At 41.8% G+C, this 133807-nt stretch overlaps 1 protein-coding gene across 2 annotated transcripts; it reads left to right on the plus strand.

Moving 5' to 3' along the window:
- Positions 1 to 5080: 5080 nt before the first annotated feature.
- mpdz (multiple PDZ domain crumbs cell polarity complex component) lies at positions 5081 to 99563 on the plus strand. 2 transcript variants are annotated; one of them, XM_080452131.1, is made up of 49 exons: positions 5081 to 5179; positions 8986 to 9069; positions 10926 to 11092; positions 15392 to 15553; positions 16211 to 16350; positions 18320 to 18533; positions 21139 to 21261; positions 21951 to 22151; positions 25532 to 25637; positions 26033 to 26121; positions 27025 to 27253; positions 29218 to 29295; positions 30382 to 30461; positions 31127 to 31273; positions 32227 to 32397; positions 34594 to 34791; positions 35907 to 36116; positions 37938 to 38096; positions 39834 to 40004; positions 44392 to 44638; positions 44840 to 44943; positions 45317 to 45428; positions 46169 to 46367; positions 47097 to 47138; positions 50629 to 50724; positions 51088 to 51168; positions 52990 to 53167; positions 54742 to 54852; positions 60057 to 60119; positions 61792 to 61863; positions 63423 to 63657; positions 68808 to 69007; positions 69393 to 69484; positions 70427 to 70508; positions 75412 to 75492; positions 76852 to 76947; positions 77245 to 77319; positions 77644 to 77821; positions 78971 to 79116; positions 81327 to 81410; positions 84868 to 85061; positions 89829 to 89976; positions 90597 to 90683; positions 90876 to 90975; positions 91513 to 91676; positions 94393 to 94497; positions 97035 to 97129; positions 97224 to 97347; positions 99276 to 99563. In XM_080452131.1, exons 2-49 carry the CDS (start codon positions 9054 to 9056, stop codon positions 99420 to 99422), a joined length of 6399 nt encoding a protein of 2132 aa, XP_080308257.1. In that variant the 5' UTR covers positions 5081 to 5179; positions 8986 to 9053; the 3' UTR covers positions 99423 to 99563. The 2 variants fall into 2 exon arrangements, with proteins under 2 accessions (XP_080308257.1, XP_080308258.1); XM_080452132.1 differs by lacking the exon at positions 37938 to 38096.
- Positions 99564 to 133807: the final 34244 nt, after the last annotated feature.

The raw sequence follows: 133807 nt of genomic DNA on the forward strand, positions 1-133807 counted from the left end.
GCTCTGTCACCATACGTCTTCTTATTTCCTCGTGGCTACTGTTGTACAACGCCGGAAATAGCAGATCTACAAGATCTACAATGCGTTGCGGAAGCGGCACATTGTGACCTCGAAATAAGGACCTTTTACCTGTTGTCGTGCCATTGAGCCTGTCACAAGTAGGCTACTCATAGAGGTAATTTTCAGTTGGAAATGATAATTATTGTTCAATAATTTAAGCTTGAAAAATAACCTTGGCCATTGCTCTGTACACAACTGAAACAAAGTACCATTACCATCTGCATGTGCTTCAATGCACTGGAGAAGCAGGGGGTCAACAGCAGAATATGCACAGCACAGACCTGAATAGCTGAAATTCTCGTTTTAAGTGTATTTATCTGAAATTCTGCTCCTTTTATGGTATATGGTTGAGCCAATCTTCTCACCTAGTTGTCAAACTAGGACAAAAGGTGTGCATGGGTTGAGGGAGAAGTGAGGATATAAAATACATGAGGGACTAAGGGAGGATGGAGAGGCAGGAGGAAAGAGGGAAAGGGTTATGGACTTGAACCTAGGTTAGCATGTCCCTTTGTGTCCACAAAGTAGCTTGAACCTGTGTTATCTCTGTCTTCAAAGAACTCCTAACAGATGGGCTGTGCTGGTTCTCTTTGACTTTGTTGCAGGTGTTTTTAGAGATGAACATAGGGGCAGGTGTAGCCTGTTGGGATTCAAGCAGCTAAAGATGTTCTGCTCATAATCCAAGAAAGAAAGAATAGCTAGCATAGCCATACGGTTGTTAGCTCCAGTCAAAGTCACCTCTATCCCAATGACAAATACTTTTAAGCCCTTCTGGTCTTCCTCATGTTGATTTCTTTGCGGTTTTGACCATTTGTTTGTGTTTGGGAGCTTGTTCCAGCTGTTGGTTGTGATTGACTAAGCTAAATCAAGTTAAGCCAATTTCATTTGTATAGACTAGCACATTTCATACCAGGGTAAACTCAATGAGCTTCACATGAATTAAACATTACGCAAAGTTCTATCCAAAGCCACCGCACCCATTTTATAAACATTTATAAACCACATCCATTCACAATTGACATGTTACAACATAGGACCCCCAACCTACTCTCACAATAACACGAACACGCACGCACGCACACAAGCACACACACACACACACACACACACACACACACACACACACACACACACACACACACACACACACACACACACACACACACACACACACACAGCTTAACTAACCAAAGCTCTGGGAAAAATAGGAATGTCATAAGCGTATAGTCTTAAGACTTGACAGGTTTGCTTGTGATGAAAGCACAGATGATCGCCCCATCAGCTTTGGAGCTTAAAGAAATCCCTATACCTCACACCAGTGGTTCCCAAACAGTGTGCCGTGAGACAAGTCCATTGTGCCATGGGATTTTATGACAACCACACATTATTGTTGTGTCATTCTCTCTGCCTGCATCACTGCCTGGTATGGGAACTGTACTGACCAACAGCAAAGCCATAATACGTCTTGTGCCAGGGACCCCCAGGAGAGAATCAATTAATCATTCCGCATTTTTCAAAATTTTGACAAGATTTATAGCAGATCAACAAGCTTACAGCTTGAGCATGTAGAGCGGCTATTTTTGAATAGACAAAATATAAAATAGGGTTAAAGTGGTTAAACTGATTGTGATGCTATATTAAAGCGGCACTATATAACTTTTTTTTAATGAATAAAATGTAATTTTGTCCAATCTGTAGAGTATGTTAATGCAATACAACGTATACAATTGGGGTGGTTGTATATTGTCTCCCTGCTCTTCTATAGCTATAGACATTTAGATCATGTCAAAGGTTATGTCTCACCTAGACACAGGATCTGACACAAATATTGACCTGATGGTCAAGATTAAATGTATCCCCTGAGCAAGCAGGCAGGTTCTATTTGCTCAATGGTAAAAAATGTCAGCACTTGGCGCAAGAAACCAGGTTCAAATCCAGAGTAGAAGAGGAAAGTTACATAGTGCAACTTTAACAAATTTTGCTGGGGACCCCCTGGAAGCCCTTCAAGGACCCCTGGGAGTCCCCGGAGCCCACTTTGAGAACCACTGCATCAGTGGGATGTGATCTCCCCTCCATCTAGGACATCCATGACAGATGTTGTGTCAGCAAAGCTTGCAGGCTTATCGAAGATCCTATCTCAAGTGACAAACGATGTGACACATTTTCAAATATAGTGAAAATAGCATACTTCACAACACTTCACATCATGACGTAATAGTATCAAATAGGGCTTAACCGTTTTTGTTTTTGTTTATTAACACATAGTTGAAAACAGATAGGAAAGGAAGAGAAAATAAAACAAATCCTTAAAATGGTAGGATACAATAACAAAGAAAAGAAAGAATAAGACAAAGGATGATGTGCCAGAGAGGCCAAAACAAACCCAAGAGGCGTGTAAGATGGCCTTAGGAATCCTAAAAGAAATTATAACAAAATAGTGAAAATACATAAGTATGCATGCATGGTGACAAAAATAATGCTAACAAGGTAACAGTCTTGGAATAGAGATATAACGAGGTAAGGAATCTGCGTACCTGTTGTAAATATAATATATAAAGATCAGATACATATGTATCAGAAATATAATAATAATAACCATAATAAATAAAAACTAAATGTTTACAGAGTGATAAGATAGATAACACATGTTATAAAGGGGCTATTTTGCATGGATATGAATAACCTGTATTCATATCCATGCACCTTGAGATGTTGACTTGTCCTTAAACCACGGCCTCACCTCAATTTACAATTTAGAAAAGTCACAGCACTGCCGTCTATACACATGTGAGATTTGCCGCAGAATCACAATTTCTAAAGGAGTTTGTCCCTGAGGATTTTTGATACATTTAATTTTGAGTAACGGCTCATATCAAATTTGATAAGCATGGCACATTGGGACCTGAAATAGAGAACATAATCCTATAAACAGGATACACCAGATGAACCTACATTGTATCAGCACACCGTGCCCTTTTCCAAGGTGCTTCCTGGGTTGAAGAAAACATTCCTTTGCCTCCTTTGCACCATGCAATGTTTAGTGAACTTGAATAATATTCAAGGACTGTAATGAGCATATTATGCTCATTACAGTTCACAGTTCACTTGTGTTTATTCATGTAAGAAACTAACTTTTTGGCTTAAATTTGGTATATTTTTTCCACATTGATAATTATGCACAATACCAGATGGTTGGAGAATATCGCAGGTTTAGAATACAATATCATTATTGTTAATTGGTTTGGCCTTTTTTCAGTTATTGACCTACTGTATTTCAGCAGTTGTATATTAATTTGGTTATGGGTCAATAGTCTACAGTAGTGATTCTCATACTTGTTAATTTCAAGGACCCCCAGTTTGGTATACGACGTATCCACACACACATTGTTACATGGAAATAACAATACGATATGCACGAAAACGAATTCCACCCACTTTTTTACTTCTGTAAACCTGTGATGTGACAATAAAGACCCGTAAGGGTCCATTTGTACACAATGTGTACACAATTTGGTTCCCAATTATCGATCATTTAGCAGGGGACCCCTTGGATCCCCCTCAAGGACCCCACGGGGTCCTCAGACCCTACTTTGAGAACCACTGGTCTACACAGTACAATCCTGGATCAATTTGTACACTTTCAGTGTTCAATTAACACTCTGGACTTTCCAATATAGGCAGATGATCCTGTTAGAGCTGTTGTTAAAAATGAATCATAAATAATTCAGCAGTATTACAACAGGTATTAAGGCTATGTGAATGAATAACAACAGGATCATTTGCATCATTGCCAGTGACTGCAGATGGAATTTAGTGGCAAATGTTATGTTTAATATTGTAACTTGGTCCCTTACAAAAAAGAAAATAAAGTTTTAAACATTATCATTATTGTTGTTGTTGTTATTATTACCACCATCATCGCCAATATGTATATTTGAACTGTTAATATTAAACCAGCCTGGAAACCAAACAAATCTGCCAGTGCAATTTTTTTTAATAAAATAGTCTGGCCATGCCAGGCTAATATTAAAGGTGGGGTGCCATGATATTTTTCAACCCTAAAACCTGATCATAAGGTATTATTATTATGTAAGGATTTTTTTCAACAACAAAAAAGTGTACAGAAATTGTTAAAATTATGTTTTTATGTGGACACGCCTCCAGTTCATTAAGTATACCTGGTTCTCACCTTAGCACCTCCTCCACCACCTTAGCACCACCCACCTGTCCTTGTCCCTCCTCCTCCTCGTGCCCACACCTGTTGTGTTATGATAATGAGGGGGAGGGTATGGCTTTGTGATGTCACTAAAGCGCTGTTTCTCTATTGGCACGTTTGACCCTCAAGGTTTCAGCCTCCAGGAAGAAACTCCAAATAGTCAGAGAAGACATAAAACACCATAAAAACACCACCGGGGGGCTTTATGAAGTTCTATCAACCTCATAGACACATGAAAAACAGAAAAAGTGCAAAACCATGGCACCACCTCTTTAAACTTCATACTTTGTCGCTGAATTTGTGTGAACTTGTAAGAGCTTCCATTGTTGCAAACCTTTATTATGTTTTTGGTGGGATGGAGCAGTGTGCGTGAGCCATAGTGGATGATACAGATAGACCCTAGATTATAGAACCAAATGGACAAATGGACCCTTAAAATACTGGCCTGTCAGAGTGTGTGTATGTATGTGTGTGTGTGTGTGTGTGTGTGTGTGTGTGTGTGTGTGTGTGTGTGTGTGTGTGTGTGTGTGTGTGTGTGTGTGTGTGTGTGTGTGCATGTATGTATATATTGATTGATTGATTGATTGATTGATGTATTTATTTATTTATGTATTTAATTAATTAATCGAATGGGGGTTTGTGGCCTAATACATTATTAAAGAAATAAATTAAATTAACAAAAAATGTTGAGAACCACTAGCTACAGTAGTTGACATGTCCAGTAAGGGGCGCTTCATCAGTGTGTCAGCACTTCGGCTCTCTGTCTGTCGCTGTAAAATGTGTCCATAGGATCAGATTACACTACGCCCCATGTTGAAGCCCCAGTCGGTCTGTGGCTCTGCGCCGTTACTTACTGTTACAACTGGATACTGTTCGCACATCAAGTAGCCTACAAGGAACGCCTATGTAAGTGTATTCTTTTTGTAATTTATTTTATTTAGTCGACAAAAGGAGTGCGTGCATACAGGTTTGAGAAACAAATAGTGCTTGTGTGATCAGCTAATGATACAACAATGTTATGTTGCTAAAGGTGGCGCGATGGTTCACTCATGCGACAAAGTGGCTTTATTCGTCCTGATCGCGTCTAAAATGCTTCAATGTAGGCTACTAGATAAAGGGGGCTGTGTGTGTGGATCGCCTCGATCTGTTCCGAACTCAACAGGTCGCCTAACTTTTTCTGTTCTTTGTCGTGTTTTTGCGTCGGATCAGCCTGTTGCTCCTCTCTCCATGGATGAGATGGGAGAGGAGGAGGAGTTGAGAAAAGCGGATTGTCCCTCACAGACTGGATAGGCTACATAATAATACGGTTATAAACAGCCACACAGGCATGACTTTATTAAATATCCACGGGTCACTGTTTACATTGACTATTATAACGTGGACCAAATCACCAAAATGATCAGTTTCAGTTTGGGGTATCTTCTTTATTTGTTGATTATTATTATTATTGTCTCCGCCAGGCCGAAAGGCATGGCCGGACCGAGACTGTTTTGCACCCTGTCTGTCCGTCTGTGGACAGCTAATCTCCGGCACCGTTGGCTTGATCGCAGCGAAACTGTGCACACACACTCCCTGGATGCCAGAGCAGAACCTCTGCCCCAAATTGTTCCCATCTGCCTTTTATAGCGCCACCACGAGGCCGACTTATGGAAAACTCATTTTTTTATATTACTCCTTGTGAGATTTTATCCAAATTTCATTTAAATTGGTACACTTTATCTCTATAGTCAACTGATCAAGACGGATCCGTCAGATGTTTCATATTCCATCCTGATTGGCGAATTCCGAACATTGCTGGCCCACAATAACCTACCTGACCTGGCGGAGACCTGTGCTCCAAGGAGCACTTTTTCCTGTTATTATTATTTTGACCGACGTATTGTTTACTATTGTGGAACTGAACATGACTGAATGACATTTGGCGGTGTTATATGTTTGAGCAGACGACTTTAGCAGATCTGCAAGCTCTCACACAGGCAGCTTAGATTGGCTATGTTACGGCGAGCGACACCGTCATACGATCATGCAGATCAATATCGCGATGGGACGGGGGGCTGCTGATAGGAAGAGAGGCTCATTGTTTACAGGCGTTCCCATGGGAACGGGGCTAATCAGTGAGAGCCACAGCAGCCACTTGTTGTCCCCATGCAGCTATTTGGGACTGAATAATAATGCACAATGTGTACTAACGACACCACGGAATGTAGGCCATTGTTTCTTAGGCTACTATGACCCCCTGAAGTGTGATTTACATATTTTACCAGCGATTCCTTCAAAACTATGTAAACGCAGTGAGTTGACACAATGTTAGCAGTCAGGTGGATCATTACAGGCTAACTGCTGGGCCACTGTTGTAACATTTCTCATCATGTCTTCAGTGTTTCCACTCCTGTCAGCAAGTACTGTAAGCATAGTAGAAGCAGTGGTAGCAATAGCACATGTAGAAATAGGCCTACTCTGTTACAAGTAAAAGGCCTGTGTTCAAAATGTTACTCGAGTAAAAGTACCAAAGTATTGGCATCAAAATATACTTAAAGTACCAAAAGTAAAAGTACTAAAATGTTTGAAAATAGCAGATCTACAAGCTCACAACGCGTCGCGACGTGTTGTGAGCTGGTAGATCGGCTATTTTCAAATAGCCTATGTATAAAATAGGGCTAAAGTGGTTAATGTATGTTTTATAATATAATAATTTATATTTGCAAAGCAACTAGTGACTAAAGTTTTCAAATAATTGTAGTGGAGGAAAAGTACAATATTTGTCTCTGAGTTGCAGTGGAGTAGAAGTAATGTACAGATGACAAGACATTTAAAAGTCATGCCTAACTAACTGTCAACCCTGAACTAAAGAGCGTAGTCCGTTTAGAGGTGAATGTAATATGTTTAACCCAGTGAAATAAACATTAAACCGGTCCGTGCTCTCGGCTCCACAGGTGGCACTACCTGTCGCTCTACTTTGGTCATGTAATGTCTGCCAAAGTCTTTGGCATGTAATGTAGGCTACTCTAGTCCGCCACAAAGCCACTGTAAGGTCAATTACTGGAGTCCAGGAATGGCAATTGACAAATGTCAATCCATCAATAAGAGCATTAGCCAAAGTAGTCTACAGTATGTATGTCACTACCTTGATATGTGAATGAACCGTTTGTTCCAAGTAGGAATGCACAATATTGAACTTTTGGCAGAATTCCAATAACCGATTAATTGCATGGTCAAATACATCAATACCGATACAGCTTTCCAGTATGGTTTACCTTACACCTGTTAGACAGTAACTGCAGATGCAGACTTCTAAACAAAAATGTGCATTTGTATTACCTGATCCATCCTACTGATGCACATATCAGTTCAAACAACTTAATTGTATCAAAGATGTAACATTTGTTTTTCTTTGCGCCTTTTCCAACTTTTGCTCTTATTTGTTCTATGTAGACCCTTAATTTGAAAGCCTCCCCAGAAAGACACTGATTGAGTCTGCGGCCTCTAACCACCACAAAAGGCTTTTCCAGCTTCACATTCTAACATAAATATTATAGAATAAAATATCAGTGCAGACACCGATTTGACCAATATGTAATTTTTGAGTAAATATCGGCCACAATATGATGAACAAATGATTGTGCATCCCTAGTTCCAAAGTTCAATTCACAATAGCATTAGCGTACTTTCTATGGAATGTCGTTTGCTGCAGTGCTAAATATTTTGTCTGTTAGTGTTTACTTAGTGATTTATTGGACGGACTGAGAAAGTGAAACGAGTCACTGTTTCGACATGAAGCTTTTGATAGAAATATTGTGTGTTTGTTTGTGAACACTGGGTGAAACTAGACATCTTTATTTCAGTTAAGATAGGTAAGTCAATCAAGAATCAAGAGGGGTTTATTTTATCACTCACTCATACAGGTAAAAGCGAGCAGCGGCATTTGTTCTGTAAGTTCCAAACAGAGCATTCTATGACAGGTCTGCATTTGAGGATCACCACCAGACAGAAGTACATTGCTCAGGTTAACGACTTCACTAAGGCCTGCCACAGGCATGTCACCCAAGTCACGAAACCCCTGCCAAAGTCGATTAATGAAGTCTCTCGGGAATTGTAATTTGCGGCCGTTAATCCATCAATAAGAGCATTAGTTGGATATATAAGAGACCTACTGTAACGGCCTTGATGTGCGTGTTCCCTATAGTTGCCTGCCGGTAAAGGTTTGCAATTGCACTGGGACTCCGCAAATAGCCCCACGGTTCGGTTCAGTTCAGCGAAGACACGATGGCATTTTGATGAAGCATCCGGTGAGATAAGCGCCCAGCACCCATCAGAGAAGGGCGACATCCAATTCACGTTGACATTTAGAAGTAGAGGACATTGGAGAAGTCAGTTACTGAGCGGGAACGCTAGGTTAGCTTTTGGTTGTGACATACTGCAAAGAAAGCATGAAAAACAACAACAGAATGAGTCAGTGAATCATGCATTTGCTGGTTTACCGATTGCTGGTTTGCTGACTCACATTTTGCAGCCACTGATAAGCCTGCCTTATTTATACTTCGTCACGCAACGGTGTCACGCGCTGAAAACAGCGATCTGTAAGCTGCCGTGAGCTTACTGTAGATCTGCTATTTTCTGCATTTGCAAAACCGTTGTATGATGGAGCATGAATTGGGCAAAAGATGCTATGATGCTGCTTCTCCCCGTATGTGATGCTATATTGTATTTTGCAGGCCTTGGAAGAAAAGAAAGAAGTGATTTTTGTTAATGGGCAACTATCACACTCACCTGGCATCCAGAAATGATTGAAACAATGGGTAAGTCATTTATTATTCTGACAACATTAAAGCTGCACTATGTAACCTTCCTCTTCTACCCCGGATTTGAACCGGTTTTCCTGCGCAAGTGCTGACATTTTTACCATTGAGCTAATAGAGCATGCCTGCTTGCTCAGGGGATAAATTGAATCTTTTAGAAAATTAGTGTCAGATCCTGTGTCGAGGTGAGACATTGACACAATCTAAATGTCTCGAGCAGGGAGACAAAATACAACAACCCCAACCCTAACGTAATTAAATAATGACATACTATGTTGTATGATAGATGGATAGAGGACAGATTTTGTATGAATATGAGATGATTTTACTCATCCCATTCCCAACAGAGCTGTAAAAGACCCAGTAAGGGCCAGGCCCAAAGATATCCGTACCACACTCCTGCTCCTCTCCGAAAACAACCCTATCTCTCAAAGCGCGTGCATGTGCATGTGCACATACATACACACACACACATACTGTAGGCTTACAGTCTGGTGGGAGTCTTATATAAGCAGTGTGCACGCTTGCGAGGCAAGAGCAACCAAAACAACGGCGGCAGAGTTACCCACACTGTACCAGCTAACAGACACGTCCTCCTGTCTGCTGAGACCTCCGCGCTATTGGCTTGTTTACAGCCGCTGTTCAAACAGCCGAGCTCCCCCCCCCCTCCTCGTGTACCTTGTGCACCCCCCTATTAGGTGTTAGTCACAGTTGGGGAGCCTCTGCAATTGCTTCGTCTCTCGTCCAAATGACGTCGGACCAGCCGATCTTCACTAACAAGCCGCTGTGTGTCTTGTTAGCGAAAGATGAGGCTTGAGTTGCTCGATTGTTGGAGCTTATGCAGGGTCCAGCAAGCAAGCTGTAGAGGGATGTCACCCCCCTCCCCCCCTCGCTCTCCTGCAGTTACCCATTCTAGGCCTCCGTGCATCCCGCCATTGACCCAGAGAAAAATAGAAACATTGTTATTCTGAAAGAGAATAGCACATGAACTGGAGTTTTTTCCTTCTTTCTTTCTTCTTGCTATCTATTTAGCTTGTTATTTATTTTGCTTTCTTGCACACACAACCTGGAGCCACATTATTCCATTATTGTAACTTCTATTGAATTGCAGTCAACCTTAACTAACCCTTTGGTAGGAAACCTGTGGTTTGCCCTCTCTCCATTAGTCTCTCTCTCCTCTGTTTCACCTTCTGTTTCTCATTTACTCTGTTGCAATATTAACTACATTCCATTTCCGCATCATCTAGAGGCACACGTTTTTATGATGACTGAGAGAAACCATTCCAAACCAAATAATATCGGTCCATTTAACCTAAAGTCTGTATTGCACTGCACTAGTGTATAACAGGGCATTTCAAAACAGCCCGTTTCTCATCCTTGTTTGCCCCCCACACACTGCTGTCCTCCTTACCGATGCCAGATCTTTGGGTCCGATGCGATCCCGGTTTTGATAGATTACCTATGTTTTGACCAATATTTTGTCAAAAATTGCTGATCAACTGATCAATCAATTAAAAAATTATATAACTTTGATTTGATTAAAGTTTCTATTTGAGAAGTATAATCAAACAAATAAATACAAATAACCACTTAAGCCGTATTCAAACATGAAATAAATAGGCGATCGTTGCAACACGTTGTGATCGCTGTGATCTTTCACGCATAATGTTCACATTGGCTGCACAATTGCAGATCAAAAAAGTCAAATAAAGGCCCATATATCGGGCCAGACCGATACATTGGTCAAGCTCTAGTCCTCCTGCTCTCATTCATCTTTCTCCATGTCCTGTCCCTCATCACCCTTCATCCACTCTGCCCGGCACTGTGCTGTCACTGAACTATGTGATGGCTTGCAGATACGCAGCGTGCCTTGCAGGCGGTGGAGCGTCTCCAGGCCAGGCTGAAGGAGAGAGGGGAGGTGCCCACCGAGGAGAAGCTCAGCCTGCTCAAGTCAGTGCTTCAGAGCCCCCTGTTCCACCAGATCTTGGCCCTGCAGAAGTCCGTGCAGCACCTCAAAGACCAGGTAAGCTCACCAGGGGCTGACCATGGGATCATATAAAAGAAAACAATGCTTGCACACTCACTGGAGTGGTAGGTGCCGGCCAGACCAACGAAAATCACAGGCAATTCCAAATTTGAGTCTGCACACTGTGTGTCTTAAAGGGCTCCCAGTCAAGCTTTATTTGTTAACGTTTTGACTAAAAAGCCCTCTTCCGGAATTTCTCAAGAAAACATTTTAGTCGAAACATTAACAAATAAAGCTTTGACTGGGAGCCCTTATAGCCACAGAGTCCAGACTTCCCAACAATATGGGAAAAGGCAGTTCGCGTCTGAGGTCACAACCTAAAAGATCGGCAGTACATGTTGTTTTTGTTCTTGTGTAACAGAGAACGTTTTATTGTGAAAGAGTTAACCGGATGTGGTATTCAGTCTCACTCCGTCTGAGACACAACCTAAACTGCATTCGCTGGGGCGGGGGTCCCGACCATAGATATAGATGGTCCCGACACTCTGGTCCGTAGCTTTTAGTGGTTATTAGCTTACTATTAGCATCGTCTATGGGAAAGACCATGTTAACGGTTAGCGATTATTAGTGATAACATGCTAACGGTTGCTACATTACACTTGCGCCACGTGATGATGAGCCTACACTTCCGCCACGTGATCAGGCCTAGCCAATCAAAGTCGCCATGTGATCAGGCCTAGCCAATCACAGTATGCGTGTGGATAAACAGGGTGTGGAATTAATCCAATTGTATATATAGAAGGTATACTTTGGAAAATTGCAGATCCATATCACATTAATTTTGTTGTTGTTCCAACGATCAAGTGGGAGACTTTGAACAGGTTTTCAGAATATCAATGAATGAGTGGAATATGATTGCCAGCATTCAGAGACAGCATCAACAGCATATCTCCATGGTGATAATAATGGGTTAGAATGGCGAGCTAATTAAATTTTGACCCTCATTTGCGAGGTTATCCCAAGTCGGCTGGGTGCATGCAGGGGGATACCACGCAAATTAGGCATTTGCATCAGCATTCACACAGCATGAACAAATCTCAATTCTCACCTGAGAACCGAGACTAAACTGTGAATTACTGATAAATAGCATTGAGCTGCCCCCTTGACAATCAAATAGGAGAATATATGAACCTAAACGCTGCAAAATCCTGAGTGCCAGTCTAATGAAAGTGTAGATATGGGCCCTTGCAGTACCTGTATCCCTGCTATCTAATTAAAACTAATGTATGTTGTACGTCAGTCTGACACCAGAGATTAGACTGGCTGGCAGGATAAACTCTACTCTTATGTCTCTGCCTAATAACACAGGCAGCACTGACACAGTGCAGACTGCTATAGGCCGAACTAAGAATACATGTTCTTATCTCAGGATAAGAACATTATTTTAAGCTAAAAAGTATTTAGTACTTCAAACTCATACTTTGAACAGCCCTGAGGCACAGCTGGAAGTTCATTGTTAGATCTTAATAATGGTGTATTATTACAAATTACTTATACTCCATATTCTATGGATCCACTAAAGGCATATTGGGGAGAATAGATTCCCGTAAGGACATGGAAAGGGGATTTGGAAGCCAGTTGAATGCAAAAATAGTGATATTCAATTGCTTAAACGAATGCTTTGCAGATTTTAACCTAAATCCCTTTGTTCTGAGGTGAGGAGATCATATGGTGTGGCAAACAAGAGAGCTTGCCTCCACAAAATGCTGAAATGTCCACATGATGAAGTCAAACGATGTGTTTGGTGTCATCATGCAGACCTTTCCACATTCTAGGGAGAAATACACAGAACAGTGGGATTTAGGTTCAAAATCGGCAAAGTGTCCCCTTAACAAAATAAAGCACTTTATTTGTTTAGTGATACTTTTAAATAAAATAAAACTGCTTTCGCATTCGAGTGACTTCCCAGCCTCATTTATTTATTAGTCCATATTCTGGAACCATTCCTTCCCCATCACCCATAAACCCCCCACTCCCTCAATTCATGTCCTATATTGTGTTCTCACTCCTATACTGTCCAGATATATTAAAGGGTTATATAAGTGGAGAGAGTTGGCCAAAGCGAGGAACTTTTCTCTGGCTGATTCGGCCCCTTGATAATTTGAACGTTTCAGCATGAGAGAAGGGTTGTTGGGTCATGGCAGATATGTGCGGAGGGGCCGGGGTAAGTGCTTGAGACACAGAGGGGAAAGTATGTAAGCTATGCAGTGGGAGGTAGGATGCTGAAGCTTTTTGTATCCCTTGTGGAATTCCGATTATTAAAGCCCTGCTGGCATTTTTGTGTGCTGGTGCTTTAGCTTGCCTCACATGTGTTACATTCCAACATACTTTGTAACTATCGTGAGGGCCTTGTGTCTCTGTGTGTGTGTGTGTGTGTGTGTGTGTGTGTGTGTGTGTGTGTGTGTGTGTGTGTGTGTGTGTGTGTGTGTGTGTGTGTGTGTGTGTGTGTGTGTGTGTGTGTGTGTGTGTGTGTGTGTGTGTGTGTGTGTGTGTGTGTGTGTGTGCGCGCGCGCCCGTGCAGCCGTGAGTGCGTGCATAAACAAATGCATATTTTCATCAATCTACATCCTCATCAAATCTCTATTCCAATTTCCCGGAACAGCTCTTGAAATAAAACAAATTTCATAATGTTAAAACAGATATCTGTGTTTCAGCAATGCTCTTCAATTCCAACAACAGAATCAATTTAGATGGAAATACAGTGTGCTTTTGTTGTGAAAAGAGCCAGATACGCACAGTAAACTAGCACGCGCGCGCACACGCACACGCACACGCACACACACACACACACACACACACACACACACACACACACACACACACACACACACACACACACACACACACACACACACACACAGTCTCCTGGCTCCTGGCTCCACTTGTTAGGACCGGTCACCATGTTGCCATGGTGACCAGACCTGCTCTCCAATGAGAAAGAGGCCACTGCCACCATGTGAAGTGGGGCAGAAACAATTTCTTAAATGTGAAAGAACCAAACTGGAACTTTAATCCTCTTAGCCAGACGCTGGCTAACAAAGCTCATTGTTGTACAGGAAATATGCTTTATGTTAACACACAAGTCAAATCCTGTAGTACTTAATGCTGTGTAAATTCTTTCTTTTTGCATTGTATCTTTTTAGTTTGTGGACCTGTACTTCTGTTGTTGTTGTTTTTCTTGTTTTTATCTTTTGGCCCTATTCTGGCTAGGTCTCACTTATAAAATATGTTTTTATAGTCTCAATGTGACTTTCTGGTTAAGTAAAGGTTATATAAATACAAGATTCAAAAGGGCAGCTTGAGGTTGCCATATTTCAGAGGGAGTGTTTATCAAATGACGGCTGTCCTTTTTAATCAAATTCAGGGGGACCATAAACGTTACGCCCTTTAGTTAATGGAATCAAAAACACTCTTTTACACAGTTGTCTCATTCATGTAATTCATTAGTCACACAAGCAAAGTCATTTCGGCAATTAAAACTGGAGCATTTCAAGGCCTCCAGATGGCTGTGATGCCTCTTCCTCCCAGCAGGACAGAGATATTGCATTTAATTTGAGCAGTCATTGTTGGAACATCAGCTAAGAGCCTTGATCTCCTGAAAGGTTACATATTCATTGGTATGGTAGATAACAAACTATCTCCCATTGCGTTTTAGACACCCACACTTCTGAGTTTTCATACTCACCCGCACACTGTCTTCACTTGAGATATCAACAGAGATATCAAAAGTCTCTTGCACACCTGAATAGAAATCTTTGTGACAAGTGCGTTGGTGGAGTAGACGTGTATACTTTGAGGAATCCAGGACACCCGTCTTCACTGCTCGATAGAGATATCAAATTATTCCTCAAAGTATACATGTCTACTCCACCAGCGCACCTGTCACAAAGATTTCTTCAGGGGTGCAAGAGACAGTTGATGACCTGAATTTTCATACGGAAAAATAAATCTAAGTGAAATGTATGTAATTGCTTTCGCAGTAGAGATATGTGCTTTTGGTTTAAATACCTTTCAATGTGTTTGTTTTGGTTGTCTCCAACAACTCCAGTTGTCTCTGTCCATGAGCTTTTTGCCAACAAATCACTGATTTATTCGGCTTTGAACAGTGGGAGAACAATATGCAATGACACATTTTGACATAATGGTAATTATTAACTTGATAAGAAATGTCTGGCTCAAAACACTGCGACACATCTCTACAAACGATGGCTAAACATTCAAAGATGTTGTCAATGTGATGACAAAATGTGATGGCAAAACCACAAAATGTATTCATCTCGTTAATTCTGTTTCTAGGGAGGTAGCCCATCACAACTCGGAGGTGACCTTGGCGACTCCGTCGCTGCAGTGAAGCCTAATGGCGGCCATCTCTCCTACCCAGAAATCTCCACTGTCCCACATATCAATGGCAAGCCTTCGGCTGAAGAATATGAGCATGTTATTCAGTCCATGGCACAGGTATGACTCATGTAAAACACAGGAAGACACTGAGCTGGTTGTACGCTGCTTTGAGTTCAGTTGAAACAGTGACGAACATGACACTTTTTTGCCCTTCAAGTTGATAAGTCTGAGCCGAGGCAGTCCCACCAGATTTATCGTCTGTGTTTTTAAGCATTTGTGATCTGTTTCATATTTAAAAATCCAACATCTCATTTGTAAACCCCTCTTGGTGACCTTGATCAGGTTTTGTTAACTAATATGCAAAGACATTCAAAGTTGAGACTTCTATATTGCTTGATCTGCTCATCTCTCCTGAGGCACTTCAAATATATTTCTATGTGTTGCCTATTGCTTTGATGCTCCAGTAAGACTATGAACGGCTAAGTAACTCTCTCTCTGTGTGTGTGTGTGTGTGGTGTGGTGTGGTGTGGTGTGGTGTGGTGTGGTGTGGTGTGGTGTGGTGTGGTGTGGTGTGGTGTGGTGTGGTGTGGTGTGTGTGTGTGTGTGTGTGTGTGTGTGTGTGTGTGTGTGTGTGTGTGTGTGTGTGTGCGTGCGTGCGTGCGTGCGTGCGTGCGTGCGTGCGTGCGTGCGTGCGTGCGTGCGTGCGCGCACGCTCGCGTGCCTGAATGTGTGCATGTGTGTGTGCATGTGTGTGTGTGTAAACCGGTGATGCAGGGACGCTATGTGACACATGTGGACCTCGTAAAACCGGTGTCAGGTGGTCTGGGCTTCAGTGTGGTAGGACTGAAGAGCGAGCACCGCGGCGAGCTGGGAATCTTCATCCAGGAAATCCAGCCAGGAAGTGTGGCGTACTGGTAAGGAAACATCAAGAATAGAGCTGCATCATATATTGTTTCAGCATCGACATTGTGCCATTAGATATTAGTATTGTACTAAAAAACAAAGACTAGTAAAATGCATCATTGACGGGGGTCCCCAGGGTTCTATCCTTGTACAAGCTCACTTGTTCACAACGCTTTAACTTGTAGATCTGCTATTTTTGCCGAATGTTCGCCAATTATGACATGCCCTGAATAGGGACGCTAGAAGTGGTTAATCAGGTAAGAAAGAAAAACAGTACTGTCCATATGATAAATACAATTATTTACTGACTTCTTGGTAACTGGTCTTGAAAGTACGTGGTCACAGAGGTGTAGAGTCAACCAAAGTATTGAAGAAATGTCTTCACCCTAATCATTGCTAGGGTTGTACATTATTTACAAACTGAAAGTTGGTTTATCTGCACATATCAGCATTCAGCACTTGCATGTGCATGGTGCAGGGGTAGTATTCCTGTCCAGCACTGCGGACAGTGCGGAGGCCATGGGTTCGAATCCTCCACGGTGCCTCCAGCTTGGCCGAGCGCCCAGACGAGCACAATTGGCCGTGTTCAGGGGAGAGATGCTGGGTGGGGATGTTTGCACTAGCAACTCCTACGGGCTGGGTGCGGCGTCTGTCATCGGGGGTGCTGAGCGTTTAGGAGTAGGGTGCTTTCCCACATGCGCTATGTCGTCCCAGTTGGGGCTCCTCAGTGTCAGCAGAGAGTGTCAGCAGAGACAAGACTGCACAGAAATGTGTGGGGAATTATTTGGGGTTTGGCGTAAGAACAACATTGGAGAAACTATTGGAAACTCTGAATATTTGTTTTTAATAAAACAAAGTTCTGCACATTTATGTAACTCCATCTTTTTGCAATATGTGACGGCAAAAAACTAAACTATGTGCAAGGACATTTTTTCCAATATCATTCAGGCCAAGGGGTATTTGATATCCTAAAACACACCAAGCATCACAATTATCACTACACACTAGTTTGACTTCCGTCCCAGATGTTTTGTGAGGGAGTGCCAAACGCAAAACGGGATCAATATTATGTGTGCTTTCAGTCTAAAAGCTACATGGTTAATATATTCTTTAAAAATGCATGACTATTCTGCAAAATGTTAGAAAGCTCGTTTCACCAAGATTGTGATATGTTATCGATTCCCTCTGATTTAATATTCATTTTGATAATAAATATTTCATATTTTCGCTTTCACTTGCAAATAAAATCTGGGGGAAATATTAATTCCACACTGGGCACTGCGGAGAATTTTATTCTTTGTATTTCCTGGAGTGGTGTTTTGACTGCAACCAGAACTGAACCATGCCTCAGATGATTACTAATGCTGCACAGCTTTTTTCTCCTTATTTTCACTTTCTTCGGACTGCGCCCTAGGCCAGTGTAATAACTGGATGGGGGGGCGCACTACAAATCCTGAACCTATGAACCCATGCACAGCTCCATACTTGGCCCGTGGGTAGATTCAAGCAGATCTTCAAGTGATACTGTGGTCAGAATTAAGCATGGCATGGCATTTGTGTTACCCCAAAGGTAGATTTACTCCAAAACCTCAAAAGACTCTAACCTGATATAAAATAGAGCCCGACCCATGCAAGATTTCTGGGTCTGGTGCCAACCCCGAGTCCTAGACCACTGGTTACCGATGTTTTGACTCACATTTTGAAAAACTTAGATTTTATTTAAGTTTCTATTTCAGAACATTTAACTAGAATGTATTGCCGATATGTTTGAATATTTTTGAAAACTGGGACATTTGTGCCTGCCTATAATGACATGCTCAGAAGGGACGGCAGGTTGAAAGTGTTAAACAATTGGGACACTTTGGATGTTTAATTGCCGATGCAAAAAGTGAAATAATGGCTGATATATCGGGCAAACCGATATGTAGGTCTGGCTCTGATACAAACATCCATTCACTAAACGCTGTCTTCTCTATACAGTGATGGGAAGCTGAAGGAAGCGGACCAGATCTTGGCTATAAACGGCCAGCCCCTGGACCAGACGGTGACCCATCAGCAGGCCATCAGCATCCTGCAGAAGGCTTCGGAGAGGGTGGACCTCACTGTAGCCAGGGGACCCATACCCCAACTGGCCACCCCTGTGGTATCACGCACGCCCTCTGCTGCCAGCACCCTGTCAGCAAACTCCAGTGCGGTAAGAAGAATGCATACCTTCTCTCGCAATTGGCAATTTAATGGGACTAAACACACGAACAAACACACACGCACGCACGCACGCACGCACACACACACACACACACACACACCCCCCCACACACACACACACACACACAGGCATGGAAGCATGCACGCACAGCAATTCTTCTGCACCTTCTGAGACCATGCTAATGGTCACACATGCTCGATATAACATATGGCACATTAAACACACAGAGGCATATGTGTTTGTGCACATACACACAGGTGCAATTCCCCGGGGTGGCATCTCTATGGTGTTACGCTCCAGTGAGGAAAAATGCACACGCTTGCATGCATGCATGTAGGATCCCATGCCTCAGATGATTTACCAGTGCAGCAGAGATCCATCCCTGACCTGCAGTTAGATTCAAACACATCCTCCACTGATAGCGGATGAATGACTGCTGCTATCGGGGCAGAATGTTATATTTTCTTCTAAAAACCTGCTGACTGCACGGAAGATGCAGCCAAAGCCTTCCCATCGCTCCTCGCTATAAGATAGGCTTATTAAAACCTGAGCAGTGAGACGAAAAAGGACTTCCCACATTTATACCTTATACTACAAATATATTAACCCATTTTGGACAGGAACCCCTATTTGTAACTATACTTTTCAGGACAGGAACCCCTTTTGGGGTTCCTGTACAGTATATAGCAACGTAAATTTTTTGGAATTTTTTTTATAAATATTTGAAGTTTTTCAGAAAACTTAGGTCGGGATTTAGACGGCGTTTTTAAAATCGGCCTCAGGTCTAAATGGGTTAAACGTACTTGTATAGCGCTTTTTGAAACAAGGTTACAAATTGCTTTACAAATACTGGATAAAAACAACGGCAACATTATCATCAAAGAGATTAAAATAGTAAAAGTAAAAAGATAAACAAAAATACAAGTGGAAGGCATAAAGAAAAGGCATGAAAGGTGATAAGCATGGACACAAGAGAGGGATTAAGAAGATAAAACAAACAGACAAACACTATGAAAAGGCCTTGACATTGAACTGTTTTCAGAAGTGATTTAAAAGAATGACTTTGCTAGCCTTTAGGTCTGCAGGCAGGCCGTTCCCGGCCGCAAAAGGCTCAGTTAAAGTAATGAGGCGAGTTTTAAAAACAAACAAGAGAGCCCAATCTGAGGATCTCAGACTGCACTCAGGTTCATACGGGACCAGCATATTTAACCCATTTAGACCTGAGGCCGATTCTAAAAACGCCTTCTAAATCCTGACCTAAGTTTTCTGAAAAAACTTCAAATATTTATTCAAAAATTACAAAAAATGTATGTTGCTATATACTGTACATAGCAACAGGGGTTCCCGTCCTGAAAGGTATAGTTACAAATACGGGTTCCCGCCCAAAATGGGTTAAGGAGCCAGGAGCCTGGCCTTGCAAGGCTTTCACATTCATCAGTAAAATCTTGAATTAAATTCCAAAACTCAGTGGCTGTATTTTACACCAGTTGGAAACAGAGTACAGAGTAGGCTAATAGGCTCTAGGCACAGCAGCCAATACTGTAAATAAATTGGGCCTCTTCTACTTCCTCCACAGGTGTTACCAATGATACTAATGAAGGCTCTGTTCCATTCTGGTCAAACAGAGTCAGGGTGCTGATATTGTGCATGTTGGCTCACTGGAAAGACTCTGCTACACCAGTGGGTCTCAAAGTGTAGCCCAGGTACCCTTGTGGTTCTTTGCTGGTTTGGGGTTCCCATTGCAGCCGAATCGGGAGCAGTACTGGCACCTGCCGTCTGTAGTTCTTCCGGGTTGAATGGGAAAACATGGCACAGGCTGACTAAATAAGCGATTTAGAAGTTTTTTTCAACCCCGTCCTAAACATTTTACTTCCCAGGAAAATCTTAAACATCAGTAGGTGTCTGGGACTACCTTTACTTTTTGGATACGATGTTGCGAAAAAGGTGATCTTCACTACGTTTAGACGGACTCTACCTCTGCCGGGAGCCGGTACATGCAGCGGGACCTCATCTCGGAGCTATCGTGGAGAGTGAGGTTCCAAATGGGGCTAGTATACTCTCAGAGTTATGGGGGTCCTTGAGATTCAAAAGTTTGAGAACCGCTGAGCTACACTAAATGGAACAGAGCCTTCAATAGGACCATTGGTAACACTTGTGAAGGAAGTAAGGAAGAGGCCCAATTTCTTTACAATATGGTCACTGTGCATAGAGCCTATTGTGAAGAAATAAAAGCACGAAAGGCCTTTCCAAGGTCTGCAAATTATAAGAAAGCCTTAATTTTGTCTGCCTCTCAGCTGGAGGAAGCATAATTGTAGAACGCTTGTCACTTTTTGTCATCATGTCACATTGTATTATAATTGCCCATTATGAACAGTTATTGGTACCAAGAAAGAGTCCCCCTCCTAGCCATCGATAAGAGACTCAAACTACTTTATATCCCAGCTCAAAATGATCCTTTCCACACAAATGATACCATTCTTTTACAATGTTGAGTGTGAGCCGTTGAACTTGTGTTAGTGTTACACCTGAAGCAACATAAAAAATATTTAGATGTGTTACTTTGTCTGTGCGTCTGTCTTTCATGTGAACCCAGTGGCAGCATGTGGAGACCATTGAACTGGTCAACGACGGCACCGGGCTGGGCTTCGGCATCGTGGGTGGAAAGACCACTGGGGTTATCGTCAAGACCATCCTCCCTGGAGGCATCGCTGATCAGGTACCTAGATGGCTGCATATATCTCCTGTCTCACGAGGAGTGTTTTGGTCGGAGTTCAGCCTTGCCTATACAGGGAATAGAAAAATTACTGAATAGGGAAAAAAATACATAGGAAAAGTATGTTGAACTCAATTGACAACCAAAACATTTGATTGCTCATTCAGGCCTTATGGTGCTGCATTTGGTGACAAGCTGGCTAAGTGCTTTTCACTCAAGGGTAACTTTGCTTTAAATGCGATGAATATTTAAAACAGCATTGCTAAAATAGCTTAGGGCGCAATGAAGAATACATTGTGATTTGAATACGCCAGAGGCCCCTCCCTAGGCAAGAAATATTCACCCGCGCATAATGTAGTATGTATGAGCAGCGTTTGTATTACCCTGTGAGACTTATGCCCGATTTATACTTGGTTGCGTGCTGTGTCGCGCACTGAAAATAGTAGATATACAAGCTCACAATGTGCTGTGCTGCGACGTGCTGTTAGTTTGTAGTTTTGTGTGCTACACCGGCACGCACAATGAGTGAGGCAACCTAATCGTTTATTCGTGTCTTCAGTGAGCACACCTTACCCTGACAAAGTTACAATATTACAAGGGGTTTGATTCGCTTTAGGGCAGTGGTTCCCAAACGTTATAGCTCAAGACCCCAAAAAGAAATTTGATGTCTAACATGGTTTGTTCTGCTCCAGGATGGCCATCTGCACAGCGGCGACCACATCCTGAGGATCGGCGACACGGACCTGTACGGCATGGGCAGTGACCAGGTGGCACAGGTCCTCAGACAGTGTGGTAACAGGGTGAAGCTGGTCGTCACCAGGGGTCCCGTGGACGAGGGCATCACGGCCACTGTCGTCTCATCCTCGGTGCTGCCCACTGTCAACGAGCAACAGGTGGGCACTGGGCATATATATTGTTTCGTTGTGAGCACATAGATGTGCCTTCGATAACAAGAACGAGTGACCTCACAACATGGCTAACCTCCCCTCCCCTCCCCTCCCCTCCCCTTCCCTCCCATATATATTGAGTTCAATGGACAGGTGGCACCATATTGTGAGGTTTGCAGCTATTACTTTCAATGGTGTGACGTCACATTCTCTTTCTGCATTCACCTTATTCTTGGTACTTCTCCAGGGCGGCCTTCCTGCCTAATAGGCTGCAGGTGTAATGCAGGTAATCAGTGTGTTGCCAGATTTTGCAAGAGAAACAAGCGTCCAGGTCTAAGAAAACAAGCCCAAAAGAAGCAACTTTAGGCTAAGTGTTACCACTTTACATCAGCTATTTGAAAATAGCAGATCTACAAGCTCACAACGTGTCACATCCCGACACTTTGTGAGCTTGTAGATCTGCTATTTTCAAATAAATATTGGGGGGGGGGGAGTAAACATTTTAACAACACAAATCTTGTATGGGGGTCCCTGGCACAGAATATTTTCAGATGGGGGTCCGCAGACAAAATACATATTAATCTGGTGGTCCTTGACAACAATGAAAACATGTGAGAACCACTGAAAAAACATTAGGAAGCAAGCCCCAACTAAGCAACTACACTTTAAAAACAAGTAAGACGCGCGAACGCGGTAAGCGAACGCAAAAAAAGAAAAAAAAGAATGAACATTTTTTTTTAAAAAAAGTAACCAATAAATTTTTTTATTTTTTTTTTAAAAATCTGCGTTAAAAGGAGCATCTTAGAAAAATACAAATTCACAAAAAAAAAACTTGGAATGTTTTTGAACAATTCAACAAAGTGTTTGAAGTGCCTGTTTCACCCACTTCCGGGGGGCGGAGCCAAAATCCGAGCCCGATGTATTTGTTCGTAGACCCCCACTTAGGGGGGGTAGAAAAAGTTTGGGAGCGATTCGGGCACTTTTCATTTAACATGGGGTTTCAATGGGGAGGTTTTAGGAGCCTTCTCCGGGGCGTGGCTTCCGGGGGAAGGGGCGGGCTTAAACGCAACCTTGACAGGTGTGTTCAGTTTTCAAAGACCTTTCATTTGATGTATGGTACGTCTAAATTGGACATTTACTTATCTCAGAGGAGCTGCACACAGGCAGTGCACACAGGCAGTGCACACGGAGACACAGAGACACAGAGACACAACCCAAGCAGGGTTACATAGTAAGCTCCACTTGGTCGGAGGCGCGGCGCCGCGCCTCCTCCCGCGTTCGCAACAAGCCCAAAGTCGCTTATTATAAGCTTAACTTAACTTTACAAATGTTTCACAAAATCAGGGTCCCATTAATCCAATTAAAACACAATGCTAAAATAATAAAACAATTTATGGCTGTTGACTTTTGGAAGGTGCACGTATTTCATCTGACAGCTAAAATACTTGGAATATGACAGCAAACCCCCCAAAAAATAACATTGTGTTAAATAATGAAATAACAGAAGGGGGAAATTCATGCAAAACATGTCCAGTCACATTTACAAAGTCATAGTCATGGATATGAAAGGAGAAGTGAAATGCCATGGGTTTGAGTCTGGTCCTGCTGCATGTCAGACACTACCATAATGTTCTTACAAAGATCACAGGACCTCGTGGATGACACAAGCAGAGGTTAACTACTTAAGCCAGACTAAGCCAGACTTAGTCATATGACAAATAGCAAACATAGCCCACCTACAAGCTCACAATGTGGGGCATCACTACATGAGGTGAGCTTGTAGAGCTAATATTGTAGGACGAGGTGGCCGAGTGGTTAAAACGATGGATTGCTAATCCATCTAACTGAATAGGTAGAGGACCCACCTGGGAAGCAATGGCAACACTAGTAAACAGGAAACCCCTTGATATGGGGCTTTAAATTATATGAAATATAACCCTAATTGATATGTTTAAAATGGTTCCGGATTGGACCTTCAGACATTATGTTGCCGCACATGCACTTTACAATGTTGACTGAGCTATAATACAGTTGGCCTATGAGATATCTATTGATCAGACAAGGTGCCTCATTCAGACACTTTGAGTGTGAATTTCTTTTGAGATAAGCAGATTCTCTGCATACAGTGTCTGGCAAGACAATGATGATTTGATTTCCATATAATAGAGTCCAAAGCGAAGCACACTCATCCCAATAAAAATGTGCAGGTGCTGAACAACAACAATACGTACGCTGGAGAAGGAAGGGAAGTCTGCACACTGTGTCTCAGCTCTCAATAGAAAACATTTTTTTAAATAACAAAGTTTCAACCCAAACGGCTCTTCGTCAGTTCTGATGAAATGCTGTTTGGGTTGAAACGTTGTCATTTAAAATGGCACTTCCCTTCCCTTCCTATTCCAGTGATTTCCATATAGCACACAGACGGACGTCACATAATAAGGTATATACTTATGTCTGAATTGTATTGGACATGAAGTTTTGTCTTCCATTTCCTTTCCTGTCTTGTTTTCTCAGGTGTAGAATAAAGGAAGGAGGGTGGTTTGGGAGAATTAGAATAGTGGGTTACGTCAGCTGTTAGGCAGCCTTTTGGAGAGCGCTGACAGCACTAAATGCTTGCAAACAACAATTTCATGGCCGTTGTCAAATCTGTGCTCCATTTACATACGAATGCATCTCAGTGACTCGTGCGTTATATTATACCCTGTCATCCTCGCGCACGTCAGCTGCATTCTGTCCGTGTCTGACATGGTCAGCGTGCACATTAATCATAGTGTTTGAAGATAATAGAAAGTCGGGGGTTGAGCGCTGGTGGCCATTTGTAGGATTTAGGGAACGCACGCTTTGTGCCACCATTCTCTTAGTCACACATTCCTGCTGCTTGGCAATGGCTTGATGTTCGCTCAACTTTCCTGTTTAGGGGGATGGGACGATATGAAAATGTCATGTCACGATTATCGTGGCCAAAATAATAACAATATTATTGCTTGTAGAAAAAAACAAAAAAATGCCACTTTTGTTAACCACTTGAATCCAGCATCCATATTCTGGGGGTACCATTAGCCAAAAATAGCCACTGTGTTGCAGATCTACAAGCTCACGCTGTTGTACTGTAGATCTGCTTTTTTTGGCGAAGAGATTTAGTGTATGTAAGAAGTACATAGCCAACTCAGGTCCAGTGTACGATGAAGGACAATTTCACAATAAATTAAAATGTCTACGATATGATTATTGTGTTTTTTTTATTGCGATAAACAAGAACAAGTGATTATCATCCCATCCCTACTTGCAGGCTTATCTTTTTGCCGCCGTTCTTTTAGTCACATGTCCCTGCGGCTTGGCAGTGGCCTGCATGTTGGCTCACCTTTCCTGTATCACTGTTTCTACAGAGCTACGAGGAGGAAGAAGACACAGAGGCCTTTGAAGTGAAGCTCACCAAGAACGCCCAGGGTCTGGGGATCACCATTGCAGGCTACGTGGGAGACAAAAACTCAGGTGAGAGTCGGTAGATTTCGGCGAGTTTTAATTACAATCTAGCAAAATGGTGTAAGCGTCGGCCTTGTGTTTATGCACCGGTGTCGTTATCTTATATAACTGAGTTATTCAGTATAACCTCTGTTTCTGTGTACAAAAATCATTCCAATAGCTGTCATATGACTCATGAGCCTTTGTGTAAGAAATTGTGGGCCTAGCATTATTTCTTTCTGCAGCGGCATATCAAATATGATTCATGTATTTGAAGAGGAAAATTTCAAATGGCAAACACAAGGATGCCCAGTGTCATTATTTAACGAAAGCCAACCACTGTAGTGACATTTCCTTCTCTCTTCCATGGATGTTAGCGATATCTCTGTTAATGGATACCTCTATTTTTTTTCTCCACTTCTCAGAGCCCTCTGGCATTTTTGTTAAGAGCATAACTAAAGACAGCGCTGTTGAACAGGATGGCCGTATCCATGTGGGAGACCAGATCATCGCTGTAAGTACTTCACTTCACTCCGTTTAATTAAAACTTCCCTTCATTTACTGGCATGAGGTAAATTGCTCAATGTGTGCTTTATCCCATTTATATTAGAGATTAAATGTATTAATTTAGACAACGGGAGGGGATTATATAAGAGTCAGATCGTTATACACTTAGGCACTTAGGGATAAAGTCTTGAACTTCACTACTGCAACACATCAGCAAGGAAGTTAAACTCTCTTGTGTTGTTGCCCGAGTTAACTTGTCTTCTGTCTTGAGTTTGACTTAAAGCGCAAACCAAATATTATTATATTTGTGCTGTGTTTTCAAAAATTCTCACAAAGTCTTGATTTGACCGAGGGGATTACCATGTCTGTGTTCTACAAATCCTCACGCAGTGAAATTACATCGGTAATGCGCTGCAGGAACGAACTTAAAAAACACTTAATGGACTGTTAACGAAGTCTGAATTATTCAAATGCGTGAGGCTTAATGCTCCCCAGAATTATTTAAATAAACAAAGTGGCTGCCAAAGGAGATTGGGGGATACACACGCCCGGTGCACCCTTCCTCCGTTGCTGTTGTTAGCATTCCTCTCAATGTTAATTACCATTGAGATCAAACCAATTTCACTTATGCTAATCATGTGTATTTGTTGACTGCCAATTCAGTAGTTGACTGCGGCTGCTCTAGCCCCCTCCTCCCGGTCTAATCCTTATGCCATTGGTTCTCAACCTTTTCATGTCAAGGACCCCCAAATTTATGTATTTGGCCGCGGACCCTCATCTGAAAAGATTTTTGTACCAGGGACCCCCATACAAGATTTGTGTTGTTAAAATGTAAAAAACCTCAAGGACCCCTGGGTTGTTGGTAAACAAATAATTGGTCTATATGCACACAATTTGCTGCCCCCTGCAGGTGGATGGTGTGAACATCCAGGGCTACACCAACCAGCAGGCGGTAGAGGTACTGAGACACACAGGGCAGACGGTCCACCTCAAGCTGGTTCGGCGGGGCTTCCAGCCGGAGGAGGTCCCACCGCCGGTGGCCCCCGGCGCCGCCACCCTCCCCGCCTACACCACCGCCACCACCACCCCCAACACCACCGCCGTCGTCCTCAGGGAATTAGAGAGGACGGACAGCCAAGGTCATTATAGTTTTGCGCTTCTCATTCGTTTTTATTAAGCAGTGATAGCCGCTTCTACATCTGACTTTGTGTGTGTGTATGTATGTATGTATGTATGTATGTATGTATGTATGTATGTATGTATGTATGTATGTATGTATGTATGTATGTATGTATGTATGTATGTATGTATGTATGTATGTATGTATGTGGCATAAACAGCTGCAACTAATTACACTAATTTAAGAGAGAGAGACAGCAGCCGCCTGCCTGGTCTTTTGTTAACAGTATTTGGGTGTGAGGCACTGCTTACTTTCTCTTAGTTGTAGCTGGTAGTTTACACTGCGGACAGAGAGGAGACTGCTCAAGGTAGTGAGGACGAGGCCCAGAATGTAGGCCACTGTCCTTGTTTAATCACAGATCTGTCAAGAGTACTATTACCTGATGCAGGAATTTTGGTTTGACCTCTAAATTCAATCTACACTTTACACAGTTTAAGCATTTAGGAGAGGCTCTTATCCAGAGCCACTTGCAAAGGCCCTGAGATCCATTGCAGAGATAACTTGGATAACTCCCATCAATGTATAGGGAAGACTGCCTTACTGCATGAAGACTTTATTAACCACTTAAACCCTATATATTTCATTGACCGGAGTTGCCCCGGGCTTTATATTAGGCCCGCTTCTTCTTTCCCCTCTACACCAAAACGGTGAGCTTGTTGATCTGCTGTTTTTGCAGGATGTTCGCCCCCCAGAATAGGGACACTAGGGTTCATTTCCTCAACTCACATCCAGAATTGCTTGCAAATCACATTTCTGAATTGACATGAAACACAACATAATATCGTCGCTGTCGGGCAGAAACCTTGTAGATATGAGGTTTCCACACGACATGGGACAATATTGAACTCGCCGCTGTCATGGGGCTTCCATATCCGCTTCACCATTAGTTAACACCACGACTTCAATCCTTCACATGTGGGCAGGAACCTTTTACTTACGCTTCCACCCCCCAAAAAAACCACAACCGCAGCTCTATAGATAGAAACCAGAGCCCTCCTCCGCCCTGACGGGGAGACCTTGAACTAGATGAGGTCTGTAATTGAGTCCGTAGTAAACATCAACACATAATGCAGCAAGCAGCGCTGCAGGGAAACTCTCATAACACACTCTGGAGCATTGGTAGTCAGGACAGGAGCAAGCTCACAGTTCAGAGCTCAGCCAAAACGATTACATGTATGTACTGGTTAGCTATGATGGATATACTGCTCAATACATGCGTGTGCATGCCCATGGGTACGCTGTAATGGCGGGTCTTTGGGTTCGTTAATGTTAAACGCTGAGGATTTTACTGCGTGGTGCACATTGGTGAACAGTATGTACATTTACTTGAGTACTGTATGATACTTTTTTTTTGCAGTATTTGTTTTCGTTTTTTGCAAGCTGATCTCCGCTAGATTTTAAATAGGATTTGAAATATGGTACCTTTGACTCCACTGCATTTGTAGGAAGGGACTCTCGGGAGGAAACGTACAAAAATATATCATGGATTAACCTTAAAGGACAACTTTGTTTTTTTACAACCAAGGTTTATGTTTTAGCTTGTAATTATCGTGAAAATTGCTAAAACTATAGAAAGCAGTATGAAAAATAAATTAACCCTCATCTTGTATTTACTTTAATTACAAGCTAAAACATAAACCTTGGTTGTAAAAAAAAAACAAAGTTGTCCTTTAACCCCTAATACAAGCTCACTTCTATTTTAGAACATTTCTGAACATTTCTGAACATTTTCGGAAAATGTACTTCGTGATTTGTAATTTTTTAATACTTAATTACTTTAATATTTACTTCGAGTATTATGCTTTGTCCACCACTGCAGATAGTTGTTTCCATATTGTACATTCCGTGGTCAGCACGCATTTGTATCTTGTTTTTATTCTGCCATGCCATCCTTAACGGCGGTTTCATCCACTGCTCACACAGATGAGAAGCCACTCCAGTCCCAGAGCGACATATCCGATGTCCCTCCAGCCGAGGATCAGCTAACGGAGGACAGAAACGGTAGGAGGCTGACATCCCTTACTGAGCACACTGACATGATGACATAATGGAGACCGGTCCGCCAGGATGCAGGCTATTACGGCAGCACACTGAGCCCCCTCTAATTATATGAAGTACTGAGACCGGCGCTGGCCATGGTTTCCTAGATAGCACCGTGATTGCAGAATAGGCACAGTGTCGGGTGGAAACCTTGTATGTTCAAAACATACCTTTCTTACTTACTTTTTACTAGTAGTTATTATTTAGTCACAAGCTCTTGTTGATACTTTTCATTAGTTCAAGATTTATAAAACCCACAGACACACTTAATACTTAACCCATTAAGACCTGAGACCCGATTCTAAAAATGTCTTCTAAATCCTAACAGTTTTCTGAAAAACATATGTTGCTATATCAGTGGTGCTCAAAACCTTTTCATGTCAAGGACCCCCAAAAGTATATGTATTTTTGGCTGCGGACCCCCATCTCAAAATATTTTATTCCAGGTACCACCAGCAGCAAATATTTGAGTTAAAAATGTTTGCTTTAAAAATATGTATTCAATTATTTGCCCAAATGTTCACGATTTTCCCAAAGATAGCATATCTACAAGTTCATAGAGCAGCTCAAAGTGACGCACTATGAGCTTGTATATCTGCTATTTTTGAATAGCCAAATAAATCTAAAATGACACAGATGTTTCCAGGTTTTAATGGGTTTTAAAAAATACATTTTAAAATAGCAACGCTAACGATCTACAAGCTCACAGTGAGCTGGTGAGCTTGTAGATCGGCAATTTTTGCTACTTTTGTGTGACCCTGTAGTATGAATATAAGTATAGGGCATTCATTTACAAAAAAAACAAACATACAAAGTTGAAACATGGAGATACGAGGTTTCTGCTCGACAGCGTCGAGATGGCAGATGACATTTTCTTTGATGCGAGGCTCGCCTCCTCACTCTATCTTAAGCACTTTGCCTAGAGTTAGAGGGTAGTTAAGTTGCACTGCCTGGCGTGAATTGCTTTGCATAGATCTGCATATACTGGTCCCCGCTGTTGTTGTTTTCGTTGCTTTTAAGCCGGTGCCATATATCATGTTTTTCAAGGGATCAAGCTAACGGCGTTTGAAGAGCAGGAGCTAATGAACAAGTGGATGGGGATTCTGGGGCCCAGCAATGAAGTCGTAGTAAGTGTTTTGTTTTTGTTGATCAAAAGCCCAGCTTCTCTTTCACACGCACAGTCGGAAATTGTACTTTTAGACTCCCTCACCACCAGTACTTAGTGCACCCTTATGGGTCCTTTTTAACACTCTCCCGAGTGTTTGTTTAACACTCGGGAGAGTGTGGCGTGACGGCCAAGTACACGCCACACCAATGGAACCATGGCACAAAAGCTACTCTCCAATGACAAAAATAATCCCTAGTAAAGGCTCTGGAATGCATTACAAGCTTTGTGGTTATAATAATAATAATGACAGTGATGCTTCATAGGCTAACCACATGAGCCTGAGCCTGGTTGTACGATAGGAATAGCAGATCTACAAGCACACAATGCGTTGCATCACGACACGCTGCGGTTTGAATTAGATTATTCATACAAAACCTACATTAACCACTTAAGCCCTATTTTATACTTTGGCTATTCAAAAATAGCCGATCTACAAAACTCACGCCGCATCGCATCGCGTCGTGAGCTTCTAGATCGGCTATTTGGAAAAACATTTCACAAATGTTATTTTGATGCCTATACTTTTGTACTTTTAATCAAGTAAACTGTTGAATACCAGACTTTTACTCGTTAAAAGAGTATTTCTACATTCATCGTGGTGCTTTCTTCCATCACCATGTTTAGGTGGCTCAGGTGGAGAAATTCAGCGAGAACAGCGGCCTGGGCATCAGTCTGGAGGCCAGCAGCGGCCACCATTACATCCGCTCCGTCCTGCCAGAGGGACCGGTGGGTCGCTGCGGAAAACTGTTCAGTGGAGACGAACTGCTGGAGGTAGAGGTCCTAAAAATAATTTAAAACCATGACCTGAATATTTCAGACAGGTCATTAATATTTACAGGCTGTGTGGGGGGGGTTATGTGTGTCAAGCGGGGGGAGGGTTATGTTGCTGCACGGCCAGGGACCCAAGTGGCAAAACATACGTCATTCTGTTCCATTATCGTTATTATAACATTGGTAGATCAACAAGCTAATTTATCGATAGATAGATGGATGGGTGGATGGATGGATGGATGGATGGATAGAGAACAGCTACAACCATAATAAATAGGGCTTAAAGGGGTAGTTCACCCCCAAAATCACTTTTTTTCTATTGATTACTGACCATCTGGAGCCTTGAATTCATAGATATTTTTTGGTTTTTGTCACATTCCTAAGCCAATAATTTGATTATAATAAATGTGTCCCCATTGATTCCGGTAGGAGACACAAATGCATTTGTGTCTCCTACCGGAATCAATGGGGCTAAATTTATTATAATCAAATAATAAAGGAAGGAATGCGACAAAAAAAATAAATATCCATGAATTCAAGGCTCCATGGGGTGAGTAATCAATAGAAAAAAAGTTATTTGGGGGGTGAACTACCCCTTTAAGTAAGTGGTTAAGTTGAACTTCATAACTATAATATTGTTAAATAATACTGCTTGCTCGACACGGCTTGCATTTTACTCACCTCAACGTGCCGTTTACAAGTCATTAGACCACCTTGGGCAATAGAAAACTCGCTGTTGCACACGGGCAAATGTATCATAATTATTTTACCGTAACGAGACACAGGTAATTCAAATCTGCTGTAAAGTGGGTGTTATATTTATTTTATTTCTTCCTGTCTCTCATCAAAGTTAAGAAGATTAGACCTACCTTATATACCAGACTTTTTTTTCCTTTTTAAGTCAGCACGCAGATCATTTTCCTTTCCGCAACCCATATATCTCCCATCCCCAGGTGAATGGCATCTCCCTGATTGGCGAGTCCCATAAGGAAGTGGTCAGCATCTTGAAGGAGCTTCCTCTGTGGGTGCACATGGCATGTTGTAGGCCCGCCCCTCTTCAGCAGACTGACATGGATGCTGACCAACCAGGAGCCGTGGATTTTCCCTTAACGTCTGAAGTAAAGGTACGGTAGTGCATGAGTTCTCAAAGTGGGGTACTTGGGGGGGTCCTTGGGGGGTCCCCAGCTAAAATAGTTAATATAACATCACAATCATTTTAACCACTTTATCCATTTATATGTTGGCTATTAAAAAAATAGCATATCTACAAGCTCACAGCCCACAACATGGCACTATGCGACACATTGTGAGCTTGTAGATCTGCTATTTTCACTATATCTGAAGTAGGACTTGTGGTTATAATGTATTTTTTTGTTTTGTTTGGTTGCCGGGGAGACAATCAATTTCTCTTTTGGGTCTCAAGCTGAAAGGTTTGGGAACCCCTGGTGTAATAGTGTATGCGCTGACAGACACGAATAACAGAACATACAGTATATCAATAAATTACATTATAATAACTAATGAAGTTATGGAAACACGTTTGTCTAGACGTTTTAGAAATCTTATAACGTCTCATTTTCGGTGCATGAGTGAGCATTCAAAAATAATAGCCTCATATGGGAACCAAAATAGTGGATTGCAGTGCTGATATCATCACTTTCATTCTATGGTCCATTAGCATGCAGAGCTATGCATTCAGTATGTATGCCAGGAGTGCCATTGCTCAGCAACATTGCAGCAGATAGGGAAGTCCCTCTCCTCCACATGCAATATAATACTGCATCATGAAATACATAGGATGAAAATACAAACGTTTCCCCACCTCTTTATATCAACTAGAGCAGGGGTTCTCCAACTTTTTCATGTCAAGGACCCCCGAAACTGATATGTATTTGGCCGCAGACCCCCATCTTAACCCATTAAGAGGCCGATTCTACGAATGTCTTCTAAATCCCAACAGTATTCTGAAAAAACGTATGTTGCTATATCAGTGGTGCTCAAACTTTTTCATGTCAAGGACCCCCACAGTGATATGTATTTGGCCGCCGACCCCCATCTCAAAATATTTTGTTCCAGGGACCCCCAGAAGCAAATATTTTAGTTAAAAATGTTCACTTTAAAACAATATATATTCAAAGATTTGCACACATTTTCATGATTTTTCAAAAATAGCAGATCTACAAGCTCGTAGCGCGGCACTCTGTGCCGCGCTATGAGCTTGTATATCTGCTATTTTTAAATAGCCAAAGTGTAAAATAATGCTTTTTTAGCTCAAATCAAAAAATGACACAGGTCTTAATGGGTTAAAAGATTTTGTACCAGGGCCCCACCATAAAAGATGTGTGTTGTTACAATGTTTCAAAAACATACATATGTATCTTTTAAGATGGGGGTCTGCGGCCAAATACATAGCAATTTCGGGGTCCTTGACATGAAAAAGTTGGAGAACCACTGCTCTAGTTCATATAAAGGGGGTGGGAAAACGTTTTTATTTTTCATCATGTATTTTATGATGCATTATTAGTGCATTTGGAGGAGAGGGACTTCCCTATCTGCTGCAATACTGCTGAGCAATGGCACTCCTGGCATACATACTGAATGCATAGCTCTGCATGCTAATGGACCATAGAATAAAAGCGATGATATGAAGCATATTATACTTTTTTTCATTATTTCTTTGACAATAGAGGATCTAAAAGATCACAATGTGTGTAGCGACGCATCGTGATCTTGTAGATCTGCTATTTTCAAATAGCCGATATACAGGGTTAAAGTGGTTACGCTAAAGTGACTGTGATGCTATATTAGATGATTTTGGAACCCCTTCAAGGACCCCTGGGGGTCCCCGGAGCCCACTTAGAGAACCACTGAACTAGAGATTGGTGAAAAAAAGATTTTTCAGGGCTCATCCTCACAAACCCATGAACTCTCATTAACCAAGCCGCCATAGCTGTCCACTGCTCCACTGGTTCTCTAGATTGCCAATGACAATGGATTAAGATTGTGGGATAAGCATGGGGCGGCCCACGGCGCAGTATCAACATAATACCTCGACAGCAATGGCCGACAACGTGGAGACATCAAAAGGAAGCTTCCCTTTGGGGGGGGGGGGGGGGGGTTTCATCTGTACAGCTTTGGCTGTGATAACATTACCCAGGCCCCTACCAATCCCAAAGATCCCTTTCATCTCCTGACAGAAACTTATGAAATGGAACCAGAAGGGGTAGCAGCAGCAGCAGGCCTATGGGTTGGGAGTAAAAATGAGAGCCATTCTGTACGCGCAGCACACTGAGATCTTGGGGGGGATTTGATTCTTGCAGGACCAAATAGACCTCGGCGCCGGCGGGTTCTCGGCTCCCGGAGACACAGAGGTGCAAGTGGCGGAGCTGTCGGAACGGGATAATGTGAGCGCCGAGGAGGTGCTGGGAGCTCCACTGGCCATGTGGGAGCGTGAGGTGCAGAACATCGAGCTGGAGAAGGGAGAGGGAGGACTGGGATTCAGCATTCTGGATTATCAGGTGGGGGATTCTGACTGGGACTGCCTTGTTACTGTCCAAAACTGTTACTTTTCAGGGAAAGGAAAACTTTTGTTCCATTTCTTCCAATGTAGTTATTATGTATTCACAAGCTCTTTATTTTATACTTTTCATTGGTTCAATATTTATAAATCTGCACAGACATACCTTATACACTTTCACTTTGAAACTAATTCAAATGGTGATACAGGTACGAGGTATTGCACTGCACTTGTGTGTTAGTTAGTATTTATGTACCATTATTGATCCTTTCTTTGACGCAGTTCGACACAGATACTTTATTAAGCTTTATATATTATTTGTATACAAGGAAGCCTTCCCCCTGTGTATTTAATTGTTACTCTGACTGGCACACACTGGGCCCCTGGCTCTGTTCTGCTTTTGCATTCTTAACCCATTCAATTCGGGAACGCATCTGTGTCACTTTAGATTTCTTTGGCTTGTAGATCTGCTATTTTTGAAAAAAATGGGAAATTTGTGCAAATCTTTGAATATACATGTACATTTTTAACTCTAAACATATTCAAAGATTTGCAAAAAAAAATCTTGATTAAAAAATAAAATGCTGATCTACAAGCTCGTCTGCTATTTTTGAATAGCCCAAAGTATAAAATAATGGTTATAGTTAAAAATCGAAAATGACACAGTATGCGTTCCCGGCTTTAATGGGTTAACATGAACTTTAATGCATAATGCAGAAAAAAAATGTTGCACACCCTGAGACTGTACACATGGGATCCATTTGGTTCCATTTCTACACTCTTAAGTGTTACAGACCTGTAAGGGTCCATTTGGAACCCCCTCAAGGGACCCTGAGAGTCCCTGGACCCCACTTTGAGAACCACTGTCCGATTGTATATTCACACCACGGTTGTCAAGTTGGAGGTTTTCATAGCAACTGCTGTCTTCTAGCATTAACTTAGCTCTGACCTTCAAAAAATGTTTATTTTTACTAACATACCCGGCAAAAACAAACTCCTTTTCACTTCCGCTGAAGCTAAAAGGTTGCATCAAGTGGTCTCTTTGTTTTCCTCTTCGTTTTTCCTCCAAATTCTTCCTCGCTTAACCGTGGCTCTGCCTTTTTGGCTCCGCCTCAGGACCCGACGGACCCTGCTAAGACGGTGATTGTGATCCGCTCTCTGGTTCCCAACGGCGTGGCCGAGCAGGACGGCAGGCTGCTGCCGGGAGACCGTCTCATGTTCGTCAACAGCACCGACCTGGAGGACGCCAGCCTGGAGGACGCCGTCCAGGCCCTGAAAGGGGCCAAGCTCGGCGCGGTCCAAATAGGAGTGGCCAAGCCGTTGCCTGTAAGCGAAATCCAAACCTGCTATTTTATTTATTTATTTGCTCTCTTTGCTTTTTTCTCTGTTTCTTTTGCTGTGTGCTAGCACTGTGGAAAGTGTTTGTTTACTGTCGCCGTCGGGTGGAAACCATGTAAAAAAAACATGTTCCTTTTTCATTATTTTAAAAACCTTTTAAGAAAAAGGAAATAGCCGACCTGCCGACCTGCAAGCTCACAACGTATCGCACGTTGTGAGCTTGTAGAGCTGCTATTTTCACTACTTTTGTGCGAGGCTCTTGTATGATGAGCTAGGGAATTCATTTACGAAAGAAAATACTTAAATATGGATATACAAGGTTTCTGCCCGACGGCAATGTTAGGTGTGTACACGTATATATCTCAGTGGCTGTTTGTGTGTGTAAGTGTTGTGAGGATAGGACTAAGCACAGGAGGCCGGAGAAGTCTGCATTAATTTCTGGCGCGCTAAGCTGAGAAAAGAGTATTCTCATATAGTATTCATTACTGGTGGGAAATGCAGTGGTTTAGCTGTTGAGTAGGTTGTTTATTTATCAGAGACTTACTCGCAGGTGCACTTTGAGTCTTCTCTTTTTACTATGCGGCCCGCTATCCAATAATGAGGGCTCACCTTACAGGTGGCTTGAATTTTTCATGCAGGAAAGACGATATAGTCTGCATGATAAACCACTTCAAGCACGGCACTTTGTAAAGGGGCACAAGCGGCCTAAAATACCTCGTGCCCTTTGTTTGATATTGCTCCATTATTGAATTTGGCCGAGAGCACGAACTCCTCACACATTTAAAATGCACTGAAGCACCTGTCAAAATATTGGGTCTCTCTAACAACATGTTTATTGCCCCAGGCATCTGTGCTCTTTGCTTGTGGGATGTGTCTTTTTTTCTGAGCCAGTGAGTGCACATAGTATCTGCAGAATAGTATTGTATTATATATATTTTTTTACTTATCTTGGTTTGGTTTCTTGACTCTTACTGCTCCATGTGCTTGAGTCTCTCTGCCGTTGCCGCTGTGACACCTGAATTTTCCCCTCCATGGATCAATAAAGGTTGATCTTATCTTATCTTATCTTTATTGGATCTGCCATTGGATTACACAGTGAGGCCTCTGAGCTGCCAAGGTTAGGTGGATTACAAAGTTGTAGGAAGCCACTGTGGAGTTATCAGCCTCTTCAGCAGGGGGTGGAATGTACTTTCAGGAGGTATTTTGATGTATCGCCTCTCAAAATGGAGCCTGACCGATGTAATCCTCCAATACCAACCTTTTTTTGCTCTCTCTCTCTCTCTCTCTCTCTCTCTCTCTCTCTCTCTCTCTCTCTCTCTCTCTCTCTCTCTCTCTCTCTCTCTCTCTCTCGTCAGGTTAAAAAGGAGAAATTGTGAAAATGCCCAAGAGCCGCAATTAACTTAAAACAACAGACAAATCGTTATTGATAATTTTTATAATATAGCCGTAAACAAAAAATGAAACATTCTCAGTGAAATATCACCCAATCAAAAATAGCAGATCTACAAGCTCATAGCGCGGCACCGAGGGCCAAATACATATCATTTTCGAGGTCCTTGACATGAAAAAGTTTGAGCACCATTGATATAGCAACGTACGTTTTTTCATAAAACTGTTAGGATTTCGACAACATTTGTAAAATTGCACAAACTTTCACGATTTAAAAAATAAATAGCAGATCTACAAGCTTGTATATCTACTATTTTTTCATAGCCGAAATAAATCTTAAAATGACACTTTCCCGGTCTTAATGGATTAAATAAATCCTATACAAATGCACTCTAAAGGAATTTCTCCACTTTCCTATAGGGGGTCTATGGAGATTCCCTCTCTTCTCCGCACCCATACGATGATGAGCAGGGAAGGCCATCAGCGTCATGGACCGCCACTCATTCATTTATGTTGGTTAAACAAAGAGAGGAGGAAGGACTGACTGAGGCGGTCCTTTACCGAGCAGAGCCTGCATTGGTTAGTTCGGTGGTTCTCAACCTGCGGGCCGGGGACCACCGGTGTATCGCAAGTGGGCCCCCAAATTAATGGCCAAAAAAAACTAAGATTTTAATGACTGATAAAGTGTTGGAAAAGTTACTAAACATAGTAATATATTACTCATTACATATTACTTGTTTAAAAAGTAATATAGTTACTTTACTTATTACTCCCTGCCAAAAGTAATTAGTTACTGGAAAAAAGTAATATATTACTTTAAGTTACATATTACTTTATAGTTACTTTCCAACACTGTGTTGGAAAAGTTACTAAAACATTACTTTCCAACACTGTGTTGGAAAAGTTACTAAAACATAGTAATATATTACTTATTACATATTACTTGTTTAAAAGGTAATATAGTTACTTTACTTATTACTCCCTGCCAAAAGTAATTCGTTACTTTACTAGTTACTGGAAAAAAGTAATAATATTACTTTAAGTTACATATTACTTTAGTTACTTTCCAACACTAATATAACAATAATGTATAAATTAATGACAAGAAAAAGGCATGGATCCATTGATTCCATTGGTCGGATCATAATCGATTGATTGGTCATTAAAATAAACCAGCTCTGAAAACGCACGCGGCCCACCCGTGAGATCACTTTGGTTGCCGTGTTAAGTGGTCTGATGGGTTGGCCGCGAACGCTTTTTGGAGATTTTCAAGTGGGCCCTGATCCAGAAAAAGGTTGAGAACCACTGGGTTATAGTTAGCGTTGGTGAAGGGACCAATCAAACTGGGTGGGAAAAAACTAATTAAGAAACACATTTTTGGGGGAAAACACGTCAATCATTTAATTTGTCACGTCTGATTTTCACCAGGAGGAATGGTTGTTTTTTTCACTGCTACACTTGGCAAGGTCCGTTTAAAACTAGCCATATTAGTATGAATAGCAATCTCAAACATTTAAATATTCTAATCAACAATGCATTTTATTCATGACTAGTATTAAGAAATTGATGTTGAAGGGATTTCATGTCCTTGCTGAATGTGCTAGTACTGTTACCACAGTTTGTGACATATTAATTGCTTTCTCCTTCATCTCTAATGCAAGTCTTAAAACACTTAACCACAAAAACATCTAAATTATTTAAGAAATAGTCGATGCACGACAATTTTTTAAGCCCACAATGACATGCCCCAAATTGGGATGCCTTAAGAGAATCACAGAAAATTCTAACTTCAAGGTCTAGTCAGCGGAGGAAAAGTGGCCTCTGTGTACACAATTTACTCTTGGTGAAAATTTTGGTGCCAGGAACATTTATGTTGAATGTAGGCCAAGAGAGGATTGGTTGCCCCCTATCGACTTTTATTTCTATAAATATAGTAATGAGGGATTTTTAAAGGCTTTAGCTAGTAGTTTATCAGTTCAGAAACGAGGAACGCATTTCCAGGTTGGCTGTCTCCTACTGCTGTTCGCCATTAGTTGTTCCAACTCCATGGAAAGCTGACCAAGTCAATTTCAATTCTCTCTTGGCCCTGTCCACTCCTTCCCAAAAGCAACCAATGAAACCTGGTCTCATGTGACCAATCCTCTCTTAATTCAAAAATCATTAGAGATATTAATGGTCCCCCCCCCTAAGAAAAGCATAACAGGGCTGGTGGTTTGCAGTTATCCGTGATTGGATAGCCTGCATTTGCATTCAACACAGCAAGGGTCAATTGCCACCTAACCTTCCAGTCATTCATGCTTCCATGCCGTTTCGCAGATTGACACCAACGAATCAGACCTGTCAGATGACAAGCTGCTGGAGCACCGCTACTCGGGGATGGAGGACGACCACGATGGCACCTTCCAGACATCCATGATCGCGCTGCACGGCAGTGCCTGTAGCGCCGATCTGGACTACCAGATGAGCCTGCTCTCTTCCACACCCAAGGTTAGTGTTTGAAATGTTTCGGGCCATTTGTGCTTTAAGATGGAAGGGACACAAGAAACAGGGTGGGCAGGGAATCAAACTCAGCATGTTGTGGTTATGTAATAATAGAACCCCCCGCCCGATGCGGTTTTGCGTAGGCTACTGTCTGTGTATTGGCATGTGTGTTTAGAGTCGTAAAGAAGAAGTCACTCGGGGCACACATTGGGGGGAAAAGGGAACGTAGCAATATCCCAGCATGTTGCGGAGGCTCCCCTTATACAGGGACCTCCCCTAATATCAATATATGGATGGTAAATGAAACGGCTATGCTCTAGGGTCGTCCTTATATGGCGAGTACAACCTACCACCATATAAGGCTGAGTCGATGCCGAATAAAGGAGTTCAGAGATACTGTATTTCAGTTCAGTAACTAATAATTGTAACTAACAAAGAAGGAGTTGATCCACTCTACCTACAGGTAACTGGCCTTGCAAACCATTTACCCAACCATCTGACTCATTACCAGCATCGATTACTCGAGCTCCCACGCGGATACCGTTCTGATCGACGGCTATCCACCCATACGAACAGTCCTTACAAAACTAGTTCATCCCAAGTTCATCCCAAATATTTATCATAATGAAAAATATGTGTTTACTTCTTGCAGAAGGGGGTCAAAACATCATATTACTGAATTGTGTTTAAAGCAGCAACCATTACTCAACTCTGAATAACCAGAAGCACCCTCTTCAGATGCAGCAACGCCTATCCTAAAACAGAACTCATTTGACATCTTCATTCCTGAACACGAACATGACATCACCCACATTCACAGCATCACGTTTTCGCAGCTTCTTCCCTAAAGCTAACCACCCTCCACCCCATCCACCCACGCCACTTGTAAATTCACACTTTTTTCCAGCTCCTACAACATCTCCAGTGGCTTTTTAGCCAATCTGTTACATTCACATCTGCATTGCTTTGCTATTTGTTATCTGACTCTTACCGTGGCTACTGTTACTTTAACGTTTTATTCTTAACTGCCCTAGTAAGCCTGAGGATGTATGTTCTGCAACGAAGCATAGGGTTGCTATAAAATATAAATGTCTGTTCCGTACATTTATCTCTGTGGTTTACATGATTTAATCTTGCGTAGCCACCGCACCGCATTTCATTGCCAAGGTAAATTCTTTGTATTAGCATCTTGCTATGCACAAGACGAGGTCCAAGACACAATGAATAATACATATATAGATCAATCTTGGAGCTGCTCCAATGACATGGGGAAACACATTTTTGGACGCTGGGCGCTTAGGATGAGTTTATAGATTTGGGCATGGACTCAGTTTGCTTCTGGTTCATATATGCGAGCAATGCAAGGACGCAAGGCTCACTCTGGTTTAAAAGCTTAAGCAGCACAGTATTCACCAGAGCACTCGTGCTTGATTCGGAAGATTAGAGCCCTTGCCCTAGGCTACCTGCCACTGTGAACTCTAGCTGTGGAAGTGAGAATTAGATTTTTAAAAATGATGCTTCCGACAGCGAACAGCCGTACCTGTAGTCGTTCTGTTTTCGGGTTGTCCATACGTCTATACGTCCGTCAGTGGTGTAAAGTAACTAAGTACATTTACTCAAGTACTGAACTTAAGTACAATTTTGAGGTATTATTTACTTTACTAGAGTATTTGCAGTTCTTTTACTTCTACTCCACTATATCTCAGATACAAATATTGTACTTTTACTCCACTACATTTATTTGAAAACAGTAGTTAATAGTTACTTTGTAGATTTTAATTATTATTACAAAACATACATTTACCACTTCAGACTTCAGACTATTTTCTAATACATTTAATACCAATACTTTTGTACTTTTACTCAAGTAAATAATAGTAAGTATTTCTACATTGCAGTATTGATACTTTTACTTAAGTAAAACGTTTGAGTACTTTTTCCACCTCTGACGTCCGTCCCAACCTTGTGAACACGATATCTTAGGAACGCCTTCCATGACATTTGGTACAATCCACTTGGACCCAAGGATGAACTGATTAGAAGCAGGTGCTCAAAAGTCAAAGGTCACAGTGACCTCACGACTCACATTCAGTCTTCATTCACTCCCTTTACTAATCTGGGCAGACACGGATGTAAACAGCAAGGCGCACAACCACAACGCTTTGTTTTATTGTTTGGTCTTAGTCGTGGTAATTTCCTCTGTAATTTTCCTCTGTATATGATGTATCTGAATACCAAGGCTTGCTTCGACATCTAGAAAAGATTACAGCTGCAGGAGCCTAATTTAGGTTAATTTAGACTGTTAAACCTTTGTGGTAAAAAAAAATAATGCATGAATAAATAGATAGAAATTGACAGTGAAAATGTTTTAAATTGCTTGTCTGAATAATCTCCTAGTATAACAATTAATTAGTTTTCAAAATAAGAAAGTCTTTTTGTTCTGGGGATTAAACTTTTCTTACCCTAATATTTTGTCAGAAGTACGCATGGCCATGTTTTTATTACCACCACCCCTAAGATTTAATTTCTCTCTGATGCCTCTTGAGAGTCTTTCCTATTTGGCATTCCTGTCCTCATCACACCTGACTGCTCCCTTTTCTAATATCGGAATGTATTTTAAATCAGTCCGTTGTTCTCCTACTTTGTAGACTTCCCATCCCATGATCCCAGTGCGCTCCCCAAATATATACACCAGCCCATTAGAACGAAACAGCCCATTTCTTGCTCTATTCTGTCTCAGTAGTTCTTCAGCATGTGTATATCTTAAAGGCGTATTTTGTAATTTTTTTGTGTGTGAATAATGTTTTGTTCAGGTAGAGTATATCAATACAATATAACTTAAGCAATTAGGGTGGTTAGTCTCCCTGCTCTTCTATTGATTTAGATCCTGTGTCTATGCTGGACACAACCTTAGACATGATCCTGTTTCTGGTTTGAAACAAATTTTGACCTGAAGGTCAACATTCAATTATTTCCCAGAGCAAGCAGGCAGGCTCTAGTATTAGCTCTATTAGTGGTAAGAAAGTTGACCCGAGTTAAAATCTGGGGTAGAAAAGGAAAGGTACATAGTGTAGATCAGTGGTTCTCAACCAGTGGTCCGGGGACCACCAGTGGTCCTTGGGGGGTTTCTAGGTGGTCCCCAGCTAAATGATGGACAGTTGGTAACCAATTGGACCCTCATAGATATTTATTATCGAGAGTGTAAAATGGACCCTTGGTCCATTTTAATTTTACGCTCTCAAGAGTAAAATTATTGTTAAACACCTGCATTACTTAATTTACAAGAAGTCTACACAATTAGAGAATGTAGTAGAATTGTTATTTTGATCAACGTTTGCCTGTTATCGCTCCTATGGTACCAACATCAATACAGCATGGAATTGCGGACACAATTGTATCCAACGACAACAAAATACTCTTTGCGTTTTGGGTCTGAGAGTCTAAATCTCATCAAATGGTGGTCCCGTGGCTCAAATGCCGAATAAATAAAGAAGCTTGGTATGAAAAAAAGGTTGAAAACCACTGGTGTAGATTAAATCCTGACAAGTTTACTTTCATTTGGAGCCCCAGTGGCTAAGTATTAGCCCGAGATTCATTGCTACCCAGCCTGGGTTCCCGGTGAATTATACAAGTACTGTAGGTGGCGGTGTGATAATAAAGCTACGTTTAGTGCCTCACACACACTCAGGATCATTAGTAATTACTGCCGTTCTCCACTGGCAGCTGATGGCCTTCCTATACGGCTCATTACAAGGAGTGCAGAAGGGTGACTGAGCTGCACGATATGCGCCCATCGGTCGGAACAGTTGTTGACATAACAGTGTGTAACGTTCATTGGGCCGCTGTGCTTTGTTTTATCCGGTACATACTCAAGTACTGTACTTAAGTGATGTGCTTTGCTTCTGCTCCACTACATCTCAGAGGCAAATATTGTACTTTTACTCCACCACATTTACTTGAAAACTTTAGTTACTAGTTATTATTATTACAGAACATACATTAACCACCTCAGCCCTATACGCTTTGGCTGTTTGAAAATAGCCGATCTACAAGCTCACAATTTATACAGTACAGTACAGCATAATTGATGCCAACGATACTTTTGTACTTTGTCCCCAGTACATTTTGAATACTGGACTTTAAGATTTCTTTTTTTAACTTGTGAAATGTGACATTCTGCATAATGAGTACTTTAACTTTTGGCACTTTAAGTACATTTTTGCCAATACTTTTGTACTTTTACTCAAGTAAACTTTGAATTCCGGACTTTTACTTGTAATGGAGTATTTCTACATTTCTGCAGTATTTGTTAAGTACATGTTAAGTACTTTTTCCACCACTGCTACTCTTACTTAGTGCTTTTTTCCCCCACCACTGTTTGTTTTAATCCTAGCTGACAGGTCGGTTGGACTTGCTGAGTGAGCGTTCTCCGTTCGCAGCGGCGTCTGGCCTGGCGGACGGTACGGAACCCTTTTCTCCAGAGGAGAGGAAGTCGACTGCTTTCATCACTCCTCCCGGTCTAAGAGGTCAAGTTGTGATTGACACACTCCTAAGTGGTTCTGATCCCTACCTGTCCCAGCACTCTTCCCGAATGGAGCCGGCGGACAGTTCAAGCTCATACAGCAACTTCAGTGAAATAGGTATACCAGCAGGCCTGTCATTATGACATAATCGCCTAATCGCAATTATTTGAGATCAATATTTTTTGCATAATCATCACAATCGTTTCCATGTTGAAAAAAAAATTCATACGTTGTCGAACACAAAAAATTTTTATGGAAATAGACGATCTACAAGCTCTACGTGTCGCGATATAATGCGTCAAGTAAAATGTCCCCTAGGTACCAGGACTGATGTTCAGGAGGAACCACTAGAGTCGTTCCACTTTCAGATGGAGCCAGCCGTCTCAATTGGAGACATTGGGGAAATACAGGCCTTGAGGAAGGTACAAGACTCATTTAAATAAGTACTTTTCAAGTAGAAAGTGAAAGATCTGTTATTGTTGTTTGAGCTTGCATTGAACTTCAATGATAGGGGTCTTTTGAGAGGGCAAATAAAAGCCCCAAAATAATGATTGATAATAAAACTTTGTTTTAAATTAATTTGGATTATTTATTATCTAATTTGACATCTTCCCAGTCAGGGACGAGAGAATGCTGACTGCAGACTTTTCCCCCCTTTTTTTTAATGTTGTATCCCTTGCCCAATCCAATCCTCTGCCCATAACCTGCCTCTGGAGATGACAGCATGGTCCTGAATGTGACCTAAAATGCTTTCATTTAGTAGATGAATATCTGTGTTGAATTATCACCCTCAAGGATAAGGACACTGCTGTGAAAGAACCAGGCGAAGAGGACGACAAGGAAGTGCACACCCCAGGGAGCAATTTTGAAAGAACCATCACGGTCGTCAAGGGCAACTGCAGCCTGGGTGAGTGGTTATTTTCCCACCTTCTTGGAATGTAAATCAGGTTGCGAGACTAAAGCATTGGCATTTACTTTTTTTTTAAATCTTCTTATCTTTTTTCTTTGACAAATGCCAGATTTTGTTTAAAAAAGTTATTGATATTATCTTGGCTACTTTCCAAGCCACAAGGTTCAATTTGGTGCCCTGGACCCTGCCAGGGGGATCTTGTACTCTCGGTAGCAAACTTGACTGAGAATACCAAAATGGGATTTTTAAACAACCTATACGTGCTATTCAAAAGGTTCGCTGAGAAGATGTGTGCCATTTAAATGTCACTATTGCACACCTTATGATCTGTTCCTATATTAAGTTTAACTCTAGATGAGGCACACCATTAAAGTTGTAGTTTAAACAGAAATATAAAACTGTTGTTATGTGTTTTTTGACATCAGCCTGAGGCTGCAGTCAATCGTGTCTGGATTCCAGCCTTTGTGAGAGTTGTTAAATTTAATTATTCAGTGGCCAAATATTATAGGAGTAATGGGATTCTGATTTAATTGTCTCTTTAGAGAAAATCGGAATCTCTCCGTTTTATTCGGTTCACCACTGTTAAATCACCCTATTAAAAGGTAATCTAAAACCTACGACACATGCAATTTGTAGTTCACGGCATTCAACAATCAGGGGGGGTTAATTTGCAACAATTTAAGTCCGCATATTTCAAATAACCATGAAAGTCCTTGTGTCTGTGATCTGCCTCCAAGGAATGACAGTGAGCGCCGTGAAGGATGGCTTCGGAATGCTCATTCGCAGCATCATCCCCGGCGGCTCCATCAGCCGTGATGGACGCCTGGGGGTGGGGGACCTCATCCTGGCCATCAACCGCGAGCCCACTGCCAACCTGTCCAGTACCCAGACCCGCGCCATGCTCCGGAGACACTCTCTCATTGGTCCAGACCTGGAGTAAGTGATCATCGTGGTCAATAGTTTAGCGACACCCGGGGGATTACAACAAAATAAATATTTCCTGTACATATATGCATGTAATACTGACATTTTTTAAAATAATCATAAATGCTCTGTAATTGCTTCGATTATTATTATAATTTTTTGCTCTGGTGATATTTTCTTCTGCAATATCTCCATGTTTAGAAACATGTAGAGCCGTCCACTCATTTTGAAGGTTTTCTTTTCAGTAAATCCTGTTATTTCCCCAACAACCCTTGAATGATTAGATGAGGTTAGCTGTGATCAAAAGCCTCACAAAGGATACTTATTAATGCATCAATTAGTTCGAGTCAAACTGTACACAAGACTATGAACATGTACTCGCAGTTACTGTGTCTTTGCCCGTCCTTCCATTCTTAACAGGATGATCTACAGGGAATTATTTATTGGCAGCAAATTTTTAACAAAGTGCAAGCTTTCATAAATGCATCAATTATGGAGAGAGATTAGTGGTCATGTTGTCCATGGATTCTAAATAGTTTATATCCGTTGGTTGCACTGAATTAGTTCAGGGAGGGTAATTTGGAAGAGCAAGAAGCTATACTATTCCCTCCCACGCTGTGAGTGAAAGTTCCCTCAAAGGCAAAGATTTAATGTGGTATTTTACAAGTACCGCTTGATGTGCTAAACTTGGCAGTATGTTAGCTTCGGTGCATAAAATCCCCAACTCTTCACATTTTTTAGATCTGCTTGTGCACCCGAGGACGATCTGTGCCCCTTTTATGTGTGAGTATGGCTAGCTTCCATGCTGGTGGTGTGCTAGCAAAAACCTGCCGTCTTCATTTCCTATCTGTCATTTTACTACGTCTGAAGCTGGGCTTCCTTCCCGTCTGGTGAAACAGGTTTTATCCAGAAAAAGAAGTAGAAAGTCACTTCTGACTCAAACAGTTCATGTCAGTTTCAACTGATTATTGAAGAAAACTGTGCCATTATAATTAAAACAATAACATTGCGGCCAAAATTAATTTGCTTTTGGCCAATCATCTGAAAATATTTTGTGCCAGGTACACCCATACAAGGTTTATGCTGTTAAAATCTTTTTAAAAGATTCCAAATTTCTTCAAGATTTGTTTTAAAATAGCCAATGTATCTACTGTTAAAGTGGCTAACTGTATTAACACATGTCTCTGGGGACCCGCTGGAACCCTCACAAGCTCCCCGGGGGTCCCCGGGACCCACTTTGAGGACCACTGCTTTAATTGTTATTATGATACAGCATATTGGATTGGATGCTACTATCAACCTAAACATTTGTCTTGGAGTTCTTTGTTGTGGCAGCAAAGCTAATAATGGTGTGTGTTCATGCACATTCTAACACATGGGTTCAAATTATCTGGATAAATCTCTGGATTGTCTGTGTCCTTTAACCACTAACTACAATTCCTTAATTCTATTGCTGTGTCTAAGATGCTTGCCGACCTACTAATGTGATTATGTGATTGACATGATTTTTTTTTACTACCATTATGCTAACTTACTAACTTGCTTGTGTTCGCTGTCTCTATTTGAATCATTATCTCCGCCAGGAGATCGTGCACATGTGTGTGGCGGATGTGTGTGCGTGCATTTGTGTGTGTGTGAGTGTGTCTAGTGTGTGTCCACAGCTAATCTCACATACTATTGGGCCAATCAGCGTGATAGTTTCTTGTGCACACTTGCAGGACCTCAGTTCTCGCATATTTTCGCCAATGACAGCTATGTATATATATATTTTTAATTCCTTTTCATTTATAATCGCACCATCTGGCTGATGGGATGCACAGGAACTAACCCAATGACAGACATGCAGGTACAAGCCGGTACAAGTTGCCGTTAGATTAACACCAAAATATAAATTCATGAACGTTACAACATACCCCCAAAACTCCCAAAGACAGTCTTCATGTCTGCACCCAGTCAACTGCTGTCAAAAGCTGTGTTGAGTCACTTATTCAGTCCCTTTTACAGTGTTTTAGAGTGCTGACGCTCGGCAAAGCTTGCACCAAAATTTTAGCCTAATACAACGTAATCATGAAATCACTGACATTTCGAGTTGCTGAATGAGCATGGTGGATTTGGAAAATAATACGTTTTGGGTGACGTGTTTGGGATTTCTCGGGAGGAAGACAGTAGAGAATATGTTAACTGGTAATCACATGCCGCACTGTGCTTTCATGGCTGCAGGTTGCGCATACATTGATATTATTATTAGGGCAGCGATTTCCAATTTTCTGGCAGCCATTCGGTTAAGAGGTGAGACGGGTGGGCCACACGCTTAAGAGATTTTCAAGTGGGCCGTGATTCAGAAACGGTCGGCTACCGCTGTATATTTAGGGCATGCCTCCTGGCGGAGATTTGCGCTCTACTGAACGCACCTTTCTGGTTGATATTTATGTTCCTGTGTCTGACGCTGCATGTGCTCATGTTCAAAATGACCATGGTTCATTCACCTAAAACACTTGCCTGGGGTGCATTTCCCACTGTTTCTGCATGCCGTTGTGTTTATGCTTATATGATCTGTCAACGTCACTCAAATGTATCGGTGTGCTCTTAGCCTCTTCAGAATCAGCCGGATGTGAAATCCAGCTGAAAAAAGACCTGCAACAAAGGGGCCCAACCATTGCACCGGCCAGGGTTCAATTTGTTGGGGGGTGGGAGGTCTCTGCTTTTGATACCCCCTCCACGGGTCATTCATTTTTACTCCTGGTTCTGGTCAGACTGAACTAAATACATGCATCTCCTTTTGAGAAATGTAGACTGATATGTTTGAACTTCGTAATATCACAATTTAATTTGAGAATGTTTTTCTTAATTTGTCAAATGTTAAAAAAATGTGTGTGTGTATATACAGTACATACGCACGCACGCACGCACGCACACAAACAAAATACATATACATACATACATACATATATGTACATACATACATACATACATACATACATACATACATACATACATACATACATACATACATACATACATACATACATACATACATACATACATACATACATACATAGCCGTGTATAGAAAGTAAGTACAGTGTTTAAGAAAATGTCCCCCTATTTTTTTACAAATCGAACCCTGGCTCTAGCAAACCTAAATTCAATTTTTTTTGGAACAGTAAAGTGTGTCTCACAAATTAAGTTATTGCTGTGCCCTTCAAAACTCTGTGACATGTTTTTTTTTTTTTTTTAAGAAAAAAAGAAATATTCATGATGCATTTGGTGGTGGAAAACTTTATTGGCTCAGACATTTATGAACAAGGCGCACATCTGTGTTGTATAGTCAGATGCCGTGTATACATAATTCATTGGCATCTCACCTTGGGCCGTTGATGGGCAGAATGCATTTGCTTGAGAAATCGTCGCAGAATCGGGCAGAAACCTTGTATCTCCATGTTTTTTTTCGGAAATTGATGCCCTACTTGATCAACAAGACTGTCGCACAAAAGTAGTAAATATAGCCGATCTACAAGCTCACAACGCGTCGCGATGCGACGCGTTGTGAGCTTGTAGATCGGCTATTTTCACTATTTTCCTTTTTTACATATAATAATAATAAAAAGGAAAGTTTTCCGGACTTACAAGGTTTTCACGCGACGGCGACAAAATAGACTCGAGTTCATTTTCTGCTTGCAATCTTGAGCGCACAGTAAAATTGGATGGGGTGGAGAAAAACAGGACGGCTTCTGAATGCTAATGAGAGACAGCCATAAATGAATAACAGCGGCTCTCTCTTTTTTTTTTGTTAGAAACGAAGAGAGAGAGAGAGAAAAAAAAAAGAAGGTTGCATGGACTCAAATGAGTGCACCTTCCTCGGCGCTAATGTCTTGGTAAATGATCGTGCGTGCGTGCATACATGCCTGAACCAACTCCAGTGGAATGTGTGCATGTGGAATGATGGGGACGGTGATGATGACAAATGTTTGGGTTTTAGTGGTACAAGTAGTTGGATTTTTCTGATGTTATTTGAGGCTCAACTTGGTACTTGCGTGTGTGCGTTTGTGCGTGCGTTCTTGGGTGTGTGCGCTTGTGTGTGTGTGTGCATTTGTGTGTGTGGGTGTGGGTGCGTGTGCGGGTGGGTGTGTGTGTGTGTGTGGGTGGGTGTATGTGTGTGTGTGCGCGTGTGCGCGTGTGTGTGTGTGTGTGCGTGTGTGTGTCTGTGTGTGTGTGTGTGTGTGTCTGTGTGTGTGTGTGTGTGTGTGTGTGTGGGTGGGTGTGTTTGCTTTCAGCATCACCTACGTCCCAGCAGAGTATCTGGAGGAGTACAAAGTTACCCTTGAGCAGGCTAAAGATGAAGCCTTCACCGAAGAAATCCCAGCCCCAAAGTATGTCACTACACTTCTTCCTTTAAAAAAATGATACGACCGCAATAGGCTTGACACGTACAGCTACCTGCATCCCACAGAACTACTGCCACTGCGTGTCTGGAGTCAAAAATAATCTCTTAGTTGAAACAGATTGAAGAGATCTTATGTAAAGTTAAGAAAGTATGTTGGGTTTCACCCGAGTCCCTGATAAAGTTTTAATTGGAAGCCTGCCTTCCACCGTAAAGAACCATCCGTTTTTAACAACCCCGTTGTCAGCCTGGGAAAATTTTAATTAGAAAGACCTTTGAATGTGCTCATTTTGACCAAAGCCGAGGCTGTTTTAAAAAAAAACTTTAAAAAAAATCTTATTTCTTGTTGCAGAGACATTCCAGACCTCCCTGAGCGGGAGGACGGCGAGGGAGAAGAGAGTGCCTCTTATAACAACTGGAACCAACCTAGGAAGTGAGTACTTATGCATGAAACACAATAATGTGGATTTTTAAGTATCGATGCTTCTGCTTCAAAAGCAGGAGGGGGGGACGGGTTTGGGTGGAGGGCGGGGGGTTGAAAGCTGGGGGAAATGTCTCAGGTGGTAACAAGAGGCTGTGGAGTGAAGTGTGAAGCTGTTGCAATCAGAGATGTTCTGTAGAAAATAGATAAAAAAATGTTCTGCCCAGGTATAGTCTCATTCCCTTGTTTTTATTCAATTAAATGCAGTCACCTTGGTAAGGGGTCTTCTAGGGAGAATGCATGTCGATGTTGCTCATTGTGTCTCTCAGAGTGGGTCATTGTAAACCAGTGGTTTCCAAAGTGGGGTCTGGGGACCTTGAGGGGGTTCCAGGGGGTCCCCAGCAAATTAGTCTGATTGAGGAACCAATGCACCGTTGCATGTCTGTAACTCTGAGAGTGTGCAAATGGAACCAAATGGACCCTTACACGTCCAAATGGTTCCATTTGTGCACTCACATATGGGGGTCCATATTGGTCTGACGCATACCAAACTGGGGATCCTTGAAATAAATAAAGAGTGAGAAACACTGTTGTAAACACAGTATTGAGATGTTTTCTCTTCTATCTCTCAGAATGGAACTCTTCTTTAAAAATAGGGCTGCAAATATAGACATATAATAACGATGATTCTAACGAGAACTTTTCTGATTAATAGATTAATTGATTAATGTGTCTTTAAAACATAAAAAGTATATATCAATTAATCAATGCCAAGAAATTTGAATTTTATCATTTCAAACAAAATCTTTTAGTCTGATTAGCCACTTAAGCCCCCAAAAAGCTCTAAGCTCACGTGTCACACTACAACACGTTGTGAGCTTGTAGATCTGCTCTTTTTGCTATATTTACAGAATTGTAAAAGACCATTTTTATAAAAAATCGATTATCAAATGACTGGCCCTCCTCTACAAAAGTTAAACTATTGTCTACTTGAAGCACCCAGGGCTCTCCGCCCAAAAAAACGCTGGCTGCCAAGGCGGGGTGCTCGGGAGCTGGGAAGAGGAGCGCACCAGCGCGTCTTTTTACCATAGAAATGCATAGCAGACAGGCACTGCCAGCTCAAAAAAAAACTTTATTGTATGTGGACATAGCCCCTAACTGTTGCAACCGTAATAGGCTCTATGCACAGCAGCCATATTGGAAGGAAATTGGGCCTCTTCCTTACTTCCTTCACAGGTGTTACCAATGATACTAATGACGGCTCTGTTCCATTTCGTGTAGCACAGTGGTTCTCACACTTTCAAATTTCAAGTACCCCCATAACTCTGAGAGTGTACACTCTCAGAGTTACACACCCGTAAGGGGCCATTTGGAAACCCCTCAAGGAACCCTGAGGGTCCCTGGACCCCAATTTGAGACCCACAGTGTTTCCAGTGAGCCAACATGTACAATATCAGCACCCTGACTCTGTTTGACCAGAATAGTCCATATTCACACGGCGGCCATTTTGGAATTTAACATTGCGTTGCTGTGGCAACTGGGGTGGCATTTCATTGACTTAATGGCAATATGGCCGCCGTGTGAATATGGTCTATGGAACAGAGCCTTCATTAGTATCATTGGTAACACCTGTGAATGTCTTTACAACATGGCTGCTGTGCATAGAGCCTATTATAAACACAGTAACATGATGTTGTTTCATCTGCCTCTCAGAGTAGAGCTCTTCATTCTAAACACGGTATTGTGATGTTTTCTCCTCTCTCTCTGAGTGGAACTGTTCGTTGTAAACAAAAACACAGCATGCATGGTGATGTTTTCTCCTCTGCCTCTCAGAGTGGAGCTGTTCAGAGAAGCTGGCAAGTCTCTGGGCATCAGCATCGTGGGAGGCAGAGGGATGGGCAGCCGGCTTAGCACCGGAGAGGTGATGCGGGGCATCTTCATCAAACATGTCCTGGAAGACAGTCCTGCAGGACGCAACGGAACCCTGAAGACTGGAGACAGAATAGTAGAGGTGAGAGTTCAATCATTAACCCTGGAGCACTGTTGGAATGGAGTACTAGAAGTTTTTTTTTTTTTTTTTTTACCTAGCACCACAATATAAAATACTACTGTCATGCAGACTTCTTTAGAATAACTTGCATTATTCTAAAGATTAATTAAAAATTCCCTAAACAGTGAAGTGTTCATAAACATGTTTATATAAGTTTGGAGGTCAACCTACATATCTCTGCTGTCCGGCCGGAACCAGCTAAATCCAAAATGGTAATTGTTCAGGAAATGAAAAACAAAATATATTTTTTTCTGAAAATGAAGAAAACCTTATATTTTTAAAACAAAGGAATACTGCCTCATCAAACTTGGTTGTGACTTTATATATTATCAGATACTTGCATGTGTCATTATATTATCACCACTTTACCCAAATCCAGCTCAAGTGGAGTTAGGAGGTTTTGTCCATCATTGATAAGAACAGCTGGCAATGGATCTCAAAGCTCACAACACATCACAACGCATTGTGAGCTTGGAGATCAGCTATTTATGGTGAGCGCCATCCTCATATACTAAGTATAGATCAAGCTGAATTCTGTACTTAAACAACTTTTATTTTAACATGCATTGTAAACAACCATGGATCTAACTGTTACCACTGTTGTTCTTCTACAGTTGAGTGCAACAAACAATTCTGCCTCAATACTCAATCATGTATTTAACAAAAGCAATCATGGCACATCAACAATAAATAAATGGCATATAAATACAAAATACATTCATGAAAAATAGAATCTGTAGCCTATCAAATCTGTAGCCTACTGCACTAACAATAACAACCACAGTTGAATTTACCTATCATATACCTATCAACATTTTATTATCACACTGTTGTGTGTTGCGTGTGTGTGGTGGGTGTTTCTTAGTGCTTTAGATTGTCATAAAAGCTGTGAAAGTCTTTTGGCATGATCTCCTTGAGCTCTTGGAGATGTTTGAAACAAACTCCTGCACACACATTCTCTGTCCATTAACATTTAAAAAGAAAACACGAGCAGATGACCTTTGTGAAGACACCCTTCTCCTCTTTACTGGGGTGACATCTATCAAACCTTGCACATACATTCTCTTCTCTTCCCAGTTTATGTTCTCCCAAAACCATTGAAAAATCTTCTCCCTGTCTGCCTCATACAGAGCAGAGCTTCTCTGAGAGCCTAAGAGGAGGGGGGAGTTGTTTGTTTTTGACGGACAGTTTGAGGGTCCAATGGAGTTAGGAGTTTTCGTCAGAGGCGCTTTTTAATACTTTTCATATGTTATTATTTAAAAAAAAATTACACAGATGTAGAGGGGGTTCAATAGCGTTGATTTATGAAAAAAACAAAAACAACTGAAAATGGAGTTAGCTGGTCCCGGCTGGACATCTTACTTATTAAGTAAGATACTGTCAAACATTTGACGTGATGTTGTCTTCTTCTTCTTCTTCTTCTTCTTCTTCTTCTTCTTCTTCTTCTTCTTCTTCTTCTTCTTCTTCTTCTTCTTCTTCTTCTTCTTCTTCTTCTTCTTCTTCTTCTTCTTCTTCTTCTTGTCGTTTTAAAAAAGGTGGATGGAGTGGACCTAAGAGATGCCAGTCATGAAGAGGCTGTGGAGGCCATCCGTAGAGCAGGCAACCCTGTCTCTTTCTTGGTCCAGAGTATTATCCACAGACCCAGGGTAGGTGAAAACGACACCTCATGTCCAGTAGTAGGGGACTGACGCGTGATGGCTTTATTCCAGTATTAACACCTGTGTGTTACGTACGGAAAGGTATTTTTTCCCACACAATATTGCTCTGTAAAGAAATAGCAAAAGAGTATATATATATATATATATATATATAGTAAAATACAAACACATTTTGACCACTTCATACTTGAATTGTGTCATTACACCACTGGTAAGTACTTGCTGTGTCATTGTGTCACTATATCTTTTTTTGTATAATTCTTATTTTTGTGTATTTGTGTATATATCATCCAATTTAACTTTGCATTTTGGTGCATACAATGTAAAAGCACTTTAAGTGCAAAAGCAAAACACAGATTCCGTTTTGAAATGTGAGCCATTTTGAAATAGACTCTTTCCACAGCGGCCAAAGCTGCTGTGAAAAGGGTTTATTGCTTTTGAAGGGCAGCTACTTAAGCTCAGTCGCTGGAGCTAGATCAGATTCCTATACCTGGTAAGGAATGCGATAACATTTATTTTCTTTGGCATGTGGGCAGCCTCTGCCTCGGTGCAGTCCTCACTGAAAATCACCTCTGGGCCTGCATATTGTATCTGTTGTTATTTGAAATGGCCCGAAAATCTAGTTTGAAAGTTCAAAGTGCGTACTGTAGTTCCACTGCAGGGACTGTTACTGGCTCGGCTGTGGTATTATCTCCAACAGTACTCATTTCTTTAAGCTATTTCAAAATGTGTGCATTTCTTTTGCACAAGTACAGAATAGTTTTTTTTAAATACTTGTAGTGGAGTAAAAAAGTACAACATTTGCCTCTGGGATGTAGTTGAGTAGAAGTATCGAAAAATGGAAAATAGTATACGCAAGTAAACTAAAAGCTCCTCAAAGTTGTACTTAAAGGGACAGTTCACCCCAAAAATCGTAAAAAAAATAATCACCAGCAGCGGTTCTGGTAGGAGACTCAAAGAGTTTCCTTTGTGTCTCCTACCGGAACCGCTGCCTACCGGTCCGCTGGTCATCAAATTATTGGCTTAGGAATGCGACAAAAACAAAAAAAAATCCATGAATTCAAGTATCCATGGGGTGACTAATCGATAGAAAAAAAGTCATTTTGGGGGTGAACTATCCCTTTAAGATATTTCAAAATGTGTGAATTTCTTTATTTTATTTTATATATATATATAATTGTAGTGGAGTAAAAAAGTACAACATTTGCCTCTGAGACGTAGTGGAGTAGAAGTATCTAAAAATTGAAAATACTCAAGCAAACTAAAAGCTCCTTAAAGCTGTACTTAGTACAGTAAATGCACTTAATTCCTTTCCTTCCCACCTCTGCATCTCCGCATGGTAGTCGAGTATATTCTTTAATGCTTTATGACAGGCCGTGAGATACTCCCAAGCATTGCTTTTAGCCCCTTCAACCTTTCCTATTAACCGATCCAGCCTCCATCTCTGTTCCCATACGCCGCCGTCTCCCTCAGCCCGAGTCAATATATAGTCCGGCCGCATCACCCGTTGTTGTAGAGAAATACAGCAACGCTTTAGCACGCATGCCACATCGCAAACGCCAGGTAATCCTTCTCTCTCTTTCTGTCTTCCCCCCTGCTCTTGATCTGATCGGCTATCTATCACACTCAATCTCTCCTGTATGTGCCTGAGGCAATCCAGCTGTACCCCCCCACCCCCACCCCTTTCTTACTCTCTCTATATTAGCCAGTGGTGGAAGAAGTCCTCAGGTTGTTTTACTTAAGTAAAACCAGCATACCCACTATATAAAAAAGTAAAAGTCCTGTTAGTCAAAATTTTACTTGAATAAAAGTACAAAAGTAATGTATACTTAAAGTACAAAATCTAAATCTGAAAGGAACGTATAACTAAAATCTTCAATAACTTTAGTGGGGTAAAAAGTGCAATATTTGCAGTAGAAGTATAAAATGAAAATGGAAATACTCGAGTAAAGTAAAAGTACCTCAAAATTGTACTTAACCACTTGTACCCCAGCATGCCTATTCTGGGGGGGGGAACATTCTCCAAAAATAGCCGATCTACAAGCTCATAACGTGACAAGAAGTGACATTGTGAGCTTGTTGATCTGCTATTTTTGGCGAATGTCTACAGAGTTTTGGTGTAGACGCTAAAAAGCAGTCCATGTAAAGTTGTAACTTAGGTCTATTTAACTAAGAATAGAGCAGTAGTTAATAAGTACCGTACTTGAATAAATGTACTCGGTAACTTTCCACCACTGCTGTATAGCCTCTCTTATTTCCCCCCCACACAGGCGGCTTCTGAGACCTCTGATAATACTCAGATTTTTTAAGCTCGAAATCATAACAATTGACTTTAAGAGGCTGGAAAACACTATTTTGATTAGATAATGCCTTTAACCGCTACAGGCAGGCCAGTAATGCCTTTCTTAAATATAGCCACTGGGGGCCACCTAGAGAGTATAATAACACATCCTCCATGTTGCCTTTTAAAGTGTTCCCAGTCTTTTTCTTGTAAGCAGTGAATAATCTCGAGGTAGCCCGGAGGAGTCTCTAAACCATTTTGTTTTAAACTATTCCACAGAAAGAGACCGTGCATTGAATATTGTTTATATATATATATATTATGTATCTTTTGGGGTTTATTTTTGTGCACACAGAGAATTGGGCTATGCTCAAGGATAAGGCTCGCTTTTAATGGCTGCCGCATTGAATAATACACCAAAGTGTTTCTGTCCACCCTTTCTGTTTTTTTTCCCCTCATCTCGCCGGGTCCCCAAATTCAATTTCATTCAGAAGTGCTCTGCCCTCATGTTAAATATCCTTCAACCTGTCTTGCTTTTAGAAAACGCCCCTGCCTTTTCTGCAGCTAAATAGCCGCCCTGGACTGACCCTTCGCTGCACTAATCAAACCTGCTTAGTACCTGCCCAGCCCCAGGTTAGAAGCGCGGCACTGTGTCTTTGTGTGTGTGTGTGTGTGTGTGTGTCTGTGTGTGTGTATGTTTTTACTTGACATGCTTTCCTTTGTGCTTTCCTTGTCTGTTGTGTTAACGATCCATTGATCTGTCCTGTGAGTGAGTGTACAAGAAAGGAAAGGGAGGGTATTATACAGTGTTTTGTGTGCGCTCAAGTACCATTGGCAAAGAATGTGTTTGTTTTTAGTTTTCATCGAGTACCAACAGGGAGGAGTTAACGTGGAGTTAACTGCATCGGGGCAACTTTAGTTTAAAAAGTCTTTCACTCCCACCATCTAAACTTTCTGGCACACACTGCATCGTCGTTGTGACAGATAGGGTTCCTATCTGTGTGGCACACAATTGCTGTTGTGTGTCTGTGTGTGTGTGTGTGCACACGTGTGTGAGAGAGTGAGTTTGTGTAACTTCCCATTATGTCTAACTCTACCTCCTGTGCATGCATATATGCCTGTGTTATACCAAGCGAATCATATCATCTTTCGCAAAGGCTTTCCAAAAAAAGGAGTCCTCCTTTCCCTTGTGCTGAAAGCCCATATTTCCCAGTTGCCCCGCAAAGCTTGTTCCTAAGTCTTTCTCTGCCAATTTAACCCATTAGGACCGGGAACGCTTCTGTGTGTCATTTTAAGATTTCTTTGGCTATTAAAAAATTATAGCAGATATACAAGCTCTTAGCACGGCACCGAGTGCCGAGTGAGCTTGTAGATCTGCAATTTTTTTTTTAATTGTGGATTTTTTTTTGCAAATCTTTGAATACATATATTATTTAAACATAATATTTTTTTACTCAAATTTTTGCTTCTGGGGATTCTACAAAATGTCTTCTAAATCCTAACAGTTTTTTGAAAACCGTACGTTTCTCTATATCAGTGGTTCTCAAACTTGTTCATGTCAAGGACCCCCAAGAATGATACGTATTTGGCCCATCTCAAAATATTTTGTTCCAGGGACCCCCACGAAGCAAAGATTTTAGTTACGCTCGCTTTAAAAATGTATATATATTCAAATATTTGCACAAATGTTCATGTTTTTATATAAAATAGCAGATCTACCAGCTCATAGCGCGGCACTCTGTGCCGTGCTATGAGCTTGTAGATCTGCTATTTTTGAACAGCCAAAAGTATAAAATATGGATAAAGTGGCTACACAGATGCGTTCCCGGTCTGAATGGGTTAAAGAAGAAGGATTGGAACGAGTCTGAAGAAAATGCTTTTATGTGAAGATCTTTCTTCCACAAAGCCAATTGCCAAAGTTTCTGCTGGCAGCCTGGCAGAACATTTTGAGCCTGTTCATATGGGACAAACGCTTCAAGCCTGAGTGGAACCGTGCTGCTGAGCAGCCTGTTTTCTCTGAACTGTCCAGGGGCAATCCATAGTGTGGTCATGCCAGCCATAGACTCAACCAGCACTCATTGCTTATCGTCACTGTCGGCCCGGAAACCTCGTATGTCCCAAGCTGTTTGTTTTCTTTTGGAAATGGGGAAAAAGACTGGAGCCAAAGGAGTTATTATTTAGTCACAAGCTCTTGTTAATATTTTGCATTGGTTAAATACTGTCTCGTATTTATAAAACCCACAGACAGACTTAACCAATGTCACTTGAAAATTCTTCCAAATTAGTGAAAATAGCTTGTAGATCTGCGATTTTATTTTTGTGTGACACTGTTGTGTGACACTGTTGTACAAAGAAGTACCAAAAACAACCCAAAAAAAAAGGTTGTGCTATGGAGATACAAGGTTTCTTCCCGACAGCGACGTTATGAAGGTGGTGAAGCTACTTTTTCCTCTATAAAAGAAAACAAATGAAGGTTACCTTCTAAATGGTTTTATAGCAACTTTGCCTAAAAGTGGGTTATTCTTAAATCTCCAGCCGGATTTATGCTTCACCATACAGCAGTGTTGCATGGCAAAAAATAGCAGATCCACAAGCTCACAATGCTTTGTGATGTGACATGTTGTGAGCTTGTAGATCTGCTAATTTTGAAACTTCCTATAATGTTTTAGAGATTGTGCGCATATGATGACATGCCCAAGTTTGTGACGCCAGTTTGGAAGTGGTCAATATCAATAAACATGTAATTGATTGTTTTTGTGGTCATGATATATGCTTTTTGCTGTCAGACATGAAATGAAGACCCTCTGAAGTCCCACCATGTGATTGATTGGTCATTTCATGTATTATCCAATACTGTACGTTGACTATAATGCTACAGTTCTCAAGTTTATGTCCCATTTGTGCACAACAGACGTCCCCAACGGACTCCAGCGAGGACAGAGCGTCAGCCACAGCCAGGGAAACTAAGGACAAGGTTGGTATTTTTCCAATTAACATCCATCGGCTTACTTACTTAATTGCTTGTTTACGGGCGCCCTCAAAATGCATGTTGCTCTCCACGGAAGCATCCGTTCAAGATCACCGATTTTCAAAATGGGTTTATTTGTCACTCACCAGTGGTGGAAAAAGTACTCATATATTTGACTTAAGTAAAAGTAGCAATACAATAGTGTAGAAATACTCTGTTACAAGTAAAAGGCCTGTGTTCAAAATGTTACTTGAGTAAAAGTAAAAAAGTATTGGCATCAAAATGTACTTAAAGTACCAAAAGTAAAAGTACAAAAATATTTGAAAATAGTAGATCTACAACGCAATAGCAATAGCGCAACGTGCCGCGATGCGACGCGTACTCGCGTAGGTATAAAATAGGACTAAAGTGATTAATGTGTGTTTCATAATGTAATAATTTTTATCTGCAAAGTAACTAGTAACTAAAATGTTCAAATAATTGTAGTGGAGTAAAAGTACAATATTTGCTTCTGAGATGTAGTGGAGTAGAAGTAAAAGTACTGAAAATTGGAAATACTCTACCTCAGAATTGTACTTAAGTACAGTACTTTAGTAAATGTACTTAGTTACTTTGCACCACTGTCACTCACTTATACAAGTATAAGCAGCGAAAAGTTGGAGTGACATGCTGCTCAGCAGACTGTGCTAACAATAACAATAACAATGTATTGCAATGGTTAAAGGTTAAACAATTTTCTTATAAGAATAGCAATGAATTTAATCCTGAATTTATCATATTATATACCCAGTATTGTAGAGGCTCTACAATACTGGGTATATAATATAATAAATTCAGGACAAGTCAATCTAAAACCTTTGCAGCAACGGAGAGTATAAAGAATAATGAAGGGAGAATAATTTATCAACTTGGATATACAGTAAATAGTATATACATACTACACAAGTACAATATGTGCAGGTGGTTGTCCCAAAAAGAATGATACTAAAGACGACGTGTGCTCTGCTCTGTGTGTGAGCAGAGGTGGTGTTTACAGATCGAAGGCGTTTGACCCGTTTTGTTTTGTTTTGTCATTGCTGAGGCTCTGGTAGCCTCAGGGAAAGCAGCTCTTGCTGTGTCTTTCTGCGGTGACTTTGTGACTCCGCAGGCACTTGCCTGTCTGCGTCGGCACAAACAGTGCATTGCTGGGGTGGTGTTTGTCCCAATGTGTGCAGTAGCTTAAGGTCGAAGAGATATGCTGCTGTTAATGTTTAGACTCGCGCTCACTACACAGGACGTGGGCTCTTTTAGAGTGGCAGAACTTCAGTCGCGCCTGTTGTTACCATGAAACTAAGTGGTTCTATGTTGTCCGTTAGCCTGATAAACCACCCTGGTCACCCGAATTCACAGTTTCTGTGTGTCTTCTGCGACACATGAAAATGTGAATTCACGCGACCGGGATGGTTTACCAGGCTAGTTGTCCGAAGCATCGCCTCTAAAAAAGGCCTCCTCAAATCGAGTGTGAGTGACTATAAGGCTTACTTTATACATTATCATTCCGCAAAGATATTGTATTTTCAAAATACAATTATTTGAACATGCTGTAAGAAGATCTTTTGTCAAAAGTACGCATTTATTGAATTAGCTACTGTGGTAACTGTGTTGCCTTACAAAGCTGTTTGTCGTTGTTTGTCCGTAGGAGGGTGACAGTCACAGTAGATTATTTCTTCGCCTGTCCCCAACTAACCCTTTCACCCCTACTCCGTTTAAGGTTTGTGGGTCTCTGTGTTGTCATGCCTTCCACTGTCCATGTCAGTGTATGCCTGTATTGACCATATTCACATCCATTTTGCTCGTGCGTCATATAACACCCCACCATACTCTGAGAATGATGTAAGAGCAAAATGGCCGCCATGTGAAATGATGCTCAATGGAATATAAAGCATAGTAGCACTGTTTCTCAACCTCAGGACTCTGTATTTGGTCTGTAACTCTGTATTTGTTTCCAAATGTTAACCCTCAGAGTTCAACAGACACTGAGGTTTTTATAGTGTAGATTAGGGTCGCAGAGCAAAAGAATAACCCTATCTATCAAATGGGGGTCCGTGGCCTAATGCATATCAAACTGGGGGTCTTTGAGAGGTCCTAGGTTGAGAATCACTGAACTAAACTATGGAACTCCGATCTACTCTGTAAACTCGTCAGTGTTCATTTGGTTCCATTTGTACACCGTCAGAGTTACAGAACTGTGAGGGTCCACTTGCACCCCTGGTGGTCCCCGGGCGTTGCGAACCAGTGCTATAGTATGTTCTGTATCGTTGCTGTCGGGCAGAAACCTCTTATCTCCATATATTTTTTCGTGAATTAACACCTACTTGATCATACTACAGCGTCACACAAAAGTATCAAAAGTAGCAGATCTGCAAACTCGAAACGCGGCGCGAAGCGGTGCGTTTCGAGCTTGCCGATCTGCTACTTTTGATACTTTTAAATTTCAATCCTGAAAAGTAACAGTTTTGGACATATGAGGTTTCCACCCGACAGAGACGACATTCTGAATGTATTCCAGCCTTATGCACTTGCATACACAATGTCCTAACACCTCTCCCACCGGTCTGAACTCTGCTCTTGTTTGTGTGCTTGTGGCTTCAACATTCAACATCAATTAATTACAGGGGGGGGGCTTTTATGTTTGTTTTCTCCCCCCCCCCAACTCATTTTGTCATCAAAGCAAACGAGAATTAATATTTAATCGAGTGGCACATAATGGCCAGCCTTTCATTTCTTGGCTTTGGAACAAAATGATTTTCTGATGTGAGACCAAAACGATTGATAAACTAAATCAAAAAGGCACGTTTTCACTCTGTTTCTCTTGTCTGTGAGGTAAGTGTTTGAATCCATGATGGGTTTTGTGATTTAATGAATGTCAGACTTTCTAGTGTCAACGTTTTTTTTTTTTACAGCCAACACAGTTTCAAACACAAAAGAATGATGGTGGTGATTCACATATAGGAACATATTGGATGTTTTATGTGGATATTAGGACACTGTAGGGATTAGGGACCTACTGTATTAGGACATAGGGATATATTAGGGACTTATAAGGATATAAGGATATGTTAGGGACTTATTAGGACAACCATAACACAGAGTTATGGGGGTCCTTGAAATGAAACAGTTTGAGAATCACTGGTCTAAGCAAATAAAGTTGACTGACTGACTGACTGACTGACTGACTGACTGATTGATTGATTGACTGATTGATTGATTGATTGCTTGACTGATTGATTCATTGCATGTTCTTTGTGACTCCCATCGATGGGGATACAGGCTGGGAGACGGGAAGCTGGGAAGGTGTCCCCGTCCGGTCCTCTCCTCCTCCTGTCCCTCCCTGTGGTGCCCCATGTGGGAGAGACGGACGCAGACACCCTGGAGGAGATCCCGGACAGTAGACCCACTCACACCCAGGAGACGGAGGAGGTGGTGGAGGAGGAGGAGGAGGAGGAGGAGGAGGAGGAGGAGGAGGAGGAGCTGGAGGTGGAGGATGAGTTCGGATACAGCTGGAGTGAGTTCAACTTCCACGTCTCTATAAATCAGTCATTTACCAACCTGTGGGCCGGGGCCCTCTGGTGGGCCTTGAGGATTATCGCAAGTGGGCCCCCAAATAATTGACAAAACACTACAATTGTATTGCTAATATAACATTAAAGCGGCACTCTGTAGTTTGGGGTGTCAGTGGCCACTTTGGACACAAATAACATGGCGGTCAACGTCTTTGACTCAGCAATTATGCCAGGATGAAATTCACTGTCTCCCCTATTCACCTGTTTCCTAGGCTGTGTGTTTTCCACTTCCTGTCGATTTGATCCAATGAAATCCAATGAAACTGGTCAGATGACCAATGATATAGGAAGTGGAAAACACACAGCCTAGGAAACAGGTGAATACATAGTAATACAGTCAAGCCCCTAGCAGGGACCCCCCTGGGTCTATACATTTATGGAAGGATGATTGTTATTGCTTAAAATGTAACTATCATTTTGTGGGACATAATTTGCAGTAGCCTATAGTTGTTAAAAAGTTACACAGGGCTGCTTTAATATATTAAAAAAAACAATGTAAAAAGAAAACCCAATTGTGATATGGATAAATAGGAACTTAAAAGTATACTACGTTTGTTCCACTGATCCAAGCGGGGACACAATCGATTGATCTATCATTAACCCATTAAGACCGGGAACGCATCTGTGTCATTTTTAGATTTCTTTAGGCTATTCAAAAATAGCAGATATACAAGCTCATAGCGCGGCACCGAGTGCCGCGCTACGAGCTTGTAGATCTGCTATTTTTGTAAAATCGAGACAATTTGTGCAAATCTTTGAATATATATATATTTTTTAAAGCGTTAGGATTTAGAAAACAGTTTTTTTAATCGGCCTCAGGTCTTAACTCTTTGACTGCGGACGACGCGATAACGCGTCAAGTGCTACTTTGTCCAGTTGGCCGTCGACGCGTTCGACGCGCTTGACGCGCGTTCATTGTTTAATCTCTGATTGCGCTATGCTGCTTAATATTCAATGTTATTCACGAGTTCCACTTACTTCACGGACATCTGCATCCGGTTTCATGTCCTGGATTCCGTTTCCGGTTTTTGATTTTTTTCCTCAGTCATTTTCGTCCAAAATAGGTAAATAAACGATTTTTCACACGGTATAACGGACAAACGGTCAGGTTCTCTTCTATAATCTATGGTCTGGGTGACGATCAGTCATCGCCGTCGTGTATCACATCGTAATTTTTGCCGATCAAAACAATCTGGGACGACGTCACATCCGTTTTCATGTTTTTCCCTGTCTAATCTATCAAGAAGGGTGAGAGAGACCCAACGACCTGATCACGCTGTCATGTGCTGCTCTCTAGTGGCGGATTTGTGCTGGGTCTTTAAATTATGTGTCCTTAAATTATTTTCATGAGAAAAATTCAAAATATAAAAATAAAAAAACACGAAAATTGCTGGCACTGGGGGAGTACTTTATGAAAATACTCTGGCAGTCAAAGAGTTAATGGGTTAAAATAAACATGCATTTAGAATGCACACAGCCCGCCGATTTGACCACTTAACGCGGCAGCCATTCGCCTTTGAGATTTTCAAGTGGGCCCTGATCCAGACAAGGTTGTGAACCGTGGCTATAAATACGCGTGTGTGTGTGTGTGTGTGTGTGTGTGTGTGTGTGTGTGTGTGTGTGTGTGTGTGTGTGTGTGTGTGTGTGAGTGTGAATGGGAAATGTCTATGTTGTAGGAGGTGTGTGATGTTCCACTTCCCCAGCTTCTTTCTGCACAAGTGATCTGGTTCACTGGTTTGGAAAGTGTGTGGAGAAAGGAACAGGTGCGCTCCAACTCACTGTTGGCAGCTCACACACAGTCCGGGGAGGCTTAACTTTAATAGAATGCGACATAGTGCATCTTTAATGTTTTCCTTTTCCTTTTTCCTCTCTCCACTGAACGCTGTCTCCCATAGCACCTCTTTTTTTTTTTACAGTATTTACTCTTAATGCTCCTGTCATGAGGTGAACACAACATTTTCTACCTGGCACTGTACTTCCTATTTACTTAGTTTCGCGTTGCCAGACGATTGGAGATTTCCAACTACTATACTGATACGTCTGGGGACTTCTAAACACAAGGCGGTTGCTATAGAACAGCAGTGAGAGCCGCCACTAAACAAATGCTGCTTTGGAAACCTAACATGTCACCAGTGGTGGAAAAAGTACTCAAATTCTTTACTTAAGTAAAAGTACCAATACTGTAATATAAAAATACTCTGTTACAAGTAAAAGTCCAGAATAAAAAATTTACTTGAGTAAAAGTACAAAAGTATTGGTATCAAAATGTACTTAAAGTACCAAAAGTAAAAGTACTAAATATTTGAAAATAGCCGATCTACAAGCTCACAACGCGTCGCGATGCGACGCGTTGTGAGCTTGTAGATCGGCTATTTTCAAATAGCCTAGGTATAAAATAGGTTTAAAGTGGTTTAATGTATGTTTCATTATATCATAATTTATATCTGAAAAGTAACTAGTAACTAAAGTCTTCAAGTAAATGTAGTGGAGTAAAAGTACAATATTTGCCTCTGAGATGTAGTGGAGTAGAAGTAAAAGTATTGGAAATTGGAAATACTCAAGTAAAGTACAAATACCTCAAAATTGTACTTAAGTACAGTACTTGAGTAAATGTACTTAGTTACTTTCCACCACTGGTCTGGGGACTTCTAAACACAAGGCAGTTGCTATAGAACAGCAGTGAGAGCCGCCGCTAAACAAATGCTGCTTTGGAAACCTAACATGTCACCACCCCAATATGAAGGACCACACTAAAGACTTTGGATTGGTTCTGCCGGAGAGTCGCCCGCTGTTAAAACGTACTGTCAGTGTTCCTTTGGAGGGCTTCCAAATGGACCCTTATACAGGTCTGTAACTCTGAGAGCGAACACATGGAACCCTTACGGGTCCATTTGGCGGTGACGTGTTCACCGCTCATTGTTGATAGTTGCTCTTGCTCACAGCAATACCTGAAACCTACAGTAAAACTCTTTACGTGGACTCTTTACGGCTCTTCACTGTTGTTGAAATATGCAAAGTTCCTTACTTCATCATGCACTGCTACACATCTGCCACTAGAGGTCACCCACATCAAATGCTTGTCTTCATGAGGGTCTTGAATACCTAACAAAAGCACACGGATGCACACATATATTTCCATCTAGACCCAAGGACCTTTTATGTATATCTCTATCGTGTCGTATCACTCACCTACACAGTGCAATGAACTGTTGGATGAACTCACCAGCTCAAGGTGGAAAAAACAATTCGACGCCCTTCAGCCTGGCAAGCAGAATAAAGGACAGACTTCCAGCCTCCGACCACCTGAGAGTATAGGGTGCATTTGTGTGCGTGAGTGCATCTGTGTGGGTGTGCGTCCTGCAGGGATAAGATTGATGATGCCGGGACCGGTTAGGTGAGTTGTGGAGATTAGCAGAGGACTGATGGACCAACAGTGGCATGGAGCCCAGAACACCAGGAGCCCATCGCTCTGAATGCTAGCCATCCAGACACGCACACGCACGCACACGCACACGCACACGCACACGCACACGCACACGCACACGCACACACACACACACACACACACACACACACACACACACACACACACACACACACACACACACACATACACACACACACAAAGACGAGAGAGATGCAGTTGGCAGGGAGAGAGAGGGTGACTTAGAGTAAGAGGTAAGGAGAGAGAGGGAGAGACAGACAGACAGACAGACAGCGAGAGAGGGAGACACACACACACACGCACGCACACGCACACACACACGCACACGCACACATAGAGGGAGACAGACAGACAGGCAAGCAGAGGCAGAGAGAGGTGGGTAGACAAATAATGAGATGGATAGAGGAGGGGGTGTAGAGATCCAGACAGAGGAGATGGATGAAGGGAGTGTCAGCGATCTGACATTTACCTTTCATGGTCGTGCATAAAGCTACGCAACACACCTAGCTGCTGTTTTCTTTTTTTTGGTCGATGGAGAAACATGAGGTGAATTAGGATCCAGATGTGAAACACAGGTGCCCAGACAGAGACAGTGGTTGTGCTTGTGTCTCTGGAGACCCATGTACTGTCCTGTACCCTGGCCTGGAGTCAAATCCCTCCAGGAACCTCCCCCATGGTGGGCTGTATTCCCCAAAAGCTGCAGCTTCTCTATTCACTGACTTACTTAATAAGAAATACTGTTGTCCTTTGAGAATCGCCACTAGCAATGTGCGCCAGAGGTGAACACGTCACCGCCTATTTATGCCCGTCCTCGCCCAAAGAGCATTAGGTACAGCAAATCGCAGGCAGGCAGGCAGACAGACAGGCAGCCAGGCAGACAGACAGACAGACAGACAGACAGACATCATTACGATAGTCTTGCATCGTTTGAAGTAAAATGAGTAACTAATATGAACTGAAAACATTGCCTGTCCATTTCTGTCCCAGTTTTTTTTTTTTTTTTTAGAAATAAGTGTTGAATAGCTATTCATTTAGATAGTACTCATTGCCCTAGAGTGTTTTTTTTACAGGGGTCTCGCAGTCTCTCGCCCTAGCTCTTTATTAAATAGAAAATGCATTTTCAGGTCAGGATACCAATTTTATCCAATCAGTAGAGAGAACACACACAGGATACAGATTAAACAAGTGAAATTGGAAAAGTGATGAAGCAAAGAAATGAGCAGACAAACTGGGACACTATACAATTGAAGCTGATAAATGATTGGTTGAAATTGGCAACCCTCCTGAAATTGGCAACCCACCTGAAAAAGTATTTTCTGTTTATCAATTCTCATTTGTATCTGCTTTAGGTGTTTCTCTGCCTGCAAACAGAGCTTTTCTGTCTCAATTTATTATTGCTATTTTAACCATGCTCCTTCAAGCATTGCTTGTATTACAGGTATTATCTGACTTTCTTTCTTTCTTTACCCCTTTCTTGAATCTTCAGATAATAAAAACACAAAAAGTTAAAATATGGAGATGAGAGGTTTCTGCCCGACAGCGACGATATCAACTTGGGGATCCTCGACATGAAAATGTTTGAGAACCCCTGCAGTAAATAAATACCATCTCTCTCTCTCTCTCTCTCTCTCTCTCTCTGTGTTCCAGAGAACATAAGCCAGCGCTACGGCTGCCTCCCAGGGGTGATCCACATGATGGAGCTGGAGAAAGGGAAGACTTCAGGCCTCGGCCTCAGCCTGGCAGGGAACAGGGATCGCTCGCGCATGAGCGTGTTCGTGGTGGGAATTGACCCCAGCGGCGCGGCCGGCAGGGACGGACGGATGGTCGTCGGGGATGAACTGTTGGAGGTAGATACTGCTTGTCCTCCTGTGTTCCGGTATTTAATTTATGTATTTAACCCATTAAGACCTGGAACGCAATCTGTGTCACTTTAGATTTCTTTGGCTATTCAAAAATAGCAGATATACAAGCTCATAGCGCGGCACCGAGTGCCGCGCTATGAGCTTGTAGATCTGCTATTTTTGAAAAATCTTGACATTTATTTTTTTTAGATTTCTTTCAAAAAAAAAATTATGATTTAGAAAACATTTTTAAGAATCGCCTCAGGTCTTAATGGGTTAAGTAGGTTTTTTTTATAAACCGAGGTTGGCAGCACAACACCTGCTCTGGATAACTAAATGAGCATTAGTTCATGGTCACTGGGGCATAATTTGCAATTTGTTTGTATTTCAGATCAATGGACAAATTCTCTATGGCCACAGTCACCAGAACGCATCCTCTATCATCAAGAGTTCCCCGTCCAAAGTAAAGATCATCTTTGTCAGGTACAGAAAAAACAACTTCTAAATATTACTAAATAAGACCTGTAGCATCATAAAATTGTTGTAAATCGTACTTAAATTACCGAGTGCTTGAAATGAAAGCTGCCAAAGGAAGGCATGTTCAAGTGCATTGTAGGGTAGCACTAAGTCCAGTAGAGGGAGCTATTGTGTCAAAAGAAAGACGAGTGTTCCAAGTTGAGAACGGGTCTTATACACATCAACAAAGCAGCACATGTTTCCTATGAGCTTCTCTCCCTTCTCTCTCAAACACGTGAAACAGTGACGATGGTGTCCAGGAGGAGCTGGGTTGAGTGTGGATGAGAACTGAGCTCATACATAGTTGTGCACTTGACTGAAACACTGAGTTAGTGTCACTAGAAACCAGTGGTTGTCAACGGTTCCTTGAGGGGGGTTCCAAATGCACGATCACAGGTCTGTAACTCTGAGTGTGTACAAATGGAACCAAAATGGACCCGTAAGGGTTCCATGTGTACGCTCTCCGAGTTACAGACCTGTAAGGGTCCATTTGGAAGCCCTCCAAAGGAACACTAGAGGGTCCCTGGATCCCACTTTGAGAAGCACTGCTCTATGTACAAGACACATTTTCTGTTAGCAGTCTAAAGGGCAAGCGTTTTGCAAAGGAGTCCTAGAATAGAATCTACCTATTGATCCCACAGGAGTAATTGAGGCGCTAGAGGCAGCACAGCAGTGAAGTTACAGATACAGAGTAGGAGAAGTACTGGGATGTACAGTCATAGGAAGGCACAGAAAAAAAAGCACCATCAATGATGAACAAAGGGTATAGACAGTATACACACCCTATACAAATGGGATGTATAATGTCATATACACCCTATTTAAACACTGCTGAAGTGGGAGCTAACAGTGTGTGTGTGTGTGTGTGGTGGGGTTGAGCTGTGTTTGAGTAATGACTCTCTGGAACAGGAACACAGCAGCCCTGAACCAGATGGCTGTGGGACCAGTGAAAGAGACTGAGGAGGAGGATGCATCAGAGCCCCATACTGAGGTACATGTGTGCCCCTGGCACATGCACACACGCAGGCACGCGTGCGCATGCAAGCACACACACACACACACACACACACACACACACACACACACACACACACACACACACACACACACACACACACATTCACATGTTAAACATTAAAGCACCAACCGGAAAGAAACACATATAAACACACGACTCACACAACATACACAATGGCTCTATCTCAGTGGTTCTTTTTGGGCGGTGAAACCGCCCCTATAAGTGAGGTTTGGAAATTTGTACAATTATCTTGGGCAGTGAAACCGCCCCTATAAGTGAGGTTTGGAAATTTGTACAATTATCCTGCGCTGTGATTGGCCAATCACAATCTATTCAGGACTGTGATTGGCCAGTGTCACATGACACATGTGCATAGCCCTATATAAGAAACCATAACTTTAAAAAAAACATAAATTGTTTTTTTTAAAGTTATGGTTTCGTCCATCATAAAGAGTGTTTCAATAAATGTATTTATATTTTGTACATGATTGGTTGACTCCATTCAGTATTGTATTAGCAATTACAATACAATTATTGTATTGATTAGCTAGCAAGACACCGCCCACTTCACACAGGGTGTGATTTTTTAATTTTAAGGACCCCCCATAACTCTGAGAGTGTACAAATGGAACCAACCATCCTACGCTCTCAGAGTTTATAGACCTGTAAGGGTCCATTTGGAACACCGCCCCACACAAAGACCCCACTTTGAGGATCACTGCTCTATATAAAAGACACATTTTATGTTCGGTAGTCATTTTGCTGTCTTAAAGGGCATGCGTTTGCAGAGAGAAAACAAGGGCAACCTAGAGGTGTGCATACTAGATGAGCTGCCTGGCTCAGCGCCATGCCCACCTTGACATTTGACCACCCAAATGGACCGTCCATATTCTAATCTATGAAGTTTAATAGCATTGTGTTGTGATGTGATGGTAGTGTATTGTTTCATGATGGTAGTGTATTGATTGATGACGGTAGTGTATTGATGGTACATTACATTACATTACATTACATTACAGTCATTTAGCAGACGCTTTTATCCAAAGCGACTTACAATAAGTGCATTCAACATAGGTAGGCAAGAAAACTACTAATCACCAGAAGTCTTAAGTGTATTCTCTTCTAAAACAAGCAACTAAGAATATACCTAGCGCTAAGGTAAAAGTGCAATATATTAGCTACCTACTTTCTTAACCCATTGAGACCTGAAGCCGATTCTACATGTCTCCTAAATCTCAACAGTTTTCTGAAAAACGTATGTTTCTATATCAGTGGTTCTCAAACTTTTTCATGTCAAGGACCCCCAAAATGATATGTATTTGGCCGCGGACCCCCATCAAAATATTTTGTTCCAGGGACCCCCCAGAAGCAAAGATTTGAGTTAAAAATGTTCGCTTTAAAAATATATATTTTCAAAGATTTTCACGAATTTTCAAAAATAGCAGATCTACAAGCTCGTAGCGCGGCACTCGGTGCCGCGCTATGAGCTTGTATATCTGCTATTTTTGAATAGCCCAAAGTGTAAAATAATGCTTTTTAGCTCAAATCTAAAAATGAGACAGTTCCAGGTCTCAATGGGTTAAACAGATGAGAGAAATTGGAAAATCTAATGAGCAAGAGCTAAAACAAATAAGTGTATCAAGTAAACAAGATCCAATAAAACAAGAGCTCGTACAAATAATTGACAACAAGTAGGCAAGGCTAAGAGGAAAGGTCAGGGTAGTGTTTCCTGAAGAGGTGGTTGTGTATTGATTGTAGTGTAATGATGGTAGTGTATTGATTGATGATAGTAGTGTATTGATTGAGGATGGTAGTGTATTGATTGATGATGGTAGTGTATTGATTGATGATGGTAAATATATTGATTGATGATGGTAGTGTATTGATTGATGATGGTAAATGTATTGATTGATGATGGTAGTGTATTGATTGATGATGGTACAATGTATTGAGTCATTGTGGACAGAATGACTCAAATGACACAGACATTGTCAGGGACCGAGCTGATTTAGACATTAACGATGTAAACATTAACATTTAAACAAGATACAATAACATGTCAGTACAACACTAACCAATATTAGACATAACAGAAATCAAACCAATAAACCCATGCCCTGATGCAAGAGTAACATGTCTGTAGTCTGATTTAACCATCATCACCATTTATGCATATTTGATGCAGCTGGACCCTCTTTTGTTAGTCAGCCAGACAGACACCTCCAACAGCAACCCCCAGGAACTGGCATCCGAATCAGCTCAATGCTTCAATTAAATAGCTGAAACTGGTATAGCAAATTACCAATAAGAATGAAGGTTACCCAAATGTACACTCCGTTCAGCCAGCCTTCCTGTCAAGAACTGCTCATAGAACAGTATGGTATTTAAAACCAAAATATGTGTCCAGTTATTTGTCTGTTTATATTACTAGTCCATACCCCTGGACATACTATGTGCAGGCAGTGGTGGAAAAAGTACTCAAATTGTGTACTAAAGTAAAAGTATCAATACTGCATTGTAGAAATACTCAATTACAAGTAAAAGTCCGGAATTCAAAAGTACCAAAGTATTGGCATAAAAATGAACTTCCAGTACCAAAAGTAAAAGTACTCATTATGTCCCATTTCAAGTTTTCAAATGTATACAAATCTTTTGAAAATAGCAGATCTGCAAGCTCACAATGCGTCGCGTCGCAACAAATTATTGTTTTGTAATAATAATCAAAATCTACAAAGTAACTAGTAACTAAAGTTTTCAAATAATTGTAGTGGAGTAAAAGTACAATATTTGCCTCTGAGATATAGTGGAGTAGAAGTAAAAGTTTTGGAAATGGGAGATACTCAAGTAAAGTACAAATACCTCACAATTTTACTTAATTACAGTACTTGAGTAAATGTACTTAGTTACTTTCCACCACTGTGTGCAGGCTTGACTCTATACTGCAACAGGCTCTCAAATCCCACAGCACGTGGAACAAATGCAAATAAGCCGACTGTGGGTTGTTGCTGACACAATTGATGAGACCATTATGCCTTTTATTGACTGCACACAGTGACCACACACATAATGTCTGTGACCACACACATAATGTGTGTTACCAGTGACCACACACATAATGTGCATTATTTTAATGATCAATGTTGATTGCGTTCTGGGTTGGACAATGTTATTGTTGCACCATGTCTATATATAGGCTACATGTAGCCCGGCCTTGCTAGGACTGCTACTTGGTATGAGCTTAAATTAACCCATTAAAACCGGGAAAGCATCTGTGTCATTTTAGATTTTAGAGTTGGCTATTACAGAATAGCAGATATACAATCTCTTGCTTGTTATTTTTGAAAGATTTCATCGTGAAAGGGAAATCCTTTTAACACAAATCTTCTCTTCTGGCACAAAACATTTTCAGATGGGGGGTCCAAATACATATCATTTTGGGGGTCCTTGGCACGGAAAAGTTTGATAAACACTGATTTAAGGACAGGGTGCGATTAGTCAATCAGTTTTTACCGCATGCAAAAAGACGCACAAATCGAACTGGGTTCGATTGAAGAAAAAAAACGCATCGCCGCAGCCACTTGCCGCACGGCAGATTCGGAGCGCGGTGTGCATGAGGTCATAGAGAACCATGTGTTCATTTAAAAAATGATATTGTCCGTTTTTTTCCGTGCGAAAAATCGCACCCTGTCTGCAAAGGCCTTAAGAAGGCATTTGTAAAATCGTCCTCAGGTCTTAATTAATTTAAAGTCATTTATAACTTTGCACTGTTGAGCCAACTCTCTCTCTGCTGGCATTCTTTCTGGTGTTGTGTGTGTGAATATAGCCCTGAGCCTAGGTACCTGATACTAGAAGAGAGAACAATTAGACAAACACCTGCCAATTAATTAACCCAGGCAGGCACTGTTCCCGTGATGAGTGGACAGTAGGATCTATTGAGTGTTATGCTAAAAAGAAACCTAAACTAATATAAGCAAATAAAGCAGGAAGGAAATTGTTACCAGCTTGTTTGATTGACTCAATGTGTGGCTGCTGGTGTGGCCAACACAAATACACACAGCCTCATTTCAGTAGTTCAACTAAACATACTTTGTGAGTTTGTCATTTGTCAGACCCTAATTAAAATCTTGGCTGTTGTTGTTAGCTCTTTGAAGGCATAAGATCTTAAAACCCATCTTCCTGATAACTCCGATGCCAACTAAATAACTTAATCTCGTCTGAAAACATGCAAAAATAAATATGTATGCAGGAAGTTGGCTCTTTTTCCTGCATGGGACTCCCAAGTGGTTTGCAATAAGCTATGACGAGTTAGTTGTCTCCGTGAAACTCAATCTGCCAGCACTGTCACCAGTCAGTCAGACAGACAGACAGACAGACAGACAGACCCTCTTCTATCTAGACGGCTTAGCCCCTAGTAACTGTCTGTCTGTCTGTCTGTCTGTCTGTCTGTCTGTCTGTCTGTCTGTCTGTCTGTCTGTCACTCACTCACTCTCTCACTCACTCACTCACTCACTCACTCACTCACTCACTCACTCACTCACTCACTCACTCACTCACTCACTCACTACAGACCAGATCAGAATGTTTGTAAACAAACGTGTAGAGTGGTATTTCACACAATATAAAATAAAGTGTCCAGAACATTAGCTGTGGATATTTAGAACAAAATTATATATTTATAATGGTCAATAACGATGCAATAATTGTCCTGTTGTTCTAGAAACAAGGTTAATGAATAATACTGCTCTATGCCATGCTGTTTTGGTTGTTGTGATGTCATGACGATTTCATCTATAATAAGCCTATTGTTTATTCACTACGGAAACATCATCACAGTTTTTTATTTAATTTGATTTACCAATTGTCTATTTCCTACCAGGTGGAATCACGTCATTCCAATGGGAGACCTTCGGCTGACACGGACTCAGTGACGTACATGCATCACATCATACAACCTAAGGTGTGTTACTCACTGATGCATGAAACAACAAATAAAATCCGCACACCAGAATGCTGCTCCCCTCGTGGGTATTTTTTATTGGTAACGTCTCGAGCCGGGAGGCTCTTTCTCAGACCCTGAGATCTGAGGAAGAGCCTCCCGGCTGGAAACGTTACCAATAAAAATACCCACGAGGGGAACAGCATTCTGGTGTGCAGATTTTATTGTTGTTTCAGGTGCCTTTTGTCACTTTGTGACGCTTTCTCATCTTCTTACTCACTGATGCACACACAACTATCCATAATGGCAATGAAGCCTGATCTCTATGGTAAACTACACCATAATGGAGATCCACACATGTGTACACAAAAGGAATGGGTAGGAATGAGACAGAGGCACTGATCTGAGCAGCAGGTTTATTTAAAAAAAAGAACAGTGTTGCAGTATTCTGGTATATCCAGGATTTCAGTTCCGGTATACTGTAGAACAGATGTTCCCATGCAGCTTTTTCTGGATCGGGGCCCAAAACTTGAAAATCTCTAAAGTGTTCGCGTCCCACCCATCTTTCGGCTGAAACATATTTTACACCATTTTTTGTATTTTAACCCATTAAAACCGGGAAAGCCTCTGTGTCATTTTAGATTTTTTTGCATTGGCTATTCAAAAATAGTAGATGTACAAGCTCACAGCGCGACACTTCATGCCGTGCTGTGAGCTTGTACATCTGCAAACTCTGTATTCTTTTATTTATTTTTATTTTGACAAATCTTTAGATTTAGAAAGCATTTGTTGAATCAGTCTTAATGGGTTCATGTTTATTTGAGGGACCACTTGCAACATACTCATGGCCCACCAGTGGGCCCCGGCCCACATGTTGGGAATCACTACTGTAGCAGCTCCACTGGGCCTCTGGGAGAAAGCTCCCAAGTGAAACAATACTGTGTGTGATGGGAGGGGAGGGGGGGGGACCAAAGGAGTCGAGTCCCAAGCCTGGTTCTGTCCATATGGTTTAGAATAGAACAGGGAACGATGGTGTGAAGGTAACATCTGCGCTATCCAAGGATATTTACGCTCACACACACACGCACACACACGCGCACACACACACAATGTCAACTATTTAATGGATGTCTTGCGAAGCTGATGCTAATGAGCTTCCACGGTTGTCCATCATTTCCGTGTATCCTTCAAAAATCCATTGTGTGCAGCACAGGCATATTTGTGGTGCTAATTGGCCTGGTAACAATGAACTATCTGCTGGCTTTTACTGTACATGGATGCCAAGATCAGATGAAACCTGTTCTAATTATGGAGCCCAGAGTGTTTTTTTTTGTGTGTGTGTGTTTTTCACTATTTTGTTTTTGTTTTCTCCACTTAAAGGAGGATGGTGGACTGGGCATCTCCTTCGTCGATGGAGACACCAGGGACGGGATTGAGATTCAAAGCCTATCTGAAATGAAAGGACACACAGAAGAAGTATGCAAAATGCATGGCAAAGTCGAAGAATACATCGTCGCTGTTGGGTGGAAACCTCATATGTTCAAAAGCTTGTAGATCTGCTGTTTTCACTACTTTTGTGCGACGAAGTAGGGCATTACTTTATGGAAAGAAAACCATAAAAGTTGAAATAAGGAGATACAAGGTTTCTGCCTGACAGCGACGATTCACATATATTAAAAATGAGGGCTATTAAACTGGTTCTCTCACACCTCAGATGAGGTTGGCTAACACTGACATTGTAAACAATGCTACTGTGTGTGTCTCTGTGTGCAGGAGGGCTGCATGAGACCTGGAGATAGAGTCCTTGCTGTAAATGACGAGTCAGTGCTGGGCTACTCTGCGGAGAAGGTAGGGCTGCAAGTCACTGGACACAGCCACCTCCCTTGTTGGTCTACCTGCAAAGTGTATACAGTATGCTGACTGTGTTGCTTTGTTGCTATTTGTGCAACAAAAACAAAAAAAAGTCTGATGATCTACTTTTTATGCCTGTATTATACAGTACTTTGTTGTACAATGGTCGCATGCAATAATTGTGAAAGTAGCCTATGTACAAGCTCATAACGCGTCATATTGTGATGCATTGTGAGCTTATATATCTGCTCGATTCACAAAAAGTGTAATAATATCGTCTATTTATACTCTATAACTTCACTTTGTCCTTCTTTTTTTTAGGTCAACTCGCTACTGAGGGCTAAAGGTCCAGTGAAGCTAACCTTCTCCACAGATGACTTGTCCCTGTCTTGCCAGTTATCCAGCCTGTCGAGAACAGCCTCCGTTGACGACCTTGCCAGCCCTCTGAATAGCATCACCACGTCTGCCCCGGGCCAACTGGAGGCAGAGCCCATCAGGAGTGAGCCATCTGACAATCATGCCGTGTCAATAGTGCTTAGCTTACAGTGACCAGACCTCCCAGTTTGGCCGCGTTTGTCACGTTTAAAAAAAATAATAATAACACTTGCTTACATATGGTTATCATATGCTGTTGAAAGGTGCAGTCAATTGGTGTGCTAAAGTGCTAAAATAACTGTCCCCCATCCAGGTGAAAATTTAAATAAAAATAAATGTAAAATAAATTGGTAAAAGTAGTGACAATAGCTTATAGGTCGTCTATTTTCACAATTTCTGAAATCAGATTTGTGTGATTAAAATATGGTCACCCTAGGTTAGCTGCGCAAGCTTGTGGTTACACTCTTGATGAGCTAGTTTGCATAAGAAACTGATCAAACATCACACTTGTGCACACATGTATTTCAGCGGTGTACGCCGAGTTATCTGCGCTGCAGCGTTATCTTGTTATTGACTTATGGTTCCGGAAAGTTACATTAGTAGACCGACGAGCAGTGGTGGAAAGTAACTAAGTACATTTACTTAAGTACTGTACTTAAGTACAATTTTGAGGTATTTGTACTTTACTTGAGTATTTCCAATTTCCAATACTTTTACTTCTACTCCACTACATCTCAGAGGCAAATATTGTACTTTAACTCCACTACAATTATTTGAGAACATTAGTTACTAGTTACTTTTCAGATATAAATTATGATATTATGAAACATACATTAACCACTTTAGCCCTGTTTTATACATAGGCTATTTGAAAATAGCCGATCTACAAGCTCACAACGCGTCGCGAAGCGACGCGTTGTGAGCTTGTAGATCTGCTATTTTCAAACATTTAGTACTTTTACTTTTGGTACTTTAAGTACATTTTGATGCCAATACTTTTGTACTTTTACTCAAGTAAATTTTTAATTCTGGACTTTTACTTGTAACAGAGTATTTTTATTTTGCAGTATTGGTACTTTTACTTAAGTAAAGAATTTGAGTACTTTTTCCACCACTGCCGACGAGGCCCTGGATAATATAAAGCCAGGCATCTGACAGCCAGCCGTGTTGATAAAAGCCATTCGCTTTTCATTTCCTCTGGCTCGCAGGCACTGAATAGAGTCTTTACAGTGGTTTGACGGGACGCGTCTTGTTCCCTGTCTCCCTCTTGCAGCTCCGAGCCGTTCGTCCACCCCCGCCACCCTGGTCTCCGACCCCGTGACCTGTCCCATCATCCCCGGGTGTGAGACCACCATTGACATCTCCAAGGGCCGGACGGGCCTGGGCCTGAGCATCGTGGGGGGCTGTGACACCCTGCTGGTGAGCCGACAAAAGAATACGAGCTGCTAAACGGGGGGCCGTGTCGCTGCATCAAAGGCCTGCTTTGATCTCAACGCCCTGTCAGTGTTTACATCACCAAAAGAAATGATGGGGCTGGGTATCCAGTATGGCCTGGTTTTATATTGAATGAATTGGTGATTAACCCATTGAGACCTGAAGCCGATTCTACATGTCTCCTAAATCCCAACAGTTTTCTGAAAAACCTATGTTTCTATATCAGTGGTGCTCAATCTTTTTCATGTCAAGGACCCCCAACATTATATGTATTTGGCCGCGGACCCCCATCAAAATATTTTGTTCCAGGGACCCCCCAGAAGCAAAGATTTGAGTTAAAAATGTTCCCTTTAAAAATATATATATTCAAAGATTTGCACACATTTTCACGAATTTTCAAAAATAGCAGATCTACAAGCTCGTAGCGCGGCACTCGGTGCCGCGCTATGAGCTTGTAGATCTGCTATTTTTGAATAGCCCAAAGTGTAAAATAATGCTTTTTAGCTCAAATCTAAAAATGACACAGTTCCAGGTCTTAATGGGTTAAAGGCCCAAAGGTCATCACGTTATCTTTCAGCTAACAGTAATATTGGATTTAAAGACCAGGATACATACTTATCATTAGATGCCAAAGAAATCAATTAACCACTCAAGCGTTATATTATACAATTTTGTCACACTGTTGTGTAAATATTGTGAAAATAACCGATCTACAAGCACTGTTTTGAAACTTTTCACCTATAATGACCAAAACAGGGAGAGATTGTTGTATTAAATTATTGATTAGCAGTTTTTTTTTTTAAATACTTGATTAAATCAGTTTGTTTGATTAACTGTTGCACCCCTATTTGTAAGTGCAGGATAATGATTGGTACGTACAGGATGCCCCCCATCTGATCCACCATTTATTTTTGAAAAGTTGATACGTGGATAGATGGACACTTGACGTGATCATTTTTGCAAAGCCACAACAACGCCACCCACTGGGAATGTTTTGCTGGCGGAGAGCGCAGCTCTGAAATAGCCTTGAGCGCTCAGGAATGTAGAATATGATGTTGTCACAGTGGTTGTGCTCCTCCCCTCTCCTCCTCCTCCCCTCTCCTCCTCCTCCTCCTCCTCCTCCTCCTCCTCCTCTGCTCTCCTGTCCTGTCCTGTGCCTGTGTGTCCATTCTGTCTGCTCGCTCAGGCTTGGGGGAAATAGCCCTTTGTCTGGCCTCGGCCGCAAGAGACAATATCCAACCCAGGAATGTAACCTCTGAACCCTACATGACACTCACGCTGGAACGCACAGAGACCACTACACACACACACACACACACACACACACACACACACACACACACACACACACACACACACACACACACACACACACACGTCACACACACACACACACACACCATACTTAAGCAAAGAGTGCACAAGGAATGGTGTAGCCTCACAGGAACGCAAATTATTCCACGGCACCCCTGGAATGTCGTCATGGGGCTGATGGCACCCTGGGGTGCCGCGGCAACCGCTTTGAGAAACCATGATCTAGCACCGCGCACGCGTACGTACACACGCATCACGCGCGCACACACACACACACACACACACACACACACCATGCCGTTTCCCTCTCAGTGATATTTTTGTCATCTGTCAACGTGTGCCCCCGCATCACCTTGCTGTCATTCGCTCTCCCATCAGGCTGCTTCAATGCTGTCATTATTTCATCTTCTGTTCTCTGCCTCTTCCCCTCCTCTGTCACCACAACCTGTCACTTCTTTGCCTGTCCTCCACTTTCTCTCTCAGGCACGGCTCCATTGTTATCTTCCCATCATCCTTCACTCACTCGCGCACTCACTCGCGCGCACACTCACTCACTCACTCACTCACTCACTCACTCACTCACTCACTCACTCACTCACTCACTCACTCACTCCAATTCAATTCAATTCAATTCAATTCAATTCAATTCAAAGGGCTTTATTGGCATGAGAAAACATACGTTTACATTGCCAAAGCAGAAAGCATAATACAACAATACAGCAATACAATCAAAACAAAAAATATGTACATTTGAAAGTCAGAATCTTCGATAGGTCAATTTCTATGTCAATTTCACTCACTCACTCACTCACTCACTCACACTCTCTCTTACTCTCTCTCTCTCTCTCTCTCTCTCTCTCTCTCTCTCTCTCTGCCCTTAGGGGGCCATCATTATCCATGAAGTTTATGAAGAAGGTGCAGCCTCCAAAGATGGCAGACTGTGGGCCGGAGACCAAATCCTAGAGGTATGGTATGCCACGAGTCTTGTCAACGCACTTGACCGACGTGCAACAAGCTCACGACGTGTCACAGTGAACACCCTTGGTTTAGAGGACGACACTTTAGTGGCTATTTTGTTGGTGTCGAGTTCACTCGAACGCCCTTCAATGAGCACAAACTTTAGCTCTTTTTTGTTTGTCTTGCAAAAGTACTTTTCATCTCAGTGTCACTTGAGAGGTCGAAGGGCCAACGCCACAAAACAATGTGGCAGTAAAAGGAGGAGTTACGACAGGTCCGAAACACAAGCTCTAATTAGGAATGGCCATGTAGAACAGTGGTTCTCAAACCTTTTCATGTCCCCATAAGAGGCGATTTATGTTGTTAAACATTTTCAAAATGGTATTTATTCCCCCAAAATCATTAAAAAAATAGCAGATCTACAACTAGTGTTTAAATGCTATATTCAATCATTTTGCTGGGGGCCTCCTGGAACCCCTTCAATGACCCCTGGGTCCCTGGACTCCACTTTGAGAACCACTGGTGTAGATAATTTAGCAGTACTGCATAATATCGTCGCTGTTGGGCGAAATATCTCCATATAAACATTCAAATGTCCTTTCCGTAAATTGATGCCCCACTTCATCATACAAGAGTGTAGCACAAAAGTAATGAAAATAGCAGATCTACAAGATGCGACGCGTTGTGAGCTTTTTCTTTGTGATCAAGTTTTTATTTTATTTTATGTTCACAAAGCTGGAGGTTTGGACAAGCATGTCAGCTGGTACTACAACCATTTTACAATCCCAATACACATTTCAAACTGCCCAACAAGGGGTTCTTATTTGTCCCTCCAGTTTTTAAGAAATTCCCCTACTCCCTACCCCCACCCTAAATGGCCCACAGGTTGAACAAGCATAGACAGGAAAAATAAATAAGTAAATAAAATAAATACAAATAAATTACGTACAACCCGTTGAAATAAAAGAAAGAGAGGAAAAAAAGAGAAATAAAATGATAATAATAATCATAACAGTAAATGCATATAATGCTAATAACATGATTTAAGTTTCTCCAGTGCATTGGATAAGATGTCAAGCATGTTTTCTTTTGCCCCATTGGTTCGAGCTATAGAGCGCGCCAAAGAGATCCTGTCCATTAGTGCGAGCATCCATTGTGAAACTTCAAGTGCACGGGGAGGTTTCCATCTTAGGACCAACAGCTTCTTTGCAGCTGTCAGCCCCAAGAGCAAGAGTCTTCTTTGTGGGTTTGTCAACCCGATTGCTGAATCATCGTTCAACATTAAAATATTAGGCAAGAGGGGTGACGCGTTGTGAGCTTGTAGATCTGCTATTTTCACTATTTTAAAATGTTTTTTAAAATAATCATAAAAAAGGAACGGTTATGGACAATCAAGGTTTCCACCCGACAGCAACGATATAAAAACAGAAGAATCACTGGGGATGAGGCACAGCGATAGGGACATAACGTAGGACCAGTGGTGGAAAGTAACTAAGTACATCATGCTCAAGTACTGTACTTAAAATCTGAGTACTACTGTACTTCTGCCACTCCGTATGACAGAGATCCTCCAACAATCATCAGCCTCTGTTTGATAGGCTGAGTGACACTCTGCCAAGTAGCTATGAGCTCAATGTGGGATCGCCCTCCCTCTGACCTCCGGCTTTCTGAAGAGAGGGAGGGGCGGGGTGGGGCCAGAGTGTTAGTTATGGTCGCTCAATCAATGGACCCGAGTTCACACTCTCTCTCTCACACACACACACACACACACACACACACACACACACACACACACACACACACACACACACACACACACACACACACACACACACACACACACACTCTCACTCTCACTCTCACTCACACTCTCTCTCACACTCTCTCTCTCACACACACACACACACACACACACACACACACACACACACACACACACACACACACACACACACACACACACACACACACACACACACACACACACACACACACACACACACAGGTTTGATTACTATACTTGTTAGCACATCAACATTTTAGGAAGGTGATTTTATGAATGAATGAAACTCTAGCCCTAAAGCCGAAAATAGTCAAACTACAAGCTCACAACGCGTCACAGCGTGAGCTTGTAGATCTGCTATTTTCGGTGCCGTGCGCAACACCCTATTATAAATCAGGCATGACCCCAATATATATATCTATACTTGTGGAGACATTTGTCCCTCACAAGTATAGTGATTATACACACACACGCGCACGCACACACACACACACACACACACACACACACACACACACACACACACACACACACACACACACACACACACACACACACACACACACACACACACACACACACACACACACACCTTATGACTTGAAGTGCCCCTGGCCCACAGCCAAGCTGTAGTATTCATGCGATAGGGTCAAAGAGGTAGAGATGGGGGGGGAATCACTAACGGCCACCCATTCTGCATGCACAGCAGAACCAATGTCATTAGCAGACCATTCTCTCCTCTATGGGAAAGAAACACTTTGTGTCCACGGTTAAATGTAATGGGTTATTTCCCCCCTTTAATGTTGCCAGCCAGAGGTTCTCACACATTATGTGGGAGGGGCTACTCCCTCCGTGAATAAAATAAATAAATAAACGGGTAATTTTTCCTTGGAATAAAATATGCAAACACTGTTTAAATGGCTCACAAGCTCACCATGTGTCACATCATGATGTGCTGTGAGCATGTAGATCTGCTATTTTTGCTATTTTTGAATAATCTTTTCTTTTGTTTTCTTAATTGTTTTTGGACATATCTGCCCGAAATATGTCCCCAGGGTTCATGTAATGAACTTTTTGTATTTTAATGAAATTGTTAAATTGGGTAATTATCAAACATTCAGTCAGTCTACATTTGCCAAAAGGAATGCACGTTTTAAAATCAGTCTCTCAAGCCGATTTATTTTCTCATCATTTCCAGTGCTTCTGGCGTACAGACTGCTAGGCGGAACATTAGAAAAATGTGTGAGCCATCAGTTTGACCAGAAGCAGGGATAAAACAAATCCCCACCTGTGATCAAAATTAACCCATTCAATCCGGGAACGCATCTGTGTCATTTTAGATCTCTTGGCTATTTTTGATAAATCTTGAACATTTTTGCAAATCTTTACAAACGTCGTCAAAACCCTAACAGTTTTTTGAAAAAACATATGATGTTATATCAGTGGTTAAAAAGCGATTTATATATTCAAAGATTTGCAAAAAAATAGCAGATCTACAAATGAGCTTTTATATCTGCTATTTTTGAGTAGCCAAAGAAATCTACATTGACACAGATGCGTTCCGGGTCTTAATGGATTAATGACCGGGGTAGGCTATCAAAAGCAGAGGCATGGACCCAGCAAACCCTGCATGTACGCACCCCAACATGTCACTCTCCCTCCTCCTCCTCCTCCATCCACAGGTGAACTGCATCGACCTGCGCGTGGCCACGCACGACGAGGCCATCAACGTGCTGCGCCAGACGCCGCAGAAGGTGCGTCTGACCGTGTACCGGGACGAGACCCAGTACAAGGAGGAGGACCTGTGGGACGCCTTCGACGTGGAGCTGCTCAAGAAGCCCGGACAGGGCCTGGGCTTCAGCATCGTGGGGAGAAGGTGAGGAAACTTCAAAATGTCTCCCCACACTACAACTGTGCCACACAATGAGAACTACACTGGAGATATACAGTACAGGACTTGGTATATCGTTGCTGTTATCTCCATATTTTAACTTTTTTGTGTTTTTTTGTAAATTAATGCCCCTACTTGATCATACTACAGCGTCACACAAAAGCATAAAAACTGGCAGATTCACAAGCTTGAATGTGTTATGTTACCCATTAAGACCTGGAACGCTTCTGTGTCATTTTTAGATTTGAGCTAAAAAGCATTATTTTACACTTTGGCTTTTCAAAAATAGCAGATCTACAAGCTCGTAGCGCGGCACCGAGTGCCGCGCTATGAGCTTGTAGGTCTGCTATTTTTGAAGAATCGTGAAAATGTGTGCAAATCTTTGAATATATATATTTTTAAAGCGAACATTTTTAAGTCAAATCTTTGCTTCTGGGACCCCCTGGATCAAATACATATCATTTTGGGGGTCCTTGCATGAAAAAGATTGAGCACCACTGATATAGAAACATGTTTTTCAGAATACTGTTGGGATTTAGGAGACATGTAGAATCGGCTTCAGGTCTTAATGGGTTAACAAGTAAAACATGTCTACTGTATGAGTAAAAGTTGAACCTGTTAGCCTATAGAGTATGCTAATTCAAAAAGTTTAATTGAGGGGTGATTTTTAAACAGCCGTGTTTGGCTGTTTGTTGTTGAGAGTTTGGACATTGTCGGTTTATTTTCTTGCTCAGTGAAGACTAGAGAAGCTATAGTGTTCTACATGATATTTGTCTGTGCCTTTCTTTTAATGCAGATCAAGGGACCACAGGTAAACCAAAACCTGTAGAGGTTTAGAGACCCACGCTATTCTAGTGCACACACTGAGACATATCGGTGTTATCTAATACACCATTGGTTCTATAAAAGTGGGGTCCTCGGGGGGGTTCCAGGGGGTCCCTCAGCAAACTGTTTGAAAATAGCCGATTTAGCTCATCATAACGTGGTACATCGTGGTGCGTTGTGAGTTTGTAGATCTGCTATTTTCAAAGAATTTTAAGAACACAAATCTTGCACGGGGGTCTTTGGCGCTATATCTTTTGGGATGGATGTCTGTGGCCTGTCAGTCAATGCTGTCAGTCAGGTGTGTGTGTGTGTGTGTGTGTGTGTGTGTGTGTGTGTGTGTGTGTGTGTGGGTGTGTGTGTGTGTGTGTGTGTGTGTGTGTGTGTGTGTGTGTGTGTGTGTGTGTGTGTGTGTGTGTGTGTGTGTGTGTGTGTGTGTGTGTGTGTGTGTGTGTGTGTGTGTGTGTGTGTGTGTGTGTGTGTGTGTGTGTGTGTGTGTGTGTGTGTGTGTGTGTGTGTGTGTGTGTGTGAGCATTGTGGTTGATGACGTGACCTCTAGGACAAGCCACCCACAGAGAAAAACTCAGAAATGGCCTATGGAGCCTCCATAGGGTGCACGCTTGCGTGCGCGCACACACACACACACACACACACACACACACAGTACTGATCCTTTGTTTGTACATGTGTGTCTATCTGTCTTCCTGTCTTCACTCTAGTGTGTAAAATATTTTTTCGTCTGCTTTCATGCTGTTTGTTGCAAATCATCGCTGTCAGGTAGAAACCTCATATCTCCATATCTCAGCTTGTTATGTTTTTTCGTAAATGAATACCCTACTTCATCATGCAACAGTGTCACACAAAAGTAGTGAAAATAGCAGATCTACAAGCTCTGTGAGCTATGGCTATTTTCACTATTAAAGGTAGGGTAAGTGATATATTTTGGTAATTTAAAATTTTTGTTAAAAAGGTTAAAGTACTATATTCTGATAGTAATCATTGCTACTGAGCGTTTGTTCTGTCACAGGGGTCTCTCCAGCTCTTTAGTAAACAGAATATAGTACATTTTCAGGTTACTGAACAAACACTCTATAGCAATGAGTACTATCAGAATATAGAGCTATTTAACACTTATTTTAACCAAAGTAAATCACTTTCCCTACTTTTAACTTAACCCATTAATACCTGGAACGCATCTGTGTCACTTTTAGATTTCTTTAGGCTATTCAAAAATAACAGATATACAAGCTCATAGCGCGGCACCGAGTGCCGCGCTACGAGCTTGTAGATCTGCTATTTTTGAAAAATCGTGAAATTTCTTTTTTTAAATTTTTTTTCCGAAAAACTGTTAGGATTTAGAAAATGTTTAGAAGCGGCCTCAGGTCTTAATGGGTTAAACAAAATATATGTATAATAATAGTAGAACCAGATGGAAACTGATGATCCACCGGGGCGACCTCGATGTGAATTAGCCAAAATAACAAGAAGGAATATATATATAAAAAGGAACCGTTTTGGACATACAAGGTTTCCGCCCGACAGTGACCTTGATGTTCGTGTGTGTCCCTCCTCGCTCGCCCGTTGGACCGCGAGCGGCTCCGGCCCCGCGGGGGCTCCAGACAGAATGTCTTTCCCAGTGGTGATTGAAGGGTACATTTTGGACAGCAATAGGTAGCTTTAGCTTCTAACCTGGCTCTTAACCCTGGTCCCTGTCATAGTAAATCACAAAACGGTTTGCTACACAAGCGGAAAAAACAACTGCTAACACTCCGGGGGTGGAAAAGAACAGCATAGTAGAGAAAACTCTAAAAAACCCTTGGCTAAAAGTGAACGCGAAAGCTAGCAGTTAGTGGTGAGGAGCTTGTGAATGTGACAGCCAAGTGCATCTGGCTGAGGGGATCGAGCTATCAGGTTGCTTAACCCGTTAAAACCGGGAACGCATCTGTGTCATTTTGAGATTTCTTTAGCTATTACAAAATAGCAGATATACAAGCTCATAGCGCGGCACCGAGTGCCGCGCTATGAGCTTGTAGATCTGCTAATTTTGAAAAATCATGAACATGAACATTTTTATATTCTATAAACATTTTATTTTTTTACTTTTATGTTGCTATATTCCCATGTCAAGGACCCCCAAAATGATATGTATTTGGCCGCGGACCCCCATCTCAAAATATGTTGTTCCAGGGACCCCCAGAAGCACAGATCGGCGTAAAAAAAAATCGGTTTAAAACGTTTGTATATATTCAAAGATTTGCACACATTTTCACGATTTTTCTAAAAATAGCCGATCTACAAGCTCATAGCGCGGCACTCGGTGCCGTGCTATGAGCTTGTATATCGGCTATTTTTGAATAGCCAAAGAAATCTAAAAATGACACACAGATGCGTTCCCGGTCTTAATGGGTTAATCACATCTTTGACTCACGCTTACGTGGAGATTGGCACCTGAGAAATGCAGAGTCCACAATAGTGGTGTACACTTGGACAAATTCATAGGCTAACCGTTTCTCATGTCGTCCTGTCGTCATGAGTTATACGCCACTGGTTTCATCAACTTGACATGCCTTTGTTTGGAAATATATGAAATTATATACTTTTCTGTGCTAAACTTCAAAAATGTAAACTGCAAGCACAGGATCCCAGATTCAAATGGATAGTTTTATATTCCACTAGTTAGATATCCATCAAAGCTGAGCTACCAGTGAGGAGCTAAAATGATCCTATGATAGTATGAGAAACATTATGTTTCCCAGTGGCTTTTTGTAAAGATAAATATAGAAGGAAAAAAAAACAATTTGAGGATGGAATAGACTGAAATGAAACGAAAGTAACGTTTTTTAATTACATACGGCACAGCGTTTTCAAGCAAAACCATTAAACTATTTGTTCTTGTAATGTCTGCTTTCTAATTTGCCGTGGTCATACTGTACCCTTCGTATGTTTCCATGGGTGTAATTACGCAGCGCGTGGGCAGGCTCCTCGGGGATGTTTTTGCCGAGGACAGGTCTTTGACATTGACGACAGAGTCTAAATGTCGGTGTTTTCAATTACACAGAACCTTGAGCTCAAGTAGTGGGGTTAAAAAAGTATTTCATCCTCCCTCCGCCACTCCGTTGGGTTCCTATAGCGGCAAGACTGACTTTCCCTCTAATCTCTCTGTATCGCAAAGTCGAAAGGCATAAAAATGTTTTCCCGACCTCTGAAATCACTGTTTATCGTAATTCAAAGATCTAGTGCGGTACCCATTGTCAGAGTACTACTACTTAGTGCAGTAGTGCGGTAGTAGCGGTACCCATTCAGAGTATTTGGTGGCCCAGTCTGCGATGGCAGTCATGTATGACGCACCATCGTGGGAGGTGGGAGAATCTGTGTCCATATATGGGCAATGGATTTATCCCATTAAGACCTGGAACGCATCTGTGTCACTTTAGATTTCTTTGGCTATTCAAAAATAGCAGATATACAAGCTCATAGCGCGGCACCGAGTGCCGCGCTATGAGCTTGTAGATCTGCTATTTTTGAGAAATCGTGATTTTTTTTAATAGATTTTTTTCAAAAAACTGTTAGGATTTAGAAAACATCACAACAACAGTGTTGGACCAGCATTCACTAGTTTATCCCATTAAGACGCATCTGTGTCACTTTTTCATTTGAGATAAAAAGCATTATTTTACACTTTGGCTATTCAAAAATAGCAGATATACAAGCTCATAGCGCGGCACACTAGATCTGCTATCTTTTGAAAAATCTTGATTTTTCTTTTTTTCAAAAAACTGTTGGGATTTAGAAAACATTTTTAAGAATCGCCTCAGGTCTTAATGGGTTAAGCATATTTAACTATTGCGATATTATCGTTAATCACAATTATTTTGGCCACGATAATCTGGAGATTGCATTTTCATATCCCATATTATTCCCCCACGGCAGGAATGACACAGGAGTGTTTGTGTCGGACATCGTGAAGGGAGGCCTGGTGGACAGCGACGGCAGACTGATGCAGGGAGACCAGATCCTGTCCGTCAACGGCGAGGACGTCAGCGCCGCCACTCAGGAGGCTGTGGCCGCGCTTCTCAAGGTACGTCCACCACCCCACCGTGCTTTTCACCGCTGCCATGGTGGAGGGCACGGATGCACTCTGGAACTCTGCGCAGACACTTTGAAAAATGGACAAAATATGCACACATCTTACTGGTGAAATTGTTATTCATGTGATTGTGTAGTTGTCAAATGTACCCTAATTTTAAACAGTGTATGCACTTAAATGGTTAAATACAAGGAGAAATGCTGCTGTAAAGCTGCATTTCATGTCATGAAAGGTGCTATACAAATAAAGTTTATTATTATTATTATTATTATTATTAACCGATTGACTGCCAAAATTATTTCAGATTTTTAGCTGTTGCCTGCCAGAGATTTTTCATTGAAAAAACAAAAAGTACTCAGGAGCCGAGATACAGAATTTTTAAGTTTTAAGTTAACAAGGAAGTGGATAGGAGTCTAGATCTTCGAAAAATCATATCTCCTTTTTTTTTTTTTTTTTTTTTTAAACGCATATATGCGTTATTGGCAGGCAAGTGATGGATTCTAAAGAACGCATATATGCGTTATTGGCAGGCAATGTGAAGCTAGTTTTTTTTCCCCTTTTCTGTATGCTTGGCTGAAACATTGTGTGTGAAAATGTGTGTGTTGTTACAGTGCTGTGTGGGGCCTATACACATGGAGTTGGGCAGGTTCAAAGCTGGACCCTTTCACTCGGAGAGAAGAACATCTCAGTGCAGTCAGGTAACCACCCGTCTTCCATTTAACCAGTTCTTAAAACCCTATAGTTTGTTGACCGGGCCCGGGTTTGTTTAACCTTTATTTACCCAGGGTTTTGCTGAGCACGAAGGCTCTTTTTCAGCAAGGCCCATGTGTCACAGGTCTTAGACATAAAAGGAAAATAGGAAAATATCAATGCTGACTTTCTTTCCTCAGATGAGTGAGACGGGCAGCGGTAAGGTGGGCCCTCATTCACGCTCTGAATCTGGCGGTCTTCAAGGTGAAGGCCTTGACAAGCGAAGCAGAAGTCAGGAATGTAAGCATTTTTATTTTGTCTAGCGTTAAGCGAACAGACCATTTTTGCTGTCTTCCTCCTAACCAAAATAACCCATAGAGCCCTATTAAAAGGCGCCGCCCAGGGCTGGAAGATATGACTTCAAATCAATGTCACGATTATTTCAAACGTTTGCCTCGATTACGATTAATGAACGATTATTTAGAAAATATATAGTGAAAATAAATAGCTGATCTACAAGCTCACATAAGTTGTAGATCAGCTACTTTCACTATTTCTGTATAATACATGGTTCAGTGGTTAATCTGATTAATCGATGTACTTGATTATAAAAAAAAGCAAAACTAAATTCATGTTGATTTGTTGATATATAAGAAATGTTAGAAATAAACCAACGTGACCAAGATTAAGTCGGTTACAGGTTCTAAATATCGGTTTCAATATATGTTCAGTTAACTGCCCAGCCCTAGCTCCGCTTGTAATCATAGTTTAGTCATAACACATCGTATCCCCACCAGACGTTCTGATGTTTTTCTTGTGTTTTCTCCACCGCCACAGCTCTGGAGCGGCAGGACATCAGAGCAGTAGAGTTCACTAAAGGCCCCACTGACTCTCTGGGCATCAGCATAGCAGGTGGAGTGGGCAGCCCTCTGGGCGATGTGCCCATCTTCATCGCCATGATGAACCCCACTGGCCTGGCCGCCCACACCCAGCAGCTAAAGGTAATGCTTCATACTGGAGCAGAAAGTTTTTGTGTGTAAATCTTTGAATATATATATCTAATTTTTTTACTCAAATCTTTGCTTCTGGGGGTCCCTGAAACAAAATATTTTGAGATGGGGGGTCTGCGGACAAATACATATCATTTTGGGGGTCCTTGACATGAAAAAAGACATTTGTAAGATTTGCCCAAAAGATTTTTCAAAAACAATAGCAGATCTACAAGCTCGTAGCGCGGCACTCGCTTTGAGCTTGTATATCTGCTATTTTTGAATAGCCAAAGTATAAGATAATCGTGTGATTGAGCATTAAAATAAACATGCTCTGAAAATGCATGCAGTCTACCCCTCTGACTACTTAACACAGCCCGTGTTAAGTAGTTGGGGGGTGGGGGTGGGGTTGGCGGGGGGGGGTTTGGGAGTTCAGTTACAGAGGAAAGGAGCACAAAGATGGATTCCTTCTTCAGTGAGGTTTGTGGGGTCCCATTTAACCACTTGAACCCCAGAACCCTATTCTGGGGGGAACATTAGCCCAAAATAGCAGATCTACAAGTTCAGTACAGAGCTCAAGTTCAGTACAGAGTTTAAATGGTTAATACCCAACCCGTCTTGGATCTTGGGTCTCTCATCTCTGAGTTCTCTCGGACATGCACTGCGTCATTCATAAAAAATATGAGATCCAATCGGACCTCGTAATGAATTTTGCCCCTGAAGACCTCTACCGCAGAGTTCAGACATATCGTCATTTCCCCTCTCAAGATTATTCTTTTACAGTACAAACAGAATAAAGAACTAAAAGACTAATATGCAAATAATGCCATCGTGGGATTTAATCTGATGACAGAATGTACAACCATTCCCACTCGCTTTACTCATTCGGAGATCTACAAGCCCTCGGATAGGTCAAGAGCCCACAGCTTTTAGCCGTGACCTCTAGCCTGCAGTGAATGGACATGATAAAGTGACAATTGCAGCTCTTGTTTAACCCATTAAGACCTGGAACTGTGTCATTTTTAGATTTGAGCTAAAAAGCATTCTTTTACACATTGGGCTATTCAAAAATAGCAGATATACAAGCTCATAGCGCGGCACCGAGTGCCGCGCTACGAGCTTGTAGATCTGCTATTTTTGAAAAATCGTGAAAATGTGTGCAAATCTTTGAATATATATATTTTTAAAGCGAACATTTTTAACTAAAATCTTTGCCTCTAGGGGGTCCCTGGAACAAGATATTTTGATGGGGGTCCGCGGCCAAATACGAATAATTTTGGGGGTCCTTGACATGAAAAAGATTGAGCACCACTGATATAGAAACATACGTTTTTCAGAATACTGTTGAGATTTAGGAGACATGTAGAATCGGCTTCAGGTCTCAATGGGTTAAAGACAGACTGGAGGAGGACAATGGCCGTAGCCATCTGGAACAATAAATCTCCCACTGTGTCACCCACAACATAAAACCTAAAAGAATAGAAGCCCTCACTGAAATGAACTCAACACACACAACGCTGTTGGATTGTATATTCATGCTGCTTTATCTTTTCACAAGCAAACGAGAGCATAAGAACATAATGAAATAGCCTTAGTTGAACGCTGGCACGGCCCCAGCGTATGTATAATGCGATGACTTTATGACGTCGCGGCTATAGTGGCGGCCATTGTAGTCGTCCTGGTTGTGCTGCAGGATTCTTTCTGCCGTACGTGGAGTCTGTCGGAGATAAGAGCAATAGTGTGTGCGTGAGCAACAGTATTCCTGTTGCTCACACACTGTTGCTCAGTTATTTTGAAATTGTGACGTCTATCACAAAGCTGTGGCTTTTTAACTGAGCAATAGTGTGTGAGCAACAGTTCCTTTAAGTTAACTGAGCAATAGTGTGTGAGCAACAGTTCCTTTAAGTTAACTGAGCAATAGTGTGTGAGCAACAGTTCACACACTATTGCTCAATTAACTTAAAAATTGTGACGTCTATCACAAAGCTGTGGATTTGTGGGGGCTTCGGGGCAGTCAAAATCACTTTTCTTTTTGTAAATAAATAACAAATAAACATTTGAAATATAGAAGAATAAATGGCACCATAATGACTTCTGTGATTTCTTTACAGGTGTTTATTATTATTGTTATTATTATTTATTTTGGGGACAGTAGTATGACAAAACTTACATCATTTTACAGAATGTCTTTAAACCCACTATAAAACCTACTTCTGTCTCTCGGATCCTTCTAAAAGGTCAATGCACTGTGGGCCTGAACCCTCCCCTTAGATAGGACTTTGATGATTATGCCGATGCATCAATGTGACCATGAGCTATATGGAGTGTGGTGACTTGTCTTAAGTGCCTGGCTATGCTTTTTTTGTTTTTCTCTCTATTTGTTTTTAAACTGATGGTGTTGATGAACAATGGAACTGGAGGACCCCCCCTACTTGTTTGACCGTGTTTGTCTTGTTTTGTTAAGAGTATGTCTACGTCAGTTGCTGTATGTGGAACATTTTAAAAATATTTAAAAAAAAGAAACTACTTCTGTTTCACATGTGGGGGCTGGGTACTCATTTCGAGACAGTTTTGTTATTTTCCATCTAATGGCCATTAATTAATCATGTGATCAGGGACGGAAGCGGATCCATTTGTCAGTATAAATGTTCATCCCACTAGTGAGCCACTGCAGGTTTATGATCATGAAGCATGCACTGAAGTGTTGTCTGTGTCCTGGGTTCTCCAGATAGGCGACCGCATCGTGAGCATCTGTGGGACTCCAACCGATGCCATGAGTCACACACAGGCCGTCAACCTGCTGAAGAACGCTACCGGTACCATAGAGCTGCAGGTCTGTCCCAACAACGCCCCTTCACGTCTCACACACACACCTAATACAATCCACTTTATTGAGCACAACAGCGGTGAACCAAACGCTGTTTCACTCAGTAAAATACTAAAATAAGAAGGGTAAAACCATTCGAAAAGGATAAAACTCATAAAATAAACACAATGTAAAAAGAGATGAACGACAGTGAAAAACACACAGTATAGACACTCAGATTCTCGGAAACATAGCTCTCAGTCTGGGTTATAAGCCAAGGAGGACAAGTGACTACCCACAGATTGGGCGCTCGGGTGGCACAGGGTTAGCCTGGCGTTGGCCATCCTGCTCACGTGGTTGGCCATCCTGTTCACAAAGGTTCACAAAGGTTCACAAATGTTCCCCACGGGGGAACACTTGTGAACCTTTGTGAACAGGATGGCCGACGGCAGGTTAGCGCAGGAGGACAGTTCCTGCCCATCACCGCAGGAGTCGAGGGCACTGTTTGCCAAACAGTGGGACCGCGGGACCCATGTGTGGGTCGCGGAACCATTTCCTTGGGTCACAAGTAACTAAATATCCCTTTTTTTCTTCATTTCCTACATAAAAAAAATATATAATGTTTCCATCTATTAAAAAAATAATTCTAAAGACTTTCATCAATAAATAAATGGGAAAAAAATCTAAGACATTCCAAAAATAAATGTCTTTTTTTTTTTAAAGAAGTAGTGAAAATAGCAGATCTACAAGCTCACAACGTGTCACATTGCAACAGCTATTTTCCCTAGTTTGGGTCCCGGGGAGACGTCAAATTTCTCTTGTGGGTCTCGAGCTAAAAGGTTTGGGGAACTGTGGTCTGGGGGATGGAATCCTCCACGGTGCATCCGGCTTGGCCGGAGGCCTCAAACGAACACGGTTGGGGGGCGTGTGAAGAAGACGGGTGTGAAGCCGGGTAGGGAGGGTGTCAGGGTGATCTCTGTCACTGTACTAGTGACTCCTACGAGTTGGTCAGGGGTGCCTGTTCACTGGGGATCTGAATAGCGCGTTCCTCCGCTTGCATTACGTCATCCTGGTGAAAGTCCTCGGTGTCGGGTGAAAAGAGGCCACCTTGACGTTACAGATAACAGACATGCGGTTGTCTGTAGGAGCTAGCAGTGACAACCGCCGGCGCCTACAACAGTGGTTCCCATTCCCAAAGGGTGTGCCGAGGCCACACGTTATTATTGCACTATATACAAACAAGAAATTAGTGAATTTTTATTATTTTAATATAATGTATATCAGTACTTTGTGTGCACTTAATAGTACAGAGGCATATTCTGTACCCTACAAAAATATAAAAATATATTTCAACCACCTGGCCCATCCCTATTTTGGGCATGTCATTATAGGCATTAAAGGATTTCACATTTCAGCTTTTTCTTTACATAAACTTTCAAAAATAGCATTTTGACATGTTGTGAATGTGTGGCTATTTTATCTACCTTTGAAAATTTACCAAAGTATGAAACAGGGCGTAAGTGGTTCATCTTTTTAATTTGGCATTAGTAAATAAAAATAAATGGCGACGGAGTCATAAAAGTTTGCATGGATATGAATATACAGTAGTTATGCCTTGAGACGAATGTGACGCGTTGTGAGCTTGTAGATCTGCTATATACAGCAGACAACACCAGTGTGGCCTGACCAGGCTTAAATAGGTAGGGGGAGGGGGGGGGGGGGGGATGACACATTGTAACGCAAACACAGAGGAACAATGACACACATTATCATGTGAAGGAGTAGGTTATCTTTCACTTTATCAGTGCATTCAGGCTTTCGCCTGAAAGACAACAGTCGAAGGCTTCCAGGCACTCGACACTGACACCCCATAAAACTGGTCTATCTGCTCTCTTTAGCACAAAGACAGGAGTAAATCATCTACACGGCACACACAGTGCACAATGCTTAACCACTTTGTATAGCAATGGGCTTTATCTGAACAATAAATCAAGGCCTGCAACGTTTGTAACAGAGCTGCATTGCACCAATAAACCCAATGGTTCTCAGAGTGGGGTCCGGGGAGTCCCCAGACCCCCCCCCCCCCAGGGGTCTTTGAGACTCAGAAGGGACCCAGCTAAATTATCGGTGATTAGGAACTAAATGAATGGACCCTTAGGGGGTCTGAGAGTGTACACATGTGTACACTCTCAGAGTTAAATGAACAGAGGAATTTACAGTGTAGATTGGGGTCCCAGAGATGACAATGGTATTCCATGGCCTAATGCAAAGGGTTCCCAAACTTTTCTGGCCGTGACCCCCCCAAAATAATCATATTTGAACCGGGGACCCCCCCCCACCCTCATGAGCACTTGTAATTGTAGTTGAGGCATACATTTAGTTTGACTCGGTTACACAGATAAATATTGTGACGATTTGTTGAAAGATAGCTGATCTACAAGCTCATAGTACATCATTTGGGGAGTCCCCTGGGGGTCCCGACCCTTGACATGACATGAAATGACATATCCTTGACATGAAAATGTTTGGGAACCACTGAACTCAACCATAATGTGTGTCTGTAGGTGGTGGCAGGGGGTGACACCTCAGTGACGGGTCCCTCTCAGGACCACCTGGGCGCAGGCCTCACTCCAACCTGCATCTTCCAGGACGACCTCGGGTACGTGTGGCTTATTATTTCCTCATCGTCTCTCTGTGACGTAAAAAAAAAAACATGTTATCGCTCTAATGTCTGCCTGTCTGTCCCCCCCCAGCCCTCCTCAGTACAAGACCATTACTCTGGACAGAGGACCAGACGGTCTTGGCTTTAGTATCGTGGGAGGGTATGGCAGCCCCCATGGAGACCTCCCCATCTATGTGAAAACCGTTTTTGGAAAGGTGAGAGAATGGCTTTATATTCTTTTGCTTTATTTCAAAGAATAGGGTCCCGTACAACATCATTATGAGCCGTCAACCTAAAGTGGTCACGTAAAGTTGTTTTGATGTTTTGATTTGTCTGACTCATAATGTCATTCACACCAACAGTGGTATCCAAAGCACTTTACAGTGTGCATTACATTCTCCCATACGTACCCATACATTCTCACACCGACGGCAGAGTAGGAAACCATGCGAGGCACCAATCTGCTCGTCGGGAGCAGTTAGTGGTTCAGTGTCTTGCTCGAGGACACTTCGACTACCTCCCGAGCCACTGCCACCCCGTTGTGTGTTGAAAACATCTGAAACATCCACGTCACCTTCGTGTGTACATTTAGTTCAGTCCTGGTTGGTTGCCTTTTGTCTCACCTTTAAACGTGGAGGCAAAAAAAAAGGTGAACTTTCCTCAACTTTTTTTGCACCACTTTTTGCCGGCTCCGTATTTTGGCTGGCTGCCACAGCGAGGTCGCTATGGAACAGTGCCATGTGCTGGACAAAAGCACAATCTTAAAAGAAAAGGGGAAAAAATTGCAGACTTTATTTTTTGCTCCTCGCCATGGTCAATGTGCGCAACCCACGGTGCTCTCTAAGAATCCGGGAGCGGCATAGTAGCGCCGTCGGTCTGCCTTCAGCGTAAGCAGGTCTGACAACAAGCCTTCTTCTCACCCCGCTGTCTCCATTCAAGCATTCCATCAGCATTCCTGTGATACCGTATCCTCCCTGTGTTCACCTGGCTACGCCCCCCCCGCTCTCTATCAATCTGAATGAAGCTGAAAGGCTTCCGTAATACGATGAAAGCAGAATCCCTTTATGATCTGGGGGGAAAATACTTTGTAGGAGTGGCTCATAAATGGTGTTGTCTACTGTAATGAAGGCAACATCTTACAAGAGACGCGTGTCTGAGTGTGTGCGTGCGTGTGTGTACTTGTATAACTCAAGTGGTTGTGAGGGCCAATGGCCCCACAAGTGTAGTAGAATAGGAGAAATAGACATCATAAGGACCAAGACAAATAGTTGTTAAATTGTTTAACTTTTTTTTTTTTTTTGGGTTATGCTTACAATTAGGAAAAGGTTCAGACTGGGGTTACAGTTAGGATTATGCATTTAGATGTTAGGTTTAGGGGTTGGGGTTAGAGTTATGCCTGATTTATACTGATTTGCGTGCCGGCGTCGCGCAGTGGAAAATAGCCGATCTACAAGCTCATGCGCTGCAACGCGTTGTGAGCTTGTAGATCAGCTATTTTCGGCTTTAGGGTTAAGGTTCAAAATGGCAGGGGCACGGCGGCACAGTCGTTAGCGCTGTTGCCTCACAGCTAGAAGGTCCTGGATTCGATTCCCGCCAGGGACGCTGTGGGTGCTGGGGGCGTGTCCCGCAAGGCGAAAGGGCCTTTCTGTGTGGAGTTTGCATGTTCTCCCTGTGTCCCCTAGGGTAGGTACCCTCACAAAAAAACATGCAGTAATCCTGGTCTCTATACTGCCTCCCCCTGGTCAGCCGGGGCGCCTGATGGAGGGGAAAGGAACTGGTTGGAATAACGTGTTCCTTCCACGCGCTACGTCCTACCGGGGAAACTCCCCCCCTGTCAGGTGATAAGAAGCGGCCTGCTCACTCCTCATGCATTGCATGAGCCAAGTTTGGGGCTCTCCCCAGGCTGGCAGAGGGAGAGTAGCGCCCAGGATTACAGTTTAGGCATTGGCACCGGGTGAAAAAAGTGGGTTACAAAAATCGTGGGATAAAAATAAATAAATAAGGTTCAAACAACAAAAACTTGTTAGTTCAGGATAGCATTCTGTCCTAAAATGTTGATGTATTGTAATACAAATGTTTTTGTGTGTGTGTGTGTGTGTGTGTGTGTGTGCGTGTGCGTGTGCGTGTGCGTGTGCGTGCGTAGGGTGCAGCCGCAGAGGACGGCCGCCTGAAGCGGGGGGATCAAATCATGGCGGTGAACGGGCAGACCCTGGAGGGCGTGACCCACGAGGAGGCGGTGGGCATCCTGAAGAGAACCAAAGGAACCGTAACGCTCACTGTGCTGTCCTAGAGAACACCATGTACACTACACACACACACACACACACACACACACACACACACACACACAGTGGTGGAAAAAGTACTAAAATTCTTTACTTAAGTAAAAGTACCAATACTGCAATATAAAAATACTCTGTTACAAGTAAAAGTCCAGAATAAAAAATGTACTTGAGTAAAAGTACAAAAGTATTGGCATCAAAATGTACTTAAAGTACCAAAAGTAAAAGTACTAAATATTTGAAAATAGCCGATCTACAAGCTCACAACGCGTCGCGATGCGACGCGTTGTGAGCTTGTAGATCTGCTATTTTCAAATAGCCTAGGTTTAAAATAGGTTTAAAGTGGTTAATGCATGTTTCATTATATCATAGTTTATATCTGAAAAGTAACTAGTAACTAAAGTTTTCAAATAATTGTAGTGGAGTAAAAGTACAATATTTGCCTCTGAGATGTAGTGGAGTAGAAGTAAAAGTACTGGAAATTGGAAATACTCAAGTAAAGTACAAATACCTCAAAATTGTACTTAAGTACAGTATTTAAGTAAATGTACTTAGTTACTTTCCACCACTGCACACACACACACACACACAATCACATGTTACTGCCTCCATTCATCACGCATATTTGAACACTCTGAAGATCACAACTTGCATCTGTAATCACTCTTGGCTAATGGTGTTAGACTCACTAGAGCAGCGCGTCTCAACCTTTTTCTGGATCAGGGCCCACTTGAACATCTTGAAAGCGTTCGCGGCCCACCCGTCTGAACACTCTAAATGGTGGGTGGGCCGCGTGGCGTGCATCTTCCGAGCATTTTTATTTTAACCCTTTAAGACCTGAGAAGATTCTAGAAATGTCTTCTAAATCCTAACAATTTTTTGAAAAAAAAACCCAAATAAAATGTCCTCGGTTTTTCAAAAATAGCAGATCTACAAGCTCATAGCGCGGCACTCGGTGCCGCGCTATGAGCTTGTATATCTGCTATTTTTGAATAGCCTAAAGAAATCTAAAAGTGACACAGATGCGTTCCAGGTATCAATGGGTTAATGATCAATCAATCGATTTTGTTTCCGCCTTGCATCGATGGAACTAATGTAGTATATACTGTAGGTTCCTATTTATCGGTATCACAATGAAAACACATTTTTCAAGGTTTTAACCCATTCAATCCGAGAATGTATCTCTGTCATTTTAGATTCCTTTGGCTATTCAAAAATGGCAGATCTACAAGCTCATAGCAAGGTCGTGCTATGTAGCTTGTAGATCTGCTATTTTTGAAAAATCGTGAAAATGTGTGTAAACCTTTGAATATATATATATTGTTAAAGCGAACATTTGTAACTCAAATCTTTGCTTCTGGGGGTCCCTGGAACAACATATTTTACAAATGTTTGCTTTAAAAAATATGTCTACAAATCTACAAGCTCATTTACAAGCTCATAGCGTGGCACTCGGTGCCGCGCTATGAGCTTGTAGATCTGCTACTTTTGAATAGCCAAAGACATCTAAAATGACAGAGATGTGTTCCCGGATTGAATGGGTTTTTAAAAAAAAGAATACCAAGGCCTTTTTAATATTAATGTTATTATTATCATTCAAATCTTAGTGTTTGCAATATCCTCACGACCCACCAATGGGCCCCCGGCCCACAGGTTGAGAATCGCTGTGCTATACAGTCTGTTCATTGGCTGATGGTGTTGTTAACCTCACCAGAGATTGCGTATGATCTCTGGAAACATGCACACTAAAAGCTGAACAACCATACACTGATATTTATATATATATATTTTTTTGTCATAGCTTTGAACACTGTGATTTATATAAAGTAGACTGAAGTAGAGCCATGCCGTTAAAGGGCGTATGTCATGGCAAAGCATGGTGATATATCGCCACTGTCCGGCAGAAACCTTGTATCTCCATATTTCACCGTCTTATGTTTTTCTTTTTCTTCATAAACAAATGCCCTATTTTCACTACAAAAGTAGTGAAAATACCCAATCTACAAGCTCACAACGCATTGCATCGCCATGCGTTGTGAGCTTGTAGATATTGTCACTATTGTCACTATTTAAAAAAATAAAGTGAAAGTGGGTAAGTGTGCCTGTGTGGGTTTTATAAATATGGAACCAATTAAAAGTATTAATAAGACTAAATAATAACTACATTGGATCTACAGTATTGTTAAAAAAAATTACATCACATTTCCTGAAAACGGTTTTGGAGATACTAGGTTCCCACCCAACAAAGACGATATGCTATATGATCAAATCATTCTTGATATGATAGCTCTTGACGTAATGTTTAAATTGTTATATAGTCTCAAATAGACTGTGAATAATTATGAAAAGAAGTTAGGAAAACAGAACCTTACATTCCATGGCTCTGTCTGGACCTAAGTATTCACTGGACACTGTGGCTCAGATATTTTACACTGCAGGTTCCTATGAATCCAATATACATGGACTATTATGTTGATTGTTATTATGATCGAGAGCTCTCGTACACAATGACAGATAATATCTCAGTTTCATATTATGAGCCTATTTTTTTATTTTAATTGAGTGTGATGTCTAAAATACATGTTTGGGATGGCTTCCATAAAAATCAAGAGCTCAACACAATGCTCTTGAGGCAATTAGCAGATGGCAGGATCTAGCTAATGGCTACATTAGCTGAAAAGAGAACCATTCATCTTCTATGGTGTGCCGCTCTGATTTGCCCCAGAAGGCCGATGCTGCTGTAACTGCTGTTTATTGTCTTTGATAGTGAAGGCACTGTTGTTTTTTAGTAAGGGTAGCCAAGAGACAATGAATAAGTTAAAAGTCTTCATGACTCCAAGTGTGAATAGGGATGCTCCGATACGGAAATCCAGAACCGATGCTGATGTTTAAAATAACAATTTGGTCGATAGCTGATACCGATACCAGTGTTTGTTTGTTTTTGGTTTTATTCGTTCCCCCTTTTGTGCCAGGGAAACAAATCTTCATTATCAAAAAATAACCTAATGGACGTCATCTGAATCTGCAGCTTGGTACACTAAGCTTAACCAACACAGCAACATAGCCAGCTCAGAATAGATGTGTCACAGCAACAGATAAATATCCACTACTGCCGTCAACTTAATTTGCAGATGCCGGTGGCAGTCAACCAGGCAAATATCGTCCGATACCGATATACCGCCGATGTATCGGTGCATCCCTATTCCCTACTGATAATATTTGGAAGTTGTGTTTAAATTAGAAGGGAATGTTGTGAAACTGTTGATGTGACTTGGTCCTTATTAGACCAAGCGGTGTGTTGTTGAGCACACACTCAGCTGTAAGAGGAGTGTGCAGGATATTTACCGAAATATAGTGCTGCTAAAGCAGATGTCATGAGCTATTATGTGACAGTATTTTGATTTCTGTCTTTCCTTTTTAAGTATTAACTAATGTGTTCACTTAATGCAACTGTGCAGAAAGCTAGAGGGAAATCTCATTGGAAAAATTGTTCCTCCTAACTACATATTAAGTTTTCCTATATGGCAGTGGTTTTCAAACTTTTTCAAAGTCAAGGACTCCCAAATTATTATGTATTTGGACCCCCACCCGAATTTTTTTTTTGTGCCAGAGACGCCCATACGGTATAACATTTGTGTTGTTAAAATGTTTTAAAATTATTCCAAATTGTTCAAATTCTACCAAGGTTTTTTTATTTATTTTAATAACCTATGTATAACATATGGTTAAAGTGGTTAAACTGATTTTGATGCTGTATCAACTAATTTCGCTGGGGACCCCCTGGAAACCCCTTCAAGGATCCCTGGCGGGTCCCCGGACCCCACTTGAGAACCACTGCTATTATGGGTTATGTTATAGGCCCAAGTTCATCCTGGTCCATAGAGCCCTCTCCCTGTGTACACTATCTGAGGTGATAGCCTGATACTGGATGGTTTAGTTTTGAACAACAAAGGCTGTGTCCTCGTTCTTATCACTGTACATGCGGTTCTAGTACTGTTCAACTGACAGTATTTGTTCACCCACTGAATTTAATAAAAGTGACCTTCAAACTTGATTAGTTGCCGAGTTCCACTTTTGTTCTTTTAAAATGTCGTTAAATGCGCTTTATCTGTCATTGACTCCACACGACACTTCTTATCTCAAACATGTTACGTGTGTACAACAACTGGAACATATACAGTAGCTGAGTACATAGGTCAGTACATTGCATGGATCTAAATACAATACAGCATCCACATACAGCAAGAAAGTCTGATGACTATCCCATGACATATTACAATCAATTTAATTCACTTCATCATAACTGAAGATTTCATATTGTATGGTCTCTGTTATGCATCAACATGCTTCCCTCGTGCGTCTGCTGGATAACAAAACACAGCTTTTAGCCTCCTTTCCGGTTCTGAGGGAAAATGAGTCAGCTCTGCGCTGCTCACACGACTCTGTCCTGAGCCGGACTCCTGTTAACGGTTATCATTTGTGTGTCACCGTCATGGCCTCTGTCCTGGCCGTTTGTCCCCCCTGCCCTGTCAGTTATGCCCTGTTTTGTCCCTGATGTGACTGTTTGCCACTAGCCTGGGATCAATACCATTTTCGGGTTTCTGATCCGGTCGTAAATAACTTTACGTCATCAGGCGGCCGGAACCTCCGGCGCCGTGCACCTCTAAAATGATTCCCCTACTTTAAAATCTGTTTAGTTTGGTATGTTTGTTTTTGTTTCTTTTGGTATAATAATCAATCAATCAAATAATGTGACGCCAACCGGAAACCCACCACCGGAACACAAAAGCCTGGTGACGCGAGGTTAGTTTGCCACTGAGTGTGCCTCTGCCCCTCCCATGCCCTGCTCCTGATTTCCCTCAGCCAATCTCCTCTCCTCCCTCCCTGAAGCCTTGATGAGACTCTTTGCCCAGAATGCCATCACCTGTGTGGACCAGCTGAGGCAGGTCGGTGTGACGAGCGCTACAGACTTTAAGACTGTGCGTGCGTGTGTGCACGTGCGCGTGTTGGGTCATATGTTTGTCTCAGTAGAAACTAAAAAAGATACACACCGAGGAAGGCTTGAAGCTGAAACGCGTCTGTGTATGCTGCCCATGCCTTAAGTCAATTGTCAATTGTCTCTGGCTTATACAGCACTTTCAGCTGCAATACCAAAACGTCCTCTTGGGCAGGGGGGGGCTACTGAGCAATTCTGTCTGTTTTATTATAAAAAATTATTTAAAAATGATTAAAAAAAAAAAAAAAAAAAAAATTCTGCATAAAAAGAAGCATCTAAGAAAAATACAAAATCGAAAAAAAAACACTTTGAACATTTTTGAACAATTCCACCAAGTGTTTGAGGTGCCTGTTTCACCCACTTCCGGGGGGCGGAGCCAAAATCCGAGCCCGAAGCATTTGTTCGTAGACCCCCACTTAGGGGGGGTAGAAAAAGTTTCGGAGCGATTCGGGCACTTTTCATTTAACATTGGGTTTGCCATCAAAAATGTTTGTGACATCATGAACATTTCCATTCTGAGATCGCCTGTTCAGACACGCCCATTCTGGAAATCCATGAAATGAGAAGGAATGACTGAATTTTAAAAAAAAAACATTTTTTTGGATACAAGAGACACTGGGGACCCCAAAAAATACAAAAAAACCAAGAAAAAAGTTATTTTCATGGTGTAGACCCTTTAATTAATTAAAAGTACCAGAAGGACTTTGGCGTGACGAGCTATTATTTTCTTATCATATGTTTGTCTTGTCAGGTACTCCTCTGTGATGTGTGAGTTTGTAGTTATTATAGTCTGTTGAGTTAGTGTAGTATAGTGTTTGATATTGTGTGGGTGTGTGTTCTTTGTGTGGTTGTGTAAGCTCTACTGTTGTACTGCACGTTATTCGTCATCTGAGTAAAGTCTTCTTTTATGTGATCCACGTCTCCTGCGCTTGGTGTGTTTTGAGTTCCCGCATTTGGGTCAGACCTTGACACCACTAGCATTGGACCTGGATGCACGAATAGGACCCGTAACCTGGGTTTTTGGAATAAGAAAAGTAGTCCCAGGAAAGAGACCTGTGTGTGTGTATGTTGTAACAAAAAGCAACAGGAAGGAGTTGGAGGAAGGCTGCACAGACCCAGACGGGCGAGAACTGCAGTCCCCCACTGGACAATGGCCAGGGACTTTTATTCAGTCCCTGGCCTGAAAACAAACAAATAGAAAACGTGCCGATACTAAATAATTCTGCCGCCAACTGGAGCTACTGGCTGACAAACTGAAAGGCCAGTCCCTAACTAGGCCATGCCACTATCCGGTTTACTGGTCAGAACAAAAACACTGCTTACAAAGTGTACCCCCCCAGTCTCTGTACTCCTGTGCTGAGCTGGTGTGCTGTCTGTCTCCCAGACAGCTCTTATCTCTCCGGTTGCCACACACCAACTGTCTGTGGGTAGTTGTGCCTGGTTCTTGAGAAGCCTGGCCTAACGAGTTCAACAGGAGATAGCTGTGTGTGGGTGCGTTTGTGTGTGTGTGTCACAGTGTGTCACAATATATCTATAAAATGGAATGAAAGAGAAAAGAGAGATTATTCTCATTCCACATACACATTAGGCCTATATACCTCCACAAAAAGTGTCGGCAAAAAAGTCTGCGATTTCAGGACAGGACACCACTGTGTTAAATTAGTTTTGGTGAAAGCTTTGTCGGCATTCTAAACAACATCTGATAAGAGTTTACACAAAAGATAGGAGAATGAGGTCCAGGTCAACATTTTAGCCGCTGCTAGACAGTAAATACATGTCTAACTCGTCACAAGTTGTGGATACATGGCTGTGTATGACAGATGGAGCACAATGGGGTAAAATATACAAATGTATACAAACTGATCAAGCTATGCTATAGCAATTACTGATCAAAATTAAAATATGCCTCGACCAGATCCCTATAGCTTTGCATTGTAGCGGAGGTGCTTTGCTGAGGTCATGTCTGTATTTGACTCAAAACCGTTAGTCTGGTGAGAACCTGATGCTTTTTACCCGAATAGCCTGTAATCAACCATTATGATAACATGCAATTTAGTGTATATAGGTGACAATGACTGTAGTCTCCTATGAATAGTAGTGGATTTGGAAATGTATTGTTGTCTATCCTCCACTGTCTGGCAGTAGTAAATATTGTTGGTTCTCAGACTGCTTCCCTGTCGCAGGGCCTAAAACCAATCATTGAATACTTACTACAACCGGATAGCGGATGGAAATGCCACTGAAACGTGTTTTTTTTGCCATTCTCATGACCATTCTATGGTGCCGTGGAAAAGGGCCTATTGAAAGGCTTGCTTGGGGTACAGTGCAGAATCGCGTACATTGTCAGCTATCTCATCTGGATGCATGATTTATGAACGGAGATAAACCCCTCCAATGAATCACATTGACTGTCTCCAGAGGTCACATTTACAGATGAAAGGCAACGGGTGCAAATCGGGCAGTAAAACCTGTTGGAAATGGCTCTTGATCTAAAATATTTGCAGGCCAAACTGAAGTATATCACCAGGAAGATATCTGGCACAGTAAAAGCATGCGGAACAGCACGTTTGCTCTTGCCTGAATGGTCCCTCTGTTGAGACTTTATAAAGCAACGGCAGCGACAGTGAGTGAAGGCTTTGTTAAGATATGACTGCCCATCTGTCTGGAGTAGTATATGCTGACAAGTACAGCTGTTTCACAGCCCATCACATGGTCCGTGTAAAGTCCCACGCATTCAGTCTGCTCCATAACCACTTAGACAAACCCTATAACCTATATTATACTGTGTTGACTGGAGTCCCTCAAAGCGGTCTAGACTTGGTCCTCTCCTTTTCCCCCTCTACACCGAATCTCTTTGGAGAAAATAGCCGATCTTCAACCTCACAAGCTACAAGCTTATGGTCCACAAACTGCAATTAATTCACATTCATTTAAACTGCTGTTTGTGTTATGAGTAGCCTACATGCACACTGAGCACGATTGTGATGAGGCAATCAAGCGACATATTTAGTTTTACGAAACAAATGAGATTTTTCAACCTGTATGAATGAGGCATCACCAACATAAAAGTTTGATGTGAAATTATCGTGTTGCTTTTTCGCATTGTTTATTCACGTCGTTCCTGAATAGGGGAGTAGGTTTCATGTGGTTAAATGACTTCACAGCAAACACAGCAACTGCTACGTAGTAGCACCACAAGTCAAGCCAGTGTTCAGAGAGGGCAAATCCTTTGTGTAATGAAACCGGGTGTATGGACAGATTCAGTGGAGTATGTTAGAGCAGGTGGGTTCAAACACTGGAGAGGAGACATTCTGAATGGATCAAGGAAGTCCATTTAAAGAGACATTTATAATGTATAGAGAGAGATTGGTCCTTACTTCATGGCTAATACAACATTTTGGTATCACCAAGATCCAGCTGAACATGTAGCACTACAACTGTTCAATCGAGCACGCAGTATGGTCGTACACATGACTCACCCTTGCAGTACACATTTCTGAGCTTGAGCGGGAGACCCACCAGATTCTAATCCCAGGTAAAACATACATTTTACGGATTGCAACTTTAAGAAGGATGCTCCAACAGATTCATGTTAAGATTGATGTGTTTTTTCTAACCACCCTGCTTGAGCAATGAGGGGCACAATACAGCGCAGGGCCTCAACTAGAATAAGCAGACAAGGACTGTATGGCACATATAAAGGCTAGTCTACGCACAAGACGTAACAGTGGCGACAGCTTTAAATTGTAAATTGACAACATGTCATTCCCTTGGGAATACTTGGCCTCGTGGTTTTGCCCTTGTCAGTGACTCTACTGTTCACCTATACACCTGTTCCGGACGGGACGCCACATGGCACATACCAAACTCAGACAGCTGAGGCCTTCTGAGCACCTGCTGTTTTAATTAGGCTATGGGGTAGGTATGGGGTAGCGGGTTACACACAGCAGTGTCTCTCGCTTTCTCGCTTTCTCTCTCTCTCTCTCTCTCTCTCTCTCTCTCTCTCTCTCTCTCTCTCTCTCTCTCTCTCTCTCTCTCTCTCTCCTGGTTGAGAATGACCACGTTGAGTATGCGTCTGGTTTACATTAGGCTTGTCTGTGCACGTCCTTTAGATGGGAGATCAGATGTTGCGGCCGAGTCATGCTCGACTAAGCGTGGGCTGATCCTGTGACATTTTCGCTGACAATGGTGGTGAGCTGATTTAACCACATGAGGCGGCTAGTGGCTCAGCGAGCGCTTGGGAGAGTTTCCTGGTTCAATCCCCAGCTCCCCCTGGCTTAGTGTTGAAGTGTCCTTGAGCAAGACACTTAACCACTAACTGCTCCTGGTGAGCAGGCTGGTGCGGCGCCTTGCATGGTTTCCTCTGCCTTGTGTGTGTGTGTGTGTGTGTGTGTGTGTGTGTGTGTGTGTGTGTGTGTGAGTGTGAGAGTGTGAATGGGTGAATGGGTGAATGTCATGCCTATTGTAAAGTGCTTTGGAGCTATATAAATGCATACTTTACCATGAACCCTAGCGTACAACATTTTGAAGGAATAGGCGAACATTTTGCGACGCGTTGTGAGCTTGTAGATCGGCTATTTCCGCTAATTGACATACAACAAAGAATATACTGTACATAGGTTGTTAACTCAGTTGTGGTGAAATGATCAGTATCAGTATAAGTCAGCTGAACATTTTCCACATTTTCTATGAACAAGAGCTGTCCCTGGCCTCGTGAACATGGACCCTTACAATGGTGCTCACTTTTATATCCTCTCTAGCTTACACACATGTCTACCCCACAGCTAATGCGTTTGACCCCGCGACTTTCGAATGTACGCGGCCTGAGAAACAAACAGCGGACATTTGTTCAAAGGTTTCCGGGGGCCGGGATCACCCATGACTCAGTCTTAACTAACTACACACGCTGGCTTTCAAGAGGTTAAACAAACAGAAACTAGCAGCCGGCGAGGGGGGCCATGATGACTCAGCGAACATGCCTGATGGGATACGTCATGTCACCATGAGTTGCTAGGGGAGTCCACCGACGTTGATGGAGGTTTCATTGCATTGGTTGAACACCAAAGGGCAGGCAGGCACTGAGTAGGCAGAGAAGGAGCTGAATGCTAAACAGAGAGAACCTGACTACAGTTGGCCATAATGGAGCACAAGGCTGTTTTGAAATGATCAATCACATCACTGGTGAACATGAGTGCCGAGTGACTAGATTGTTTTTGATTGAATGCTCTTTAATGGGGTACTGATTCAGGATTTGCAATCTGACAGCAGCAGGTGCCGAGCCATGAAATGTCAAATCATGGTTTATTCTGCTCAGTTAAATCAACACAATTTAGTGATTCCAAAACATGAGATCAAGACTAACCAGGTTTGGGAGAAGCCATAAAAGTTTGATAACCATTTAAACCTTATATTATCCTTCATTGACAGAGGTCCACCAGGGTATCTACTTGGCACCCTTTTCTCCCTACACAAAATCTCTTTGCCAGAAACAGCAGATCCACAAGCTCAAAAGCTTGTAAGTAGTAGATCATCTATTTCTGCCAAATGTTCGCCTTTTTTTCACCAAATGTTTGCCTTCTATGACATGCCCAGAATGGAGACGCTATAGGGCATAGCAGTGGCAGCCATTTTCTGGTTCCATCCTTCCAGGCCCCATTCATTTTTCCCATAGAGATTTCCAAAAATGTTTATATCAATTATTTTAAGCCTAGAATCAAGCCATCCAGGATCCTAGTGATTCATGACGATAAAACGGTTGCCTTTTTTTTTTTTTTTTTTAAACCACAAAACTTATTTATTAGATATAGTATATCATATTATCAAATATTGAAACTCTTTTTTTTACAGAATCAAATTTTCATGATCACAAGTTTTATGATCATGATTCACCAGGATCCTGGACGGCTTGATTCTAGGCTTAAAATAATTTATAGAAATATTTTTGGAAATCTCTATGGGAAAAATGAATGGGGTCTGGAACGATGGAACCTGAAAATGGCCACCACTGCTATATGCCCTATAGGGTTCATGGTATGAGGTTTTGACCTTCCACCTAAATGATTGATAATAATAAAGCTGTTAATTTTTGTGAGCTGCTTGGCTCACAATACAACAGCTTTGACAAAGGCATGTCTTCACTTGAGCCTGATGCCACAGGGGCTGCGACACAGCCAGTGTCTGTGGCAACACTAGACAGTTTAGTGTTAGAGTGCACTTCGTCGCTCTTGTGTGGAAACCTTGTATGTCCCAAAACAGTTCCTTTTTTTTAGATTATCGTTAAAAAGACATTTAAATCTACAAGCTCACAATGCGTCGCATCGCGACGCATTGTGAGCTTGTAGATCGGCTATTTTCAAATGGCCCGAAATGTATATAGGGCTGAAGTGGGTAATGTATGTTTTGTAATAATAATCAAAATCTACAAAGTAACTAGTAACTAAAGTTTTCTAATAATTGGAGTTGAGTAAAAGTATAATATTTGCCTCTGAGATGTATAGGAGAAGTAAAAGTACTGAAAATTGGAAATACTCCAGTAAAGTAAAAAATACCTCAAAATTGTGCTTAAGTACAATACTTAATACAAAAATTGTATGAGTTACTTTACACCACTGGGTATGACAAAGTAGGGCGTTAATTAAAACATAACACAACATGAGATGTTGAAACGTGGAGATAAGAGGTTTCTGCCCGACAGCAACGATTTCCAACCTCGTGTCAAAAAAGACCTTCTGCTTCATCTCCGACTTGCTCTGACACGTCAAGCCGTCAAAAAGAATGTGTTTGCACAGATGGAGCGAACCGCAGGCATGGATAGTTGAACAAGCCTTTCCAGGGTCATACTCCTGCAGCACCCGATCATCGCTGAGGAATTTTAAACAAATCAGCAATTTCCATGGGTGGAAATTAGCTAAACTTGTACATTTACTCAAATACTGTACTTAAGTGTAATTATTGGGTGCTTTTACTTCCATTTAGTTTCCATTTCTCAATTATACTCAGGCAAAAACTTTAGTTACTAGTTACTTTGCATGTTTACAAAATGTAAGTAAACCACTAAAGCCACTTATTTTATACCTGATCTGTTCGAACATAGCCGATCTACAAGCTCACAACGTGTCACGATGGGTTGTGAGCTTGTAGATTGGCTATTTTTCTAAAACATGTGTACTATTACTCAACACACCACTGTCAATTGTGTGGTCTGCTATCTTTTCAATAATTCAGACCTATGTACCTCAGAGGAAATCATCTATTATGTGACAAATAAGAGGGACCGGTTGATCACGTTTCACCCTCTTTGTCTGGAGAGGAAAAAGGGCACAGGTCATCCTCTATCCAAGCCTGTTTCAATGCTTGCATACACAACAACCAGCAAACATAATTAAATTTCCTCAGGCGAGGCAGCAGTAAATTCCCAGTACTAACAACACTCTGTTATTGAAGGCGACAGAATGTCTTTGACAAGAGAAATGTCCCTCTTGTCAAGAGTGACCAGTGAGGCTGATATGACTTCAAATCAATATTCACGATTATTTCAAACTTTTGCCTCGGTTGCGATTAATGAACGATATATATTTTTTATAAATGGCAGATCTACAAGCTCAGTGTGTCGCATCGCAACGCATTGTGAGCATGTACATGTAGATCAGCTATTTTGACATTTGCGCAACAAAGTACAGTATGATTCAGGGCTTAAGTGGTTAATCAAACTAATCTATGTATTTATTTACCTGTGTCAATTCGTTGATATATCTATATACATATTGATTAATCGATGAACCTACATGAGCAAGATTATGTCGGCTAGACTAACCGAAAATATATCGAAACCAAAATGTAGAGCCTCTAGCCGCTAGAGGCTCTACATTTCGGTTTCGATATATTTTCGGTTACACAACAACCCATTCCTAAATCTATTGGTTTCTGAAGAAATCATTTCACCTTCTTGCACAGTGTGAATGCCTTGCCCTACTGATGCCTTCAGTCTGTACTGTAAGAGCTGTCAAAACGATGACGCAAAGCGAATCCTTAGCATCGTCTCTCCAGAAGTTCTACCCCTACTCCAGAATCTAGATTCAAGAAGGGGTTTAGTCACAACACAATGATGTTACTGTAGACCAGTGGTGTAAAGTAAGTACATTTACTCAAGTACTGTACCTGAGTACAATTTTGAGGTGGAGTATTTCCAACTCCACTACATCTCAGAGGCAAATATTATACTTTTACTCCACTACAATTATTTGAAAACTTTAGTTACTAGTTACTTTGTAGATTTTGGTTATTATTACCCATACATTACCCACTTCATTTGAAAATAGCCTATCTACAAGCTCACAATGCGTCGCGATCAGACGCATTGTGAGCTTGTAGATAGAGCAAAAGATTTGTATACATTTTATACATTTGAAAACTGACACCAATACTTTTGTACTTTTACTTTTACTTGTAACAGAGTATTTCTACATTGTGGTATTGATACTACTTTCACTCAAGTTAAAAATGTGAGAACTTCTTCCACCACTGCTGTAGACAAATTGGGTGGTGATGAAAGCACCTTGCCGCCGTGTGTGTGTGTGTGTGTGTGTGTGTGTGTGTGTGTGTGTGTGTGTGTGTGTGTGTGTGTGTGTGTGTGTGTGTGTGTGTGTGTGTGTGTGTGTGTGTGTGTGTGTGTGTGTGTGTGTGTGTGTGTGTGTGTGTGTGTGTGTGTGTGTGTGTGTGTGTGTGTGTGTGTGTGCCTGTGTACATGTGTGTGCACGTGCGTGTGTGTGTGTGTGTGTGTGTGTGTGTGTGTGTGTGTGTGAGACAAACATGTCAGGCGCGAAAGAGCAATTATCACAGTCTCCATTATTTATGGTGAACAGCAAAGCAACAGACTCAAATCCCCAATACAGCTGGGAACTGTTTGGATGTTTGTCTACCACTGTTTGTTATGGCGGTGTGCCGTGTTTTGACAAGAGTGTGGCTCGAACTATGTTAATTAATGTTGTGATTAATAATAAACTCAGACAATGGGAGGCCATCCAAGATCTATCTGTCCACACACACACACACACACCCAGAGGGAAGAATTCCCATGAATAGTAGGCTGAGTGTGCTGTTGCACACCTTGAATGAACAGTAGTTGCTGCGGGCAGAAAATAGCATTTGCATGACAAAACTTAGCTAGATTCAGCACCAACATGCCCCCAGTTGCTCTTCCATGGTGTCTTGTTACAGTTCATTTACTGTAGAGTATATAGTTGTGGAAACCTTGTATGTTCAAAACCGTTCCTTTTTTGTTATCATTTTTAAAGTATTTTTTTTAAGTGAAAATAGCCCGGTCTACAAGCTTGCATCGCACGTGTTGCACTGCAAGCTTGCAGATCTGATATTTCCACCACTTTTGGGCGACACTCTTGTATGATGGAGCAGGGCATCAATTTACCAAGAAGAAAATACATAAAAGGTTGAAATATGGAGATACAAGGTTTCTGGCCGACAGCAACGATATACAGTACACACATATCACACACACAAACATCCTACGTTATTTAGCTCATAAACACATTTTTCTTCAGAGTAAACAATTGGTGACAAACAATACTTTTCTTTCAAGCCAGAACCCCAAATTAAACGTCAAGAGACAAACTTGACAAGAAGGAGGAAGCTTAGAATGTGGTCATCATGATTTACAGTGAGGTTGTTGTTTTTTTTCTCTTCCTTTTCCTCTGGGGGACGCTGGGATAAGCACACTACAGTGTGCCTTGTGTTCCTTTAGCTGTCAGACTGAAGATGGGAGGTGACCAAAGCTGCGGTGACATCAACCCAGATCACATTTCACAGTCACCTAGCCTTTAGTATGTTTGCTGGACAAAGTGGAGATGCAGGACAGTGTTTAGAATGACAACAAAGCCCACGTGAGAGGACACCGGACCCATGTCATCATGGACTTAGCATCAAATAGCCAATGTTTTCATGTCAAGCCAGGGACCCCCGGTCCCCCGCATTATGTAGCTATTTGGCCGCGTACCCCATTCAGAAAATGTACTCCCCACTGATGTCAGGACAGCAGAGTCACTGCCCATCTTTCGCCGCAGGCTGAAAACCCACCTCTTCAGGAAACACTACCCTGACCCTTCCTCTTAGCCTTGCCTACTTGTTGTCAATTATTTGTACGAGCTCTTGTTTTATTGGATCTTGTTTATTTGATACACTAATTGGTTTTAGCTCTTGCTCATTTGATTTTCCTATTTGTCTCATCTGTTTAAGAAAGTAGGTAGCTGATATATTGCACTTTTACCTTAGCGCTAGGTATACTCTTAGTTGCTTGTTTTTAGAAGAGAATGCACTTAAGACTTCTGGTGATTAGTAGTTTTCTTGCCTACCTATGTTGAATGCACTTATTGTAAGTCGCTTTGGATAAAAGCGTCTGCTAAATGACTGTAATGTAATGTAATGTATTTTGCCAGGGACGAGGGCCCGCCCATGCAAGATTTGTGTTCAATTTTTTTCAAGATTTTCTATAAACAGTATATCTGAACCTCACAAAGCATTGCATCGCAACGCGTTGTGAGCTTGTAGATCGGCCATTCTAAAGTTAAAGTGGTTAAACTGATTTTGATGCTACATCAACACATTTAGCTGGGGACCCCCTGGAACCCCCTTAAGGACCCCCGCGGGTCCCCGGACCCCACTTGAACCGTTGCAATAATTGCAGAGTGTGAGAGTAAACACAATACAGTAGGCTCAGGCTGCAAAACATAGTGGAAATGAAACATAAACAAAGTGGTAGCTAAAGATAATGATCCGTTGAGATGACAGTTACAGAGTTGGTGAGACACATACTGTACATAAACCTGCACTGTGCAGAGTCAAGGAGAAAAACAGACAACCTGTCTAGACAATGAAAAGACAAACAAAACTCCAAAAGAAACAAAAACAGTCTATATAGCTCTGGCCCTCTGAGACTCAGGGAAGCAGACAGTGGTAAAGTGCCCTTCTCATAAAAGTCAGACTCCCTCTTCCCATAAACCTCTGACCATCCGCTCGATAACAGACAGGTAGCTACCTCACTGTAAAGAAGTGGGGGAAAGTAATGAAGTACATTTACTCAAGTACTGTACTTATGTACAATTCTTAGGTAGTTTTACTTGAGTATTTCCGTTGTTCAATACTTTATACTTACTCCACAGTGGTGAGATAGTGGGAGATACAATCATTTGAAATCTGTAGTTACAAGTTACTTTGTAGAATATAAGATTATAGTATAGTAGATTATAGATTATACTTTGTCTATTCAAAAATAGCCGGTCTGCAAGATCACAACATGTTGCGATGCGAAGCGTTGTAATCTTGTAGATCGACTATTTTTGAAGGATTTTTGACAACTTTTGAAAACTTTGGAGGGAAGAAACCTTCATGGGACATTATGCAAAATAAGCTCTTTCACTTTTGCTACTTACAAGTACATTTTGATGCCAATACAGGCCTACATTGTCCTATTGCTACTTATGGGAGTACTTCTTCCACCACTGCAGTTATAGGTAGCTTACTTCACTACTGTAAAGCCAGCCAACGGTCTTAAAACACTTGTGGTGTGCACCTCCCGCTGTGTTTGTCTTCCAAGTCATTACATCACCCGCAGCTGAGGGCTGATAAGGGAACATTTAGTCAAGGCTTTAATGACCCCCTGTGTGTAAAATGACGCAATGACGGGGCCACTGGGAAACGTTTGTGTGATGAAATGTTTGCCGAAGGTAGAAAAAAAAACGCCCGGGTGTTTAGTCATGGCAGGGGCCACGTGCACGCTGCACAGCCCTGTTGAAGGACATGGTGGCAAGGTTGTCTGAGCCAGCATTAAATTTAAGGCCTGGACAATAAACAGCTCCTTGTACCTTTCTGATGAAATGGGTTGATTTTACGTTGCAGGAATTCTGCACGGATTCGGATGAAATGAGGCGGATCTGGAATGCCTGAGACATAAACAATATAGCAACTTTCATGTAGACCGTAAAATCTTGAGTGTTCATTTACGGGATCCATTTGGTTACATATGTACACTATCAGAGCTAAAGCTGCAATTCGGAGCTTTTGTTTCTTATTAAAACTTTATTTTAACCAGTCGCCCATGCAGGAGTCCCGGGTAGAATCATAAACTTAAATTGCAGCTTTAACCACTTAAAAGCATTGTTGAGGGTCTATACCAAGCTATACCTCCTTTTTTCCCTCTACACTTTGCCGAAAATAGCCAATCTACAAGCTCACAACACGTTACAACGCGTTACAACACATTACAACGCGATGCTATTCAGCTATATGTCTATTTTCGCCGAGTGTTCGCCCCCAGGGAAACCAGGTTTCATGTAGTTAAATGAACACTGGATTTGACTGTGTAACAAGGGCCTGGCTCTATTTTTAGAAACCATAGCAAGTTCACTTCCCACTGTTGGTGGTTAACATTATTGACTGACATCTCTTTGCGTTTGGGATTTAAAAGCGGAGGCGTCCTATAGATTTTATGACATGAGGGATGGAAAAACCAATGTGTGATCTGATGCAAAGGGCCTTTTTATGCCTCTGACTCCAGTGTGGATGCTAGCTGTTCATCTGCTTTCATTCAACCGCCACACTGCACCAGTTCAACACAAAGTTCAACACGCACGCACGCACGCACGCACACACACGTGCGTACACACACACACACACACACACACACACACACACACACACACACACACACACACACACATACACATACACATACACATACACATGCACATACACATACGTAACAGAGATTAGTGGGTTCCACTTGCTCCTTAAAGGAGAATTTTGGACTAAAGTTTTCTTACCTTTTCTATGACGTTATGATATCTTAGGATGAATGGTACAGTAGAAAAATTTCATAACTCCACCCCTGAGCCGCCACAGCTTAAAAGGTGCGCGGATAGGCCTTAGGTTAGATCACATATTTTAATAGCTTTTTTTTTTTATTTTTTTGGTGAGATCTGACGTTCATAGTGACAGAACACTATGCAACCAAAAAAAAAAAAAAAAAAAAAAACAGAAGTCTCGCTAGACGAGATTGAAATCTCGAGATTTCAATCTCTTCTAGCGAGACTTCTGTTTTTTTTTTTTTTTTTTTTTTTTGGGACAGTGTTTTGTCACTATGAACGTCAGATCTCACAAAAAAAAAGAAAAAAAAAAGCTATTAAAATATGTGATCTAACCTAAGGCCTATCCGCACACCTTTTAAGCTGTGGCGGCTCAGGGGTGGAGTTATGACATTTTTCTACTGTACCATTCATCCTAAGATATCATAACGTCATAGAAAAGGTAAGAAAACTTTAGTCAAAAATTCTCCTTTAAGTAAGGGCATTTCTTATTGGTTAGTGGGCTGCACCTCATTGAGTAACACAGGTGTCCATGTTAGCGTGGGGCCAGTCTAAATTAGATTTGCCCAAGGTAAGATGTGTTCCTCAGCACACTATGTTTTCAATAAGAGTTTACTGTGATACCGTGATGAATACTGGTCATTATAAACTTGCTAAATGTACCTACATGAAGTAGTGATGCTTTGCTTTGTACATGTTTTCAGTTTGTCATTTTGACATACCAAACAGTATATTGTTTACAACAAACTGCTGCTAATTCTGTTGTAGACGTGCTGAGGCTTGGGTGTGTTACACCAAAAGAAGTGTCTGACCAGAGACTTGTGTCTATTCTTACCAGGTACATATTGTTTTGTTTTATTTCATTGTATTGTATTGTGTTACATTGTATGTTTATCGATTATTAGAATAGGCCAGCCTAAATTAGATTTGCCCAAGACGTGCTGAGGCTGGGGTGTGTTACACCAAAAGAAGTGTCTGACCAGAGACTTGTGTCTATTCTTACCAGAATAAACTGTCAACAAAGAGAGGGGTCTGGAACTTCATTAATCCACAACACAACGCAGATCAACTGTTACAATGGTGCCGTGACCCGGATTGGGTTTCCCCGTGGGAGCAGGTCAAAAGGGGGGTGAGTGTAACAGAGTGGTTCACTACCTCAGCCTGATGGCGTGAAAGTCTAATATCTCCCCTAAGCGATAGGGATAACCCTTTGGCTTAGCGGTTAAGATGTTGTCTTTCCACTCGGGAGACCCGCGTTCGAATCCCAGGCGTTACACACACACACACACACACACACAGTAAGATTAAGTGTTAATTTGACAGTTAGGACTCCAAAAGTGTACACATTGGCCCGCCCCATAGGGATCCATTTGTACACTTTCAGAGTTAATACTCTGGATTTGCATGCCTGGCATTGATTTGAATGTCAAATCTTTTGATACTCTCCACACTGACTGAGCTCATGCTGCTACTTTTAGAGTCACCATTAAAAAAAATAATATTTGTTGTTAATCTGTTGTTATGGTTGCAACTCACACTTTGGGGTGACCCCCACTTAAGCACCTGTTTAGGATTAAAAGCTGTGGCTCATTTTCAAAAAATGTCATCGCAGGAACTGAGACGGAGCGATTGAGGGCCTGTAAGTCATCTGGAGCCCACAGCTCCACTTGAAAGAAAACACTTATATGGTGCGATTTTTGCCGACTGAGATTCCACCGAGTGTTTGATCCGGCACGTGATCAAGTCCTGCGTGTCATTACATGTATCACGCGCAAATTACATCCATATGAACGTTGTGACCTCTAACTGGCAGCACGCAAAGGCTTGATCGACAGTCATAAATTCCTCCTTCCGTAACGTTACTCAGCCTAACGTTGGGCTGTTTAAAAGCCCTCATCACCGTGCATTTTTACAGCATTCGCACACTGCTCTATAATAATCCTCCACTGATGGTTTCCAGTGATCAGTGGTGGGAAAAGTACTAATTTATTTTACTTACTTACGCAAAAGTATCAATACTGCAAAGTAAAAGTCTGATAATCAAAATTGACTTGAGTAAAAGTACAAAAGTATTGGCATCCAAATACACTTAAAGTACCAAAAGTAAACGTACTCATTATTATGCAGAAAGTCACAAATTTCACACATTTTCAAATGTATGAAATGTATAAAACTCCTTTGAAAATAGCAGATCTACAAGCTCACAATGCATCGCTTCGTCTATTAAAATATCCAAAGTATATATAGCGCTAAAGTGGTTAATGTATGTTTTGTAATAATAATCAAAAGTCTAGAAATAATTGTTGTGGAGTAAAAGTATTTGCCTCTGAGATGTAATGGAGTAGAAGTATAATTATTGAAAATGTAGCCTACTCCAGTAAAGTAAAAGATCACACCCAGTGTGAAGTGGGCGGTGTCTTGCTAGCTAATCACAATACTGAATGGAGTCAACCAATCATGTACAAAAAATAAATACATTTATTGAAATGTTTAATACCCTTTCCACCCACAATGTGTGATTCACTTAAAAAAACCCATAAATGTGTTTTTTTTTAAGTGCATAGTCCTATTTATAGGGCTATGCACATGTGTCATGTTTCACTAGCCAATCACAGTCCTGAATAGACTGTGATTGGCCAATCACGGTGCAGGGTTAGGGGGGTACACTGGTGGCCAATCACAGCGCAGGATTGGGGGGTGCGAATATCCAAACCTCACATATAGGGGCGGTTTCACCGCCCAAAAAATCCTCAAAATTGTTCTTAAATACAGTACTTGAGTAAATGTACCTAGTTACTTTCCACCACTGCCAGTGATGGAGAACATTTGGTGAAGGTGTAACATCGGGATTCCTGGACATTCTTGAAACATTAGGTGCTCAGACAAGACTCGTAAAAGTAAAGCGGATCTGGAACAAACACAAACGCTAGCTATTTGAAGCCCCATAACTGTTAAGTAATATGTGTATACACCATTTAGGAATAGCAGAGAGAAGAAGGATTTCAATAGTGAAGGTTATCTTGCAGGTCTTCTTTGCCATGGGTTCCATCAAGGTATTGCCAAAGAAAGAGAAGGCACTGTTCCATGAAAAATAAAAAAACCTTCATTATGTTGGCATATCCATGCAGGGCAGTTCAAACTTCTGGCACGCTATAGAGCAGCTTTCATGAGAGTGTGTTTCAGGGAGGGGAAGGGCTTCCCCTAACCAAAACACTTTTTTTTTTTTTTTTCATGGAAGAGCGCCTCGACTTTCTTTGCAAATACTAAGCATACCATCGTTTGAACAGCTCCCAACTATTCATTATAACCAAAGTATGTGATGCTGCTTCATCTAATTAATCATGTCCTTCGTTATTTTAAAAATATATTTGCTGACAGAAAGTCTGCGAGTTTTGTGCGAAACCATAACAAATCGCAAGATCACATTATTGCTTCAGGAATGCAGCCCAAGCTACAATGTTGTTCTCTATAAAACATGTCCTACAGGTGTCTGGCATTCAAAAGGAGAGCTGGCCCTTTAAATCAAGTTCCTCGGCGTGATTTATTGGGATGCCCTGGGGTTGCAGGTGGTAAGGACTCACGCTGCTTTTCAAACAGGTTTACATGTCTGGAGCCAGCGGAATGTGTCCCGCAGGTTCATTCAACCTTTTAGAAATGTTACCGTTAAAAACTTTGCTATCTCTGCACTTTTTTTTTTTTTTTTTTAACTTCCTTCTCCTCGAGATCATGGAAACCATATGTGCTCTATGTTGTACCAAAAACTAAGTCATGTACAACTCGCGTGTTAACTCCAGAGGAGGAGCTCTCTGTTGTAAAATGTCACCTTCGAATCACATGACAGAGAGAGGAGAATTAAAACATCCACAGGCTTTCTCAAGTTCCTTTTTCACTGATCTTGACTTCAGTAGAAAAACTGATTTAGGCTATCAACATGTGCTTTCATTCATCCTGTTGACAATTCAAATAAGGCAATTGAAAATAGGAGGCAGAGCCAAATATGCACCTACTGTATGGGTACAGGACTCAGACTGGATTCCATAGATTACATTCTGAGAGGACTCAGCCTGTCACGTTTGTAATAAGGAAAGAAATGCAACGAACGGAGTTTAATGGTGCATGTCTTCATGTGATAATTGATAGCTTGAATGCCGCTGAGGCTCCCGAGGCATAATGAGTTCATATGTGCATGTTGATCATGTGAGAAATGTCACTTTTAAATGTGGACATACACGCACAAGGTAGTCAGACATTAGAGCTAAAAGGATTACGCAAAAAAAAGTCCTGGGGACTTGTCATTGTGGTCCTATAACACTGAACAGGCCGTTTATCCCCCTTTTATAATAATAAAATGATATGAATCTAAGCTACTTTATAACCAACTTTTTATGACTGTCTCTGTTTGGAGGATTGGCCTCAACAGGGTCTGGTATAAAGCCTGATTTATACTGCAGTAGACATAATCGCCGGTGTCGCCCGAGGCTTGAAGATCTGGTATTTTCGGTGAGCAACACAAACGCACAACCAAGTATAAATCAGTCGTAAGGATTACCCTGGGTATTTTGTTACTCTATCCATTTGTGTTTGTTCACTGGCACGCAGTAGAGTGGATTGCCAAGGGGCACGGTTGTGTTATATTAACACATGGCATTGAGAAGCTTTCACATAAGCTTGGCTCCACTTTGCCACAGTGAGGTGATCATTCATGTACAGCGATAGTCCTCAAGTCCATTTTTGGTCTCCAAACACATCTTGCTCAACGTGGTTGTCCTGTCTCAGAATCTGACCTAATTCATCTGTATTGTGTTGGTTATATCTGTATTGGTCCCTCTATGTTTCTGCCCAAGATCAAATAGTGTCAGATAATAATTTATTCAGGACTCGACCATGGCACCAGCAATCAGGACATCAGATTAGATACAGAAATCAGTTTCAATACACCATTAAAAAAATATTACACTGCAGTCAGTGAGCTGCAAAGAACCGCTCCAGGATTGTAATCAAAGCTGTTCTAAATCGTGGTGGAGGATGATCACCATTGTGAGTAATGACTTGTGATGGAATGATTGACGCAATGTCTGGTCTTCATTGTGGGTTTTTGTCTCCCTTTCGGAGAGCAGAGCTCATAAAGCTATTTTGCTTTCTCATGTAAATGCCATCAGGCTGCGGGATGACATGTAATTATCTTTCAATATACCTCATCCCACTGTCATTTGAATCCCATTTAGGCCAAATAGCCCTTTGAGTAAAGAAAACCCCAGCTCAATCACCTCCTTTCAAGCCTTTCAGCAGAATTCTCAGGTCAACTGTGAGGGCTTTCAACAGATAAACAGACAATCAAAGTAACTGCGATGCATCAGTTTCAATTGTTCGCTCAATGTAAACATGTCTATTTTCCAAAATTATGGTAGCCTATGGTGTGCTCTGTAAGAACTAACCTTTCTAACTTTTATTTTATTGTCACAGACATAATGCATGTTCATATAAATGTTGCAATTGCACATGAGAAATAGATTCATAGTGGTGATATTGAAACATATTGATAGAATGTTTTTTTCATATTTATACTCATATTCTTTGTATTCATTTTACATGAGTTGAATAATTATTAATTTGGCTGGGGACCCCCTGGAACCCAGCCCAAGGGCCCCTGGGCCCTAACCCTAACCCTAGTCCCAGGACCGCACTTTAAAACCACTGTCCAGGAACACTGGGACCCCATGATATCAATGTAACCGGTGGATTCCCTCTGTGTTGTGGGTCAGTGGGTGTGATTGTGTCATTGAGTGCAGGTGTATGTGGAGCCTCAGTATTGGTGAGCCAATTCTGTGGCAGCCAATCATGATACAGTACTCCTGTTAAACTCAGGAAGTGCTAGTGCAACAGCCTAAAGTTAAAGCCAGGCCAGACCGCACCAATGCAACTCCTTGCAACTCTTTGCAACATGCAACTACTTGCCAGTTGCAACCATTATCCCCATTGGCAGTTGGAGTTGCATTGGTGTGGACTGGCCTTAAAACTGTTTTGTTACAAGGAGTTGCGACTAGTTGTATGGTGTGGTCTGGCCTTTAATTGGTGGTGTAAGTCCAACTGGCATTGTTGAGTGTTTGTACTTAGTAACCCCCGTTTCGGCCCTGGATGTTACATCAAGAACCAACATATTCAATAACATAATTGGCCATAATAGGCCAAAATGCTGCTTTGTCTACAACAGTGGTTCTCAATGTGGGGTTTGTGGTAACTCAAAGTGAGGAGTTAGGTCTGTAACTCTACAAAATGGTACCAAATGAACCCTTATGAGCCCATTTGGTGGAGTTGGGACTTTATAGTGTAGATAAGATTGGGGTCTGTGGCCTAATGCATGCCAAACTGGGGGTCTTTGTTGAAAATAAAACGCTTGCGCACCACTGGTCTACAACACTGTCAAGAACACCCCGGCACACTTTTAGGTCCCGAGCAATGGCTTGAGAAACGCTGCCCTTGGAAAGGCAGCCATGTGGCTATTCTACTGTTTTCATAAGTGGGCTGTGGTGGAATTCCTGCAATGGAACACTGCTTGCCAAGATTCCCATGCATTTCACATTCTACGTCATAACATAACCAGAGCTAGCGGCTATAATTTATTAGCACATTTATGTCTCTTGCATAAAACGGTTTTGTTCCAGTGTATATGTGCGTACGTCTTTTCAATAACTAATTCAGCGCTCAACATTTACAGCTGCTACGATGTACTGCTTTGAAAATATGTCCATGCCAGAAGGAAAAGCTAAATTGCCTTTGATATGATGTAAAAAGGCCTTTTATCCCCCTTTGCGGAATAAAAACCAAAGACTAGTTAGTGTCTGTTGCACTAATGAAAGTCTTGAGCATCCATGGTTCTTGACAGCAGTGTCAATTGCTGTTAGTCTTGAGTTGTCATAATGCCAAAGAATTGTTGTTGTACGACATATGAACCTCATACTTGACCGTGAATTGTTTTGAGTGCTGAAGTATCCTTGATCTTAGCACCACACATTTCGCAGCACACCTTTGCAACGTTAAAGTCAAGGGTCAGGCCTTTTTCTTTTGTATATATGCAACTAGACCGTTAATTATCAGAAATAACAAGCGCTGCATGATTTATAACCATCTAGGGGCCTTGGTTTTTAGGGTCAGGAAAACACCTTGCCCTTGCATTTACACCCTACCAGCATTGCATGTGGTCATTTGTCTTAATTAGTCTGTGCAAATGTGCAATACCGTTCACCATGTAGTCGCAAGAGTAAATGAGGATGGAGGCAAAAAGCTGGGCATACAGTATATCTACATAAAGCAGACAAGCTGCCTGTGTGTGAGCAGCACACCAGTGATGCAAATAATGATCCTATGCAGACGTAATCATTAACCAAAACCGCCGGTGGTCTGGCTGCAATTACCTCAACTGTGGGTTAACTGCAAAGCAGACGGGTCAAGCTGTGGTTAATCGAGATTCTTATGTGGGGATGCTTGCAAGCTGAGGTCATTCAGAATGGATGTACTATTATATTGGACATCATCGATTATTTGTGGGATGAATGTTTTACAGAATAAAAGAGTGGCATTGCCCATCTCTTTAACCCATTAAGACCTGGAACGCATCTGTGTCACTTTAGATTTCTTTGGCTATTCAAAAATAGCAGATCTACAAGCTCGTAGCGCGGCACCGAGTGCCGCGCTACGAGCTTGTAGATCTGCTATTTTTGAAAAATCGTGAAAATTATTTTTAAATATTTTTTTCCGATTTTTTTTTATTTATTTAGAAGTTTTTTAGACGCGGCCTCAGGTCTTCGATGTTGTCTAGTTTTGTAGACTAGAGTGACAAATTACGATGGGTAAACAGTAATCACTGAAGAACGCATATACAGTAAATGTAGTTTCCTTTTAAAGTTAGCCTGTGTTTGATCACAGCCTGTGTTTGATCACAGCAGACCTTTTGTCTGCAGAATTTCAAATGTACAAAAAGCTAAATCTCCCCAGACCACCACATCTCTTCGGCAGAGCAACTTATTTGGAAGGAAAGACAATAAGCAGACCGCATAGCAAGCGTACGGTACATGCAGTGGTGGATAGTAAGTAAGTATATTTACTTGAGTACTTTACTTAAGTACAATTTTGGAGTATTTGTTTTCTTTGCAAGCAGATGTCAAATAGAAATATTGTACTTTTTGACTACACCACATTTCTAGGAAGGGACTCCAGTAGATTGCCTATTTTCACTATATTTAAAAAAAAAAAATTGAAATGTTTCAAATTTCAAAACAGCAATGCATTGATATTAAAAATAAAGTGCGCTTTGTAATTTGTACTTTTTAATTCTTGAGTATTTACTTTGTCCAACACTGCACGCAGCATGGAAAGACAGTAAGCAGACCGCATAGCAAGCATACATGTGCTGTAAGTCCTCCTTGACAGTAAAGACCCCCAGAGACCTATCAGTAACAGGCTGCTAAGAGGCTTTACCACCCCCCCTGCCCCCCCCTGCCCCCAGCACAAAGCGCTGTCTGTTAGCCAGGAGGGCATCCCAGGAGTCAGCCCAGACAGGTGGCTATCCCCACAGGGAATGTATGTGGGGGCGGGGAGGTCGACTGCTACGGTAATCAGAGCCAAGCCCGGGACAAAAGCATGGTGTTGTTTGCCCGGTGTGGGTTTCCAACCGCTCCAACAGTTGGGCTAAATGAGTGTACGTACAGTACTGTACGCGAGGAGCGACACAAAACATACGAGTTATAGTCCCAGCTATAGTGTCCAGATCATTCATATCATGAAATTAATTCAATTGTTTCATGTGTCATTCAGGAAGTCTTTACTGAGAACAGGTCTTGTACAGTTGTAAGGGATTGCCAAATGACAACTGGTCAGGAAGATATTTAGGTTGTTAACCATCAGTTATAATAGATGTTGTGCAATGTGGTGTGTTAAAATGAGAAGAATATATCCCTAGCTCACTTCCCTCCTTTACGACTCTATTGGCTCTGAATCTATTTGGTCTCTTCTAGGTATGAGAACCCTCAGGTATAGGTGGCCTGATGGTAATTCAAGCCCTTCAAAATTACACTGCAGGAGTGGACGTCATCCAAATCCCATCCGAGTAGAAATGATCTTGTGTTTTCATCGAAGCTCTGGATTTGAATGAAGAGGCTTTTAAGTGGTTGCCAAGGGATACCTCACCAGTTTTGTATCCTAATCCCTGCCGGATATTAGAGGTCCTTTACCCCTTGAACCACGGCACTTGAGGGAAGATCCTCACGGTTTCGTTACACTGTTTTTGAGATAAAGAGAGGTTCTAGTGGCAGTTCTGAGCTGTGCGCTTGAAAGCTTTTTTTCCCTTTCTCTCCAGGTCCGTTTGTGCTACCTGGCAGAACAAGGGGATTTCATTGCAGTCCCATATTAGAATTGATGAGTGAATCCTTATTTCTGGCACATTCTGCCATGTCGGGGCCAAAGGGATGGACAAGAACAGCTTTGTCTCCCTTGGAAGAGTCAGATCATCACGCCAGGGCTGTTGAAATGCACATCTCGGCCTGATCAGACGGAGACATCTAGAAGGCTGCGGAGAAAGGGAGAATACACTGATCCAGGGGGGGATTAACCTGTCATACCAAGGAAACTGGATGACAGCTAAACCAGGCTCTTTATAAGCCTTCGTAAAATTGTAAACAAATCCCTTGTGTGTGATTATGCATTTTATGACAAATATAACACGAATGATTGAGCTTATGTGATATAATCAGGAACGCAGCAAGAATAACAATTCAAGCTCAGCTTTAAGCTCCGTCTCAGGATGCAATGAATAACACCCAACCTCTAATTGAAGTGGTATGAACCGACTAACAACTGGCCATCCTTAACTAACTCCCCCCATCCTCACAAGTGGGGCATAAATGTTAAATCATCATTGGAGGCAGAATGGGGTGGAGTTGGGGGGTGGGGTACATTGTAGAGCAGGGGTTCCCAGTCCTTTTCGGGACCCAAACTAGTGAAAATAGCCGATCTACAAGCTCACAACGCGCCGTGAGCTTGTAGATCTGCTATTTTCACTACTTCTTAAGTGTTTTTTATTTATTATTATTCATTAATAATTTTTATTTTGGGGGGGGGGGTAAAAATGTGGTAAAAACATTTAATTAAAAACAACATCTCGGAAACAAAAAATAAAGGGATATTTACTCCAAAAATGGATCCCGACCTACTGTTCGGGAAACAGTAGTTGTAGAGGACAACCAGTGCTAGAGGGTAGATTCTGGGATACACTATACTTGCCACAGCATGCACGTGGCAATGTTGACCTAAGAGAGACGCGACATGACAGCCCTGCCAGTAGCAGCAGGACTATAAAAACAACAACAACATAGTCCCAGCCACCAACACTGTGAGGGGATCAAAGGAGGGTCTGGGAAAGACACACACTGGAAGGGAGTGCAGTATTTGCTCTTTCCCAAGAGGATCACATCTCCGCCAGGCGCTGTCAGAGTGTTCCCCCGGAAGGATGACACTTCATGAGGCAATGCAGACAGGGCTGTTGTGGGAAGATGGGTTCCCTTTGCAGCAAGAACACTGTGTCAGCCTCTGGGACCAAATTAATGCATGTCATGTCATGTCAGACAATGAGCCTCACAAAGGTCAAGAATTGACACTATATGCAAAACAAAGATTTCAAGTCCCATAGTAGCACGCTGGGATTGTACTGCTCGAGGCAACAGTGACTTAAGTGACTTAAGTATTCCATTCCTGTTCGGAATTTGGAAAATGCCTGAAGAGAAGTTGAAGAATTTGACCCTTTGAAAATCACTCACAATTGTGTCAGTATTGTTTGTCTGTATGATATTGATGTGTAGATGCATGTACTTAGAATGCCTTCACGTGAAAAAGATGGAGCACTGAACAACATTTCTTCACCAAACTTATTTTCATAGGCTTGCATGCCCTAAAATGAAATATCCTACTCTTATGGTATAGCCCAAAAGACCGTAAACATGAACTCAGCACAAATCTCAAGCACTATTGCCTTGTCCATGCTATTGCATTGCTCTACGAGTCAATGGAGTTTGCAGATGTTTGGACCTGTCCAGATCAACCTGTTGTTCTTTCCTGACACTGAACTGCCCTCATTTCAGATGATTATTTACTCATAATAAAGTAATACACCAGATGACAGTAGTTAACTGTACACAGCAATGCTGATGAAATAAAATACAGTAGAAGCATCCTGTTACTATAAAATGCTGGAATACTGTAGGTGCTGTGGATAACTTAGCTGTCATCGTTGGGAGGGTTGCCTTTCTGAACAGTCCAAAAAACACAGAAACACCATTCTAAAGCCTACTTTTTATTTCTTGAAAACGTGTCATTCATGGCGAGTGACGCAGTCACAAGCTGAAATATAAATTGGGCATGACGAGTCTTCGAAGACAGTTTGTGTCTACTTTTGATCAGAAAGAGCTGAGCGAACATGACACCACAGTCTAACAAGCGCGCGTGAGCACTCACGCACGCACACACACGCGCACACACACGCGCACACACACACACACACACACACACACACACACACACACACACACACACACACACACACACACACACACACACACACACACACACACACACACACACACACACACACACACACACACACACACAATGACACCAAAGACACATTCACAAGAGATGGGTGGAATAATTTGAGGAAATCACATGCAATTTCAACCCACTTCAAAGCAACTCAGATACCACTACCCCCCCACCTCTCTCTCTCTCTCTCTCTCTCTCTCTCTCTCTCTCTCTCTCTCTCTCTCTCTCATATATATGACTCAAAAGTTGTTGTCAAAGCGCAAAGCAAAAGCTCTGAACTCTGGATGGGGGCAGAGGCTTCTGTGGAAGCTGCTTTGATTCCTAATATAGCCACGGAATGGCTTCCGGGCCTCGGTAGAAAGAACGGGGGTTGGTGAGGGGGATCAAATGGGATGGAGGTTTGTTTTCACTCTCTCTAGCTCTCTCTCCTCTTTGACGGATGAAGCTTCCTGGCCAATGTAGCCTGCTGTTTAATCTCCACCGGCTCTGTGTGGATATCGGTCGATGGTAGAGAGCTTTTGTGGGGGTAGGCTCTCCCAGGCACACGTCAACCCCTGAAGACCTAACTGACATCAAGGTGAAGGCAGGGAAGGGGGTTGGATGATAGAAAGATGATAGAGGGGTGCGAGAAGTGCTTGGAAGGAGCTGCGAATAAAGTGAGAGTGATAAGGTGGTGCAGTGGTGAAAAGTAACTAAGTACATTTACTCAAGTACTGTACTTAAGTACAATTCTGAGATATTTGTACTTTACTTGAGTATTTCCAATTTCCAATACTTTTACTTCTACTCCACTACATCTTGGAGGCAAATATTGTACTTTTACTCCACTACAATTATTTGAAATCTTTAGTTAGGCTACTAGTTACTTTGTAGATTTGTATTATTATAACAAAACATGCATTAACCACTTTATCCCTATACTTTGGCTATTTGACAATATCAGACCTACAAGCTCACAATGCGTTGTAGATCTGCTATTTTCAAAATAATAACACTTGTGACTGCATAATGAGTACTTTTACTTTGGGTACTTAAGTACATTTTGATGCCAATACTTTTGCACTTTTACTCAAGTAAATTTTGAATACTTGGCCTTTTACTTACTACTTTACTTACTTTACTAACATAGTATTTCTGCATTGCAGTATTGATACTTTTACTTAAGTAAAACATTTGAGTACTTTTTCCACCACTGGGTGCGAGAAGTATTTGGAAGGAGCTGCAAATAAAGTGAGAGTGATAAGGTGGGCTATAAAAAGAGATGGGTATGTCAGAATCTACAGATTAGACCAAAATCTTTCCCTCTCTCCCAATATGTTATCATGCAGAGAGACAGACTGCGCACACTAAAGCCTGCATTTGTAACTGAAACCTATAAATCCTTCTATTGGGGTCATTTGATACTTTTTATTGTGGTACCCCCTGACATACCCTGGAGTCTGGAGAATGCAAACATGATTCACTAACCACTGCAACCAGCTAATGTGGTCTAGTGCACTGGTTTTCAACATGCGGTCTGGGGACCACTAGGGGTCCAAATGGACCCTTGTGGGTCTGTAACGGGTACAAATGGACTGTTACGGGTCCATTTGGTTCCATTTGTACCCTCTCAGAGTTAAATAAACACATTTTTACGGTATAGACCAGGGTCCAAAGAGTTACAGACCCTAAGGGTCCATTTGGATCCCCGGTGGTCCCCAGAACGAGCGACGTTGAGAACCAGTATTGTAAAACGTCTGTAGTGTGTAACAAAAATGGACCAAGTGGCCAATCCCTTGTTGCAGGAAATATAGAGAGTGTGTCTACGAAAATACATTGCTGCGGCTGAGAAATGTTGACATTACAACTGGTCATACTGTAACTGTTACTGTATACTGGTTCCACCTGTTATACTGTAGCTGAACGGTCAAAAGGGTTCTTTTGTGCGTGTGCATGCTCATAAGCAGCCTTTGTTTTGGTAGTGGTGTGTTTAGGGAACATCAGTGAAAAGTGTAGATTCTATAATGAGATGTTTTAATAGGGAATTTCCCCCTATAACCCTTTCTTAACACCAGAACCGTGATATTTCATCAAATAACGTGACATGTATAATGTGCTTAAAAAAAGACTTGCTCCTAGGTGAAGTAGGCTGCTATATTTATTTTACTTAGCTTCTAAAAAACACTTGTGGTAATCCTATTTAGTGGAAGTGGGGTGTAGGTGCTTGTGGTTTGGCATAATACAGTACTTTCCATTCCTTTTGCCTCCGCAAAGTAAATATCCTATTAGCCCCAACAATGAACAGCCATAGTTGGCTTTTAATGAGCCAGCGCAGCTATTATGTGCAAGTTATTAATACTTGACTGACTCGATTATGTTTAACATGACATTATCTTGGATCTCCAAACATCAGAGGGGGGAAATGAGCCACAATATGGTGGGATAATTTGTAAAGTTGATATGTTAAATGGCACAGACTCCATCTGATAAACATAAATAATGCCCTCATCCTTCACTGGTTGTATAGTCATTGTGGTGAGGAAATGACTGGAATCTATGAACGGAATGTAACGTGACCAGTGTGGACCATAACAGCTTCTCAGACTGGCCATGTGTGTGTCTGTGTGTGTATTTGGGTTTCCCATGTTTTCAATGTGCTGTCTACAGAAACATACCAAGGGCTTCTCCTTTTATACATTTCAGCAGTCTGTTTGCAGTTGCACCGGCGAAGAAAGAAAAGTCTTCTGCCATATTTGGTTAGACTGGTCCCCAAGACCCATATAGTGTCATGGGACTACTTAAGGGTGGTGGTATGCCTACAGCTTACAGTCTTGAGAGGCTCATAACTCATTAAATGGGATGTTTTCCTGACGTAGGGGGGTAGACATACCGCAGCGTTCCCCGTTATGTAATGGCGTAATTGGAATGAGGTATTCGGTGCGGCTGAAGTTGAACAGTATCATCACATCAGTGGTGCAGAAAATCTCCAGAGGGACTACACCATTAAGAGTGTGGTCAACCTTTGAAATCATTAAGCATTTTTTCCCCCAACGAAACGAGATATTCATGGAAAGGGACGAGCCTTATTAAGTTTTCCACAGGTTCATAAATCTCCCTGCAAATCCCCTGCTGTTCTGAGAATGTAACGGGGCTGGAGGAAGAGTGAATGCAATGTGTGCTGCGTTTATCATGACAGCAAGGCATTAGTCAAAGCTATCACGGCTGAGTAACAGGCTGGGACTAATATGAGTCATGCCACAAACATTCAACCTTAAAGCCGAAAATGATACGATAGCACAAGCGCCGTCTCATAGTATCTAATTGTGATCTTTATATAGTTCTTCTGTGTATGAAGAGTCGTTGGACAACAATTAACACATGGGCTTATAGCAGTGAGAATTCCAGTGGCTAAACCACATCCCACCACAGGGCAGACTCAATTAAACCGGTCTAAATTAACTTGACAATCATGTCTATTTACTTATCTGTGACTTCCTGTCGGATGGCTTCTCTGTATGTATGGCTCTTTTGATTCCCTCCATCTACTCCAATAACACACATCCTGTATCCGGTGTCCACTCTGTTGCATGGTGACAGTATCCCAGACACCCAGACAGTATTGGTTTCCCTTCATCTCGTGGCTCAGTCCCAACCCCAGTCTAATTTGCTAATGGAGCCCTGCTGGGAGCCCCTCTCTTTAATACATGGTGGTGTAATTATTTGTGCTGAAGAGAAGTAATATGGGGGCCTAAGCTTTCTTGAATGAATAAATCATTGTTTTGCACCCTGCACTCGGACACACACATGTGCTCTGGAAGGCAAACAGACTGCAGTGGTCGTCCTAGTTTGTTTGCTCTCCACAGCCATGTCATTCACCTTCACAAAAGTATACATACAACTATAATTAGTATCAGCTATGTTATCAAAAGATGCTATGCTATCAAAAGTTATTTGACAACTACATCTTGCATCTTACCTTTGCACTCAACCAAGACAAACTCTGCCCTTACATGCCTACAGCTGATCTATACAAATTTTTCTTTCTGATGATTAACAGTACCTCTAGCCAGAGATATGTGAAGCTGTCTATGTAACAATTAGCCTAAAGCATTATGTAAATTGGACAAACTATTCTATATCAGGATATTATAGCCTAGTTGCTGGCATTATAAGACTGCAATCACATTATTTTCTGTTCCCAGGGTCAACCTCAACAATCCATTACAACTTTCAGTTAAACTATTACAATGGCGGGGTACATTGTGGTTCAATTAAACATGATAGGACAGGTATTCAGTAAGAGTTTCTACAGTTTAGCTGGCAATTAAATTCAACTTAAGAAGGCAAGGTCTTTCCCCTTTTCCCCCTCTAAATAAAAGGTGAATGCTGAAACGGTAAACTGAGATGTCAAGCTTGGAGACCTGCACATGCAGGTAACGAGTCAAGCCACACGTGGCTGTGTCAGTATTTGCAGAAAGGACAGTGAATCATTACAATATAGAGGGAACAGTTAAGTCCTATTGACAAAGGCGAGGACAGATGTTTACAATAACCATACGTTGCCACACGTTCATGTAAGTACATGTGCAAAGAGATGGCAAGACCCACACGACAGCTCCTTTATACTCTATGTGTAGTGTACCGTGCAGCTCTAAGGAATTTTGACGAGCACTGTTACATCAACTTGTAGAACCAGTTCTGTACGTCCAATTACTTTGAGGCCCACTATAGGACTAGTCTTAACAAACGCCCTGTCCTGAAGGGACAGAAAGCAAGTCAGTGATTATGTGGTTGAATTTGTTAAGACAAGAAGTGAGGAGCTGAGGCAACTTTTTATGTTTTCAACTGGATTGGTGGACACAAAGGTCATGCTGTCTCTCAAAAGCCTCTATTGTTTTTAGTCAATGCCTATAGCTTGGTTTAGGTTTTGGCTTCACAATGAGCTTAAGTGTGCAAAAGC

Source organism: Gymnoscopelus braueri, assembly GCF_963280865.1.
Source record: "Gymnoscopelus braueri genome assembly, chromosome: 15".
Classification (NCBI taxonomy): domain Eukaryota; kingdom Metazoa; phylum Chordata; class Actinopteri; order Myctophiformes; family Myctophidae; genus Gymnoscopelus; species Gymnoscopelus braueri.

Bases quoted from the DNA above. Each gene is read 5' to 3' on its own strand.
- mpdz (XM_080452131.1), top strand. The intron at 15,554-16,210 runs GTATGACTCATG...CCGGTGATGCAG, and splicing joins TTATTCAGTCCATGGCACAG to GGACGCTATGTGACACATGT. The intron at 90,976-91,512 runs GTAAGCATTTTT...CCACCGCCACAG, and splicing joins GCGAAGCAGAAGTCAGGAAT to CTCTGGAGCGGCAGGACATC.